At 41.6% G+C, this 144179-nt stretch overlaps 3 protein-coding genes and 1 pseudogene across 3 annotated transcripts; 2 read left to right on the top strand and 2 right to left on the bottom strand.

Moving 5' to 3' along the window:
- Nucleotides 1–47580: 47580 nt before the first annotated feature.
- Shcbp1 (SHC binding and spindle associated 1) lies at nucleotides 47581–86292 on the top strand. The gene is made up of 13 exons (XM_028872323.2): nucleotides 47581–47727; nucleotides 56635–56802; nucleotides 56941–57056; nucleotides 60700–60908; nucleotides 65143–65235; nucleotides 69352–69585; nucleotides 69692–69860; nucleotides 70125–70245; nucleotides 80128–80259; nucleotides 81603–81721; nucleotides 83893–83979; nucleotides 84305–84446; nucleotides 85752–86292. The coding sequence occupies exons 1-13, from the start codon at nucleotides 47625–47627 to the stop codon at nucleotides 86063–86065; spliced, it is 2007 nt and encodes a 668-aa protein (XP_028728156.1). The 5' UTR covers nucleotides 47581–47624; the 3' UTR covers nucleotides 86066–86292.
- Nucleotides 48975–52414, bottom strand: LOC114695130 (annotated as a pseudogene).
- A 4193-nt stretch (nucleotides 86293–90485) lies between the features above and the next one.
- Nucleotides 90486–96917, bottom strand: Arsh (arylsulfatase family member H). The gene is made up of 10 exons (XM_037199582.1): nucleotides 96757–96917; nucleotides 96049–96222; nucleotides 95629–95750; nucleotides 94982–95107; nucleotides 93464–93887; nucleotides 93217–93353; nucleotides 92529–92663; nucleotides 92168–92330; nucleotides 91888–92009; nucleotides 90486–91223 (listed from the first exon to the last, which is right to left on the bottom strand). Exons 1-10 carry the CDS (start codon nucleotides 96915–96917, stop codon nucleotides 90871–90873), a joined length of 1917 nt encoding a protein of 638 aa, XP_037055477.1. The 3' UTR covers nucleotides 90486–90870.
- A 2733-nt stretch (nucleotides 96918–99650) lies between these two features.
- Nucleotides 99651–107816, top strand: Arsl (arylsulfatase L). The gene is made up of 11 exons (XM_028872317.2): nucleotides 99651–99988; nucleotides 101494–101538; nucleotides 101765–101914; nucleotides 102501–102622; nucleotides 103165–103287; nucleotides 103523–103949; nucleotides 104855–104991; nucleotides 105191–105325; nucleotides 105724–105886; nucleotides 106375–106496; nucleotides 106680–107816. The coding sequence occupies exons 2-11, from the start codon at nucleotides 101516–101518 to the stop codon at nucleotides 107018–107020; spliced, it is 1743 nt and encodes a 580-aa protein (XP_028728150.1). The 5' UTR covers nucleotides 99651–99988; nucleotides 101494–101515; the 3' UTR covers nucleotides 107021–107816.
- The last annotated feature ends 36363 nt before the right edge of the window (nucleotides 107817–144179 follow it).

Raw genomic sequence — 144179 nt, 5'->3', positions numbered from 1 at the left:
TTGACTCCCTCCCTAGCAAGACTTCCTGCTCTCTAACTGTCTTCATTTGGAGGTCTCTAAGCCCAGAGACCTGACCTATCTGAAAACTGTCCCCAAGCCTCGATGCCTGAATTATCCCTAATGTGACCCTTGGCATAGTTCCCTGCTAGAGCTCTCCTCCCTGCTGACCATATGGTAATTGGACATTGTTCTAGTAGTTTTACAATAGGCCTGTGCTTCCACATGTGATAACTAAGACTTGTATGCGGAGCTTTATGATAGCAGCTTGCTGTTTAATGCAAATTAGGTGATTCCCAAGATACCATCCCCAATCCTATATATTCTCTATACTCTAGAATAAAGCTGAGCTGACTCACTGAGGCTGTCTTTCAGAGAGTATCAGTCAACCCAAAAACCATCTGACCCCACTCACTTGATTTTTTTGTTTGTTTGTTTTTTGTTTTTCCAGAGCTGAGGACCGAACCCATGGCCTTGTGCTTGCTAGTCAAGTGCTCTACCACTGAGCTAAATCCCCAACCCCACCTACTCACTTGTTTTGGTGGCCAAAGATCCCTAAGGAAGAAGAACCACAGTGGTTTGGAGGGTGGGGAGTGGAACCTTGCCTTTGAATATACCCAATAAAAACCATGTTTATGACAGAGGTCATGGGTGAGTTCAATAGAGCAAGCAGTCAGTTGCAAATGCTTGTCAATCTGAATCCTACATTGCCTATACACCATCCAAGTAGATCCTGAAGTATAGATCTTAACGATGGAGTTAATATGACTCATGAGTGAATCAATCCTAAGGTGACTTAATATACCCTGTCCCATCAATAGTAATATACTATTTCACAGAACACTCTTTGTGTGAGACTTAGAAATGGAGCAAATGTTGACATTGGGCTTACAGGTAATACCTTAGACTTAGTTTCATAGTACAAACTCAGATGCTAAACTTGGGTGTGGAGCTCATGTATAAACCACTTCCAAGATTTGAAAAGAAAATGGAAAAAAACTGGGGCCACACACACACAAATGCCTTTGGTTTATAAATTTCTGTTGCCTGCATCCTCTGCACACTTCTTCAGATATATTTACCTGTTCTCATTGTGACTTTATTCCCTATAATTACCTTATAATTTTGTAGCAAGCTTTCTTGTCAGACTACCTTTGGACCACCAGCCAATAAATAATGACATAAGACTTATTACTAATTATGTTATTAATTATGAAAGCTCGGCCTTAGCTTAGGCTTGTCCCACTAGCTCTTATAACTTAAATTAACCTGCTTCTATTAAGTTATGTTTTGCCATGTGGCTTTCTACCTGTCTTTCATTATGTATGTCTGATTCCCTCTGTGCCTCATTGGAGTCTCTCACACATGTAGATTCCTCCTCTTCCTTTCTCTCCCTGGAAATCCCACCTATACCTCCTGCCTAGTTAGTGGCCATTCAGCTTTTTATTACACCAGTCACAGCAATACACCTTCACACAGTGTACAAACACCCCACAACATAATTTGACTAAAAATGTACATATTGGACAATGCTCATCTCCTGTTGTATGAACTTTCTTAGTCTTACCAATATGATCATTTGTCAGATTTGCTTAAAGTAGCCTGTCTTTCATTCTTTTCTACTTAGAACCCATGGCTCCTGGTTTATTTTCAAAGTTAGTACATGCAAATCTCTTCTTGTATCAAAATCCCACTCAGTGGGTATGTTTCATTTCCAAAGAATATTTGGAAATGACCAGCTTGTATGTAAAAGTAACTGCTTAAAGCCAGTTAGACATGGTCTCTGAAACCAGGGAATCCTTGTAGAATGCCGTCTTCCTGTAATTTGAGCTTTTAAAGAAAACAAAAAATGTTCCACTCTTTGATATTTCCTCAGCATTTTTCTTCCAAAATAATTTTACCCTATTTGCTGAAAATGTTAGGAGGTTACTCAGTGTCACCCATTTGTAATCCCCCAAAAAGAGAGAAAGTATAACCTGAGTACCAAGTGAAAACCTTCCCAATATTCTGGGGGGGGGAGGTAAAAAGAATATGTATTATTAAATTCTAAGACCAGATTTTTATGTAGTATTTAAAGTTGTTAGCTGGTAGTGTCTGGGAAGCCACTTTCATGGTTATTGGTGTGTAATTTTAAGCTGTGCAAGAACATTACTGGTTGATTTGTCATCTCTGAGGCAATAATTATTCTTCACTCCCTGTATGAAAACCTTGACAGCCAGTACTCCATCCAATTGGAAATCCAGAGGTACTGCAAAAACTGGATCAAGGTTTCTTAAAACAGTCTCACTTGTCCAAAAGCCAAATGCAAAGGGGCAAAACTTCCCAATGTGAGTCATTTAGATTGAAGCCAACAAATTGATTCCTACCCATTTTTAAAAGGGGAATTGTGTGATAGAAAGGCCTCCTTAAATTGCATGTTTTGAAACTGAATTGCTTTAAAATTAAACCTAGAAAAGCATGGAGAAGCTGCAGCAAAAAAAAGAAAGAAAGAAAGAGAAAGAAAGAACAGACAAGACAGAGAGTGAAGTGGAAGGAGAGAAACATCATGTGCGGGGGTGGTGTTAGAATTCTCAAGTGAAAGCTATAAACAGAACAAGACAATGGATATGGAACAGTTGTGTTTGACAGGGTGACACAAGAGAACGGGAACTTTAAAGAACCATATGGTTGGTTTGGTCCCAACAGTCTTTGAAAGGACACTTTATCTGCTCTACTTAAAAATAACTTCACAATGATATTCAAACACTTTTCTTAAAAAAAGTTGGGGTGAGTTCTGGCTTTGGTTTTGTTTAGGGTTCTTTTTTTCCTTCCACATATTACACCAAGAGCATTACTGCCTGGACTGTGATATTCAGACCTCTAGATTCCTCTGAGATAACCTTCAGGAACTTGCAACTCCAGAGACAGATTCTAGAAGCCTGTGGCATTAAACTCACATTTTTCAGAATCCACATATATTACAACAACTAAGAAGGAAAGCACAACCTCAAAAAGAAAAATTCTGAAAATGTGTCCATGTTTGACCCCTAATGCCAGTGAACCTCTTAGAATTTGTGTCCTTTTACTTTCGCTTGCTCTATGAGGGCACTTCACAAACCATCTCAGAATTGTGGATAAGTTCATGTCCCCACAGCTCAAAGGAATATTTCAGAGTCATCCCTGACTTTCTTGTTCATATTTCACATGCTACCTGGCAGGATGCTCTGCACCTCTGGTTTCAGAGAACAGCAGAGCAGGCCAATCTCACCTTCCCCAGGTAGATTTCTGACTGTCCTCTGCTTACATGACTGCCACAGCTCCCAGCCTGTCTCTTGACTCTAACATCCCATTCTCAGAACACAAAGTCAAGCAGTCCTTGTAAGCAATAGCATTATTCCACTCCTCTATTTAGAACCATCTAGTGATTCTCCATTTCAGCAGAGGAAAAAGCCAGGAGCCTGAAATGCTGTGGTAGACAGAGTGATGAACTGCTCAGATAAGTTCAAAATGACTTTATCACCAGGTAGCTGTGAGTGCTACAGGCAGACAGTCACATCATCTTCAATCCAGTTTTCCCAGGATAGCTACAGGAATGTATGGAGACCTAAATGCCTTACTCCAATCAGAACCATCCTGAAACAGACCATACAAAGTATCTCACTGAGTGGGTCAGCTGAGGCTGGGCCTGCAGTGCAGATCCACTTTGCCTCTGGCCTTTATTCCTTCCTCCACTTCTCCATAACAACAGTATGCCCTAACCAGTGACCACACAGTCTAACCAATGGCAGCACAGACTAACCAATCACTCCATGTCACAATCTCTCAGAACCTGTCTCTGGGGACGCTAACCCATAGCATAGGACTTTTACAATCCAGTTCCTCAGTACCTCTCCTACTTCAAACCTCGCCAGTCTTGCTGCCTGCCCCTCTGGTATACCACTTTGATGTTTCTTCAAGTGGACTGGCATGCCTCTACACCTACAGGTCTTTGCATTACTATTCTTCCTGCCTAAGGCACAACCCTCACCCCTTCCAATGGTGCTCAGGTACATATCTCACCCTAGCCTTCCCTGAGGTCTCCTTCCATGGGTAGCAAATCTGGGGAGAGTGTTAAAAGGAACAGGATTTATTTTTTTCTAATATATTTGCTATCCTTTCTGAGTATCTATTTCCTTTTGAAGAACTGACTTTAGTTGTATAAAATAGTGTTTGAAAGTTACTTTTCTCAGTGCATAAAGACAGTACTAGAGTTATAAGTATAGATTCTGTGCTCAAACAGACATGGCTTTAACTGTCTCTATATTTCACCCCTAAGCTGTGCAACCTGAGTCTTTGTTCTTATCTATGAAGTGGTAATAATGATGTTACTTTCCTGTGTAGGCTGAATATTAAATAAACATGAAAAGGACATATCTGTGCAAACAGAAAACTGTTGAGGAGCGATCATAAGGAATCCTATGAATCAGGGAGTTATACTGCAGTATATCTGCATCCTAATTTACAGGTCAGGGCCCAGGAGATGATTGCAGATGTGTTTGTCCATGACAATGTTCAGCCAAGATGCCAGAGCTGACCCTGGGAAAGCCATGTTACCAAGGGTACATGAAAGCCTAGCTGAGGGCACTATAGTGCGTTGCCAACCAACATAGTCCAGGCAGTCACATGGCACAAAGGCCCAATTCTTTACTCTTACTGCACTGATTTTAATTACCTTAAACCTTATTCTAATCACTAAGGGCTACATGAATAAATACAAAAGGATTTCAAATATCTAGGTCTATGTTTATTAGAAGATACTTAAACTTTAAAATGAGCCATATGTTTGCTTATTTGAGATTAGAAACTTAAATCTTTTCATGTTCTTCCAACCCAAAGTTATTATAATCATTACCATTTCTGTGAGACAAATGAATTTTCTTGGCTTAAAAAACAATAATAACAGCCTGGACTACCAAGTGAGTTCCAGGAGAGGCGCAAAGCTACACAGAGAAACCCTGTCTTGAAAAACCAAAAAATAAATAAATAAATAAATAAATAAATAAATAAATAAATAAATAAATAAATAAAATAAAAAATAATAATAATAAAACAATAATGGGTCCAAATCTCAGTTATTCTTATGTTGTTTTCACATAATCTGTTAATCTGTTAGAGGGAAATGTTCTTGCCCATAACTTCAGATCCACATGCTTGGTTGATTCAATAGTTATGCCGAAGGTCCAAACTGCCAAGCAGAAATGATAACCCACCTCTAAGATGGTGCTGGTGGGAACCACAGACATCTAGCACTGACCATTACACCATATATCTACCTTTGCAGATTTATCGGCAAATCCTACTATAGTTTCTTTCTTTAGTTCTCAAGATATAATTATTTACACCTATATTTAAAAGAATTAACAACATGGATGGGTGTGGTGGTACACACGTGTAATGCTAGCATTCATGAGGCTGAGGTAAGAAGATTTTAAGTTCAAGGCCAATGTAAGCTACACTTTTAAAAGAAACAAAAATTAATAACATTCCATTAGAGGTATTATTATTGAAATTTATCATTTTTTGATGATGGTATACTGTAGTGTTGTTGAAAGTTTGTGTAATAAGTTTGGTAACAAGTTACCCTAATCCGACAGCTGCATTGTGTGTGTGTGTGTGTGTGTGTGTGTGTGTGTGTGTGTGTGCGTTAAAGTAATGGTATACTATAAACTACCTGATACTCCCATGTCTTCATTCACAGACATTATATATTATGCTATGCAGTCCTCTGGTTTTTCTTCATAGCTTTGTACAGCTTAATATTCAGTATAGGGAAACTAGAAATTTCCTCCAGGTCAAACAGTCATTTAAATCTATCTTCAAGTTTATTTTCTTTCTCCAGGCTAAATCTCATTTCCCAGAGGATGTTGGTAGTTTCCCTGTGGAGAAGGTCAAAGTTCATGAGGAGCTCCTCCAGAAATGAATGTGCATAGACAACATCTGCTACCAGGATGTAGTGGAAATTACTGGAAAACCTGAGGGAGTTTCCATCTAATGTTACTCTCCAGGGTAGCTCTCTAACGTGAGGTAAACAACACAAAAAAAATGAAGCAGAATCTCAAGGTACTTCTGTATCCTTCTGACCCTCTGAGTTTTTTGTTTGTTGCTTGTTTTGTCTACTTCATCAGTGTTGTCCGCCAGCCATCTATTTAAAAGCTAGGAGAACAAGGACCACAAAAAAGACAAATTCAAAATACTTGGCACCTCACTGCAATAATCCAAAGCTAAAGAAATACTTTCCGGAAAGAATCCTGAGCCTCTGCATGCTTTGAAACATGGTAAATGACATAGATCAGCAACAAACTACTAATATTGTGCTAGTTAATTTTCCATCAACTCGATGCTGATGTTTCCATCAAATTGTCCTACTGGCAAGTCTGTGGGGGCATTTTCTTAATTAACGATAGAGTGGGAGAGTTCAGCCTACTGCAGCTGGTGCCATCCCTGGGCAGGTAGTTTTTAGGTGTGTAAGAATCAGGCTGAGCAAGCTGTGAGGAGCAAGCAAGGAAGCAGCATACCTCCATGGCCTCTTTATCAGCTCCTGACTCCAGTTTCCTGCCGTGAGTCCCTGCCTTTATTTCCCTCAGTGATGAAATGTGTCCTGAGAGTGGTAGATGAAATAAACCCTTTCCTCTCCAAGTTGTTTATCATAGCAACAGAAACCCGACTAGGACAAGTGCTACATAAAAATCTCCTCCATCTCATCAGTGCAATCTGAATAAGCAAATCTAGGTGGAGAAATGACACAGGACTTATGAGCAGATCACTTACTAATAGATACCATTGGAATTATCGCTGCCTGTGGGCCCAGCCTCCAGCAGCACAGGGCTCAAAGTGAATCCACAGAGTGGACGTATTATGACATTTTTATCTGAGAGGGTTAGGGGAAAGACATTCACACTCTCTCTTGATAGTTTCCTTCAGGCCCTTCCTTTATTCTTCTTTTGTATTCTGATTCTGTATTCTATATTCTCTTTTCTTAACTCTCTCCAGAAACATCCATTCTGTCTTTCTTGATGTTTTCTTATTCCCTAATTTGATGTTTTCCTCCCAGTTCTCTCATTCTTGATGTTTTCCTTCTAATTCTATCTTTATTCCTCCTTATTCTCGCATTCTTTCTTCTTCTCCTTCTTTATTTTTCCCCTACAGCTTGTTTAGCCCAACAAAATCTTTCAGGCAATATAGAAATTACAATGTGGTTACATTCTTTTTTTCAAGTGAGTGATTACAATGAATACAAGTAAAAAACAGCATGTTTTCCATATCCCTTATGTGATTAAACATTTTATGTATTATAGATGAAAAACAAATAATCCCCAGGAACTCACATACATTCATACCCAAGCAACTTGTTATATATTAACAGAGTGTAAGTGAGTAAGATATTATTGTCAGACAGTTCTTTTATTGGCAGTCTGTGTTTTGCAGTTACAAAGGAAGGACCAATCATTTTGTTACTTATCTTGAGAGGTAATATTATAAGGAGTCTTAGAATCACAAACCTAAACTTTTATGCATAAAAAACAATTAGGTCTACTTTAAATCTTTAGGGTGCATACCCACTTGTCAATAGATTTTTACATCAGAAGACTGAGGGCAGAAATGGGTATAAGGAATTAATCATCAACTCTGATCACCAGCCAACCCTAGCAAGGAAAGAACATCAGCTAGTACAATTGGGATGTTTTGTATTTGTTACCTAACCTTAACAAGTTCCTCGTTCAACTATGTGAATTTCTAAAACTTTAGATTGTCTTCTTGGGTTTTTCACCTCAAAGCTATTTGACAAAAACATCTCAGTCTAACTTCAAGTTATTTTCAAAGCTTTGTTTCAGCTATTATACACTCCAAAACCTGTGAACACATCTCCCAACATTAAAATGAAAAGAATTTAAGCTAGTTGGGCTACTGGGACTCAATTGTTTTTCTTAATCATTAACCTAAGCCACAGTTCCTCAATAGTAACTCATGCATTCTAGCTGTGTGACACTTTCTTGTTTTATTTTTATCATCAAAACTATTTAAACTAACATCATTATTATCAATTAGACAGTACAGCTTAAGAAGAAATCATCTTCATAATAATATACAGGTAAAAATGCCCAGTAGAATGGGATGTTTTCATGAGATAAGCACACTACATTATAGACAGTGGAGCTCTCCCAACACTCATTCACACCATGCCAGATACCAGAAAAAGATAGCAGCAGCAAACATGTGAAGGCACAGTAGTAGACTTTCTGGAGTCAGTGGTCTCAAGCCTTTCTTATCCAAGATTCACCCATCAGGGATTCTCCTTCTGGTGTCCTGACACCCTGAAGTCAACTGCCATCTGCTGCTCCTCTGACATGGCCACCAGCATGGAATATGATACTAGATGATGTAGTGCAAATTCTGATTGGTCTTAACAATAAAACCCCAGAGTCAGGCTGGAGAGATGGCTCAGAGGTTAAGAGCACTGACTGCTGGGCGGTGGTGGCGCATGCCTTTAATCCCAGCACTCAGGAGGCAGAGGCAGGCAGATCTCTGTGAGTTCAAGGCCAGCCTGGGCTACCAAGTGAGTTCCAGGAAAGGCGCAAAGCTACACAAGAAACCCTGTCTCGAAACCCCCCCCCCAAAAAAAAAAGCAAATATAATGCCGGGCGGTGGTGGCGCACGCCTTTAATCCCAGCACTCGGGAGGCAGAGGCAGGTGGATCTTTGTGAGTTCGAGGCCAGCCTGGTCTCCAAAGTGAGTTCCAGGAAAGGCGCAAAGCTACACAGAGAAACCCTGTCTCGAAAAAAAAAAAAAAAGAGCACTGACTGCTCTTCCAGAGGTCCTGAGTTCAATTCCCAGCAACCACATGGTGGCTCACAACCATCTGTAATGAGATTTGGTGCCCTCTTCTGGCCTGCAGTCATACATGCTGTATACATAATAAATAAATAAATCTAAAAAAAATCATTTAAAAAAAAAACAGAGTCAGATATAAGGGTAAATGCTGAAAGACAAAGGAGCAAGCCACAGTTACTTCTTACCTCACCAACTCTTCAGCCTGAAAGGGCCCTAGGTCCTGTCTCCTCCTGCTTTATATTCTTCTCTCTGCCCAGCCATATCACTTCCCGTCTCCACCTCCCAAGTGCTGGGATTAAAGGTGTGAGGCTCCACTGCCTGGGCCTGTTTCTCTTTCAGACTGGATCAATCTTGTGTAGCCCAGGATTGCCTTGAATCCTTGATCTTCCTGCTTCCTCCTTCTAAGTGCTGGGATTAAAAGTGTATGCTACCACCGCCTGGCCTCTATGGTTAACTTCAGGCAAGCTTTATCTGTTAGAGCATAAATAAAATATCACCACAGGATGGCATATAAAGAACTGTGGCTATTATAGAAGTCAACACAAAGACACATGAAGAGATGCATAAATGAACAAAGTGGAGTATTCCAATACTCTATGTCTGGAGATGTGGTACCCTATTAGTCATCCTTCCAAGATTTGGTAGAAGCATTGGATTTATCCTGTGCACAAAATAGAAGACTTTGCATGATCATCTCTTTAAATGTGTAAGGTATCTGAAGGGAGGGGCCTACATCATGCTGATATTAAGAAATGACCTGATTTTTCCAACCTTGAAAAAGTTGATTTGCATTTTTATTTCTCTCCAACCCGATAGTAAACATAACCACCAAGGGTCAAAAAGAAAAACATTCTGAGCCCTTCATGTAGGACCTAATGAATTTATGTAACATTGGGCATTTTGTGGTTGAACAGGAAGTGCTCATGTGAGTAGAGAAAGGAAAGAATACTCTTTCAAGTCATCCCCTGGAAAGGACAAGGACATGGATATTTATGGCCCAGTTTCACCTTGCCTCTATTGTAAGTGTAAACCTTCCCACCAGTAAACATTTAAAACATAACCTACATGTATACAGTCCTAAAGCCAAAGGTCCTAGAGGCAGAACAGAATGCTTACAGAAAAAAGACAAAAGTTTTTTGAGTTATTAGTGAAGATTCATGCCCTTTTCAGAGAGGACTTAGGCAGCATCTAATTTCTAGAAATTTGATTCTTAAAGTGAGCTTTGACAGTGACAGAACCTGAAAATAACCTACAAATAAAGCTAGAATTGGCTAACGTGATAGCATTAAACAACACAAACTCATGTGAGGAACTGGAAGCTACAACTACATAAGAAGTCTCGCTGTGCTCTGAACAAACTAGAACCTTTACTGACTAGATATTTATTAATATCTATTGAAAAAACATTCTTATGAAAATTAAAACTGGAGGAAAATATGCATATCATTGCTAGAATCCCAGAAATGCTAACCTTCATATCTTGATGTAGGTAAGTCTAAATTTCAACAAATCTTTTTAAATCCCAAGGTAAGGAATACATGCTGCCTGTACTGTGTAGAAAGTACCCAGCTGTATTTAATGTCTTTCTGTCTAGAGACACAAACACTACCACTTTCAGAATATGAAGTTCATTTTTTAATGGCTGTCTCAAGTTACACAAATACACCAAAGAGATCAATTATTCTTAGTAAAATCAATGACTTCCCAAAACACAGTATCTCTTTCTGGACCAGGCCTTCAGTAGATGTGAGTAAAGTCTCCGACTCTAAGCACACTAGATGGAATACCAACCAGAGTAAATTTTTACTTTAGTATTGGGAAGAACTGTAAGAGTCCTGTCTCTCTCCAGCGTTTAGAAATCTGTAAATTACTAAATCTTATATTCCTCTCAAGATTCTAAAGCCATAGATGTGTACTTCTGAAGATGAAAGAAATTAAGATCGGTTGAGGCAGTTCACTTCAGAGAAGGCAGCCAAATGAAAACAATGAAGTAGATAAGAATGACAAAGACTGTGCTAAACCGTGGCAGCCAAACAGAGAGAAAGAGAGTTTCCTATTCTACTGGAAAAGATGCTGGTGAGAGAACTGGGGGGTCATAAAAGAAGAATGGAAAGAAATCCAAAGACAAATCCCTAAAAAACAAAGCAGAGGTGTGAGTTTCATATGATTTCTAATGCCCCTCCTGTATTCTAACAGGTGCATGTTCATAAAAGTTTAGGACTGCAAAACCCTAAAGGGATCTAGAGCTACTTGGCACATAGAAACAGCGCTAAAATTTCGGTACGTCAAAATCAGCAATAGCAGACTGTTTGTGCCTGGCATTTCACACATACTTTTAGCAGGATGATTAAGTTCACCCCTACTTAGGAGTGTAAGTTTACATTCCACACGAAGATTTAAAACTACTTACACAGAAAGTTGTTGCTGGAGGGCTTCTCTCCAGCTTCCACCAAGCCCCGCAGTCCCACAATCCACGTATAAAATAATCACTCAGACGCTTATAATACTTATAAACTGTATGGCCGTGGCAGGCTTCTTGCTAACTGTTCTTTTATCTTAAATTAACCCATTTTTATAAATCTATACCTTGCCACGTGGCTGGTGGCTTACCGGCCTCTTTACATGCTGCTTATCCTGGCGGTGACTGCAGAGTCTCTCCCCCTTCTTCCTGTTTCCCCAATTGAAAGTTCTGTAAAGAAACCAGTAAAGAGATATTAACATTGGTAGTTTCTTGATAAAGTCTGTTTTAAAATGGTAAGGAGTTATATAAGCCCAGATCATGACACACTGAAAAGTATAAGTAACATACCTAAATTTTAGTGTTATCTGAGGTCACAAAGTAGAATCTTGCAATCTGTTTCCTTCTTCCAAGTTGAATATAACAAGGAATAAAACTGGGAAGTAATTGAGTGCTGCAAATTTATAAGGAATCATGCCAATGGCCAAAGAGAAGCACCATAACCATCTTTGGTTCCAGTAATCCAAATTTCATGACCAACAAGGTGAAAGTTTTTCCAAGAGACTGTTGTTATTAAAGTCAGAATAAAGCATCTTTTCATGATCTTTTCGACCACTTCATCATCTTCTCTAGTCTCTGAAAGGAAAAAGAAGAAGAAAAGAAAAAGGCAGTGATTTTAACATGCTAAGTGAAATTAGCCAGGCCCACAAGGTAAGTGTAATATATTCCTCATACGAAGAATCTAGATTTAATCAAGATTTACCTAGATTTTATTTTTTTATATAGAAAATTAGAAAGGGGACTGTGTGGAAGGAGGAAGGGATTAGTGGGAATGGGAAAGAAGAGAAAATGGAAAGAAAGGTAAATGTTGTATGTTCTAATTTATATATGGAATCTAGATTTTAAAATATAGGCATAAGATCATGTGGATGTAAGGAAAGAAGAGGACAAAGGAGGAGACAAGAAAATATGAATATGAGCAGAGTACTCTGCATGCATTAAAACGTTCATAAAGAAAGCCATTATTTTACATGATTACAGAAAATAATAAATTTTTTTTAAGTCCTACAAAAAGAGAAATCTAGTGGAAATTAAGCCCTTCTCAATTCAAGGTATTGTTGAATACTCATTGACTTTAGATGAAGTAAACCTGTAAACTCTTTAAAACTGCTTCATGGGGACAGCAAGACGGCTCAGTGTGTGAAGGTGCCTGGTGAAGACTTGAATGCAATCTCTAGAACTACATAGTAGAAGGAGAGAACTGACTCCCCCAAGTTGTCCTCTGGCCTTCACACATTCCATACTTAATACTGTGGTATGCCAACACCACTCCTACCCTCAATTAAAAAATATAAGAATAGCCAGGCAATAGTGGCACTTGTCTTTAATCCCAGCACTTGGGAGGCAGAGGCAGGCAGATCTCTGTGAGTTCAAGGCCAACCTAGTCTGCAGAGTGAGTCAAAAACAGCCAATGCTATAGAGAGAAACACTGTCTCTAAAAAACAATATATAAATAGAAATACTTCATAATTTAACCCAACATTTCATGCATCAGGGTCTCACCATCTCTTTGAATTTTACTGAAGTTAATATCATCACAATCTATTTTTACAACATTAAATGAAGCACATAATAACTTAAATACTTTTAAAAACATGTCTTGAATGACATCACTTGGTTCAACTAGATAAAAAGAAAGATTGGTGATGTACTATAATATCTTGACTTCTATAGTAACTTCACAGTACGACTCCAAGACTTGGTAATGTATAGTAGGATATACTTTATATTCCGTTATTTAGGAGAAAATATATTAAATTTCATCCAATAATATACCCCTGTGCTGTTTATAATTGTGTATCTTTATGTTGTTATTTTGGGACCATGTATAACATCTTAATATCTACCACCCCACTCTCCTTCTCCCACAAACATTGACCCTCAAAGATGCAGAGAAAGCAGAAAGATGAACAATGAGTATTCTTCATCAAGAGCGGTGTCTTCCAATACATTTCACTGAAACTCTCCTTAAGCTACTATGGTCATTTACAGTCAAGAACCAAATAATGCTGGTAATAAGTTTTATTTGAACTTTAACCTTCATCTCACTATATGCATTTGACTTGCTAAGACTGATGGGGTAACAGTGGCAACATTTGCTGTGGGAATTCTTTAGGGGAAAAGCAGAGACATTAATTGCTTCCTTGACATTTAGCTGAATTGCTCCTCTTGGACTTCCTCGCCTACTCCTCATAAAGGTAGCACTCCTTTGACAAGGCACCTAAGGCACCAGAGATCATTAGATGGTATAGCACAACAAACCCCAGGAGAGTCTCTAAGAGCTCTGGTCTTTGATATAAAAGCTGGTGAATATAAAATATTTACTGGTGAATATTTGCCAGTAGAGTCTGATATATCTGACTTTGCACATTATTTTAAAGGATAGTTGATCATATTAGTACTGTTGTCAACAAGTGGGTGACAGCAAATGTTTCTTTGACTTGTCACTCTGTCTTTCTGAATAAATAGAGCTGGTCATTTCTTTTTTATAATGATGAGAACTACTTCCACAAGGAAATGAAATTTTAACTACATATATAAATGTTCTACTAAAATAGAAAATGAAACTACTAAGATAAAGACCTTCAAAGATAATTTAATAAACAACTATAGTCATTACTGATTGCTTACAGGCTCTAAAAGATCACAATTCACTATGTGAGCATGAGGACCAGAGTTTGGCTCCCAGAAGCTATGTAAACATGGGCATGGTGCTGCACCTGCAATCCCAGTGCTCAAGAAGCAGAGATAGAGGATTCCCAGGGCAAAGTGGCTATCCAGATTATCAGTCAGCAAACTCCAGGTTCAGCATGAGAACTTTCCTCAGTAAATAAAGTAGACAGTAATCCAGGAAGGTATCTGATACCAACTTTGAATCTTTGGCCTCTACACATGTACACACACACACACTCATGTAAACATACATACATTTTTACATATATAAAGGCATGCATACAACACATGTATACATGTAAAAGTAAATAAAAAAGTATAAGTATATATCTAGGGTGATTTATGACCTGCAGAAAACATTATAAGGATGAGTAAAATTTCATTGATAATGTTTGATATTGATATTGATAGTCAACTAATAACTGTCCACATTCCAGAACCAGGTTTCTCCTCGCAGCCTTCAATGACTCAGGGCCAACAGCCCCATCATCATTAAAGGCCAATGCGACACGATTCCACCGCCATCACTATCACCACCATTGCTGTGTTTTCCCTACACACATGCTCCATACCCACTATAAACTCTGCCAAATTGCAGCCTAGTCTGTCTCTATTTTCCATCCCAGCTCAAAAGCAGCAATTTTGTGCCCACCCCCACCCCCAATAAATCTCTTGTGTGAGGTCTGTTGCATTGTGTGGTTTTTGTGGCATTCCTTGGCCTTGATCAACAAGATATTCTTTTGCTGCAAACCACCTTGTCATCGACTCCCGCCCCCCACCTTTTGACAGGATGAGCCCTGGATTCCCTGGAACTTGTTCTGTAGAAGCTCACAGACATCCACCTACCTCAGCCTTCTGAGTGCTGGGGATTTAATACATGTGCCACAATGCCCAGCTGTTATTTTGCATTTAAATACCACTTGAGTATTCCAGAAGTAACAGCCTCATAAAATTACAATTTATATTATGTGAACAGAATACAATAAACTTGACTCTTGAAATTATTTGTCTAAAGAATATGATCGTTCTTTACATCCCCAGCCACAGTTTTCCCTCCCTCCTCTCCTTCCAGTCCCTCCCCCCACTGCACCCCTCTGTTTCCAGCCCCCAATTTACTCCTCCTCCATTTCTGTTCGGGAAAAGGCAGATCTCCCATGAGTATCAACAAAACATGGCATATTAAGTTGCTATAAGACTAAACATCTCCCCATGTATTAAGGTTGAGCAAGGTGACCCAGTATGAGAAATAGGGTCCCAAAAGAAAGTAGAAGAGTCAGAAACAGCCCCTGCTCTCACCGTTAGGAATCTCAAAGGAAGACCAAGCTACACAACTGTAACATATATACAGAGTGTCCAGATCAGTCCCATGCAGGCTCCCTGATTGTCAGTTCAGTCTCTGTGTGCCAGGTTAGTTGATTCTGTGGGGTTTCCCCACTACTCTGGCTCCAACAATCTTTTCTCCCCTTCTTCTGCAGGATTCCCCAAGCTCTGCCTAATGTTTGGCTGTGGGTCTGCATCTATCTCCATCAGTTGCTGGAGTATTATTCAGCTGTTAGAAACAACAATATCATGACATTTGAAGGCAAATGGATGGAACTAGAAAAAAATCATCCTGAGTGAGGTAACCCAGACCCAAAAAGACAAACATGGTATTTACTCACTCATAAGTGGATAATAGGCATTTTTTTAAAAAAGGATAACTATGCTACAATCCACAGGGTTCAAGGGGAGACACCCAGATCTCTCTGGAAGGGCAAATAGAGGAGATTTCATGAGTGGACTGCGGGCAGGTGGGGATGGGAACATGAAAGATCAGGTTCGGGGGTTGTGAAGGGGGAGAGTACTGAAAGAGACTACTGGAAGGCAGGTGCATCTCAGAGTCAGGTAAAAACCTGGCACATGGGAATCTCCCAGGAATCTATAAGGACAACACCAGCTAAGACTCCCAGAAAGAGAAGATATGTAGCCTGAACTGGTCATCTCCTGTGACCAGGCAAGACTTCAAGTAGAAGGAACGGGAAACCAACTCAACCACATAACCTTCAACCGACAGTCTGTCCTGCCTATGGGATGTGCTGGGGTAAGGGTGGCCTAGAGATTGAGGGAGTGGCCAACCAATGACTGGTCTAGCCTAAAGCCGTTGCAGAATATTTGTTTACACTGTGTGAAGATGTGTCATTGTGATTGGTTTAATAAAGAGCTGAATGACCAATAGCTAGGTGGGAGAGAATAGGCAGGACTTCTGGGGAAAGAAAGGACTGAGGAAGAAGAGTCTAGGTGGGTGAGAGACATTGAAGAAATTGCACATACAGTACAGAGGAGAGGTAACTGAGCCAGGCAGCAGAATATAAATTGATAGACAGGTTAATGTGTGTTATAAGAGCTAGTTGGGGAAAAGTCCAAGCTAAGGCCAAGCTTTCATAATTAACAATAAGTCTGTCATTATTTGGGGGCTGTCAGTCCCAATGAGAAAGTACAGCTACACAAAACCCATGCCAGGAGAATAAGCCCACCTCTGACACTGCCTGGAGCACTAGGACCCACAGCTCCTGATCCCACTGTTAGGAGTCCCACAAGAGGACCAAGCTACACAACTGTAACATGTATCCTAGATAACCCAGAAACCTAGGATAGAGCCAAGCACAACTGGAGAGGGAAAAAATGTCAATGTAATGATACCTAACAATATTCTGCTATACTCATAAATTGGTGCCTAGCCCAATTGTCATAAAGAACGTGATCTTTAAGGGACAAAAATAGATTAAATATTCAAGTTTCCTTTGAAGTATCTTATAAAAATCTTCATAAGGAAAAACAATAATTTGTCTGGATGTAACAGATGGGCTTTTTTGTTTTTGTTGTTGTTGTTTTTGTTTTTGTTTTGTTTTGTTAGGGGGGTTGAGACAGGGTTTCTCTGCATAGCTTTGCACCTTTCCTGGGACTCACTTTGTAGACCAGGCTGGCCTCGAACTCACAGAGATCTGCCTGCCTCTGCCTCCCAAGTGCTGGGATTAAAGGTGTACGCCACCACCGCCCGGCACAGGTGGGATTTTTAAAAGGAACAAGAATACAATTATTTTATCACAAAATGTGGCTCTCTTTTCCAGTATGAACTTCTATGCAAAATTTTGAGGTAATCATTTTAAAACAGTAGTCACTGGGGCTAGAGAGAAGACTCAGCAGTTAAGAGCACTGGCTCTTCTTCCAGAGAACCTGAGTTAAATTCTCAGAGCCCTCATAGCAGCTCACAACCATTTGAAACTCCAGATTTCTGGTATCCACTGCCTTCTGACCTCCATAGGCACCAAGCATGTAGGTGGTGCACAGACATATATGCAGACAAAATACCCATATATATAAAATAATTTTTAAAAAGTAGTGGTTACTTACTTAAACCAGAAGATAATAGCACCACAAGATGGATCACAAGAATCTTTTAACCGCACTGTGATAGAAACAGCTATAGCATCTTGTGGGAATCCCTAAGTCCTAGGGATTCCCTAGATACTCTATGGCCCAGAGTCTCACTGTATACTATAAAGGAGGACACTGTGCTCCAAACATAATTTACATAATTTACAAAGAATGCATTCTTCAGAGTATTGGTGAAATTGGCCACTCCACGTAGTTAAAAGGAAGGTTTATTTAGTGGATAACTTACAAATGAAGGGATAGGTAGGTGGCGGGTTCTGGAAAAGATACAGTGCAGTTCTGCAGTATTCTCTGGAGAACTCTCCTTGGTCTACCTCTAGCGTCCAGGTCCAGCCAAACAAGAGAGTGTGGCGCATCCCGATCTCGGGTCTTCAGGGCCCTCCCTTGGCCCCACCTTGTAGGTGTGATAGTTACCAAAGCCTCAATGGGAGTTGGAACTTCCAGACCAAAGCTGGAATGGCTACCCACTACATCTCCCCCTTTTTGTCTAAATAAGAAGGTTCTAACTTAATACAAGATTATATACAAAGGAATGGTTATCAAATATTGTCCAGAAGTAATGAGGAATAATGACCTAGATAAGATGGAACTACAATCAATGCAAACAATATCAAGCAAGAAACACATACTAAAATTCAGAGAAGTCTAGAGCGTAGGTAAATGGTATGTTACAAAGATCATTCCAAAAGGTGTCCTATCCTAAAGAACCTGAATCTAATACTTAATATGTTCTATCTAAGAGATTATATATACTAAGCTGTAACTATAACTGCTAGTCTTCAATCCCATCAAAGACCTGAGAAGGAATCTAATGGTACCTGAGAAATGGTAGATGGATGCAAGCAACTTTTGGGAATCTTGCAAGAGTAGACCAAGACAGCTGGCAGCCTGGATAGTCACCTAATGTTCCTCAGCATTATTGGTGCATTCAAATTGGCTATAGGTCTAGAGTATCTGACAGACCATTTTCAGAAGCAGGAATTCTGAAAGACCATCTTACCCTGTCTTGGCAGAGTACAGTGGTCACTTTCCTTGTGTCCCCCTTGTCCAGAAAGGACAGCATTGCACTCGTACTGTCAGCAGTCGAGGCAAGGGCAGTTCTTTGCCCAGTAGGCCATTTTGTGCCAAGAAGACAAACTTCCAAATGGAAATGTCTTAGAAGCCCAACATTCTCTTGGGATCAAGAAAATATTCTTGCCTGGACTGCTTGATCCACTGGACATTCAGGACCCATAGGAATGTGACCACTGAACTTTGCTTGACAAAATGGTCCTTCAGGTTCCTGCTTTGTGGAGGAAACTGCCAGACATTCTACAGGACACAGAAAAAAGTGACTGAGAGACTCTAGGCCTGTGGGCTAAAGACAGATGCCCCAACTTTACAAAAAAAAAAAATTGGATGACTGTCCAGGCTGCCAGCTGTCTCTGTCTACCCTGCAAGATTTCCAAAAGTTGCTTGCATCCTTTTCCCATTTCTCAGGTAGTATTATATCCTTCTGAGGTCTTTGATGTGGTTGAAGACTAGATAGTTATAATTTCCTCAGTAATGATAAAAGATGGGTTAGATATAAAACCTTAGACTCACAAATATAAGATAGATAGGATATCTTCTTTAATATTGTAACTGTAATTCTTGTTTAGTAATTGTTTTGTTGTTTGCAATTTTACTATGTTAAAGTTAAAACCTTCCTTTTTGAAAAAGAAGAAAAGGGGAGTTGCTGTGGATATCACTCTGTATAAATAAACACTGATTGGCCAGTAGCCAGACAGGAAGTATAGGAGGGACTAACAGAGAGGAGAATTGAGGGAACAGTAAAGCAGAGAGGGAGATTGCCTGAAGCTGTCTCCAGGACAAGCAAGATGTAAGGTACCAGTAAGCCATGAGCCACGTGGCAAAGTATAGATTAATAGAAATCGGCTGAATATAAGAGTAAGAGCTAGACAATGATAGGCCTGAGCTAATGGCCAAGCAGTTTAAATAATGTAAGCGTCTGTGTGTTTATTTGATAAGTGGGCTCCAGGACTGGCGGGACTTGGTGAGACCCAGAGAGAAAAGCTCTTCAGCTACATCAGAAGTCATGATTCATTGTTGAAAATGAGATTAAACATTGAAAAGATTGGTGAATTAGCAAATAATGTTCAGTTTGTAGTTAAGATTTGAAAATCAAATTCCTTCAAAATTTTTAATGTTATCATACAATTGTAGGAGGCACAGATTAAAGAAATCATTAGAGGAACCAGACTTGTTAAAAATGCAGGCCTATCTTCTTCAAAGGAAGAAATATGACTGTAGTTGGTCACTTGGAGGGCTGCCACCTCCATCAATAGAATATATCCTTCCACTTATTACAAATCCTTGCTCCTTACTCCTTGCCCTGACCACTGTTTATCAGTCCATAGAACTCACTATAAAGGACACAGATACTTTGTTACTTTGCTAGGGTGTGACTATGCCTAAAATGATGATTGTCACGTGGAAACATGCTTACATGTGTAAGAGAAATAAACCATGAGGTCAAACTCTGGACATTTTGAACCAGCCCCAGCTGAAATGGTATGGACTAGAGTTTCTTTCTTCACCTCAACAGCCCTGAGGCTTGGGGCAGGAGAAAGGTCCCAACAATACAATAGAATTGTAGTACACAGTTTCAAAAAATAACTTTATTCACTTGCTCTTTCCTTGTTTTCTAGCTTTTGAGACCCATAACAAACAACTAACACTGGACACCAGACAAAATGGTGCATCTTGGTTTCCAGGCAGGAAAAGCAGAAAATTCCCAACATCTGTACCTTTAGAAGAAAGTTATCTATTATAATCTTGGAATATTATTATCTTGTTGAACTTGATACTGAAACATAAATATTAAAACTTCATAAATAATGCATAGTTAAGACATTGTCTTACAACACTTGGGGTTTAGCTACTTTAGAACTATTTTATATAAAAATGTCAGTGCTATTTTGCAGCTATTGATCTTTACTGATAGTGATTCAAAATCTATCAGGTGTTCTTGTTCTCCTGAGAGTGAAAGAGATTTCAAGTGTGAAGTGAAAATTAGCAAGATTCTGCCACATTTTGATGGTGGTTTTCCTGAGTGAATTGTTTCTGCTGCTAGACTGCAACCTTCAGAAGCAGAGGTGCTGTCTGTATCCTCTTTTCTACCTTTAAAGTCAGTAGGAACAATGAAAAGTGAAAGAGGCCGAGCACAAAAACATGTGGAAAAGGATCACCAGTTATTTAATACCTATGACAACTGAGCTTAAGCTTACATTTGAGGGCTGTCATGAAAACCTGTCAGCAAAATTTAAAGTAAAAACACTCCACTAAGTGCAAGATACTGTCATTCAACTGAATCTTCTATTCAAAGAATAGTGCCATATGCTTTTGAGAAATACCTGCAGACTTTTTGATTAAATGCTAAAGGATTTTCTGATGAGTAAATAGTCAAAGACCAGGATAAAAGATACAATTCCAAATACTTTAGCAGTGTCAAAATCTTGGGGTCTTTTACTGAAATTGACTCCTGAGAAGATTCCACAATATTTTCTATTGGCTGCTCTGCTTACTTTTAAAAAAGTACAGGGTCTGTAACTAATCAAATAGACAAAACAATACTATATTTTATATCTTTACAGAAGAGAGAAAATTCTTATTGAGATTGTCAAGATGCAAGTGGAAAACAAAATGAATGGAAATGGTTACACTGAAAAATTGATACTTGGATCAAAAAGCAAAAGACACTAAATAAACACCAAGAAGCTTGCTAATTACTATAAAAGAGATGTCTCTGGAATGCTATAGAAGCGCCTTGGTGGGTTGGTTTAGTCAAGAGAAGCATCATAAAGGACATTTGCACTCAGGGAATCATTGTAGAAGATTGGCCTGAGGATGAACATCGAGATGAGGCCTCAGTGCAGTACTGATTTCCTCTATAAGTGAGAAAGAGCTGATAAAGATTGTTGAAGTGGGCACTAAGTGATAAGGTGTGATATTTAATAACTCGCTCTGCCAGCAATATATAAAGGGCAAGACCAGAAGCTAATTAGTAGATTGTTGGAATGATTGACACAGAAGGTGACAAATGTCTGCATGAAGACAGTGGCTGTAGCCATGAAGTCAACTATGAAGCATGTGCTTTTGAAGCAGGGCTGTACATCCCCTTGGAGACAGTAATTGGCATTGAATCAGATCCAAACCTGAGTTTTGGAGACATCTGAAGCAAATTGGTAAATTTAAGTTTTTCCTCTTTGACATGTAGAAAAGGAGTTTTATTTAGCATATATCTATCCAGGTTACTTTTTAAAACTTTAGTGTTAATCAGTCTCATTTTATCCTTGTATATTCTATAGGACTACAATCAGTATACAAATAAGTCTTCTCAGACTACAGTTTGATAGGTTTCTCAAACAAAGCTATTCAAGCATTTTTGTATATTAAGACAATGTCATTAATAAAATATATTACCTATTAATTCAACTCATTAAAGATTTATGAAACTTCCTGAGGGATTCTCATGTGATACTCCATACAGAACATTATTCTAGGTCCTGAAGGAATTCAAAGGCATTGTGTCCAGAAAATCAAATGCATCACTGAAGAGCAGCCACTGAGCCTAAGCTATATCTAGCTAATGCATTCATTGCCTCATTTATTGAGCATTTATTGTACACTGTGACTATGAAGATATATCAACTTATAAGTGCTGTTACAGAAGCTTATCTAGATGACTATAACCACACTAAGAAGTTTTTTTTATATACAGAAAATAGTAAGGCATTAAAGAATTGTAAGCATAAGACAAATGTGACATGTTTTTTTTAAGGCATGCAAGCTAATGCATAGAAAAAAGAACCAGAGAGCATAAGAAAAGAAGCCTAGAAAAGAAAGCCAATTAGCTAATAGCACTCAAGAGAAGAAATAGAAAGAACCAGACTCTAGGCAATTGGTGTTAGAAATGAGGAGAAGCTTTCCAAGGAGGTAGAACCAAAAGGATGCAATGATGAAGAGTGGTAAGGAAAAGATTGCTATGGCAATCAGCCATGGAAATAATGTCACAATACTCTGAGTGAGAAATCCAGGATGGAGAGCAGGTTTGCAAAGTACTGCCATTACACATATAACCATCTACAATGTGGAATAGTTATAAAGAAGATGTCCCACTCAGATCAAGGGACCCACTGCAAGGAAGGTAGCTGCCCAGAAGCAGAAACCAATGTAGCCTCATCTCCTAGAAAACTGAATTTGCCTACTAAACCACAATCTATGCACCTCTATAAGTCAACTTTTGCTCAGGGAATCCCATATCAACCCACCTGAGACTTCCTTAGACCTATATTGCAGCTAACAGGTCTTCCTACTCAATATGTCTATCTCCCTGTCCTCTCACATGTTAGCATTTATGGTGTAACCTAAAGACTTTCACTATTTCTGTTCCTTTCTTTGTCCTCTACCACAAACATTTATTCCAAATAAATCCCTTGTGTAACTAATGTCATTTTGACATTACCTCCAGAAGGACCCAAACTTACATTGGTAATACACACAATATGAAAAAAGCAGCTGAAGCAACAGGCTTGGGAATAGCTAGTCACTGGGATCACTGAAACTTGGGTGGAAATGAGTCTGCTCCACAGCTATAGATTCTAAGAAGCTGCCATTTTATAACACTCTGCTGCATGTACTAGCAGCTAGAGGGACCGTGGCACAGGGCAGGCAACATGATGTATTTAGAATAATTAAGGTAAATGAGGCTCTAGAAAAGTTAGATTACATTGTAGCACTAGACATACACAAATGGTAATTTTTTAGCTCTCATCTAGTCCTATTTTTAATCTGTGTATAAATAAGTGGCATCTTAGAATTCTCAAATCTTCCTACTATTATTGAATTCTGAGAGCTGAGCTATGGTTTTACTCTATTGTTTCCAATCCCAATATACTATGTACTTGAGAACCCAATGTTCCTCTACTTGGTGGAAGTCTTACCAACAAAATGTCATCTGGCTTGGCTCCAGTAGCACACACTTAATCCCCTTAGGACTCTGCATCTGAACATATTTTTAAATTTTTAATTGGCCACATAGATGATAATGGGGTGTGTTTGTTCATATAAAATATTTTAACACTCACTCTGTTTCTACCTCATCTTGAACTTCTTCCACTTCCTTTGAAATTTGCCAAATCATCCTGTGCATAGTTGAAACCAAGAATTGTTAGTAAGGATAAGGATACAATAGCATAATTCTATTCATGAACCACACATAAATTGCATCTGAATTCAAATTATCTGAAGGGCTGATTTCTCTATGACATCTTTAGGTCTGCAAGAATTGATACAGTCAAAGCACTAGTATTTAAGTCAAGTAGGCTGCCAACTCTGGACTCACCCCAACTCTGCCTGACAGTACATAGGCTTATCTGGGTAGAGGCTACCTGGTGTTGCCCAAAGAAAAAACAGATCCATGGTTCTTTGAAAACATCTATAGTATGCATAGATAAGAGAGAGAAAGAAAATGGAAGCAAATTTGATTTGTGTTAAAACTGCTCCACAAAAATATGACAATTCTTCTAGTCTACATAAGAACTAGCATTATACCACTTGGGCATATACCCAAGGAATGCTCAACCATACCACAAGGACACATGCTAAACTAAACATAGCAGCATTAATTGTAATAGCCAGAACCTGGAAACAACCTAGATGCCCCTCACCTGAAGAATGGATTAAGAAAATGTGGTACATATACACAATGGAGTACTACTCAGCAGAGAAAAACAATGACAACATGAGATTTGCAGGCAAATCGATGGAACTAGAAAATATCATTCTGAGTGAGGTAACCCAGACTCAGAAGGACAAACATGGTATGTACTCACTTATAAGTGGATACTAGATATAAAGCAAAGGATAACCAGACTACAACTTACAACTCCAGAGAAGCTAGCTAACAAGGAAGACCCAAAGTGGAATGTGTGGATCGCCCTGGGAAGAGGAAATAGATGAGATCTCCATTAGTAAACTGGGTATGAATGGTGGGCAATGGTGGGTAGGGGATAGAGGATAAAAACACAAGGGAATGGGATGGTTGAGCTGGAACAGGGATGGAGTGAGAAAGCAGTGAAATAAATACCATGAGAGAGAGAGACATCATGGAGATAGAAACTAGGTGCTAGGGAAGTTCCCAGGAATCCCCAGTGATGATCCCAACTTGGACTACTAGAAATAGTGGAGAGGGTGCCTGAACTGAACTGGCTTGCCCCAGAGATGAGATTGATGAATACCCTAACTATCATCACAGAGCTTTTCTCCAGCGACTGATGGAAGCAGATACAGAGATCCACAGCTAGGCACCAAGTAGAGCTCCAGGAGTCCAGTCAGGGAGGGAGAAGAGAGATTCTACGAGCAAGTGCATCAAGATCATAATGGGGAAACCTGCAGAGATGACCAAACCAAACTAGTGGGAACTCATGAAAGTTGGATCAATAGCTGTGGAGCCTGCATGGGACTGGGTTGGGCCCTCTGCATAGTGAGACAGTTGTGTAGCTTAATCTGCTTGGGGGGGGGGGACTGGCGGTGGGATTAGAATCCATCCCTAGTGCATGAGCAGGCTTTTTAGAGCCCACTACCTATGATGGGACACCTTGAGGTGGAGGAGGGTCTTGGACTTGCCTCTACTGGCTGTGCCTCCCATGGGAGGCCTTGCCTTCTTGTAGAGGGGGTTGGGGGTGGCTTAGGAGGAGAAGGCTGGGATGGGGGCAGGAGGAGGAAAAAGGGAAATCTTTGGTGTGTAAAATGAATGGAAAATTTTTCTTAATAAAAAAAAAAAAAGAACTAGCCGGGCGGTGGTGGCGCACGTCTTTAATCCCAGCACTTGGGAGGCAGAGGCAGGTGGATCTCTGTGAGTTCGAGGCCAGCCTGGGCTACCAAGTGAGTTCCAGGAAAGGCGCAAAGCTACACAGAGAAACCCTGTCTCGAAAAACCAAAAAAAAAAAAAAAAAAAGAAAAGAAAAGAAAAGAAAAAGAAAAAACCTAAAATCTTTTTCTCTTCTGTAGATTAATTTATTATTGTCAGTCAAATTTATCCTTAATATATCATCAGGACCATGGATGTTTAACAGTATTCATTGAACAATATTAGAGGTATTTTCAAGTTAATAAACACAAGTCAAGATATAATATGCAATTAATAACCCCTAGTTCCCTTTAAGGTATTAATGAAAACTGAAAAAGTAAGGTTTTATATCCCATTATTTTTTTTTTACACAGAATTGGTCAAATTAAAAGAAGAAACAAAATTATTTACCTTTTTGAGTTTCTGGGTCTACAAATTGCTGAATTAATGAATAGTGATATGTTGATGTTTTCTTTGACCATTTGTTGAACAATAAGCACATAATTCACTAATATATCAAATGCCAGTAATAAAGTCAAAATAGTTACCTTATATTTTAACTTCTCGTGTAGCTGAGAAAGGTAAAGTAAAATATCATATATTAACAAAGCATAATTTAAGAAAGGTCATATAAAGACTACTTAGTAACCATCAGAATCAGAGCAATGGCTTCATGGTCAAAAACTAAACACTGTTAGAGAAAGAGAACATTATTCTCAGTAGAGATGAACTCAGCCATCACAAGGAAAAGCATAATTGCCATATTAACTAGGAAGACATCAATTCTAAGTGATAAGTGTTTTAAACATTGGAAAGAAATAGGTTGGTTCAGTACAGTGTAAATCATTATATTAACTGAAAATAAATCTTTCTATCAATGGGTACATAGTTCACCTATTTACCAATGTGGCATTAGCAAATGAGCATGCTAACTAACTTAACCACTAGATGGTGCTTTAGGCAGCCTCTCTATGTGTCTACATCACCCTTGTAAATGTCTCAAACAAGATCAAGTATTGAATGCCACTCACTTAGGGCAGGTGATTGAAATCAGCTTAAATGAGCTGTTAGTCTCTGAAAACAGCAATCAGATGTTTCTACTTCTTAACTTGACTTCACAAGACAAATAATCCCAGTATTCACATAAACTGATAAATTTTTTCCTTCCAAAGATCCCATGCACTTTTCCCAGCTATCATATTTTTTTCAGAATGTCTCTATTAGCTAGAAGCTAAATTATTTCCCTATAGTTCATATACAATAGAAAACAAAGTTAAATACAGTCATCATGATCACACAGCCAAAAGAATAGCAAGACATTTTCCTCTGAGTTTTCCATTTCTCCCTTTAAATGAAGCAGTTTTCATTATTATGTCTGTCTGCTGAAGGTGAATATTTGGTCAATGTTAAGGCTGTACATATCTAAAAGTGTTAGATGAATTTACAAAAGTGAAACAGTACCACCCACAACTTGTGATTTGTGGTGAAACCTCTGGTAGTGCCTACAAGGCTGTCCTCAGAGCACATAGTGCTACTGTACATCCTAGCAACAAGTTCAAGCAGAAGAGATCCAACAGCTGCTACTTCTATGCCTCTGGTTGTACAGCAGTGATGTTGCAAAGCCCAGAAAGCAAAGGCTGAAGAACAGTAGGAATACTCCATAACTGCCTGGGAACATAGCTAGAGCTCGTGGATACACAACACTTCTGCAGTGAGAGCATAGGCTACGTGGAGGAAGCAAACTAAGCTTTTAATTCTGAGGTCAAGAGTTATTCTAAGACTCTGTGGCTAAGATAGCCTATAAAATAGAGACCATGTAGCTTTCATGTTACCTATATGGATGTAAATACTGTTCTTAGAATCCACAACTACACTGGCATGTGTATAGCATTATTTTATATCCAAGAATTGAATGACCATGATTTCTTCTCACAGGGGCTGAACAAGCAAAGTGGAATAAGTAAGATTCACCAAGTATCTCCACATAAGCATATAGCTATGTATCTCAGACTACACATCAATTCCTTTTCACTGATAATACCAGCCTTAAAGTTGCAGGAAGAATCAAAGCCAAGCAACACTGCACACTCAGGATTGTGAGTTCAACTTCTAAGAAATATTTTTATAACATCATATACCCAGAGCTGAACTGAGGTCACTTCATAAATTAGACAGGCCTAGGAGTCACAAAGCACAAGTTTTTGTTATTCATGTCAATAACTGTCTATGACTTGGATCCATCTACTTACTACATTTCTTAGCTTTCCTTGTTTAAAAAACAATAGTATAAAAGGTACATGGTATGTATGGGGGGAATGAATAGTATACATAAAACATTCTTAGAATTCCAAAATCCTGAAGAATGCACACTGCTAGGGATAGGCAGCTAATTTTTAGCAGAGGACACACTACCTTTTTGACTGTTTAAACAAAGAATAAACAACGATAAAAAAATTATCTACCTTTTTCAGGAAATTATTTGAAAGATCATGTAATCCCTAGTGCTATATTTACAAGATACAGAACCCTAAAATCAGTGATGTTAAACAACGAGACAATAGTCATTTGCTACACCAAAATGTGCCATAGAATAAATCGAGACTTCTGTCTCTGGCTTACTGCTGGCTTCTGTCTCTAGTAGGAAAACAAATGTTAAACACACATGTACACACATATATGCACATATGCACACATTTCTGCTTCATGATATTACAGAGCAATCGGTGCAGCCAAGAACTGCTTGTCAGGAATTGCTGACTATTGGTTGTTGGAGTTTGGATATGGGTTGTTCTCTCACAGGCTTGTGTTTGAACACTTGGCCCCCAGCTGGCAGCACTGCTTGAGGTAGTTGTGGAACCTTTAAGAAGTGGATTCCCATTGGAGGAAGTAGGTTACTGACAAGTCGGTCTTGAATTCCTCACTAGCCCAGATGTGAGCAAATTCCTGCAACCAGGCCCTGATAGATTATATCCCCTCTAAATCTGAATTAAAATAAAACCTTTCTGGAGCTCAAGAGATGGATCAGTGTTTAAGAGCTCTTACTCGTTTTTCAGATGACCAGGTTTCAGTTCCCAATACTGACATGGTAGCGCATAGCCAACTGCAACTCCAGTTCCATGGGCTCTAATGCCCTCTTCTATGGCCTCCTCAGGTTCCTACACTCACACTGTGCACATAAACTCACAGTCAAACACACATACACAAAATTAAATAAGCAAACCTTTTAAAATTAAAAACAATTCCTTCTTTACTCCCTTCATGCATTTTACCAAAGCAAGAGGGAACATTAACTCTTACTCTGGCGAAATTAAAAGGCTAAGAAGCTGGAGTAGGGACAATGCACAAGAACCTTGACAACTTGGTGCAACCTCACTGGACTAGGAGACAAAAGAACAGTGTTCGGGCCTGGCAAAGCAGCCAGAAACTGAACCATGTGTTTGGAGAAGCCAGAAGTCAGTTGCAACTTCCATAATTTATTTTTCACTTTGGTGTTATGGGGACTGGCTGTTGCCTTCCTGTTTTGAGCTTCATGCCACTACTGTCTGTAAGACAATGGGAGCAATTACTTACAATGCAGTGAGATGATACAGTTGCCACACTGGAGGGAAAAAGCTAAATGTAAAGTTCTAAAATGCAGTGTCAAGACCTAATTCCAACAAAAATGTATGTGGTATAGAATACAAATGTTACTACTTTGGGGCGATTAGCTATGAGGTACAGATCTCACACCATGCTAAGTATTTCATGTGTCACGTCATTACCCTCACCTCTTAGAAAAGGAAATGCACTCTCACAGAAGCACCTTGCTCAAGATTTCACAAGTGGGACTTGACTGTCAGATGACAAACCTTCAAAGTAGGGCAAAGCCACAAGTTCTCCAGGCCTTGCTATAATAATTTATTACATCAAGTTAAAGAAAGCCACATTTTCTTGTCTTTTAACTCTCCTATCAAGACATGAGGTCAGCCGGGCAGTGGTGGTGCACACCTTTAATCCCAGCACTTGGGAGGCAGAGGAAGGTGGATTTCTGTGAATTTGAGTCCAGCCTGGTCTACAGACTGAGTTCCAGGACAGCCAAGACTGTTTCATAGAGAAACCCTGTCTTGAAAAACCAAAAAAAAAAAAAGATGTGAGTTCAGTCTCTGTGACTTTGAATAATGATCTGGAAATGATAGTTGTGGAGCCTAAGAGACAAGCCTTTCCACTTCCTGTTTCTGATACTAGCTGCCATTGGAAGCAGCCAGTGTGCCTTGAGGAGCTTACACCCATGCAGAGGTCTAGATGGAAGGGATCCAAGGCCCATTCTGCAGTTATTCTGACTGTCTCCCAACTGACATTGCCTCCTGCATGTGAGACATTCAGCAGGTCTTGAGCCTTGAGTTGCTCCAAAACAGGTAATATGAACAAAAGACTCCTAAACCTGAGCAGGCTTCAGAGTCAGGAGCAAAACCAACACTTGCTGGCGGTGAAGGGTGTGGAGGTTTCAGATGGCTGCAATGAGCCCCTACAGGAAACAGGTAGAAAATACCATCTCTTTAAGAAAGCACTATGGGCATTAAAACATTCTCCTCATTCACCTAATCATTCAGTAGATTCTGTACTTCTTCACATACTTATTAGTACTAGGAACTCAGTCCAACCTGCAGTCCACCTGTGAGTGAGTTGGGAGTGCCATCTAGAGTTGAAAAGCCTGATAAGCGCTGTCTTCATCAATACCAAAATGCAAAGGAAAATTTGCTTACTTTTCTTTTCTTTTTTTCTTTTCTTTTTGTTTGTATTTTGTTTTTCAAGACAAGGTTTCTTTCTTTGTGTATCTTTGTGCCTTTCCTGGAACTCACTCTCACTCTGTAGCCCAAGCTGGCCTCCAACTCACAGATGTCTGCCTGGCTATGCCTCCCAAGTGCTGGCATTAAAGGCATGTGCCACCACTGCCTGGCTTAAATCAATGGGTTTTTTGGGGGGTGTCATTTTTTTACTTTTATTTCATTTGCATTGGTGCTTTGCCTGCATAAGGGTGTTGAATCCCCTGGAACAGGAGTTACAGACAGTTGTGAGCTGCCGTGTGGGTGTTGGGAATTAAGCCCGGGTCCTATGGAAGAGCAGTGAATACTCTTAACCACTGAGCCATCTCTCCAGCCCCCTTTTCTTTATTTTGTAAGAATATTTCTCTCTGTCTCTGTCTCTGTCTCTCTCTCTCTGTCTCTGTCTCTCTCTCTCTCTCTCTCTCTCTCTCTCTCTCTCTCTCTCTCTCTCTCTCTCTCGTGTGTGTGTGTGTGTGTGTGTGTGTGTGTGTGTGTGTGTGTGTGTGTGTGTGTGTGATGTGTACAGGGGCCTGTGGGGGCTATCTGATCCTGGACTATCTCTCCAGTCCCCATGGGAAAAAAGTTTTCTTAACCAGTTTTACAACATGAACTGGAAAACACACTGAGAATCAATCCCGAATACACCCCTTAAGGCAGGAGAGCCAGGCACTGAAAAGGAAGACGGTGGAAAGTTGGCTCAGTCCCTGAACTGGGTTGTGAAGAAACAGTAGGACATGGAGGCCACTGTGATGGCACTAAGAAGAGCCACTCTACCCTATGACAGTGGCAAAAAGAAAGGTGACATGCAGGGTTCTGCTGGATTTCTATGACTCTTCCTAGGCTTTAACTCTGCCTTCAGCCCATACCCAGAGCAAAGAAAGAATGATACTGCTCAGCCTACCTTCAGGAAGTTGTGATACCAAAGGCAGAGAAATCACTGAAGCTGACTCTACAGCATACAGCACCGTTCCATTCATTTTTAAAGGAAGGAAAAAAAAACTATAGTACACAATTATACCAGCAAGCATGAGTAAATGCATGTGTGTGAATTTATAATGAGTATAATATGCATGGATTTGTAATCTCTTCCAACTAATTGTAATTGCATAAACCAAAATGTTAAGTATAATCATTTTTTAGATTTATTTATTTTATGTATATGAGTGTTTTTCTCACATGTATGTCTGTGCACCACAGGCATGCCTGCTTGGTGCCTACAGAGGTCAGAAGACTGTGTCAGACCCCTGAAACTGGAGTACAGACAATTGTGAGCCACCATGTGGGTTCTGAGATTTTACCCCATGTCCTCTACAAGAGCAACAAGTGCTCTTAACTGCTAATCCATCTCTCCAGCCCCAAGTATAATCATTTTAATGGATACTTTGCATTGCTTCTATGACGTATTTATTTCATTTGCAGAAGAATATTTTTGTAGCATTTGGTCAGTTACCAGCCATGTTCTATGAGTTACCTAGTAGCTTGTATGTCAATTTTTCAATAAGAAATGTGCAATCAAAGAGAAAAGGCATTAGATGAAGAGCATTAGACAAAGTGTACCAGCACATGTGCTGGCTCATGCTGCATGGAGCCAGGGATGACTGCAATCCCACACTACATCTCAGTATTGACTCTACAGAAAACAAGTTCTCTGCATTTTTTTCAAACACAGGAGATATAACTACAGAAAACACTAAATTGAACCAATTGCCTGAAAATACTGTCCATGGAAAACTGATGGTTGCAAGTTGCCCTCACAACCTTGTAAATTGACTAGACATCAATGAGTTACACTCTTTAAAGAGGTGAATTTATGTTATATGAATCATATTTCAAAGTTTTTAAAGCATACCATAAAGGGAAAACCTAAGAAAAAAATTAATTCCTTAGTTAGCAAGGTGGTTTAGCAGGTAGAGGTGTGCTGCCAAGCCAGAAGACCTAAGTTCTACTCCCAAGACCCACATGGTGGAAGGAAAAATGACCCTGATAAGTTCCTAACTTCCCACACTGACACTGTGGCATGTGCATGCCCCCCACACACAAATAAATGAATTAACTAATGAATGAATGAATTGAATAAATGAATGAAAATAAATAGGAGCTGGAGAGATGGTTCAGCAATTAAAAGCACTGGCTGCTCTTCCAGAGAACCCAAGTTCAATTCCTATCACCTATATGAACTGTAATTCCAGTCCCCAGGGATCTGACATCCTCTTCCGGCCTCTGAAGACACTGCATGCACACGATGCACAGACATACATGCAGATAAAACACTCATACACGTAAAAAGAAATAAATAGAAATTCTAAAATTGCTTTTCAGAGACACAACTCCTACCATTTCAGAGTCTCTGATGATTAATATTGATTGTAAAATGTATCTAGATTCACTATGAAGACAAATATCTAGGCATGTCTGTGACAGTTTTCAGACTTTTATGTATGAGGACTGCCCCCAAATATTAACAGCAGCATCCTATGAGTGGGGCACGCAGAGAGAACGAATAGGAAGAGACACAAAGATGGAGAGAGGAAGGGAGAAAGAGAGGGAGGGGGAAAGAGAGAGGGAAGAAGGGAGGAAGAGGAAGAGGGAGAGGGGGAGAGGGAGAGAGAGGGGGGATATAAAGCAAATGGGATAAAATGCTGGCCTCTAAAGTTGGGTGTGAATCAGACAGATTCTGTGATATTCCTTCTATTTATGCCAATGTTAAAAATTAACAAAACTTAAATGAAATTCAGCTTTCCTTTCTCCCAGTAGGGCACTCTCTTCCTTTAAAGATACCAAGGGCAGAGGCTGGCAAGACTGCTCAGCAGCTAAGAATATCTGCTGCTCTTATAGAGGCCATATTGGGTTCCCAGTGCCCACAGTGCAGCTCACAACCACGTGTAACTCCTGTTCCAGATCAAATGTCCTCTTCTGGCCTCCATGGGCACTGCTTGTACATGATGCACAGACATACATGCAAGCAAAACACACATACACATTAAAAAAATCTTACCAGGCACGGTGGTACACACCTTTAACCCCAGCACTTGGAGGCAGAGCAGGCTCTGTGAGTTTGAGGCCAGCCTGGTCTACAGAGAAAGTTTCAGGACAGCCAGGGAAGTTACACAGAGAAACCATATCTCAAGAAAACAAAATAAAATAATAATAACAATAAAACAAATATGTAATAATAAAGTATTTATTTTTAAAAAGTCTTAAAGATACCAAGGACAACCAAGCAAAGCCAGGCATCCCATCCTGGCTGTGTCCCAGGGAAGTTCATTTCTCCTTTCTTCCCAGTTCCTCAGCTGTGAAATGAAACAGAGCTATACTACAGGGTCTCACAGTCCTTATAGACATGAAGTCCCTCCATTCCATCCTTTAAAGAAGTACCTACCACTTTCTTCAGACCCCATTTTCAGTGGTCCATTGGCTTTGGGACTGAAATCAATTCCCCAGCATGGTCACCTACACAGCAGTAAAGTTCTTGGAGAAGGAGGTGTGGCCCTGGGCTCTTTCTCTGGCTTCACTTTTTCATGGAGTGATCACTTCAGGTTGAAAGACATGTTGTGAATTTTGGTAGAAGAAGGAAAAGACTCTGAGTCCACTTCTTTGACTTTCTTAGCTTGACTACCTGAGAGAAATTAAAACATTTCTCATTATGAAATTTCACAGTGTGACAATGTATGTCTGGAAAGAACAAGAGAATCTTGGATCATAAATATAATGATACCTTTTTTAAAAAGTCTACTCATTAATTCTAAAGTGGTTGGCTCCACTGTAGTTAATCTTCTGGTGGCTGAGTACAACTGTTACTACATAGCAAGGCTCCATTGGCTTCATCATGGCTGGCTTTTTCCAGAACTCCAATCCTCAAAGTACCCTAGGTTTCATTTTTTAATTTAAAATTTTATTTTGCCACACTACACAGCCAAAAGTAAAATAAGTACCTTTATCTGTTTCATAAAACATAATTCCTATTTAGATTATTATTTGTTTCTATAGAAACAAAGAAACCAAATCCTGGTGTTAATGCTCACACATATGAATTTCAATTTATAAAATGGTATTTCTCCCCATTATTTTAATAGATAGCAAATTGGAAAATGCCATTTAAGCTAAGTTCTTTTTTTTCAAAGATTTATTTATTACATATACAGTGTTCTGCCTGCATGCCAGAAGAGGGGACCAGATCTCATTACAGATGGTTGTGAGCCACCATGTAATTACTGGGAACTGAACTCAGGTCCTCTGCAAGAACAGCCAGTGCTCTTAACCACTGAACCATCTCTACAGCCCCTTAAGCTAAGTTCTTTATCATAAAATCTGGAATGAAGAAAAATCCCAACACTCTCCAAGAAAAAGCAACAATAAATAGACATATATGTCACAGAGTTGCTGAAAGTACGAAGGGTATGGAGTAATAAGGTATTACTCTGTGTGTGTGTGTGTGTGTGTGTGTGTGTGTGCGCGCGCGCGCGTGTGTGTGTGTGTGTGTGTGTGTGTGTGTGTGTGTGTGTGTGTGTGTAAAATGGCCTTCTGCTTCTAGCTTTGTAGAGTTGGAATTCCAGGCACTTGTGAGTCACTTATGCGGATGATCTGGAACACAGGTCCTCTGGAAGGGCAGGTAGAGAGCTTAACTGATGAGTCATCTCTCCAGCTCCTGCTAAATTCATATTTTAAAAATTACTTTGAAGTAGTTTACTTCTTTCTTCTCATATCTTCTTAAAATAAAATAGATATTATTTTACATTTGCACCATCACAAAGAAAATATGTTTTAGTCAAAAGTCCAAGGAAATGTTTGAGATAGTCTACTGTCCATGGGAACAAGACTCTATGTAGTTGATGTATATAATAAATTGTTAAATAACAGAAGGCACCACATTCTGGGCAGTTTATAAAAAAAGATCAGACATGGCCCACAGAACAAACCCATATCAGAGATAATAGTATTTTCAAACTGCCTGGCATGAAAGTGGAGACTCAGAGAGTTTAGGTGACTTACCCAAATTAAGTGGCAGAACTGGAAATCAAGTTCATGTCTGCTTCTAAATCCTATTTTTCGATTTCTATTTTCTCTATCACACCAAGACTACAGCTAAATGTTACTTCATTTTCTCTCATTTTTGAAAAGTAGTGTTTCTCCATATGATGTGAAAAGAAGGCATAAAGGGGGCAGAAAGTTTTAACTAGGAAAGTGGTCAGAGGAATAGAAAAAAAGTAATGGTTGTGGGAGGGTCAACCAAAACCAAAGATACATGCAAAAACCACATGGAAACCCATCACTATATAAACCTAAAATATAATTCAAAAAAGAAGTTTTAATGGAGGTACTCTGTATCATTTGAAAATATTGTCCCCAGAAGCCATGGAATCCCAGTGCCAAGTGCAATATACTCCCTGAGTCTCTGACCAGACATCCCCAAGAAACTACCAAAACAATATAGGCCATTGCCATTATTCTTGGTTATCCACCAGAACTAGATGATAAAACTGTAATGTGAATGATACCACATACCCTGGATACAAGACACAGAAAAATGAAGCAGGAAGTGATCTAGAAGCTTCCTCCCTGCTACCCAGCTTCCAAAGTGCTAAAAGGTGCTAGGCAGGCTAGTGGGAGTAAGAATTTATCAATAGTATTTCCCGGCATGCTATAATTCTGATGTACTGAACAAGACCTGCCCACAAATGCAGCAGTGTCAAGCATACTCTGGGATCAATCAACATGTTGCTCAGTTGTATTTGAGGCCCATTCCATAGGAGGTAAGACATGACTGACACTGTAAACTTAAAGTCCATGGCTAGAAAGGTCACAGGCCCTAGGGAAGAATGTACTACAAATCTTTTGCTAATTGTACATGTACTCCTACTGCTTCCCAAAGACACTTTACCTAAAAACTAGAGCTCCCTCTGCCTGGGTCAGAGAAATTCCTCCCTGAAGAGGGTAACAGTCAATGTGGTGTCCCAGAACAAGTAACAGCTGAGTCATTAGCCCTAAATAACACACACACACACACACACACACACACACACACACACACACACACACCAATGCCCAGGGAACATCACAAAAAAAGGGGGTGGAAAGAATGCAGGAGCTAAAGGATAGAAAGAAACTGTAACACAAATCTTAAATGGTCTTATAAAATAATAATAAAAAAAAACTCGTGCCAGCTATTGGGGAAAATTCTGAAAGATCAGAGAGACAGAACAAGGCACAGTTAACCTCACCTCTCCAATTTCTCAGCCGATCCTGTTTCCTCAGACTGGAAGCCTCTGAGTCCTCATCCGAATGGATCTCAGCTGAACTGCTGCTAAAAGCTTAAAAGCCTCTAGTTCCTGGTCCTCACACCTTATATACCTTTCTGCTTCCTGCCATCACTTCCTGGAATTAAAGGTGTGTGTCACCACGCCTGGCTCTGTTCCCAGTGTGGCCTTGAACTCACAGAGATCCAGATGGATCTCTGCCTCCCAAGTGATAGGATTAAAGGTGTGTGTGCCACCATTTTCTGGCCTCTATGTCTATCTAGTGACTGTTCTTTTCGATGACCCCAGACAAGTTTATTAGGGTGATCAATATATTGTGTAGATGTAACCAACCGTCTTATTAAATAAGAAACACAGAAACAATGTAAAAGAGAAAGCCGAGAGGTCAGAGCTCAGAGCTAAAATCTCACCCTTCCTCCTGCTGTCCCAGTTTCCCGAAAAGAGAGCTACTTCCTGTCTGTAAATCCATTTTCCAGTCATTCTGCCTCCTCATTGGTTGTAAACCCAAACACGTGACTGCCTCGTCACTGTCTGAATGTACAGCCCCCTAGGTCTTAAAGGCATATGTCTCCAATGCTGGCTATTTCCCTGAACACATAGAGATCTATGGGATTAAAGGCGTGTGCCACCACCGCCACACTCTTACTATGGCTCTAATAGCTCTGACCCCCGGGCAACTTTATTTATTAACATACAATCAAAATCACATTTCAGTACAATTAGATTACCACCACAATATTGGGGGACACAATATCACCACAAGAAACACCACAAAATGCTGTGTTCTGAATATGGGATGGCTATCACAATCATAAGCACACAGCAGCTGTGGCTACCTGCATAAGACCAAACAAGATCTTGAAGAGCACTGTCTCTTGATAGAAATTCTCAGATATTGTTTGTGCTTTGACTGGCACAAAAGAATGCAATCAGTCCATTGTGGGGTCTCTGCAAATACCATGGCCAAAAGAGCAATGATCTACACGAGGCAAGAAGGAATCAGTGAGGTTCAGAATGACTCAGTAGCTGGTATTATTTCAAATTTAAGAGTCTAATACCAGGCAGCTTATTTTATGCATATCTGAGTACAGTATGATTGGGGGGCTGGGGGGCTTCCTGGTGTAGCATAATCCCATGTGCACAAGGAGGTATAATTACATCAAAACTCTTTTCAAAGTATATATCACTTGTTCCATAAAGATGGGTTCTAGAGATAGGCTACATGTGTTTTCTTAAGGGTCTAGGGAGAGCATCTGGTGTGATTTCAGTCATACAGATGGCATAGTGGTCATCTAGACCACTATGGGAACTTGGGAGAGCTCCTGGCCATACAGATAGTTCAAGGATCACCTAGGCTATCAGACACCTCCATTCCCAGCCTCTGAGCAGAAAACAGGTGATATGTCTCTTCTATTGACGAGACAACCCTGTATGTTTAAATGTCCTGGTTTCCCTAGTGCTTATCTGTGAACACAGGACCTTTGTACTTCCAACAGGGCCTTATGGCAGTGAAGGCATCAGGGTAAGAGCACACTGCATCCCTATACTATGCTTTTAACTGGCAAATAAATGGTTGTTCCTGGTATCTTTTATCAAGATGTAGTGTACGATGTCTTTAGAGACCACCCTCCTTGATCCCACCTCTTTCAGAATCTCCCTGATCTTTGTACTACCTCTGGATTCATCCCAAGTGTCGCTGGTTAATGAACATTTTGGACATTTTTTAAAAGACTGAATGATTCCATTTATATGGCATTCTGGAAAGGACAAACTATAAGGAAAGAAAATAGAATAATGGTGCCAGTGGTTAGGAGTAGGAAGAGGGTTGGACGCTAAAGGAACAGCATAAGGGAATTGGAGGAGTGAAGAAATTGTTTTAGAACTTGACTGTGGTCACCATTCAGTGTCTGTGTATGTTTATCAAAAGTTATAGAACTGTACACTTAAAAGAGTGTGTTTTATTTTATGCAAACTATACTTTAACAGAAACAGAGTAAGGCTCATACCAATTAAACAGCAAACTAGACAATACTCTGGTTTGTCTTCAGATCATATAAACTTTTTGCCTTTTGGACATTTTTTAAGTTACTGTTTAGGTAGTTTTTCTTAAGCAAGCTTTCAGTTGGTATGGTGAAAAGTCATTAGACTCCTAAGGACAAAAATAAACAAAATTACTGCTTTACATTAACATGCATAATACCACCACTGCTTGTTGTTCCTATCCCCATTGAAAATTAGCTGCCTTTCTAGTAATCCTGTAGAGGGTTTTTACAATAATCTGTAAATATGGTATGTGATTTCTCTAGTGTGCAAACATACCAGTTAGGAGCTGTATCTGTGTTTTGTCTCTGGGTGGTGGGATTAAAGGCATGCACTGTGACCACATTTTTCACTGTAACTCTAGAATTTAGACAACAGCTAATTTAGAGATATCTGCCTGTCTCTGCTGGGATTAAAGGTGTGGGCTACCACCATCCTGCTCAAATGTTTTATTCAAATCACTCCAACTCTTAGAGATTTAGAAAACAACTTTGGACTATAGCAACCTTTTGAATTTACTTAAAACATTTTAAATCTTTTAACTGTGTTTTTAATACCAAACAACAAAAGATACCCTTTTTATTTAAGAAAAGAACTCAAAAGATGATGTCTCAGATAGCATGGGCCACATGGCAATCTATAGTCCAGCATTCTAACATGGAATTAAGACACAGAGTCCAATCTGCGAGAGAGAGGAGGGATTATATGAGCAAGAGATATTGAGACCATGGTTGGAAAAAGCACAGGGACAAATAGCCAAACTAGTGGAAACACATGAACTATGAACCAATAGCTGAGGAGCCCCCATGGAACTGGATCAGGCCCTCTGGATAAGTGAGACAGTTGGTTAGCTTGAACTATTTAGGAGACACCTAGGCAGTGGGAGCAGGACCTTCCTTAGTGCATGAGCTGGCTTTTTGGAACCTAGAGCCTATGCTGAGACACTTTGCTCAGCTTAGGTGAAGGGAGGAGGGGACTGGACCTGCCTCAAATGAATCTACCAGGCTGAGCTGAATCCCCAGGGGAGTCCTTGCCTTGGAGGAGGTGGGAATTTGGGGTAGATTGGGGGAATCCGTGGCTGATATGTAAAATTAAATTATAAATTTATATAATTATAAAAAATTTTTTAAAAAGAAAAAGAAAACCCATTTTTCATTTCATGCCAATAAGGCAAGTGTGTCCTTGTTAATTGCTCTGTGGATGAGTTTCTTGGACCCTGACGGGGAATGAGTGAATCAAATTTTATATCTGATAGGAGGCCATTCAGAGTATTTCCAGATGGCAAAGGGTTACCTTGCCTGACTCTTGTTGATATGTATCGGTTATTCCAATGTCAGTCTTTGCCACACTTTCTGCATACTCAAGAAGACTGGGGCCTTCTTTTTGTATTATCTTTAGAAAAAACTTTGTTTCTAGGACATGAATCTTCTCTTATCAACATCACATTGCACAATGGATAAGTCACACCAATGTCCATCCTGGACCACTCGGAATCTCTCTTTTTGTGGAGCCATCCTAGCCTTGTGTTTCTAGCAAAACCATGTTTGCAAAGGGAAAGTGAGAAAACTGCTAGGGGCTACCTCTCTCCCCTCTTTCTCTCTCCATTAAAATCTTATTTCTACCAGTCATACTCAGAGGTTCTCACATCACCAAAATAACTTGCTTGAAAGATAGATGGAGCCTGATTGTTTTCACCTGAAATGAAAACAAATCTACTTCTTGAACCAAAAAACCTAAGAATATCACTACTATACAACTTCTTTTCTTTTTTTAATGGATTTTTGAGACAGGGTTTCTTTGTGTAGTTTTGGCACCTGTCCTGAATCTCGCTCTGTAGACCCAGCCTGTCCTTGAACTCACAGAGATCCACAACTTATTTTCTTACCTTCACTAACCACACAGAAAATAAAAAAGAAGTGATATATCTGGCTCTTTTGTCTTTCTGTTACCAATGTTTGGTGTATTCGGAAGTCTATAGAAAGTTTAAAAAATCATTACATCGATTTGTAAAAGGATGCTGTAAATTTATTTTTGCAAAAGTGTTTGAGGAGAACTGCTGGAAATAGCTGGTGGTGGCAACAGGAAGGTAAATGGAACTAACATTTCAGAAACTAAAGACAGCAAGTGATGGATGAGAGCAAGAATTAAGTAATAAACAGCAACATGATCAGGACATATTCAGTGACACACAACTGTACATACCACATCAGCTCCAACTTCTTATGACTTGGAAGTTACCACTGGGGGTTCCACAATCAGGCTGCCCTGTTCCCACCATTCACAAAGAAGGAGAGGAACACACACAATCCCATATCTGGAATTTCAAGTCAGAAATATTTTCCATATTACAGTTCCTTTTTGCAAACAGTGTATGTTGTAGTTTAAAGTAACCATGTCATGCTGGGCACTTACTATGTGAGACATTGAGGTACCTGCTGAGAATGTAGCCATGATCAGGACAGGCATGTTCTGTGCTGAGAACTAGAACATCATGTTACAATGTGCTGAGAACACACAGAAGAAAAGGCCTAGTACTGGACAGACAGTCCAGAAGACTTCTTTGAATATTTATGAGTTGTAATGAATAAATAAATAAAGTATGCCTCATGGGAAGTGAGATATACAAATGCTGTATCCTTGCAACTACTGTCTAAAGACTTAGACTCTAAATATCACCTCCCTGTTTTCTGTTCTTTGAGTTTTACTGAAATTCTTAATTCTGAGCCTTGGTGCACACACCTTTAATCCCAGCACTTGGGAGGCAGAGGCAGGTGGATCTCTTTGAGTTCGAGGCCAGCCTGGACTACCAACTGAGTTTCAGGAAAGGCGCAAAGCTACACAGAGAAACCCTGTCTCAAAAAAAAAAAAAAAAAAAAAAAAAAAAAAAAAAAAAAAAAAAAAAAAAAAAAAAAACCAAAAAAAAAAAAAGAAAGAAAGAAAAGCATGGTGCTAAATGGAATAAAGGGAGTGGCGGTGACATTAGGGCAAGACCCCACTTAAGAAGTAAAGGAATTGAGTAAAACCAGAACTTATTATAAGCCACAGTCAGCCTAGGGTCCCCCCTGCTATGTAGCCTCCCTGGTTCTGTAGGTTGCAGTCTGATTGTTCTTTGCTTTATATCTAGTATCCACTTATGGTGAGTACATTCCATGTTTGTCCTTCTGGGTTTGGGTTATCTCACTCAGGATGATATTTTCTAGTTCCATCCATTTGCCTGCAAATTTCATGCTGCCATTGTTTTTCTCTGCTGAATAGTACTCCATTGTGTGTATGTACCACATTTTCTTAATCCATTCTTCAGTTGATGGGCATCTAGGTTGTTTCTAGGTTCTGGCTAATAGGAATAATGCTGCTATGAAAATAGATGAGCATGTATCTTTGTGGTATGATTGAGCATTCCTTGGGTGTATGCCCAAGAGTGGTATGGCTGGGTCCATTCCCAATTTTCTGAGAAAGTGCTATACTGATTTCCACAGTGGTTGTACAAGTTTGCACTCCCACCAACAATGGAGGAGTGTTCCCTTTGCTCCGAATCCTCTCCAACATTGACTGTCATTAGTGATTTTGATCATAGCCATTCTGACAGGTGAAATGTGGTATCTCAGAGTCATTTTGATTAGCATTTCTCTGATGATTAAGGATGTTGAGCATTTCTTTAAAAGTCTTTCAGCCATTTATGATTCTTCTTTTGAAAATTCTCTGTTTAGCTCTTTAGCCCATTTTTTAATTGGATTGTTTAGCATTTTGATGTCTAGTTTCTTGAGTTCTTTATATACTTTGGAGATCAGTACTCTGTCAGATGTGAGGTTGGTGAAGGTCTTTTCCCATTCTGTAGGCTGTCGTTTTGTCTTATTGACAATGTCTTTTGCCCTACAAAAGCTTCTCAGTTTCAAGAGGTCCCATTTATTAATTGTTTTTCTCAGTGTCTGTGCTACTGGTGTTATATTTAAGAAGTGATCTGCTATGCCAATGCATTCAAGACTACTTCCTACTTTCTCTTCTATCAAGTTCAGTGTAACTGGATTTATGTTGAGGCCTTTGATCCACTTGGACTTGACTTTTGTGCATGGTGACAGATATGGATCTATTTGTAATCTTTTACATGTTGACATCCAGTTATGCCAGCACCATTTGTTGAAGATACTTTCTTTTTTCCATTGTATAGTTTTGGCCCCTTTGTCAAAAATCAGGTGTTCATATGTGTGTGGATTAATGTCAGGTCTTCAATTTGATTCCATTGGTCCATATGTCAGTTTTTATACCAGTACCAAGCTGTTTTTATTACTATAGCTCTATAGTAGAGCTTGAGGTCAGGTTGGTGATGCCTCCAAAAGTTGCTTTATTGTACAGGATTCTTTTAGCTATCCTAACTCCAGCCCTCTTGAACAATATGCCCAATCACACACTTTCTTTTATCAGTTGCCTTGGTCATGGTGTTTTATCACAGCAATAAAAAAGTAACTGACACAGATAGTCACGGGAGCTTTCTAAAGTTGTCTACAACTAAATTGGTAAATTTGCTATAAAAAAATAAACACAGAGACCCAAATGTAGGATATATAAGCAAGATATAGGAAGCAAGTGTTTGAGGTACATGAACTGAGACTTCTCCAGTCATCTGGAAACAAGGAAAGGAAAAATCTGACCATGGATAGTGTGAAGAAATCAGGGGATTGGGTTGGAGAAGAGTGATTAAAGAGCTAAAAATTTATTCTGACAATAAGTCAAGGTAGGATAGTCATGGTAATACAGCAGGAAGACTGTGAGTTCCTAGAATAGATAGCAAATTCCAAGCCAGTCTAGGATACCTAGTAAGAATTTGTCATTTCAAAAATGCAGAAAAAAAATACTCTGAAGTTTTATAATAAGTAAAATTATAATGTCAGAATTGGGACTCAAATAGATTTACTGTACAGAGAAGACTATGTTGGGAGGTAGGGCATTAAGGCAAAGGAGTGATATCAAGAATGAAAAAGAAATAAGTTTGGGTGCTATTGTGATACCTGAGACAAGATGATGATGAAGAAGGCAATGTAGAAAGAAAAATGAACTGATACAAAAGATACTTTGCATCCTGAAAGCCCCTGGGAAGGGGCTGGGAGACTAGGGTCAAAGAAAAACTATCTAGACTCTGGTACACACAACACACACACACACACACACACACACACACACACACACACACACACACACACCAGTCACTTAAAAGGCATACACCTTGAGGACTAACACCTAGCCAGTAGAGCAATATTCCGTGGAAAAGCTAGAAAGGAGCAATTAAAAACGAATCCAGAAGGCAAATCAACAGAGCTTGGTAAGCACATGGGTTTAGAAGTCAAGTACATCGAGAAGTACCAAGTATCCTTGTGTCTAGCAACAAGGATGCCATGTGTAGTAATTTAGCCTAGTAGTGAAATGCTGTGGATATCACTCTATATAAATAAAGCACTGATGGCCAGTGACCAGGCAGGAAGTATAGGCGGGACAAAGAGAGAGGAGAATTGGGGAAACAGGAAGAAGGAGGAGAGACACAGCAGTCACAGCCAGGAGAGGCAACCTGTACAGACGCCGGTAAGCCACCAGCCACGTGGCAAGGTATAGATTTATAAAAATGGGTTAATTTAAGATAAAAGAACAGTTAGCAGGAAGCCTGCCATGGCCATACAGTTTGTAAGTGATATAAGCGTCTGAGTGATTATTTTATAAGTGGATTGTGGGACTGCGGGGCTTGGGGAACCTGGAGAGAAGCCCTCCAGCTATAGTGAAAGCTGATAAGAAGCTAAAAATCAGGCATTCGGCAAGAGTACAAAAAGTGTACGCACATATGAAATGAAGTGTGAGGTATAATGACAGTTAAAGGTTTAACCATGGATGCTACGCAAAGAAAAATGTAACACCAACCTAACTATAAACCCTTTGATCTACAGTAGTGCCCTGCCTGCAAAATATGCTAGTGCAATGGCGGCACAAAGCCTGTGGGAGTAAACAACCAATATCTAATTTGAGTTAAGGCCTATTGGTGAAATTATTAAGGCCACTCCACGTAGTTAAAAGGAAGATTTATTTAGTGGGTAACTTACAAATGAAGGGATAGGTAGGTTGCGGGGTCTGGGGAAGGTGTATTGCAGTCCAGTGGTGTTCTCTGGAGCTCTGCTTGATCAACCTCCACCGTCCAGAGTCCAGGAACAGAGAGAGAGCTGGCCCATCCCGATCTCCGGTCTCCAGGGTCCTCCCTTGGCCCTGCATTGTAGGCATGACCATTGCCAAAGCCTCAATGGGGGTTGGAACTTCCAGATTAAAGCTGGAATGGCTACCCACTACAAAGGCCCACTACATGAAATTAAACCCATACTCAACACTGCTTGGGTGACCAAAAAGGTAGCACCAGATAGCCCAGGGACCTAGGATAAAACCAAATACTACTGTCTACTAAAGGAAAATAGAAATAAAATGACTCCTAATGGCATTCTGCTATACTCATAGATCAATATCTTGCTCAGTCATCATCAGAGAAGCTTCTTTCTGCCACAGATGGGAACAAATACAGAGACCCATAGCCAGACAACATTCAGAGAGTGAGAAATCTCAGGACACTGATCCCTAAACAGGATTTTCCATTAAATCCCTCCTCTCAGGGCTAAGGGAACCCTGTGTAAGAAGAGAAAGAAAACTTGTAGTAGCCAGTGGGGATAGAGAACACCAAGGAAACATGACTCTTACTGTCATTTTATTTATTTAGTTAGTTAGTTATTTAGTTAGTTAGTTAGTTTTTAAGAAATTTACCCTGGGGCCCCCTGGCAGTAGAATCAGGATCCATCCCTGCTGCATGAGCAGGCTTTTCGGAGCCCACTACCTATGGTGGGACACCTCTCACAGCCTTGAGGTAGGGGGAGGGCCTTAGACCTGCCTCTACTGAATGTATCAGGCTCTGCTGACTCCCCATGGGAGGCCTTACATTCTTGTAGGAAGGAATGTAGACGGGTTGGGGTGGGGGAGGCTGGAGGGGTGGGAGGAGGGAAGAGGAGGATCTGTGGTTGGTATGTAAAATGAATTAAAAATATTCTTAATAAAAAAAGAAATCTACCTATATATTTTGGTTTTATATTTTTATGGGATTCCTGCGTGTGCAAATGAGTGTGTCTCTGCATCTGTATCTGTTTCTTGCACCTTTTCTTTTTTTCTTTTTCATTCTGTTTGCTTGTTTTGTCCTAATCTAATTTGTCTGCTTTTGTTTGGTCTTATTTTATCACTATCCTTAAGATGTCTGGGGTTTTTTTCTAACAAGAGATAGAAAGGGAGTGGATCTAGATGAGAGGGGAAGTGGGGAATTACTGGGAGGAGTAGAGGGAGTGGTTGGATATATTATATGGGGAAAATCTATTTTCAATAAAAGAAAAAAGAAAAGAATTGCCAGGATACAGCTTTTAGTCTTCTGTAGACGCATCTAATCCAATGCCCTGGAAGGCTGTGCTATCCCAAGTAGAAATAAGCCTGGGAGTAGTGGATTGCAAGAAACACCAATGATGGTCCTATTGAATTAGCTTGGAGAAGCTATTTAATTTCTTGGTGACTTCTGCACCTCATTGTGAACTGAGTAGACTGTACTGCTATTTCTTAACTCATAGAGATTTTTTTTAATAAAACAAACTCATTGAGTACATGGCAAGGGGCAGATTAGTGTGCAGAAGCAAGACTAATTACCTAAGACTTAGAAAATACTTATGTACTAATTTTTATTTATGTATGTGTCAGTGGTACATGTAATTTCACATAGGTGTGTGGACATACAACTTGATGCCAGAGATTGAGGTCTGGAGTCTTCTTCTATTGCTTCCCACTTATTTTTTGAGATAAGGTCTCTCACTGACCCTTAACTCAAATTTGGATAGACTTACTGGCTAGTAAGATCCAGGGTTCTCCCGTCTCCAAACCATCTCCCTTCCAGCACTGGAGTTACAAATGTGCACCACCATACCTAGCTTTTTTTATGTGGGCATGGGGACCAACCACAGGTCCTCATGCTTGCCTAGGAAGTATCTTATCAGTTGAACCATCTTTCCAGCTCCATAGAATACTTTCTGAGGTTTAAATAAGATACTGCAGGTAAAAGTTGCTCACAATATTTTGCATAGTAAATATTTGCTATTATTGTTGGTTACAGTTTAAATTATTAAAAGTTAATAAACTTGCATACTAAATATAACTTACCCTGACTGGCCTGGTACTTGCTACGTTAGACCAGTCTGAACTGGAACTCCCACAGGTCTGCCTCCTGCCTCTGCTTCTGCAGAGTGCTGGGATTAAAGGTATATGCTACCACAACCCATCTAAATATAATTTAACATTACTTGAAATTACCCAGAGTCTGATAGTTCTTGCTGATGAAGTGAAAGAACCATTTAGGCCAACAGTCTCATCCTGTAGCCAGCTTCTGAGTCCTGAAGGGATTTTCCCACGGTAATAGCACTAATAGCTGAAACATGTGTAAATACCACTTTTTTTTACTTTTTGTAATGATTCACTGAAGATAGTAATTGACAACCACACTGATTAAGTCAATTAAAACTTGTATGTCCTTTTTATTAAAGGCCAGACAAAGAGCAGGCTGGAGACTCTGAAAAGTCTCTTGGTGCCCAAGTTCAGGGATACATAGATTTTTTTCAAGGCAAAGCCCACTAAGACACATGAAAGTTAGATGAGGGTTAGAGTAACCTTGACAAAGAATAGTAGTTATTTTAGACATAACTTGCCAATTATTTCGGTTAATACATTTGGACGATGGTCAAGGCCATGGAAATCTTAAATGTATTGCCAAGGCTGACTGGGCTGAGAACTCTCTAAGCAAACAAAAAATATAGTCAAAACAAGAATGCATTATCTTAATCATTTCATTTTCATTATCTCTTCTACTATGCCCAACATCCAAACTCGGCTTGTTGTTTTTTGAGAAATCATTACAAATTATTCCAACATTCAACTTCCTTTTGTTTGGATAAACTAGAGACCAGTCCAAGAACTTGGTCCAGAACAGTCCGCCAATCCCATAGGTGGCGATGAAGCACTGTCAGGGTTGTTGCTGGCAGCCGGAGAGGCTCCTCTGTCGGACGAACCAGCGCTAGCGATTTCGTCACCGCGTTCTGGTACGCGGCCGCCGCCCGCGTAAATTTGAAATGGCTGAGGAACTGCGCAGTGTTGTACTTCTGGAGTCCGGAGCTATGGTTCCAGCGGGCCCCGACTTGGCAGCCGAGGAGGATCCGGCGTCCCGGAAGGAAGGTGAGCATTTCAGAGGGCTGCTTCCACGGCCGCGGGCGGCCCGGCCACCTGCGTGAGAGGGCTGTTCCGAGCCTGCATCCGGACCTCGGAGCCGGGAGCTACTGTGGCCACCCTAGGCTCTCCGGAGTGTAGAGGGACTTGGATCTGGCCATGGAGATTCTATTTCCAATTTAATTTTTATTTGCCATTTAGGACCTTGCATATGCTAGGGAAGCACTCTACCACTGAGCACATCCCCAGTTCCTGTTTTGCTTTTTTGTTTTCAGGCAGGGTCTCTACATAGTCCTGGGTGACCTGAAACTGACTGTGTAGACCAGGCGAGCCTTGAACTCACAGTTCCACCTGCCTCTGCTTCCCAACATTCCCGGCCCTGTAATTTCTTTTTTTTCCCTTCCCCCCTGTTAATTTTTTTTTTTTTTTTTTTTTTTTTTTTTTTTTTTTTTTTTTTTTTGGTTTTTTGAGACAGGGTTTCTCTGCGTAGCTTTGCGCCTTTCCTGGAGCTCACTTGGTAGCTCAGGCTGCCCTCGAACTCACAGAGATCCTCCTGGCTGTGCCTCCCGAGTGCTGGGATTAAAGGCGTGCGCCACCACCGCCCGGCATCCCCCTGTTAATTCTTAAAGCTAGTTTATATTAACACATTCAGCTATAATGTGCAGTGTAATCAGTTCTGTTAAAGTGAGAAATCATAGGTGTGACTTAAATCTGCTACTAACCTGCTTTATGAAACAGCCAAACTGTTTATGTACAGTTTACCCCCTTAGAAAACAACCAGTAGTTCTGATAGGAAAATGCAATAATATGAAAAGTCAGCTTTAAAGCGCTGTAAGGAACTACATTTTTATACTAGCATATATGGAATATAAAAAAGTTGAATTTACAAGCCAGGGGTGATGGTGCCTGCCTGTGGTCCCAGCACTTGAGTAGTAGGAGCAGTAGTGACAGGGAAAAGGTCATCCTTGAGAGTTGTTTGCCAAAGAAGGCTTAATGAACAGTGTGAGTAGATGGTGTATTCTCACCACTCTATGAGGCTATATGAGGTAATGGAAATCAGCCTTCTTGTGGTCATTTCTTAATATATAAATATAAACATGAATGTCTCCAGCAGGTGAGTTTATTAAATTTCTTGGAAAAGTCTAAAATTATTACATTAAGGACAAATACTTGGCTGGTGGCATTTAAACTGTTCTTTCATGTCTGTCTCATAGGAGAAAAACATGTATAGTTTCTATAGCAGTTTCTTCAGTAGTTACTCAGGCACTCCTGTAGGAGCAGTTGAATCAGTTCAAATCACTGCTTTGCTTTCAAAGCAAGCAGTTTAGATGTGTGTACAGTGATGATGGACATGTAATAAGAATTCCTGGAAAGAAGCTGTGTGTGCAAAGGCATATTTGACCTGTATGTGTAAAAGTTTATTTAAGGCATGTGTACAGTGTCTGATTGATTTCAGTGATGTGGAGAAGTTGTTTGTTCTAATTATAGTTCATCTTGGGCTACTTTAAATAATCACTCCTTGCCCACCCCTGTGTCAGATCTAATATCCCATGATTAACAAAGTCAGACCTAACACACTATGACTAGCAGATGCAGCTAACCAGCATTTTGGATGCATTAAGTTAACAAACTCTAGTTTCTACCAGTCAAAGGGCTAAGAATGCTATCAGAATCTGACGTTTATAGCTGAGATTTCTCTGCTTGCCTATAACTTGCCTCTGGTTTCCATCAATGTATTTGAAAAATGTTTTGATTTATGACTTTTTTAAAATTCTGTTACTATAAAAAACTTAATGAAACTGCTTCCACATTGGAACATAGAATTTGGGGTAACCTAAAACTGTGTTCCTGGGTCATGGTCACTATGCTGGCTAATTTTATGTCAACTTTACACAAGCTATATCTGAAATGACTGAACCTCAATTGAGAAAATGCTTCCACAAGATCTATCTGTAGGGCATTTTCTTAATTGATAATTGATGGGGGAAAACCCAGCCCATTGTGGACGACGCTATCCCTGGGCTAGTGGTCCTGGGTTTTCTAAGAAAACAGGCCGAGCAAGCCAGTAAGCAGTACCCCTCTATGGCCTCTGCATCAATTCCTGCCTCCAAGTTTCTTCCCTGTTTGAGTTCCTACCCTCACTGCTTTTGATGATGAACTGTTATGAGGAACAGTGAGTAAAATAAACCCTTTCTTCTAAGTTGCTTTTGGTCATGCTGTTTCATCACAGCAATAATAACCCCTAACTAAGATGGTACTCATATTTGACTCCAGAATGAACTCTTTTATCCCTTCCCAAGTGATAATTGTGTTGATAGGACCATTTTTATTTATTTTTTCTTCAGCTGTCAGATCACTCTAACTGTTGGATAGTATATACAGGATAGTGTCATTTTCACAGGTAGGAAAATAATACCCTCTTTGATCTCATGTCTTTCTTTCAGGAAACAGTGTTTAGCTTCTTCTATGTGAGCTTTTAAATCTGCTTTTGGAGTTGAACTCATCATGACAGCCATAATACCTGCATTGGAGAACTTGTCTTTGAATGAAATTGACCAATTTCACTTGCTAATAGAAATTTAATTCAAGTTCTGACTTTATTTTGAGGAGATCTAGTTCATGTGTATACGTCATGTGCACATAAACTCTCCCAATAATTCATACTTTCCATTTGGTTTTCATAAAGTACATAGCAGAAATCAGATGTTCTTCCCATTAAGATCAGTCATGGTAGTGATGGTCTAGCAGGCCCTGATAGTCTTTCAACTTATTCCCATGACTTTCCAAATTCCAACTAGTTGATGACAGAGAATTAGTCAAATTCTCTGCTTTGGGATTGATTTACTGATGCTATGTTTTTATCTCAGGTGATTTTTAAGTGTGTTTTTTGTCTTCTGACAGTACAAACACTGTAAATTATTAAGTTTTTTTTCTGTAATATAAGTGGGAATTCACTGTTGTTTACAGTTTCTGGACAATTCTTCACTGCTTAAAATATGCAAATAATGTGGACATTGGTATCAAATTGTTCCAGAATTTCTTTCAGTATGTTTCTAAAGCTCTTCTCTAATAATTGCATCTTCTTGTGAAAACATCATATAACACAAAGTAGTTATCTTGTTCTTCAAATGGAGCTCTGACATTGATTCTTAACAAAAATTTGTGATGAGTAGTTTTTTTTTCTTCAATATGAAATGTATCTTTAAAATCTGCAACCAGCAGTGTTGACTTTGCAGTCTTCAGCTCAATAATCGCGTGCTTTAGAAATTTGTCTTGTTTAGCTCTAGGAAAATGTTCTCCATAGAACATACAAGCTGTGAATGGAGAACCATCTAAGTAGAAAATCAGGAACAAGACATGGCTGCCCACTCTCTCCATATCTATTCAATACAGTACTTGACGTTCTAGCTAGAACAATAGGACAACTGAAGGAGACCAAGAAGATACAAATTGGAAAGAAAGAAGCCTAAGTGTTGCTATACACAGATGATATGATAGTATACATAAGCAGCCCAAAAAATCTTACCAGAGAACTCCTGCAGCTGATAAACACCTTCAGCGAAGTGGCTGGATACAAGATTAACTCAAAGAAATCATGGAAACAACACTCTTCACAATAGCCACAAATATAAAATATCTTGAAATAACTCTAACCAAGTAAATGAAAGACTTGTATGATAAAAACTTCAAATCTTTGAAGAAATAAATTGAAGAAGATATCAGAAGATAGAAAGGAAAGATCTCTCTTGCTCATAGATTGGTAGGGTCACTATAGTAAAAATGGCCATCTTACCAAAAGCAATCTACAGATTCAACGCAGTCCCCATCAAAATTCCAACAGAATTCTTAACAGACTTTGGAAGGACAATATTCAACTTCAAGTAGAAAGACAAAAAAACCTTACAATAGCTAAAACAATCTTGAATAATAAAAGAAGTAGAGGGATCATCATCCTTGATTTCAAGCTGTACTACAGAGCTATAGCAATAAAAACCACGTGGTATTGGCATAAAAACAGACATGTCGATCAATGGAATCAAATTGGAAATCCATATATAAATTCACACACCTATGGTCACCTGATTTTTTTTATAAAGAAGACAGAAAGACACAATGAAAAAGAGAAAGCATCTTAAACAAATGGTGCTGGTCTAACTAGATATCTGAACACTTCAGCACAGAAGATAGCTTCTAGAACAGAACATCAATAGTGTAGGTACTAAGGTCAGCAATAAATGGGACCTCATGAAACTGAAAAGCTTCTATAAGGCAAAGAACACAAAAGTAGAACAAAATAGCAGCCTACATAATGAGAATAGATTTCACCAACTCCACATCTGATAGAGGGCTAATATCCAAAATGTATAAAGAAATAAAGAAGTAGACATCAACAAACCAAATAATCCAATTAAAAAATAAGATACAGATTGAAACAGAATTCTTAGTAGAGGAATCTCAAATGGCCAAGAGACAAATGTTCAACATCCTTAGCCATCAGAGAAATGCAAATCAAAACTACTTTGAGATTCCATTTTGCACTGGTCAGAATGACTCAGGATGAGGGTTAGGATGTGGAGCAAGGGGAATAGTCCTCCGTTGCTGGTAGGAGTGCACACTTGTACAACCACTGTGGAAATCAATCTGGCTTTTCCTCAGAAATGGGGAATCGATCTACTTTAAGATCCAGGTATACCATTTTTGAGCATATACCCAAAGGACACTCCATCCTCCTATAAAGGCACTTGCTCAACTGTGTTTGTATTGGTTTTCATAATAGCCAGAAACTGGAAACAACCTAGATGTCCCTCAACTGAAGAATGGATGAAGAAAATGTGGTACATTTACACAATGGAGTATGACTCACTTGTTTTAAAAAAAAAAAAAAAAAAAAAAGAATGACATCATGAAATTTGCAGGAAAATGGATGGAACTAGAAAAAAATCATCCTGAGTGAGGTAACTCAGACCCAGGAAGACAAACATGATATGTACTTGTCAGGGTCCAACCCTGGCCTGTCGAAGGTTCCTTGAAGCGGGGGAGTGAGGAATTGAGGAATGCTAGGTAGGAAAAAATATAGATGTAGATGAAGAAAAAGATAGAGGCACAGGATAGCTTTGGGTGGGGGCCTGGGTCAATACCCAGTCATCTCAAGTTTATTTCTAATGGACTTTTTATACACCAGCAAAGAGAGTGGCAAAAGATTTCCCCCTTTCAAGATCAAGGCATAAAGTACAAACAAGTATAGACCCTTTCTTAATTCTCTAAACACCTTATGGCAAAGCTTCTTGTAATTAGGCCTTGAAGCATAAGACACCTGGTAACCATGCCTTTGGCCAAAACATCCTATTATGCAGCTTTGGAGAATAATATAAACTTTGACTCTGACCTTGAGTCAAAATAGAAACAAACCACAAGTTGGAATCTTTGTGGGCCCCCACATGTACTCATTTATAAGTGAATAGTAGCTGTTAAATAAATCATAATCATGATACAACCCACAGACTCAGAATGGCTAAGTAACAAGGAGGGCTCTAAGGGGTTCACATGGATCCCCCTAGGAAGGGGAAATAGAAAAATTTTGCAGGTGGACTGGGGACAGGTAGGAATGGGAACAGGAGGGATCAAGTAGTTGTGAGAGGGATGGAGGGAAAGAGTACGAGAAGAGAGTACTAGAATTGGAGGGCATTTGAGGGGAGTGGGTATGGAAACCTAGTGCAGTAGAAACCAGCCCAGCCTGCAAGATGTACAGTGGCAAGGAGATGCAGAACTTGTGGGAACAGCCAACTAATGACTAGTCTAATTTGAGGTCCACAAAAGGGAGCACTGCCTGGATGACCAGGAACTGGAAGCTAGGCAACCTAGACACCTAGGGTAGGAAAAAAAATTAATAAAATGATTCTTAATGATATTCTGCTATACACATATTTTGGTGCCTACCCCAGTCATCAGCAGAGAGTCTTCCCGCAGTAGCTGATGGGAGCAGATGCAGAGACCCACAGCCAAACATTAGGCTGAGAGAGCCTAAATTGGAGATTTCCATCTGGTCCCATCCCTTGGAGCTAGGGCAAGCCCATGGAAGAGGGACAGGAAGAATTGTAGGAGCCAGAAGGGTCAAGGACACTAGGAGAACAGGCCCACAAAATCAACTAAGCAGGGCTCATAGGGGCTCACAGAGACTGAAGAAGCAATCATGGAGCCTGCATGGGTCTGTATTGCATCTTCGGCAAACATGATTGTTAGCTTTGTTTTTGGTGGGACTCCTCACAGTGGGATTGTCTCTGTCTCTTTAGCCTACCCCGGGACCCTTTTCCTCCTATTGGTTTGCCTTGCTCAGCCCTGATACAAGGGTTTGTGCCTAGTCTTATTGTAACTTGTGCTGTGTTCAGAGAAGGAGTGGATCGAGGGAAGGTGGGAAAGGTGGTACTGGTAGGAATGGAGGGAGGGGAAATTGAGGTCGAGATGTATTATATGAAAGAAGAATAGAAACAGAGGGGGAAAAAAGAAAGAAATTTGTCTTTTTCAGCCATGAGAAAATACTCTCCACAGAAAATATAATCTGCAAATGGAGAACTATCTAAAGTAGAAGTGACATCTAGACTTTCTTGCAGAAAAAGTATATCCAAAACTGGAGATGTATCTCAGTTTGGTATAGTGCTTGCATAGCATTCATAAGGCCCTGCTTTCTGTTCCCAGTACCATATACAACTGGGCAGAGTGTTGTACAGTCTCAGCACTTGGGAGGTAGAAATAAAAGGATTAGAAGTTCTAAATCATCTTCAGTAATAAAGTGAGTCTGAGCTTATCCTGAACCTCATGAGACCTTGTCTCAAAAGTGCCCCTCCCCCCAAAAAAAGGAAAGGGAAAAAAAGAAAGTAGCTCCAGAATATATTCCTTACTGTCTTTATAATAAATCCCTAATCCTACTCTAATTTGCTGTTGTGCTCCTGGTTTTGTGCTACAATTTTTGTGATTTGTACCTCAGCAAAACTGAAAATCAAAACAAAAACAAACAAAATAACTGTAAAGAATAAGTACTGAAGTAAGCTTCTTTTTTGATTGGGTTTTTTGTTTGTTTGTTTTGTTTTTGGGTTTTTTGTTGTTTTGTTTTTGGAGGGTTTGTTTGTTTGTTTTTCAGTTTTTTAAGACAGGGTTTCTCTGGGTAGCTTTGGAGCCTGTCCTAGAACTTGCTGTGTAGACTAGGCTGGCCTTGAAATCACAGAGATCCGCCTGGCTCCCAAGTACTGGGATTAAATGCTTGTGCCACTGGCAATGTAAGTAAGCTATTTTTAAGTATATATATATATATATATATATATATATATATATATATATATATATATATATATATATATATATATATATATATGAATCTGTGGGGGCGTTCTCATTCAGACCATCACAGGAAGCAATGACCTTCAGGTGTATTTTGGTCAGTAATTCTGGTGGCCTTACAGACAAGGAAATGGAAAGGAGAAAATAGAAGGAGCAATTAAAGGAAGGCAAGGGAAGAAAGTCTAGTAAAAATTTCACATACCTTCCCAAAGACCTCAGGAAAGCACTCTGCCAGTCTTAAGAGCTACCATTGGCATTATTTATTAATCACCTTGCCTACAAAAAAAATTAGTACATAGAATTAGATGTGCTAGTATCCAATCATAGCTTTTGAAACCTATTACACATAGCTCATGTCTAAGGTGGTTTGTATTGAAATCTCCCTAGTTGTCTTAATCAAATAACCCTTATGTAGCCTTAAGAATCTCATTCTAAGCTGGGAGGCAGGGTGCACGACTTTAATCCCAGCACTCGGGAGGCAGAGGCAGGTGGATCTCTGTGAGTTTGAGGCCAGCCTGGTCTACAGAGCAAGATCCAGAACAGGCACCAAAACAACATAGAGAAACCCTGTCTTGAAACCCCCCCCCCCGCCCCCCCCCCCCCCCCCCCCCCCCCCCCCCCCCCCCGCAAAAAAAAATTCTATTTTTTGAGGGGCCACTGACAGGCTCATAGTGTAGAAAGTAGAGAGGCCTCAGCACTCCTTTTGAGGAGTATAGGAGTGCAGTTTTCCTTTTTTAATTACTGGTTTTTAGAAATTAATGTAAAATTTTCATGTGAATGTATGTGTGCTTGTGGGTTCATGTGTACCACATACATGCAATGGCTTGCATAGGCTAGAAAAGGGCATTGACTTCCAGATCAAAGCTGGAATGGCTACCCACTACAGATTTCCTGAGCTGCCACATGGGTGCTGGGAATTGAACTCTGGTCTTCTGCAAGAGCAGTGCATGTTTTTTACTGCTGAGCCAATTCCCCCAGCCTCTTGCAGTTCCTTTTTAAAATATATATTGATAGAATTGTTTCAGAGAAAAAAATAACTATAAGATACTTGGTCTAATTGTAATAAAAATAAAAATCATGGAAGCTGGTGAGAAAAAGTACTGCTTTTGTAGTGATTGCCCTAGGTTTGATTCCCAGCACCCACATCGGGTGGCTTACAATTGTCTGTAATTCCAGGAGCAGGGAGTTCCAATACCTCTGGCCTTATACACTCATCATACCCGCCCCCCACAGGCTTACATTGTAGTGGGTAGCCATTCCACATACAAAGAATTAAAAGTAAAAATCTTTGAAAGTCATAACTATTAGCTTTGAAAGAGAACTTCTAAAATCATCACAGGTGGTAACAAAAATAACTGAAATTTTCTAACTGGTTGTTATTTGAAGTATAATTTAGATTTTGAGATGTTTAAGCTTTATTAACTAGTGATATTACTGATCATGAGATCTTAAGTAGGGCATTCATCCTCAAAATCCTTATTTTTATTTTGTTTGGAAAATAATAGATAAATAAATAAATAAACTTGCAATTAGAAGCACTGTCTAATAACTAGATAGTTGAGTTTCTTTGTTATATTGTTTCAGGTTTATTCCAGGATGCAGATCCATGCAGTGATCATAGCTGTCATGTTAAGCCAGGTGCTACTGTAAACACTCTTGTGCCAGAAGGAAAAATTCTTTTTCCACAAATTATCCCAACAAATGAACTTTTGTTTTATGAGAGATTCAGAGCCTATCAAGATTACATTTTAGGTGAGTAGGTTCTTGTCTTTTTATATATCTATTTTGTAAGTAGATTGTCCTTAGATTGTCAGTTGTTCTGAGAAAATGGATTCAGATGAATTTATTAACTTCTCGTTTATACATTTCCAATTCTTATTTCATTTGTAGCTGACTGTAAGGCCTCTGAGGTAAAGGAATTCACAGTCAGCTTCTTGGAAAAGGTCCTTAAACCATCTGGATGGTGGGCAGTCTGGCACACTAATGTGTTTGAGGTGCTTGTTGAGGTAAGTTGAGTTCTCTTATGAAGACATTTTGCCAACCTTTCCTGTGTGTTTCTGATTGTGTTCTCCAGGTCCAGAATTGAATTAATGTGTTTGTTTTTAATCCTCCTTGGAATCATTGATCATTTTAAGGTTATATGTGATGGTTTTCATAATACATGGCATCCTCATACATGTGTGATGTACTTTGTTTTCATTTGTTTCCTCCCCACAAGTCTCCCTCCCCCAAGTTAGTTCCAGCTTCTGCTTTCTTATCACATGTATTCCTTTACCCGTTCCATTTTATACCCTGTTAAGATCTTTTCCTCCCTTTTCATGATCTCTTTTCTTGTTTTTTTCTTAAAAATCCATGTATTTTTACATTCATTTATTCATTGTGTGTGTGTGTGCACGCATGCGTGCACACACGCATGTATATATGTGGAAGTCAGAGCACAGCTTGTGGTAATCAGTTCTGTCCTTGTAGATTCAGGGTATCAAACTCAGGTAGTCAGACTTGACAGCAAGCACCATTATCTGCTGAGCCTTGCCAGTCTCTCTAGATACTCGACCACAAATGTATAAATATACACCTATACTAGTGAACTTTTGACATCTTCATCTGACATTTTACATATTTCAGTGTCTCAGTTTAGCAGTTGAAAAGTTGTGTTATTTTGAAGGCATCCTGTTAATTTTTTCCCAATTGTTTGTATATTTTGTGATGAAATTTACATATCTGTTGGTTTAGATAAATATTCTGGTTTTACTTGAAGATCTTACATGGACAGCTTCCTCTTGAGATTTTAGTTTCCAATGCCACTCAATGAGGAGAACACAGTTATAGCTCAACACTGAACTCTAGATGATACAGAAATACACTTAAAATTGATTAAAGCCCACTAATACATCACTGATGACCATAAGCAGAAAATGGGAAAACTCATATAGAAATATGCTTTGAAGTTAAAAATTATTTAGGATAAATGTGCATATAGTAAGTAAATGAGGTAAAAGAAATGAATGAGAAAGTTCAAAATTACCTAAATACATGAAGAAGAATAAAAATTAAAATTTATTTTTTTAAAACAAAAACAATAAATACCACTAAAACTATAGTACAGAAAAAAATGGGTGGAGGGGAATAAGACCCAAAAAAGGGGGAAAAAGATAACCCACTAATAAAAAAGTTCACAAACATAATAAGCTGAATGTCAGAAAGGAAGTAATAAAACCATTTTTAAAAATACACTGATAGAGCTGGAGAGGTGGCTCAGAGGTTAAGAGCACTGGCTGTTCTTCCAGAGGTTCCGAGTTCAATCCCCAGCAACCACATGGCTCACAACCATCTGTAATGAGATCTGGTGCCCTCTTCTGGCATGTAGATAGAACACTGTATATGTAATAAATAAATAAATCTTTTAAAAAAATACACTGAAATAAAAAAGCAGCTGATATTGTACTAAAGACAAAAAGCTGAGGGTCAGCACAATACAAAGGGCAATAGCAATAGTAATGTTAAAATGTTGGAGCAACTTCTTTCTAGGTCCTTGAAAATTGGAAACTGTCACATACATCGGGTGGGAGAGGTGGAAAGTCTCTGGACTTGTGAACCTTTATCTTTCCTGTGGCTTATGCTGGTATTGAACATGTATTGGACAAGTGTCTGATGTCCACCAGAGCGGTCTTTATTTTAGGAGTTTACCTTTGTGTTCCCAGTGGGCTCTGCAGATTCTGTTGCCCCTCCTGATGTTTCCCAGTTTATACCCATGAGTGGCTCATGTTCTACTTAGACTTATCTCTCAAATGCATCAAGAGTATAAGAAACAGCTGCTGCACTGAACTCTTGTATAGGTCTAGTCTGTTGGTTGTTTTTTTATTCTTTGTCTCTTTGGGACCCCCACCACCCAGCTCCCAAATAAATCACACAGAGAGGCTTATTCTTAATTATAAATGCCCAGCCTTAGCTTGGCTTGTTTCTGCCATCTTTCCTTGACTTAAATTATCCCATCTACCTTTTGCCTCTAGGCTTTTTCCTTTTCTTACTTCCCTATATCTTACTTTTACTCTTATTCTGTGTGACTGGCTGTGTAGCTGGGTGGCTGGCCCCTGGAGGAGTCCTCCTTCTCTCGCTCTTAGTTCCCCCTCCTCTCAGATTTCTCCTTCCATATATTTTCTCTGCCTACCAGCCCTGCCTATCCTTTCTCCTGACTTGCTATTGGCCGTTCAGTTCTTTATTAGACCATCAGGTGTTTTAGACAGGCAAAGTAATACAGCTTCACAGAGTTAAATAAATGCAACATAAACAAATGTAATACACCTTAAAATAATATTCTGCTCTAGTCTGTGCATTAAAAATCTTTTAAGGCCGGGCGGTGGTGGCGCACGCCTTTAATCCCAGCACTTGGGCGGCAGAGGCAGGCGGATCTCTGTGAGTTCGAGGCCAGCCTGGGCTACCAAGTGAGTTCCAGGAAAGGCGCAAAACTACATAGAGAAACCCTGTCTCGAAAAAACCAAAAAAAAAAAAAAAAAAAAAAATCTTTTAAATATGAATCAAAGCCAAGCCATGATGACACATACCTTTAACCCGAGCACTCAGGAAACAGAGGTAGGCAGATCTCTGAGGTCGATGCCATCCTGATCTACAGAGAGAGTTCCAGGACAGCCAAGGCAGTAACACAGAGAAACCCTGTCTTGAAAACCGAAAGTAAATAAATAAAAATATGAGTCACTTTGCTGAAGGGATGGAGCTTCAGTTTTAAGTAGACTACTGGAACAGCCAAGTTCTGTAGCTTACAGCAGTAAATGGCAGACATGTGACTCTAGAGGTTGATTGCCCTGTTGAGTTCAGGCTTAAGGCAGTGGAACTCCAGGGTTATTCTCAGTTGATGACTTCTGCTCTTGGCAGCTGAGAGTGGGGCTGCTTTTCTCTGTGTACTTCACTGCTGGTCAGAGCCTCCTGCTGCCAGCACTTTGCTGTTTTTCAGCATCTGCTCTCTGCAACTGGCACCCAGAGCTGTCTATCATCTGGGGTTGTGGCAGGTTAAATTCATGCTTCCTCTATTATTCCTCATACTGAGGCCCCCAATTTTAGCTCAGTTTCAAATAAGTAACATGATGCCTGGCTTCTGCCCTCCAAGTCATACAGAGTAACAGTAAAATTCCAGAAGAAGCACGGCCTCACCAAAACTCACAGCCGGTTTTGAAGCTTGTGAAGGCTGTTGGCTTGTTCTGAGGTAGGACTCTCAGTCTCTTACTGGCACCCACCTTACTTACCTTTTGGAGGAGGCTTCTGTTTCCCCTCCTGCTGCTAAGGAACTTGAGTTCCTATCTTTTTTTCAGTACTTTTTGGCTTTCCTATCACTGCTTTTTTAATTTATAGCTCTGTTCCTCTTTCTCTTTGAGATATTTTGGTTTTTAAAATTCTGAGACTTTCTTTACTGTCTCACAGAAACAGTTTATTTTCTGCCATCTTATCCAGAAGTCCTCTGGTTTATTTTTCACCATGATTGTAGGCTGAGGACAAGAACCAGTGTTTTGTTTATTCTTAAAAGACATTCTGACCTATTTCTAACTTTTAAAAACTAGGTTATAAATAGTATTTTATATATGTGTTTCAGTTTTAATTTCTGGGTATTAAAATGAGTAACATTATTTTGAATTTCAGGTTACAAACGTGGACTTTTCAGCCTTGAAGGCAGTAGTGAGACTTGCAGAGCCATGTATTTACGAATCTAAATTGAGCACTTTTACCTTGGCAAATGTGAAGGAGCTTTTGGACCTGAAGGAGTTTCACCTGCCTCTGCAGGAGTTGTGGGTGGTGTCAGATGACTCACGCGAATTTCACGAGATGGCACTTGCCATTGAGCATGTCAGGTAGGAAGGGTTGTTGATAGAAGTAACCTTGTGGTCAAAACTAAATTAAGTGAAATAATCCTAGTCCTTTTCTTTTCTGTCATGATGCTTAAACCTACAAATCCTAGGAAATGTCTTTACCATTGAACCACACATCCCCACCCTAGGAAAATCTTTTAAAAATTAAAAACAAAAATCTTAATATCTTAAATTTTCACCTTGTTTTCACTTCCAACCTATTGAAAAGTTTAAAAAAATAGTACATGGAATTATTTTTTATCATTCGAATTCTTCAAATGTTGACAAAAATAAAGGATTCTTAATTTGGTTTTTATGGATTTAGAAACTGTCTTTTGTAGGGAGTAATTTTCTGTCCCACCAGCCAGTTCCCAAATAAATGACATGGAGACTTCTTATTAATTATTAAAGCTCAGCTGATAGCTTAAGCTTTTTTGTAATTAGCTCTTATAACTTAAATTTATCCATTTCTATTCATTTACGTGCTGTCACTTGGCTCATGGCTTGTTACCTTATCTCCTACACGTCTTACTTTCTGTATGTGTAGCTGGCGACTCTACCTATTCCTTCCCAGCATTCTCTCTGCCCCAAAATCCTGCCTAGCTATTGGCCGTTTAACTTTTTATTAAACCAGTCACAGTGGCATATCTTCACACAGTGTAAAGGAATATTCCACAATCCTCTTTCAAGTCATGAATGCTAAGGCTTGTGGTTGGTACATTTTGAATGTAATAGAACAGAAAAAAAGGTGAAAGGTAAGAAAATAGATGTGGTATATTTTGGTATGTGAATATTAATAAAGAAATTTTGCTTTTAGCTGCTTAAAGTGAATATATATCATGAATATCTTAAATTGGACACTAAAATCTATATCTGAATTGCTGAGTAAAAGACAAAAATTGTATCAGTAATACATTTGTTTTCAAATTCTATATAATCTATGCAGTGAAACTTGGTAGTAGATTTGTTCTTTGTTTTGTATTTGCCTCTTTAAGGTGGGGAATAAAAATACCACTCCTATGTCAATATAGTAGGCCCTGGTGTATATACTCATTCTTTATTAATGAGCCTTATTTGTCTAATCAGATTGCCTTTCACAAATAAAATTCCAAAGAAACATACATCTGAAAAGATACTAAGAATGATAAAATTAGATGCATATTCTTCTAGGAACTGTAAGATTAGGTAATATGATGTCAATCATATTGTTTGGTGTTTTGTAGTCTAAAAGGTACTTTGTACTTTCTATACTTTTAGTGGGTTAAACTGATTTTACTGAGACCGCCCTAATACCCAGACTCACTATTCTCAGATTGACCTTATCAAAACAAGACCCAAAAAAAAAAGTGATAAACACCCAGACTTATATATACATAACTGGAAATGGCAGTAAGTGCTAAATTAGAATTACTGTGTTGAGATGGCTGTTCCATGGTTGTTTCTTGGAGAAGTGGCATATAAACTTGAGTCTGGAAGGTTAGCTAGGCAAGGAGGACAGGTGCAGGATGTCAGTGAGATTAAGATGTTGAAAGGCCAGCACATTCAGAACACAGTCACTCCTAGGAGATGCCACACTGGGTGTTTTTATAGGTCAGAAGGTGCAGAGCTTTGTCAGTCAGTTATGAGTGCATGCACTAGAGTGGGGACTTGACAGGACAGGATAGAAACTGAAAAGTAGAGCAGTTGGGATGTGAGCATCTAGGAAGGGTGATGTGCAAGCCCTGTGGGAGGCTGAGCCCCATTCTAGGTTCTGCTTTGAAAGAGTAAGCTCTGGAAGAGATGCATAGTGAATGATATATAAGTATCTGTACTGTATTGGTATGGATAAAACTTGAGCTAGATATGGAATTTAAATATATTTACCAGGTGGAAAATGTGGAAGGCATTTGACCAACATACTACAAGAGAATTTGAAAGAGTGTGTGGTGATTTAAAGTTTGCATGCTTTAAAAGCAGAAGGGCTTTAAAGATACATGATAAAAATGAGCGAATACTATGTCTAAGATTTGTTTAGAAATAATCCAGTATGAACATGATAAGGAGATAAGAGGGATAAGTGAATTGAGTTGCTGAGAGCTGCTGGTTGCAATGGCTTTACTAGAGGCCACAAGAACATACAGCAGATGGCAATTGATAGTTCAGGTGTCAACCCACCAGATGAATAATTCTCTGATGGAGGAATCTTGTTAAACAAGGCTTATGGAACCACAGACTCTGAACTGGTTGCTTCTGTCTGTAATTTTCTCATGTGTCACTGCATTTCTTCCCTATAAACAGCTGTGGGTATTTTCCCCACTGCTTGTGTGTTTATCTCATGAATATATTTCATCTACTGGGCACACATATCTGGATGGTCAGAAAGATGATTTCTGCTTAAGCTATATAATTTTGATGAATAGAAATAATATTAGGATATTTTTCAAAGCTCAGACTGACATAGTAAAATTACAATATTCTCAGTTATAAAGACAGCTTTTCACACATTTGGCTGATTTCAGACTTCAGAGCAGATTCAAAATAGACTAGTTGCCCCTGCAAAATAATTCGTAAGGGCAAATTCCCAGGTGTCTGTTGAACCAAAGTCAGCCTGATAACATTAAGACATAACTCCCTGCAGCAGTTTATTAAGTCTTGAATTTCTTTTTTTTTTTTTTTTTTTTTGGTTTTTCGAGACAGGGTTTCTTGTGTAGCTTTGCACCTTTCCTGGAACTCACTTGGTAGCCCAGGCTGGTGTTGAACTCACAGAGATCCGCCTGCCTCTGCCTCCCCGAGTGCTGGGATTAAAGGCGTGCGCCACCACCGCCCGGCAAAGATTTATTTATTTATTATATATACAGCATGTATGACTGCAGGCCAGAAGAGGGCACCAGATGTCATTACAGGTGGTTGTGAGCCACTATGTGGTTGCTGGGAATTGAACTCAGAACCTCTGTAAGAGCAGTCAGTGCTCTTAACCTCTGAGCCATCTCTCCAGCCCCTTAAGTCTTGAATTTCAATGTTGCTCTCTGTCTGGGAATCCTGTCATCATGGCCTCCCTAGCCTGAGAGAAACTATGTGCTTAGTGTTCTTAGAATAGGTTGGACCCCCATGTATGTAGCTCATAATTGTCCAGAGTTTGGCAGTTGAAGGAGGTGTGTGTAGAAAGAGCTATGTAAAGAGCTGATTAGAGCTGTGTAAACAGCTGTGTAGCTATGTAGAGAGCTGTAAAGAGCTGTGTAGAACTATGTATAGAAGATGAGTAACTGTAGAGAGATGGAGCAGCATCTATGTAAAGATGTGTGTGCCGGGCGGTAGTGGCACATGCTTTTAATCCCAGCACTTGGGAGGCAGAGCCAGGCGGATCTTTGTGAGTTCGGGGCCAGCCTGGTCTACAGAGTGAGATCCAGGACAGGCACCAAAACTACACAGAGAAGCCCTGTCTCGAAAAACCAAAAAAAAAAAAAAAAAGTGTGTAAGAAGAGAGGTATGTGGAGATGTAGCTGTTGAGGAAAGAAGTATGGATAGAAGAGAGAGTATGTAGATGAAATGTATAGCTATGTAGAAGAGATGTATGGAAAATGGAGTTGTGTGGAGACAGATTTTCAGAAATATTTTTTAAGATGAAGTAAAAGAGAAAAGTTACCATCATAAAGCATGTGTTTCTTTATCACCCGTCAGATAGAAAAAGTCTAGCCCTCACTGCATTCATGGGTTGTTTTGTTTTGTTTTTTGCAATCCCTGGTGCTGCCTGGAGGCTGGCCCCCTAGGCAGCGTTTGTGGGTAGAGATGGGGGAAAATTACCTGTGAATTGATAATATTTGAAGCTGCTATTCATATTGTCTGTTTTCTTTTATCTATATGTTTGGAATTTTTTCATATGTTGAAGCATCTGGGGAGTTTTAAAGAAAATATGAAGCAATTTAGTGAAGAAAGGGCTTCTTTTATCTTACTGCTCCAAAGAGGGACATTGACCATCATAGTTAGGAAGGTAGCAGCAGTGTAATACCATCCCAAACCTTGTATAGGCAGGATGGAACCAGAGAAATAACTGCCCGTACAGCCATGCTAAAACCTTTAAGCCTCCTGCCTAGTATTTCTTTCAGCAAGACTCCATCCCCTAAACGTTTCCAAACATTGCGACCTGCTGGAGACCAAGTGTTCACCCTCATGAGCCTATGGTAGACTTCCCATATTCAAACCACAACACCGGCCTTTTGAACCAGCAGTTCAATCTGATTGATTTTAAGCTTCTTTTCAGGTTTTTCTATAAAAACATTTGGAGGAGTTGGGATGAAGAAGAAGAAGATGAGTATGATTATTTTATCAGATGTGTTGAACCGCGACTGAGATTGTAAGTATTTATTACTTACTGATGTGGTAGACACACAGACAGGAGCTTCTGATGTACAGATAGTGCATCATGACAAGTTATTGAATAAACCTTGTGGGGGAAAAACAGACACCTGGCAGTGTGTGTGTGTGTGTGTGTGTGTGTGTGTGTGTGTGTGTGTGTGTACTTGTATACTTGTATTCTGTTTTGTTTTGAGATATAATCTCTATAGCTCCCCCTCCCCCGCCCTGGTCTCACTAGTATTGCAATAATAGGCTTGTGTCTATTATTTAGTTCTATTTATGAACTAAATTAAAAGTAGAGTTTTAAGAATATCTAGGTTAAAAGCTTGTAAATCTGAAATATTAGGAACCAGGCCAATCCCAGGCTTCCTCAGAGGCCCCAATGAAAAGAAAAAGGGAACAGAGAACTCTAGTTCTGTGTCCTTACCCAGGGTATAAACTTGGCAAGATCCCAGTGTAGGGCTGATGCCAGGGCCTTGAAGGAGTTATGGTTTTGGCCTCTGGGAACCTGGCTTTCTCCTCTGAATAGTTGTGGTTGTCAGCCCTGGGGTAGCTGTGTCTGAGGAATCCTGTTTTCTTTGCCAACATCATCTGATTTAGCTCTCTGCTGATCTTTGGCCATTTTGTTCCTTGCAAACCATATATAAGATGCTCTACTTTTTAATAAACTTGCTTGGGATAAGTCATCAACTTATGAAAGACTTTCTGATCCCAACAATCTGTCTTCTGTAGTTCTCATTCCTCCCCCTCCTCCTAGACACCTAGCCATTAGGGACTCTTATTTCTGTGTGTTCAATTCACTGAATAATATTCAACTGAGCTTGTATGTTAAGAATCTTGGATATTGTTAAGAGACTGAATATTTTCTAAGTTTATTTTGGTTACTCTTAAACAGCAATAGTTAATTTTTATAGGTGTGAAATTTAATTATAGGTAAATGTCATATGTATCTGGTATATTTGATCTTTACCTAGAGAAAAAATATGTTCTGATTTGACAGTCTTCCATATGCTAACAATGATTAATTAATATGGTATCATACATTTCACTGGCAAATGTGAGAAGCTAAGGGAGATTATTTTTGTTGTTGTTGTTATGGAGAAGAAAGGGAAATGGTCTGATAGAATTGTTGGCAGATGGGAAAAGTTCCCTGTGCTGATAGAAGAGCTGTAAACAGGCAACATTTAAAAGTGATCAAACCATATTGTTTTGATTTTATATTATGTGTATTTTTCCTTTCTAATTCAAAACACACTATAACAAAATGTAGGAGGCAGAAATATGACTGTTGGTGTATTTTCAAACTTTGAAGTGTCAGTATAAAAAATGTGCTAATTAACATGGTTGCAGGAATGTTAAGAGACTGCTTTTAAAATTGAGTCTGGTCTTCAAAGCTTGACCTGATGTGATGGTCCCTGGTTTCTTGTTTGGAAAGTGGACTTGCAGATTATCTTTAGATGCATATGGGTTAACTAAAGCACCAAATCCACACTTTCTAGTGTCTTCTAATATTTGAAAAGCCTGAAAATTTAATTTATTTTCTTTAAAATGTTAAGTATTCGCTATAGTTTGATATGTTTGCTTAGGGTATGTTTTTCTTCTCCCATCTTATTCAGAGCATTACTAATTTAAAACAGCAAAACTTCTACAAAACAAAACAATTAAGGCATTATTTCTCAACATTCACTATGTATTAGTTTCTGTAGAGAACTTTAGAAAGTACATCTGTGTTTAAGAGAGCTATTTAATTAGTCTGATTGGGAGTCTGGACATTTACATTTTTAGATGCTACCCAGGTGAGTATAATATTAAAAAGCTCTTGTCTGAGTCATAACCAGTTAGTACACTTTTAATTGAGAAATAAAATGATTATTTAAAAATTATATATGATTATATATAATGAGAGTAATATTGTACTTAAGTTCCATATAGATCCTCTCTTTTTTTCATTAATTTTTACCCATTAGCTTAGTCATGTCATTTTACTGCATGCATTTTTTTAAGATTATTTATTATGTATACAAGTGTTCTGTCTGCATGCATACCTGCACTCCAGAAGAGAGCATCAGATCTCATTATAGATGGTTGCGAGCCGCCATGCGGTTTTTGGGAATTGAACTCAGGAAGAACCGCCTCTCTGAGTCATCTCTCTAGCCCCTGCAGCCTTTTTCATCTAACTCTTTCCTTTGGTTTGTTGAGCCAGAGGTAACTAACCAAAGAAAAGATAGAAGGTCTATCTTGTTTACCGTCTCAAAGAAACAACTCTTAATTCATTTATTCTTTGTAATGTTTTCTTTTTTTCTATATCATTAATTGTTGCTTTAATTTTTGTTATTTTTCTAATTTCTTGAATTCCATTGTTAAGTCATTTATTTGTACTCTTCCTGGTTTTTTTAATGTAGGTCCTTGGGGCTACGAACGTCACTCGTAGAACTGCTTATAATGTGTCTCAGAGGTTTTGTTATGTTTCTCTTTTGTTTTTATTTAGTTTTAGGAATATTTTGATTTATTTGACCCACTTGCCATTCAGTAATAAGTTGTTTAGCTTCTCTGAGTTTATACACTAGTTTGCTAGAGTCTTGTGTCAATTTTATATTTAAATATTCAGATAGGCTACAAGGGATTTTTTTTTTTAATTTTTTCTGTATTTGTTAAGGTTTGTTATTGCTGTATATGAATTCTTTTAGGCCATTTGGAATCATGGAATGTTTTTGTTTTGTTTTAATCATTCAACTATGTCAGATATTTTTTTCTGGGTACAGTAGTCTTGAGTTAGCAGTTGTCTTTTATAACTTAGAGTGTATTGCTCTTGGCTCTTATGGCTTTCAGAGATTCCATTGATAAATCAGGTGTTATTCTAGTGGACTTTCCTTTATATGTAACTTGTGTCTTCTTTCTTCTAGCTTTTAATATTTTTTCTTTGTCTTGTATGGTGTTTTGACTATGATATGATGTGGAGTGTTTAATTTTCTGGTTTTGAGTAGTTGGTGTTCTTTGAGTATGTCTTTCCTTAGCTTGGGAAAGTTTTCTTCTATGATGTTGTTAAAGATCTGGTCCATGACATTGCCTCCTAATTCTTGGTCTTCTATGCCTATAATTTCAAGATTTAATGGTATCCCACATTTCTGGTTTTTTCCTATCCTTTGACTAAAATAATAATTTCCTAGCTTATTTTTTTCTAGAACTTCTGCTGTATCTTGCTATTATATTTTCTGTTTGATTCATTTTACTTGTAAGGCTTTGCTCTGAGTTCTCTAATTGGAATACTGAGTTTTTCCATTCCATCCTCATTTTGACTTATATTCTTTTAAATGTTTCTATCTCTTTATTGAATTTAGTTTTCAAATCTCAAATTATCTTCATTCAGCTGTGTATTTTTTCTTGTACATTACTCAAGTATTTATTATTTTCTTCTCAGAGATCAATGTTTGTGTATTTACATTTTTGCATAGTTTGTGATTGTTCTTTTAAAGTCTGTGACCTGAGGTTCATCTAGTGCATTCTCATTAGAGAACACTTCTATAGGACTAAGTTTGATGGGAGGCATGCTATTTTATTTTGGGCTTTCATATTGTTTTGGTTTTTATGATTTGACCTGAGCATGTGGACTTCTTTCTTTGGTTGTGTGACTGGTGTGCAAACCTGCCCCTCTTTAGATTAGGCCAATGCAGGCCATGTGTCCCTAGGGCAAGGCCAGGTATAATAAGTAGGTGAATTGGACCAGGGAAAGATAGCTCCTAAACTACAGGTCTATAGCTAGTCCAAGAAAGGAGGTTTACAAATGTTGGAAGTTCATGAGCACAACTCTATAATTAAGATTACAGATTTGCAGATGGTGGGGTGGGGTGGGGTAAAGGCTAATTTAAGGCCAGGGAAAGGTGGCTTACTCACAGGCCAACAGATCAAGAACAAAGCTTGTAAGTTTGCAGATGGCTGATGGGTAGGGGGAAGAATAGAAAAGTAAGAAGTGACCCAGGAATGGTGGCTTACAGACAAAGAGAGTGCTAAAAATGATGGTAAAATAAGCTGAGTTTTTGAGGACTAAATCAAATCTTAATGATAGGAAAGTGTCCTAGAAAAGGGAATGGATTTTAATTTGCTTTTAAACTTTCAGGTATTATGATATACTTGAAGATCGAGTTCCCTCAGGACTTATTGTTGACTACCACAATCTGTTGTCTCAATGTGAAGAGAGTTACAGAAAATTTTTAAATCTGAGAAGCAGTTTGTCCAATTGTAATTCTGATTCTGAGCAGGAAAATATCTCCATGGTGGAAGGGTTAAATTTGTATTCAGAGATTGAACAGTTGAAACAGAAGTTAAAACTCATTGAGAATCCTTTGTTGAGGTATGTGTCTTGTTGTTCTTAATTATTTAGCATATCTTACTAGCTATCTTAGTGAGAAGTGATGGTTCTTGTTTTCTTGTTTTGTTTTTGTTTGTTTGTTTTAAAGATATGTTTTTGGTTATCAGAAGAACTCTAATATCCAAGCCAAGGGCACTCGTCAAAATGGCCAGAAGGTCACCCATGTGGTTTCCTCCACCATGAAGACAGGTCTGCTGCGGTCTCTATTCAGGGACAGGTTTTGTGAGGAGTCTTGCAAAGAAGAAACAGAAATTCAGGTAAAAAGAAATTTTTGCTCTAAGTGACTGCTTTTGATTACCAATTCTAGAAAGTTTCTGGAGTTGGTTTTCTGTGAGATCCAAATAGTAAGAGCACTGTTCTTTTTCAGTGATAGCAATGCAAAAGCACACACTAGGCTAAGTGCACTATTAGAAAGACAGATAAAAACAAAGTTGGATTCATTTTCAAATGGGACATGAAGGCCCTTGGAGTGATACCTAAGTGGCTTTGGGGATGTATATTTACAATATGTTGTTTTCTAGTTCCATAGTGATCTGTTGTCTGCTATAAATGCCTGCCATGAGGGTGACACGGTTATTATTTGTCCTGGCCATTATGTGGTTCATGGCACCTGCTCCATAGCTGACTCCATTGAGTTAGAAGGTGAGTATGGAAGATCATAACCAAACTTTTATTCATAGTAAGTAAACAGTAAATTAGTGATCTTGACTAACTCCAAAATTCAACCCATCTGATTTCAAGTGAGGTGCTTTGACACATTAATGATTTTTTTTTTTTTTTTTTTTGATTTTTCAAGATAGGGTTTCTCCCTATAGTTTTGGTGCCTGTCCTGAATCTCGCTCTGTAGACCAGGCTGGCCTCAAACTCACAGAGATCCACCTGGCTCTGCCTCCCGGGTGCTGGGATTAAAGGTGTGTGCCACCACCACCCAGCTCACATTAAGGATATTTAAATTGTAAAAGAAAATGACCCAGTGTTTGAACAGTTTGAATCATAAGTGTTTGTAGCAGTATATTGATAAGATTTTTATAGATGCACATTAAAAACAAAGACTTAGTAACAAGTATAGGTTCTAGAAAATTGGTAGTTTATAGAAAGGAAATCTATTTCTAGAACAGAAGTGTGTGGGGGGGTGTGTGTGGTTGGGTGTGTGTGTGTGTGTGTGTGTGTGTGTGGTTGGGTGTGTGTGTGTGTGTGGTTGGGTGTGTGTGAATTTGTTAATTATCTTACAAAGTAGCAGGTTTCCTTGTGACGTTTACATATGTACCTCTGCCTGTCTCTGCCTCCTTGCTTCCCTATCCCTGTTTTAACCCTTTGATTCCCAGTACTCCCTTTCTACTTTCATATCACGAGTTCTGTTATTTCTTGCACCCCTCCCTTCATGATATATACTATATCACCTCTCATCTAAATACAAATACATTAAAAATTAGAAGCTAAGATACACATACAAGAGAGAAAATGAGATGTTTGTCTTTCTGAATCTGGATTACCTCACAATATTTTCTGCTTCCATTTACCTGTGAACTTTATAATTTCATATCTTCTTTTTTATATACGTATATACGTACCACAATACAAATATTGTGTATATAAACCACAATATCATTATCAGTTGATGGATATCTAGTCTTTTTTTTTTTTTCATTATGAATGGAACGACAATAAATATGGATAAACAAGTATCTCTTTAGTAGGTTTGAAGAGTTCTCTGTTTGTCCAGGAGTGGTATAGCAGGGTCATATGTTAGTTCTATTTTTAGTATCTTGAGAAATTTCCACACTGATTTCCATAGTCCATATTACATTCCTACTAACAGTGAATAAGAATTTTTCTTTCTCCTCATCTTCACCAACATTTGTTGGCATTCATTTTCTTTTCTTTTCTTTCTTTCTTTCTTTTTTTTTTTTTTTTTTTTTTTTTTTTGGTTGGGGGTGATTTTTTGGTTTTTTTTGTTTTTGTTTTTCAATACAAGGTTTCTCTGTGTGACAGTCCTGGCTGTCCTGGAACTCACTCTACAGACCAGGCTGAGATCCACCTGCCTCTGCCTCCTGAGTGCTAGGATTAAAGGTGTGCACCACCACTGCCCGGCGTCATTCATTGTCTTAATGATGGTTGACTATGATGAGATGAAATCTCAGGGTTGCTTTAATTTGCATTTCCCTAATGACTAAAATGTTAAATACTTTAAAGATATTCATTGGCCATTCATACCTCTTCTTTGAACATCCTCTATTCAATTCCATGGCCTGCTTTTTCATTGGGTTGTTTGTTTTGTTTTAGTATTTTGAGGGTTTTTTTTTTAATATCATATATATTAACCATCTTTTGAATATATAGCTGGAAAATATTTTCTCCCATTCTAAAGAGTACATTTTCCCTCCTTTAACAAGACCTTTGCTGTATGGAAGCTTAATTTCATGAGGGCAGTTATTGTTTATTAGTCTTATCTCCTTGAATACATGGAATACTTACCTATGCATAGTTCTTGAAGTCTTCCCTGTGTATTTCTCTAACACTTTCAGAGTCTTAGGCCTTATGTTTTGATCTTTAATCCCTGTCCAAGATGAGGAGTAAGCATCTAGTTTCATTCTTCTACATGCATATGTCTTTTTCCAAACACACTTGTTAAAGAAACTGTCTTTTCTGCAATGAATATTTTTGGCATCTTTGCCAAAAATCAAGTGGCTGTAGCTGCATGGGTTTATATCTGGATCTTATCTACCATGCTGTTTTGGTAAACGGTAATACTTTTTTTTTTTAACTCATTATTGCTTTGGCTTTATTAGGACTCTTTAAAAAAAAAGTTGCTTATTTATTTTCCTTCTTGTTTGACAATTTCATATATGTACACACTGCGTTATGATTTTATTCACCCTCTCTCATTACCTTCTGTCATCTCCCTTCTTTTCCATCCGAACTTCTTCCTTCGTAGCACCCTAATGGTTACACCATTACAGAAAATGATAAGATATACACAGCAATCATTACCAGTCATTGGCTCTCAGGAAGGAATGAAGTCTCATGGATACCTCATCTATCCAAGATGGAAAGCTGAAGAGCTCAGTCTTGTAAAGCATGTAAAAATGCTCTTTGTTTATGGTTGCAGTGGCCATGTCATATGTGGATGACAGCAGTTCATGATACTCTTTCCAATCTTCTATTAGATTGTTTGGTGCCCTGACTTCTGTGATGGTTCCTGATCCTTGGGTGGTGGTTGTTGCAGCAGAGGATGATATAAATGTCACTTAGCAGTCACATATTCTTAACACTTTGACCAGATATTTATCTCCCTCTCTGCAAAGGGTAACATCATGTTTGGAAAGTAGTTTGACAGCATGTTCAAATATGGAGACATGGGTAGTATTCTCTTCCTTTCAGCCCATGAGCTTCTCATCCATAGGTTTATAGTACCAGCTATGTAATATATCTAAAGGGGTAGGCCCCATATCCATTCACACAGCAGTTAGCTATTACCAAGATAGTCATGCTACCATTGTATCAGTGAGCATATTCTGTCTGGCAGGTGTGTGTTATCGCATGCATGTTCCACAGTTGGGTGAGACTATTGTTAAGATTTTTCCCTTAGCAGCCTGGATAGCACCTCCTGGTCCTGTGAACTCTAGCCAGCAGAGAGGGAGTTCTGCATAGTTGTATATCATTTTCTCTGTGTCCTATAACAAAAGTATGTTACCCTCACGTTCTGGTGGGTGACCGGGAGCAATGACAATAGCCTGTGTTCTTTTTGGGACTTCTGAGACGTTTCTGGTCAACAAGTCACAGGACAGTATACCACCTCTGGTACTGGGCTCTTGTTTAAAAGCGTATGACTTTTTTTTCCCCTGGAGCTGAGGACCGAACCCAGGGCCTTGCGCTTGCTAGGCAGGCGCTCTACCACTGAGCTAAATCCCCAACCCCAAAGCTTATAACTTCTGTGAGGACCATTATCCATACATGAAAAGTACTTCCATTGCAAGCTTTTTTTTAGTTTAAATTCTTTTTTAACTTTATAAAGTACTGTTTCTATATAACTTTTCCTATCTTCCCAGCACTCCATATCCTGACCAAACCTAGCTCCCCCACTTTTATGTCCCTGTGTTTTACTACCTCTTCCCTCAGTGTTTGTCTGCCCATGGCATCTTTCTTGGCACTATAGAGAATTAAATTTTAATTTAAAAAAATTGAAATTTTGAAGCTATGTATACAAGAAAGAAAATATGGGTTTTCCTTTCTGGGCCTAGGTTACTCAGTGCAATACTTTCCAGTTCTGTAGCACGAATCCTAATTGGTCTTAATAATAAAAACCTGGAGCCAAATATCAGGGTAAACACTGAAAGACCAGTAAAGGAACCAACCACTAGACTTCTTATCTCTACCGAATCCTCAGCCTGAAAAGGCTGAGCTCCTCTCTCCAACCCACCTTATCATCACTTCCTGTTTCCTCCTCTTAAGTGCTGGGATTAAAGGCACGTGCCACCATTGCCTGGCCTCTAGTGGATAGCTGTGCACTCTGATCTCCAGGCAAGCTTTATTTGTGTATACACAAACAAAATATTACATTTCCCCTTTTTTGTCTAAAATAAAAAAGAAGGTGATAACTAATATAAGAAAAATTATATACAATAAGTATGACTGTATACAGTATATACAGTCAATAAATACAGCAACACTATCTAGTCTATAAACAGTTGACAAATGCACAGAAAAATACTCCATATCTATTCTGTCTTGTTGAGTCCAGAATTCATAATGTAGATGTAATCGTCTTATTAAATAAGAAACACAGAGCCAGTACAGAGATGAAAGCCAAGAGGTCAGAGCAATAGCTAAGAGCTAAAAACCTTACCCTTCACTGTCGCTGTTGTCCTACCTCTCCGAAAGAGACCTACTTCCTATGTTTCTGTCTTTTTTTAGAGTTTCTGTTCTGCCTTCTCATTCGTTGTAAACCTAACCAACCACATGACCTCCTAGTCACTGCCTGTCTGTATAGACCTCCAGGTCTTCTATGGTTGGTATTGAGATTAAAGGCGTATATCTCCAATGCTGGTGGTATCCTTGAACACACACAGAGATCTACCTAGCTTTGCCTACCAAATGCTGGGATTAAAGGCATGCACCACCACCGCCCAGCTTTCGCTATGGCTTGCTAATAGCTCTGACCCCCAGGCAACTTTATTTATTAACATACAAATCACATTTTAGTACAAATAAAATATCACCATATTTCCCCTTTTCTATTTTAATAAAAAGAAAAAAGGAAAAAAGTTGTAACTAATGTAAGAAAAACTATATACAAAAGTACAATAACTATATACCATATATACAAGCAATAAATACCTAAGCAATGTCTAGTCCATTTGTATTTGACAAATTCAAAGAAAATAATTCCATTATCTGTCCTATTTTGGTAAGTCCAAAATGTACCTAATTCACTTTCTATTCTAACTAATCTTCAACTATAACTAACTAATCTTCAACTATAACTAACTAATCTTCAACTCCCTCAGAGACCTAAGAAGGAAATAATATTAGCTAACAAAAAATAAAAACAGGAAGTGCATGCAAGCAACTTCCAAAAAAATTGTGAGTTGACAGAAACAGCCAGCAGCCTGGACAGTCACCTGAGGTTTCTCCGCAGTGTTGGGGCATCATCTTCAGCCTATAGGCTTAGAATATCTGACAGACTTTTCTGTGAAGCAGGATATTCCAAAGGGCTTAGCGTATCTGACAGACTCATTTGTGAAGTAGGATGTACACAAGGTCAGCAGTTCAACCTCACATTGGGTGAGAGCAGTCCTAATTCACTTTCTAACCTAACTTGCATTACCACAATTATCTTTTAATGTCTCTCAACCTTATATACTTTACACATCTTTAGTGATTTTCTTTGCTGAATCTGGTAACAAGGATAATTATAACTATAGCTATAAAGACTTCAACTCCATCAGAGACCCAAGAAGGAAATAATATTACCTGAGTAAACAGGAAGTACAAGCAAGCAACTTCCAAAAAATGTGAGAAATGACAGAAACATCTGGCTGCCTGGACAGTCAGTCACCCACAGTTCCTCTGCAATATTGGGGCATCCATCTTCAGCCTACAAGCTTAGAATATCTGACAGACTTTTCTGTGAAGCAGGATATTCCAAAGGGCTGTCCTACCTTACCTTGGCAAAGTTTAGCAGGCCTTGCTTTTGTGTCCTTGTCCCATTTGGACAGCATACTGTCAACAGTTGAGGCAAGGGCATTTTCTTGTCCAGTGGCTAACTTACCACAAAGAAAGTAAACTCCATATGTAGTTTCTTCAATGCCCATCATCTTCTCTGAAGTAGATTTGTGCTGCCAGGAGCAGACATGTCTCATTGTTATTAAAAAAAAAAAAAAAGGAACCTATGTTATTAAAATATCTTAATACCATAGTCAGTAGCTCTCTGAAGTGTTTGATGACCACCAGTCTACCTAAAGTATATCTCTTTGACCTTGAAAACATACCTGATATGACTACAAGTTCAGTTGTAATAGGTGACTAGTTACTAACCTGCATTTCCTTATTATCCTAAATAGTTGGTAATAATAACTTTCTAGGACTAAATTCGCATGACATTGATAAATGAGCTGTATAGGTATAATACCTTCAACAAGATTAGAAACGTGTACAGTATGCTCTAACAAAAATAATCTTAATTTTGTATCATATGTAAAAATCAATATCAATGTAAAATATTTAAGTCTATTAGTTGCTTTTTGGGTTTAAAAGTAGGTTCTATAATTTATCTTTATCATATCTATAGCCCCCTTTTTTCTTTTCAAAACAAGAACTCTCAATCTAATGTCCTTTGTTCTGCTTTTTTTCTGACCATTACCAATAACAACTTGTAACCAACCACTCTAAACAATGACAAATATCCGTAACCCACTGAATGACCAAAAGCCACCCACCCCATCTCTTATGAATGTGGGCATTGTGTTCTTAAGTTTACTTCCTGCTGTCTGGGGGCAAAGGCATCTTTAGGGGATCCTGAAAAGAAAAATTTGAGTTAATTTCAAGTCCTAGGAGAGGTAGCTGTATCATTTGTTGTCCAGTTTTGCATAATGGGAAAGTGCAGGGCTTATCTCAAGTTCTGGCTAGAGTAGTCTGTGAGACTGGATCATCTCAGCTAGCCACCTCGAGATTATCCTGAGCAGTTTGTAGTCCAAAGCCGATCTTTGGGTGGTATTTGTCAGCTTAGTAACATTATCATAATACAGATGGAATCTTCATTGTGGGATCCTGTCATCCTTTTGGAGACTTCAAAGGTCACTGTTAGGCGTGTTCATGGTTCACTGCTGAAAACTTAAACATTTTAAATGTCATATGCAGACATTTATTTATTTACCAAAAAGGTTAAAGGATTGATATTTGGTGTATACATCCAGAGTACAAAAAACTTAATTCCTAGTTACCTAATAGAGACTCAAACCCAAAATCATGTACAGGAAGCTAGATGAAACCTTTTTCTAGAATTACTTAGTACTCCATGTGACCATTAATGATTAAAAAAAAAAGTTTAAAATATATATAATTAGCTGGGCGTTGGTGGCGCACGCCTTTAATTCCAGCACTCGGGAGGCAGAGCCAGGCGGATCTCTGAGTTCAAAGCTTGCCTGGGCTACCAAGTGAGTTCCAGGAAAGGCGCAAAGCTACACAGAGAAACCCTGTCTCGAAAAACCAATATATATATATATTGAATATATATATATTCTTATAAATTTTGAGAAAATAATCATACCTTACCAAAAAAGTTTTAAAGAGTCAAAATGAAACCAAAAGATTGTGAGATTAGTGGCAATAAAATAGTCCCTTAATTTTTGTTTTTCTTCTATCCCTTATCAGGTGGCTCTTCTGACATGAGCCTGAAATTTTAGCTTTTACTTTAAGAAGCATTCTTGGGTTTAGAGAAGGATAGAGTCACACTCATGTCTTTAGAGAACAGCAGAAACAAACATTTAGGAAGAGTTATGAAATTTCATCCTGTTGAAAATGTGATACATCAATAGGCCAATTTACTCTTTTTCTTGGGACATTTTTTTCTGGATGATTTGTCCTTTTTCTTCAGATGTCTCATTTGGTCTTCAAATTCTTTAGCTGGATGTCTTTATTTTCCTGAAAAGACAAAATAAAACCCTTCCCCAATCCTAACTTTGGGGAGGTTCCCTTTTGGCAAGTTATATCTGATCAAATGAAAAGCGTTTGTTAGTTGTATGAGTTAGTTTAAATTGAATGGTCATGCTGGTTGATGAACTATCACCTCTTCTACTCAAGAGGTCTCTCTTGTTCAAATCTAATCTTTATCAATTTTGATTAATGGTTTCTCCTGAATTTTTTTTTTTATTTCTTAAAGCTTTTCTATCATTCAGAGCAGTATGATTTTTCGGTTTCTCCTGAATTTTTTGTTTTATTTCTTAAAGCTTTTCTATCATCCAGAGCAGTATGATTTTTCACAATTGGCTTTAGGTCCTTTAATTGCTCTGGGAAGGAGTTTCCTCTACAATGACAGGAAAGGACTTAACAGAATTTGACATGGGGGCCTGTGAGAGACCCCTCAAGGTGTTACTGATGGCAAAGGGTTACCTTGCGTGTCCCTTGTTGATCTACATTCATTAATCCAAAGTCTGCCTTTACCACACCTTCTGCATACTCCAGAATCCATGCGTTCTATTGGGATTATTCTTAGAAAACAAAAACATTGTTTCTAGGAATGTTGTGTTTAAAGTCCCTTTTTAGGTGACCTTGTTTACCACAATTGAAACACTTGACATTTCAATTTTTCTTCAAACCTCTGGAAGTCACCTCTCCTATCCACGCATCATCGTGGTCAAGAGATTCAATATTTACTGTATCTCAGATCCATTCCTCCAAAGGTGCTGATCTTGCCTTTAATAGTCTAATTACCCTTTTGCATTGTGCATTAACGTTTTCAAAAGCCAAAGATTCAATTATTATTTGTCTAGCTTTTGAATTTGGTATCATTCTATTTACTGCTGAAGTCAATCTTTGTAAGAAATAGTGAAATTTTTTTTTGAGCCCTGCATAACTTTAGTAAATGACTCAATTTTCTTTCCTACTTCTTCAATTCTGTCTCAAGCATTCAAGGCTGCTAGGAGGCATGAAGCTAGGGTGTGGTCATCATATAGAGATTGCCTTTCTACATTAATAGCATAATCTCCCTCTCCAAGAAGTTGATCCTGGGAGATTTCAATACCTCTCACCCTACTTCATTGCTCAATAGTTTTAGCCTCATCTTTCCACCAGGTCCTCCACTCTAACTGAGGACCAGGCTTCAAGACTGCTGTAACCAAGTCTCTCCAGTCTTGAGGGATAATTCTATTACAAGTTGATTACAAGTTTAATATCTACTTCACAAAAAGTGAATGCATGCCATATGAGACTATTGCTTCCTTGAATCTCTTCAAATCTAACATTTGCACAGGAGTCCATTCAGATAGTCTTATTGTCTTGAGGATATCTATCATTTGGCAGTTCCTGTAAGGTTACTGGATAAATTAAAGTTGGCTGTTTGAAATCTTAGGCTGTTCCTCCCTAACCTTATAATGCAATGCTGAGATTAGTTCTCCTTTAAATTCTTCTGTCTGGGTCTGAATATCTCTATGGTATGTTTTAATAAGTTTTTCTAAAACTTTTATCTCTGTACTTATTAACGAACTTTTTTAATGATAAGATAAAAAAGATCAAAGAGGTAATTTTTATAATTGACATTATGTAAATCCCATCTAAATTAATTATCCTCTCATTTAATTGTTCCATTTTCAAACCATCCTGTGTATTATCATATAGAGACCTAAGTCCATTGTAATAGTGTTTCCCTTTTTTTAATGTGGGAAAAAGCTCTCTTCTAACTAATTCCTCCCTTTAATAATTCCCAATTTTCTCACCAAATCTACTGGTGATAATGATTCGGTTATGAGGCTGACTGTTTCTGCATAGAACAGTAGAAGCCAGAACGGGTTTCAAGGTGGTAGCAGCCCAAGGAAGGGAGTCTGGGGAGAGCCCACAACCCACCAAGAGAGGAGAAGCCAAAGAGCCAGCCATCTGCACAGAGGCACAGGCCAAAGCAGCTAGCTCCTGTGGTTTTGGGGGCCCAAAAGCCTATGGAGTTTGCTGCAGATAGGCTGCAACAGAAGAACCCTAGGTCCACTCAGAGGCTTAGGGGAATACAGCTTGCCTGGAGATCCAAGTGTGGAGCTAGCCATTAGAGGCCAGGCAGTGGTGGCACACACCTTTAATCCCAGCATTTAGGAGGAGGAAACAGGAAGTGTGATAAGGCAGGATGGAGACAGGAGCACAGGCCCCTTTTCACTCTGAGGATTCCTAGAGGTAAAAATTCTTTCTCATGACTGCTGCTCTGCCTCTCTGAACTTTCAGCTTTCACGCTGATATCTGACTCCAGGTTTTTATTATTAAGACCAATTAGAATTCATGCTACAGACAGTTCTCTTCACTTAAGTGTTTTTCTCTCTTCCTTAGGATATGGTCTACCAGATGATATTGTCATAGAAAAGAGGGGCAAAGGAGATACTTTTGTGGATTGCACGGGTATGGATGTTAAAATTTCAAGCATAAAATTTATCCAGCATGATTCTATAGAAGGAATCTTAGGTAAGTATCTGGATATTTGATGTATTTGTTTTGAGCTTTGAGAAAAAAATTGGCTTTTCATGGAAGATAAAATTTAATACTACTTGGATATATGGAGGGCTGGTTAATACTTTATGTGCATATCATGAAAATTTAGGAATCCTCATAGTGAAAAATGACTCAGTTTATTCTTGAAAACTTATTCATTTCTTTTCTATTAATGTTTTCCTGTTGTGGTTTGGTTTGGTTATTGAGACAGCCTATCACTCTGAACCTAGCCATCATGGCAAATGGCAGCCCTGCCTCAGCCTCCTGAGCCCTGGGTTTATAGGCATGTTTCACTATACCTAATACTAGTATAATAGTTTTAAAGTTGTAGACCCTTTTTTGGACATGTTTCCTAGTAGTAGATATTTAGATTACTGAGGCTCTATCCTCAGGAATGGATTGGTACAGGTCTTGTAGGAGCAGATTCGTTCCCCTGAGAGTATGTTCTTGTAAGAATGAACATGGTGACTGTTCTTCCCTGCTGGTACATGTACCCCTTCTATATGCAGCTCCTCTCTACATTGTGACATATGTAGGGAGGGCTTACCAGATACCATGCTGTTCTGAGTTTACACACCCACAATCGTGGGTGAGGAATTTTGTTATAGACACACCAAAAAGACCAAAACATTGTTCTAGTATTTGTTTTATAGGATATATATCCACCTGTTTTCAAGATCCTTTTTCTTTTTCCAAGGTACCCAGCAAAGCTGTTTGTTGATATATAAAGACCAGTGTGGTAGTTTGAATGATAATGGATCCCATTGGCTATTTGAATGCTTGGTTCCCAGTTGGTGAACTATTGGGAAGGCTTAGGGGTGTGATATTTTTGGAGAGTGTTTTATTGGGGTGGACTTAAAGGTTTCAAAAGCCCACATCAGGCTGAGTCTCACTCTCTGCCTGCTTTCTACCTGTTGATCGGGATCTAAAATTCTCAGCACTTCTCCAGCACCATACCTCCCTGTGTGCCGCCTGATGATCATGTACTAACCCTCTAAAACTGGGAAGCAAGCCCCTGATTAAATGCTTTTTCTTATTTCTCTTGTAAGAGTTGCCTTGGTCATGATGCAGCAATAGAACAGTGACCAAGACAGCAGATTAAGTTTAAATAGGCTGAATACACAACAAGATGGGTTAAGCACATAGTCTTAAATGATCTCAGCACCTGTTATTAACTTGGCTGCAAAGTTCATCAAAACTTTAGTTTTTTGGGGGGTCAAGAGATATTTTTATAAAGAGTTATCACAGCATCTAATGTTAGCTGTAAGCTAACTGATATATCACTTAAAGTAGTTGAATGAATATTTTTGTTACAGTCATTCACTATGGCAAGACCACACTGGAAAACTGTGTACTGCAATGTGAAACTACAGGAGTCACAGTACGCACATCAGCAGAACTTTTCATGAAGAACTCAGATGTATATGGTGCCAAGGTATTGCTTTGTCTTTGGAAAGAAGTAATTAGGGTGTTTAAGTTCAAAATAAATAAAACAAATAAGATACCAATAGTTGTAAATCTATTATTTCTTCAAGGAAATTCAGACATTAATAATCTCCTAGTCACCTCAAATTTAGGAAGTCATTAAACATAAGACCTGTAGCATTTTATAAACAAGGCACTGGAAGAGAAAATGATTGTCTAACTTTCCCTATGATGACCTTAAGAAGTATAGACCCCTGGGCTGGAGAAATGGCTCAGCGGTTAAGAGCACTGGCTATTCTTCCAGAGGTCCCGAGTTCAATTCCCAGCAACCACATGGTGGCTCACAACCATCTATAATGAGATCTGATGCCCTCTTCTAGCCTGCAGGCAAAACATGCAGACAGAATACTGTATACATAATAAGTAAATAAATCTTTAAAAAAAAAAAAAAGAAAGAAAGAAAGAAAGAAATATAGACCCTTAAGATTATACCCTGGTGAGACTGGAGAGGTAGCCCAATGGCTAAGAACTAATATACTGCTCTTGGAGAGGACCCAGGTTCAGTTCCCAACACTCATGTCAGTAGACTAACAACTATTTGTAACTCCTACTCCAAAGGATCTGACACCCTTTTTGTGGACTCTGGGCATCTGTACTCACATGTGCACATTCCTACACAGAGATATATATATATATGTATATGTGTGTATATATGTATGTGTGTATGTATGTATGTATGTATGTATATGTATATATGTAAGTACTTAATATTTTTAAAAGATCATAACTTTATAAATATTCTAGCAATTGAAGCTGTTACTCTAAGTGCTTGAGAATTTCATTCATGCATATATACACCTTTTCCCTCTTCTCCATTTCCTCCCCTACCTCTTTATCACTTTCCCCTCCCAACTTCATGTGCTCTTTTTTTTTAAAACTTTGTCCATTTATTGCTCCCCAGATGTGCATGGGTTGAGGTCCATGTGATGGATTGACTGAGAATGAGCCACCGTAGGCTTTGTTGAGAGTCATTTTGAATAACTACATCTTTCAACAAAATTGTTAAATAAATTTATTGATGTAATCAGAAAATTGATTTGTCTATAATGAAAATGTGTGATAAGCATTAAGTGTGGCACTGTTTACTCCTTGTAATGTACATCTTTATAAGTGTTTGTGTGTGTGATTTTTATATGTGCTACTGTTTGTCTCTGTGGTGTGATGTGTGGGGGTGTGTGTGTAGGGATATGTGTGCTCATGTACTCATGCATATATAAGACAGGTTGATATTGAATCTCTTCCTCGATCACTTCTATATTATTTATTTTTGAGGTAATGTCTCTCAGTGAATCTGGAGCTCGGTTAGTCTGGCTTGGCAGTGATCCTCCTGTCTCTGTCCTCACAGCACTGGAGTTACAGGTTCACACGATTGTGCCTGGATTTTTATGTATGTGTTTGGGATCCAAACATTTCATGCTTATGTTGCAAGCAGTTTAGTAAATGAACCTTTTTTTTTTTTTCAGTTTCATGAATGTGATTTTTGAAAGTGCTTAGTTATCAAAAGTTGCTCATCATTGGAGTATTGCTTGGTGCCCCAATATTGCTTGGTGGCAATATGGATTAGAACTGCCTAATAAAGGCCAGCAAAATGGCTCAGTGGATTAGATGCTTGCTACTAAACCTGAAAACCTGAGTTTGGTCCCTGAGAACCAAAATGGGAGAAGGGGAGAACCAACTCCTACAAATTGTCTTATGATTTCCACAGGTATACCATGGCATGTATACACACACACACACACACACACACGTCCACAAAATAAATAAATATGAAAGACCTAATAAAAGTTATCTTTAAAAACAGTATATTTTGTATCCCATCTGAAAGGCCAAGAAGTAATAGTAATAAACCTTTATAATCGTGTCTTTTTAAATATTTTATTTGCAAGTATGTGACTGTTTTGCCTGCTTGTATGTCTGTGCACCACATGTATTCCTGGTGCTCATGGAGGGAGGCCAGAGAGAGGGTGTAAGATCCCCTGGAACTGGACTTGTGAGCCACCATATGGGTGCTAGGAATTAAACCCTGGGTCCTCTGGAAGAGCAGCTAGTGCTCTTAACTGCTAAGCCATCTCTTTAGCCCCTATTCTTAACTTTTTAAAGCTGGTACCTCATATTTTATAGGGTGCTGGTATAGAAATATATCCTGGGAGTAAGTGTACCCTGACTGACAATGGGATCCATCACTGCAAGGAAGGGATCCTTATTAAGGTGAGCATTAACTGAAACATTTTTTCTAAAAGTTAGAATGATTTCACCTAAAAAGTTATGTATATGTCTCATGTTGTGTTTTGTTATTTTGTTTTGTAAAGTATAAACAGTACATAAACTTTAAGGACATTAATAGTGATTAAAGTCTTGTATCTTTAGATCCTCAGAAATAACAGCAACACTTACTTTGAACTCAGTGCTACAACTTACTAATAAGCACAGCTTTTGTACTTTCCTTTTTAGAAATAGTATGGGGAAAGGCAGAGAATTTATGAAACTTGTTTAATATGACAATTCCTTAACATACTTGTTTTCAATGTTACAGGACTTCCTTGATGAACATTATGATATTCCCAAAATTTCTATGATCAATAATGTCATACATAACAATGAAGGTTATGGAGTTGTTTTGGTGAAGCCTACGATTTTCTGTGATCTACAGGAAAAGGCCCAAGATGAAACTAGTGGTATGCTATATTCAGTAATTTAATTAAAATATGTAAATGTACTTATTAATTGAATATAAAACTAGATCTAATTTACTGTATTTCGGCAGTAAATTCTGGTGACAACTTTAGTTTTTCTTCCTCAAAAATGTTGCTGGAGGTCTGGCGATAGAGTTCAACTTGTAGAGTTTGCCTAACATACACAAAACTGTAGGTTCAGTCCCAACACTTGGGCATGAGAATTGAAGCTACAGAGAGTCATAGATCACTTTTCAAAAAAACAAGCAATCAAACAAACATTAAATATGCTTGGTCATAGAGAAAAGCTTTTTAGAATCTAAGTATGAAAGAAACTTTCAAGTTTGACTTGTTGATCTGTTCATTCAGAGCTTTGGTGTAGTTCAGTGAAAGTCCCTTTTTGGCTTCTTGTCAGTGTGTGAAATATGGTAGCTTCTGTAGGTATTTGTGAAGGATGAAAACAGGAAAAGAATTTTCCAGGTTGAAAGTTGCTTTTGCCTGAAGTTTATTAGAGTTTACCTTTGCTTTTTCTTGGTTGAAACTGCCTCCCTGTTACCAGCTTCCTGGTAGTAAAGGTGAGTGCACACAGTGGAAATGTGTGAATTTCAAGTCATTGATGTAAACCACTTTTAAATATCAGACATAAAGAAGTATAAAGTATTGGTGTGCCGATGGAGATTTTGAAGCAGTTTAAAGAATATGCCTTGCCATCATCATTCAGGGTCCATCCTACTCAGGACTTAGCAGGGTAAAATTGAGATATATGTTGAATAGAATCGTACCTTGAAAGCTCTGGTTGAAGAATCTACTTCCTATTTCTGAGTTCCTCTTCAGCAACCAGCTAGAGGGGGAAAAACTTTTAAATAGCCTTAATTGCATTGCTCGGTGATAATGCAAAATCTTTTTGTCATTTAGTAATCATGTGAGTACCCTCTTGAGGATGGAAATTATGATGGCAGTCAATTAGCTGGTAGAGTGAGAGTTCATTTAAAAAGAGTAGCACTGTTATATTATTCTTTGTATTCTAGCTCCCAATGCAGAGCTTAGCAGATAGTAAATTTCCAGGAAAATGTCTGTCCAGTGACTAAGATTCTAGAATGAAGAAGATAAACAAAATTTAAAATTGGTGACCCTATTAGTGTCATGAAACTTTTCAAGAAGATTCATTGAGATTCTTATAGTAAAGAATTAGTAAAATCCAGTTATAAACTCTTGGCAGAAAATACTTGAGCATAACAGATTGTGTTAGAAATACCCCCTTGTTGGTTTAGACTGTACATTTAACTTCATTATAATTTGTTTCCTCAGACAATACAATTCAGAAAAATAGAGAGGCGGGTGCCACTGAAGGATTAGATCTGGAAGAAATGTTTCAGTGTGTGGCCAGCAAAATGGAGCTTTATGCCACAGCTGAATTTTCTGAACAAGCTAAGGGAAACTGTGAAATTATAAATGAACTGCTTGCTACTTCCATGCAAAAAGGCCGGATGAAGAAACGATTGAGCGAACTTGGGATCATACAAGCTGATGACAACATAATGTCACAGGAGATGTTTATTGAAATTAAGGGAAACCAGTTTAAGTGGAATGGCAAAGGGAGTTTTGGCACATTTCTTTACTAGCTACAATGATATCAGTAGCTCACAAATTATAGTATTTTGAACATATCCTAGCAATCATGCTGCTTATGCACTTTGCTTCCTTTGCTTCATGTCTGTATATTATATAATATGTACTTGATTGAACTTGTGTAAAATGTGTATTTACTTCTCTCTACATGTATTAGATACAAAGCATTCCTTTGTAACAAAGCCACAAAAACATAAAATATGGCTGTATGTGTATCTCATTAGTAGAGCATTTGTCTAACATGCCCAGTGCCCAGGCCCCAGGTTTGATACCCAGCATTCCTCCTCACCTCCCTCACAAAAAGAAAGGAAACTAACTGGAGATTTCTTATCTAGAAGAGTATGCTTTCTTAAATGTACAACTCTCCCATATTAAGCCTGAAAATACACTTTAGCATTGAAAATGAAAGAGATGCAAGATGTGAGAACAAGCATGCAGTAGATGTCATGTGTACAGTGTTCCTTTGTCTCTTTGAGATAGGGCCCCTACATAGCCATTTCTGTCCAGGAACTCAATATATAGACCATGCTGGCCTCAAACTCATATTGATCCACCTACTCTGCCTCCTGAGTGCTAGGATTAAAAACACATGTCACCATACCTAGCTTGAATGGGATATATTTTTATATTGAAATGTATTGTCATCAAAACAGAACTAAATAACAGGTTATGGTTATGAAACAGAAAAGTGTTCAGAGCCAGTATTGAATATGAATGATTAATAAGAGAGCATCTTTCTTTTGCTATATTATTCCCTCCCCTCTTTATGACACCCCCCCAACCCCCCACCGTCCAACCTTTTCTTTTTAAATCATTATCTTGTATACCTCTGCTGGTTTAAAACTGTGTAGTCAGGTTTGGGGATTCAGCTCAGTGGTAGAGCGCTTGCCTAGCAAGAGCAAGGCCCTGGGTTCAATCCTCAGCTCAAAAAAAAACAATAAAAAAACTGTGTAGCCATTAATGTCCTTGATCCTCCCACCTCAGCCCCCCAGACACTAAGACCACTGAGTTGGAGCACTATTCCTTGTTTTGTGTGATTCTGGAGATTAAACTGAGGGCTTTGTGTATACTGGGCAAGCACTCTACCCAGCAAAATCCTCAGCCTTCTGGTCACTTTTCTTAATCAAACTGTCAGTAGATACTTTTTTTTTTTTTGTACTTAATATAAAAGATTGTGTGTGTCATTAATTTTTGCTTATTTTTCATGGGGAGATGTGAACAGATCTCTACTACCCCCAGACAGGGCACTGTCAATTCATCAAAGTAATGATTCCACACAAGTCTAGGTTGGTGAGGAGTTAGCGTTGTGTAGGTGACCCAAAAGAGCTGCACCACTGCACAGTCCCACCCCATTGTGAATGGAAGCTATTTCATGGAGTTCCACCTTCAGGTAATCATCTACCTCCTGTATATTCTAGCAATACTCCTTTCCCAAAGATCTCTTAGAGCTGTGAGACAGGAAAGGTTTGTAAAATCCTAGGTAAGAGTCAGTTGACTCTACCTCTTGTATTAAAGAGTGTTAATAGCATCATTACCATTACCCTAGACTTAACATTGCCATGACTATGGCACTAAAGTCATCTCTGCGTTCTGCTCTATGTTTACTGATCATCGTGTCAGCATTGTTCCTGGTCCTCCTTCAGTGTTGTCCCCTGAGCTTTGGATGGGATGATACGCTTATGATGCTGTTTTGAGCATTGGGCCCCTTGTCATATTAACAATCACATATTGGCATTTAACTGGTTATGAGTCTTGATGTAAATAGTTTTTCTCCATAACCAAAATTGATAGCAGCAGTAATAAGTGCTTAATAACAAATACTTAGAGGGAAGTTACATAGACACATAACATGTATTAATAGTATGCTTCATACCATAGTCTTTCCCCACTACCAAATATAAGTTAGTCCCTGTCAAATGGACCTTAAATCTAGCATTTGTTATTTGATTTTTTTTTTTTTTAATTATAGCCTTTCTGACTAGGGTAAGATTATCTCAATTTGGTTTTAGTTATGAGTTAGAGTTGGGGTCAGGGGTTCAGGATTAAGGTTGCTATGATAAATCACAGCCGATACAACTTACAGAAAAGGTTTATTTGGGTTTACTGTTCCAGAGGGATAAGTCCATCATGGCTGGTAGGAAGTCAGCAATCTGCAGGCATGGTAGTAGAAACATGAAGTTGAGAGCTCATCTCAGCCACAAGCACAAAGGCTCACACTTCTGCCTGTGCATTTCAGTTTCATTGTCTCATTTAATTTTTGTTCGTAAAACACTTGCCGAGGCAGTGAGGGAGGAAAATACCTGACTTGTGAGTGTGTAACCAGAAGACCAAGCCAACAGCACAGGGATGCCAGACAAGCACGGTGCCCCGAACCCTTCCTCCTCAGAGACCTCCTCAAAGATCTCAGCCTTGAAGGGGAGAAGAGATGCCACGAAGGCAAGGCAAATGGAATGTTGGCTTTGAGAGTCATAAGCCAAATGAAAGCAAGTGGAGGAGGGAGGTTAAGACTGCGTTTTAGGCCAGGCGGTGGTGGCACACGCCTTTAATACCAGCACTCGGGAGGCAGAGCCAGACGGATCTCTGTGAGTTCGAGGCCAGCCTGGGCTACCAAGTGAGTTCCAGGAAAGGCGCAAAGCTACACAGAGAAACCCTGTCTCGAAAAACCAAAAAAAAAAAAAAAAAAAAAACAAAAGACTGCATTTTAGTAACAGGGTCGGTGTCGTGGTGGAGGTGAGAGCCATGGTTAGAGGGTCAGGGACAGGTTAGAGTTCATCATGACCTGGACCCCAGTCACCCCTGTCAATCAAACAAGGGTCATTTCCCACCATGATCCGGACCCAGTCATAGCGGTCAAACGCACATGACTTCCAGTCCACAGCCCTGCTGCGCCTAAACATCCGTGAACTCGGGATCCACGGGAACCCCGAAACCACTGCCGCGACTTCCTCCTCTGAGGGTGACATCAGGCGACCACAAGCCGATCCCACGCCAGGCTGAAGTGAGCCGGACGCCACGCGTGTTGTGGGAGTTCTGGGGTGCGTGGTCTTCCTGCACCGTATGTGGGGCAGTGCACGTCGGTCCACGGGGACTGAACGCTGGAGACCGCAGGGCGTCTAGAGTGCATCACGCGGAAACTAGGGCGGAGAGGCCCGGCCTGGGAGCTAGTGACAGTGACGGACCCGTCCACGTCCGTTCCGTGTGACCATCCCGCCACCCACGCCGCCCGCCGCTGTTCTGGGTGCGAGGCAGACGGAGCGTCCCGCACGTGGGCTCATTGCGCTGAGCTTGGAATCGGAACCATCTTCTGGGTCTTCTCTATTTTTAGGAAAACAGAGAGGACCTGCTGGGGAAACTGAGGCTCCAGTCTCCTGTGACATCACCTGTAACCCACACCTTTTGAGGGATGGATGATGGACAGAAAGTACTGTGTGAGGAGCATCCCACTTTCAGGGAAGACTGTGTGAAGAGCACCCTGCTGTCAGCACCACAGGAGGTGCACCCAGGAGGTTGGTGCTGTTGTACTGGTGTCACAAGACCCTCCCTCCCCGCCCCCCAGCAAGACCACCACAGAGCCGATATCCGATGCAAGCACACAGGGGTTTATTAATAACAAAGCAAGCCCCGGCTTGGTCCCTGTCCAACGACACAGCAGTGGAGGAGGACAGCCCTGAGCACTCACTTCTCATGATTGGATGAGGGGGCTAGGGGTGAGGTAGTTCTTTGAAGTTACTGGCTGAATATGAGCATGAGGTTACTAGTTGCTAACAGGATACAGGGTATCTACAGAGACATAATTATTTTTTAACTCCCTATATCCTGTTTTTGCTGAACCCAGGACATATAAATTCAGATTTATTGTTCCAGTCTTATTTTCCCATGAGTTCAGTCTCCGGTCAGCTCTAAAACTGCTGGTCAGCAAATACCTTTGCGGGGGAGGAATAGCGTTTCTCAAGAGAGCTACTGATTTTTCCCTTTCAGTGCAAGTCGGTGAGTACCGTAACATGAATCTTAAAAGGTCTTATTAATAAAACAACCCAGAGCCAGGTATTGGGGTGAAATATCAGAGAAATAGAACAAGCCACAGCCAACCTCACCTTACCAACTCCTCAGCCGATCCTATTTCCATGAATCCTCAGACTGAAAGCCTCTGAGTCCTCACCCCTGAGGGTCTCAGTTGAACTGCTGCTTAGTTCCTGTCTCCTCAGGCCTTATATACCATTCTCCACCCAACCATGTCACTTCCTGGGATCAAAGGCGTGTGTGCCTCCAAGCAAAGGCACAAGATCTCAAGTGCTGGAATTGAAGGTGTGTGCCTCCACACCTGACTGTTACCTGTGTGGCCTTGAACTCACAGAGATCAGTGATAGGATTAACGGTGTGTGCCACCCCTGCCTGGCCTCTGTCTAATCTAGTGACTTGTTCTTTTCTCTGATTCTCAGATAAGTTTATTAGGGTACATAATATATTAGGGTACACAATATATCGCCACAGAGCACTCTTTAAGGAGCACTTCCACTGAGGGAGCACTATATGAGAAGCCAGGTCATCATTTGGTGCAACAAATAGGGAGCACTACCTGGCAAGCACCCCTGCAGTCAGTGAGCACCGTGAGGACAATGCCTCTTGGCAAGCACTGTGTGGGGAGCACCTAGTTGTCAGTGAGCACTGTGTTGAGAGCACAGATTCTTAGGGAGCACCACGTGGGGAGCACCCTGCCATCTGTGAGCACCATGTGAGGAGCACCCTGCCATCAGGTAGCACCTCATGGGGAGCATGTAGCCCTTGGGGAGCACCACACTCAAGCGTCCTCCCTTGAGCAGCCACAGAACGGGAAGGCAGCGCCACAGCAGGGCTGCAGCCAGGGCTTCCAGAGTGCATTGAAGGCCGAGAGCTGGTGGGGCACAGGGGTGACGGTGGCGCGATGCTCCCTCACGGCCGCGGTCATCTTGCTGAGCACTGCCTCAAACAGCACCTCGTTCTCTGAGTTGAGCGGCCGAGACTCGGCGGGGTCTCGTGAGATGTCGAACAGCAGTGGCGGGTCGTGGTGGGTGACGTCACCTGAGCACGCACACACGCCGCTGCCATGGCAGGCATCCACGCCCTCGGGGGAGCCGTGGGGGGTGATGTAATGGGCCTTCCACACGGTGTTGCCTGCACAGGGGAAGAACCACGTGACAGCGTGACCCCATGGCCTTCCTTCCATATTAATCCAAGACCTCATGGAGCGGGACCCCAGGAACCGCCCCGGGGTGGGGTGGGGGGGGGTGGGGCACGAGACTAGGTGACCTCATTGTGAGATGAGCATAATTGACTGCATGAGCGATGCTTGATCGAAAGGTCGTGCAAAGGTCACGGGACCAGGACAGTTATCTCAAGATACCTTCAGAGGCTTCTTCACCCACTTCCTCTTCCTCTTCCTCTCCCTCACTTCCTCATCCTGTCCTCTTCGTTTCCCCTCCCTCTTCCCCACAATTCAGTTTCCCCATTCCTTCTTCTATTTACTCTCCCTCTTCCTCCCAACTTCTTCCCCTTTCTGTCCTCACTTCTGATACCCCTCCTTCCTCTTCCCCACCTACTTCCTCTTACATTTCCACTTCCTATTCCTCTTCCTATTTCCTTTTCATCCCCCCCACTTCCTCTACTTCTCCTGCTCCCTCTTCCTCTTCCATTTCCCTTCCTCTTTTTACTTCCTCTTCTGTTTCCTCATTCCCTCTGCCTCCCACTTCCTCTTCCCCTAACTCTTCCTCTTCCATTTCCCCTTCCTCTTCCCATTTCCATTTTCCCTTTGCTTCTGCCCACCCCTGAGCCCACTCACAGTCCCTCTGGTGCCACCGGACACTGTGCAGGAAAACGCCGCAGTAGTGGAACAGGAACTCGTGGTCCGAGCGCTGCACGCGGCCCTCCAGCAGCGGCATCAGATTCCGGCCATCAATCACTCTTCATGCAGAGAAACAACCGGAAGCACAGGGGTGGGGTGGGGGTGGGAAGGGGTGGGAAGGGGGCATAGGGAGGGGGGCGGGATTTCAGTACAAATCACCTCCACCGCGTCCATCATCCCTCAGGCCCCGCCCCCACCCGCCCCGCCCCCTCAGCACCTGTCGTGGGGAAGGATCCCGCCGCCCACGTGACTCAGCGTGGGGAGCAGGTCCATGAGGCTCGTGGGCTCCTCGACTACCCGTCCTGCCTCCAGCACCGTGGGCCACCGGAAGATGCCAGGCACACGCACTCCGCCCTCCCAGCCACCGGTGCCACTGCCTCCTGTCACGTGAGCAACACGGAGCAGGGGTGGTGAGAGGGCTGAACACGGGCGGGGCGACTGCAGCCCAGCCCCAGGTCCCGGGTTCGAATCCTGCGCCCTGCCCCCCTTCCGGGAATGGCGGGGAACACAGTGTAGGTAGCTTTTGACTTCCACACCGAGCAGGGGCGACCCCAGCGCATGCTGGGAGCCCAACTCACCCCGGTAGACCCCATTCCAGCCTCCCGCGTGGGCGCTGCCCTCTTTGGCCTCCAGGCGGCCGCCGTTGTCCGACGTGAAGTAAACCAGGGTCTGATTGGTCAGGCGCTCCCGGTCCAGGGCAGCGAGGACCTTCCCTGGAGGGGGAGGGTGTAAAGTTTTCCTGTGTCCCGCCCGCCTGCTCAGGCTTCTCGCTCCTGGATCTTACATCCTAACCCATTTCTAGGAATCGGTATTTGCCGTGTGGCTCGTGGCTTACCGGTGTCTTTACATCTTGCTTCTCACGGCGCTGGCTGGCAGCGGCCTCTCTGGTTGGGATGTCCCACCTAACCCTATTCTGCCTCGCCATTGGCCAAACAGCTTTGTTTATCAACCAATCAGAGTGACACATATTCACAGCGTACAGAATGACATCACCCATCAGGAGGGGCCAAGGTTGAGCACACGGACAGCGGGCAAGGCTTAAGGTGAGCGTGAGGGCGGTGGTGGCCCGAGGTGGGCTTGTAGGGGTGGGGCCTAGGGTGAACACTCAGGGGCGGGGCATGATAAACGCCTGATGGGGGCCTGCAGGGAGCACCCTCAGTGCCTGCTTGGGGTACGAGCGCCCTCTGCCATGGGGGGTATCATATGTGATGACTGAACTGTGCTCCTTACACATGCAGTTCCCGCACTCGGTCACATGACACTCACCCACCATCCAGTCCAGCTCCTCCACATTGTCCCCATATGCCCCAAACTTGCTGCGCCCCACGAAATTCCCGCGTGTAGGCAGGGGCGTGTGCACATGCAGAAAGGACAGGAACAGCAGGAATGGGCCTCTCTTATGCCTGTGGTGGGAATTCAGGGGGTCACATGACCCCTCAGGACACGCCCACAGCGCTCCCATGTCAATCACCCTCAGGCCCTGCCCCTAGGCCCTGCGCAGGACAGATATCACCTGTCGATGAAGGCCAGTGCCTCCCTCAGCATCAGCCCAGATGCCCGGGCCTCCTCGGCTGGCTGCTGGACAATGTCGTGGTCACGCATGATGATGCAGTTCCACCTGCGCACGAAGCCATAGCTGCTGAACCAGGACAGGAAGAAGAGCGCGGCCAGGAAGCCGGAAGCGGCCACAAGTGTCCAGGGGACAGAAAACCAGCGTGCCAGGCGGGGCACCAGCAGCAGGAAGGGGAGGGTGGCCAGTGCTGCTGATGTCACCCACAGTTGGATGCGCAGCCTACGGTGCACTTCCGGCCAGGAGCTGGCACCGCAGTCCCCCAGCAGCCCCAGCGGCATCCCATAGAAAAAGTTGAAGCCATGGTTGAGCGGGTGCGCACAGTGGTCGCCACGGGATGCACAGCTCATGCCCAGATGCCACTTCCCTGTGTCGGGGAGGGGAGAGTGAGGGTGAGGTCATTGGCACGAGTCATGTTAGCGATGTCACGCCCTTGTGTCATCCTAGGCAGGAAACGCCCCTTTTTCACATGTGTATAATATTCCTGGCATGCACCATCTTCGATGGAAACACAGCCTAAGGGCTTTGCATGAGTGTCCCAATGGGTAAGGGACAGCCGAAGCCCCGCCCACTCTGGGTGGTACCTTCCTCCATGCCAGGCCTCCAGCGTGGAACCCATCACTGCAGCTGACTGCACATGTCACGTGACCAGCTAACTTCCAATCCTGCCTTAACTTCCCCTCAGTGCTGGGCTGTGACCCCAGGATTGAGAACTAAATGAACCTTTCCCTCTAGGAGGAGGCTAGAGTTCTGTCGGGACATGTGGGTGTTGATAACTGACAGGTGTCAATCACAGGGCATCCTGGTATCATCCTGGGTAAGAAGTCCCACTCCCTAAGTCCCACCTGTGAAAGAAACACTTTAGCCCTGACCCCAGAACCAAAGAAACATACCCTGACCCTGAAACCAAAGAAACACTCTTTGGCCCTAGAATCAGAACCAGCGAAAGAAATATGCCCTGGCCCTGAAATTAGAGCCAAAAGGCCAAAAGTGAACAGTGAAAGAAACATCCTTTGGCCCTGAAACCAGGGCCAAATTTGCCCCTGACCAACTAAGCAGAAAAGTAACCAATCCCGGAGCACGAGATCTAGCCAATCTGAGCTCAAGGACTGAAGACTGACCAATCCTCACCCCGAAAATCTTCTCCCTGGAAAAACTCCGCCCTAAGGAGAAAATATAAACCCTGCACCTGCTCAGTTTGCTGCCGCCGTTTTCCCGCTGCCCCACTGGGGAGGCGTTCCCTGGAGCGGGGCTCTAAGTGCTGCACGCTTACGTGACGTGTGTTCCTCGGCTCCCCACGGCCAGAATACTTTTCCATCCCAGCCGCGACGCTTACACTTCCCTCCCTCACCTTTCTCCTTTCTGACCTATGACTTCTCATGCCTCCTCCCTGTGACCCTGACCCCTCACCTATGACCTCCTTCCCCTCCCCCTCCTCTCTCTGACCCCCCCACTCCTCACCTATGATCCCTGTGCGGTATCCGCGGTGCTGCAGCATCTTGGCGAACGTCGTCTCGTTGCTCGGGAGTCCGCCTGACCCGCCCAGCCACGTGACATCACGGTACATGTTGTTGGGTGATGCCATGCCTAGGGTAGCAGAGGTCAGGGGGTCATGGAGCTGCCATCTGAACTCGTCCGCCTGACCTCAGCACTCTCGGGAGGCTATCATGACGTCAGCACCACAGGACGATGTCAGCACTCTCAGGAGGATGCCATGACGTCATATGTCATCACTATACACAGTACTATAGTACAGTATAGTACCCTGACCTCAGCACCCTCGGGGCTCTGTCATGATGTCAGCACCCCAGGACTTCCCGCGACAAGGAAGAGTGACGTGGAAGTATACGTACACATATGCAAATTCATTTGAGTGCCAATTAGCACATATTACTAGAAATAAGCGACCAACATTGTCTCTGCAGAGACATCAGGTCAGGTAGTGGCAGACACAGTGCATGCTGGGTAGGGAGCTGCCAGTGACGATGTCTGAGCACTCTGGGGGTGCATGCTGGGTAGCAGGCTGCCCACAGTGACATCAGGGACACGTGCAGTGCATGCTGGTTCTGGAGTTGCCGCAGTGATGTCAGCTGATGCAGAACACCCACCTGAGCGCACGGGGTAGCGCCCCGTGAGGAAGGCTGCGCGACTCGGTGTGCACATGGACGCAGCTGCCAGGTGCTGCGTGAGCATCACGCCCTCGCTGGCCAGACGGTCGATGTTTGGGGTGCTGCGGGGTCACAGGGAGGTCACGTGGTGGCAGTGGGGCAACATGTTATGCCCCCAGCTGTCAATCAAGACTTGACAGCAGGGGGGGAGGGGAGGGGGAGAGGAGGAGAAGGGGGAGAGGGGGAGGGGGGAGAGGAGAGGGAGAGGGGGAGGGTAGCTGCATGTGTCACTGCCCACATCACAGCAGCACGAGCTACTGTGATTTCTGCGGCCGGCTCTCCTGTGGCTTCTGCAAGATGGCCGCCACCGCTGGGGTGACGTCACGGAAGGGGGCGGGCTGAGGGCGGGACTGCTTTTACCTGACGGAAGTGTTTCCATAGCAGCCTAGGTCCCCCACACCGAGGTCGTCCGCCATGAGCAGCACGATGTTGGGGCGCGAGTTCCGGGTCACAAACTCGCCACCCGTGAAGGTGAAGCAGACGGACAGCCACAGACGGAGGGTCCTGGGGAAAGGTGGCCGCAAAGCCACCGCCCTCCCGTGTCAATCATCCCTCAGACACGCCCACAGCCCTCCCGTGTCAATCATCATCCCTCAGATACGCCCACAGCCCTCCTGTGTCAATCATCCCTCAGACACGCCCACCGCCCTCCCGTGTCAATCATCCCTCAGACACGCCTACAGCCCTCCCTTGTCAATCATCCCTCAGACACGCCCACACACAGGAAATAATGTATCTTCTCACCATGCACCTTGCAGGGGCATCTTCTTCTGTTTTGGGAAGCAAAGCACAAAAATAAATTTAAAAAATGTAATTTTGATCACGTGTCACCTGCATGTGACCTGTCATGTCGTCATGCTGATGTCATTCTGATAGACTATTAGATCAACTGGGACAACATGGCTGCCCGGCGGGGCTTATTTCAACGCCAGGTGGGAAATATTTCTCAGGTTTACCGGAAGTGACGTGGCTTTCTATTGAGATCCTTGAGTGTCCTGTTTCCCGGCAAGTGACACTAGTAAGAGGTGGGGCCACCAGTAAGGGGCGGAGCCTAGAGGAGGGAGTTACGTCACTGCAGGCCTTTCCTTCAAACGGACACAGGAAGCCTTCTTACTTCCGGTCCACTGTGATATGAGCAGCAGGGTGTCAGCATGTGCTCCCAGGATGCTCTGCTCCACCCCTGCTCCCATGATGCCCTGCTCCACCCCCTGCTCCACCCCTGCTCCCATGATGCCCTGCTCCACCCCCTGCTCCACCCCTGCTCCACCCCTGCTCCCAGGATGCCCTGCTCCACCCCCTGCTCCCATGATGCCCTGCTCCACCCCTGCTCCACCCCTGCTCCCAGGATGCCCTGCTCCACCCCCTGCTCCCATGATGCCCTGCTCCACCCCTGCTCCACCCCCTGCTCAATCCCCTGCTCCACCCCATGCTCCACCCCCTACTCCCGGGATGCCCTGCTCCACCCCCTGCTCCCATGATGCCCTGCTCCACCCCCTGCTCCCATGATGCCCTGCTCCACCCCCTGCTCCACCCCTGCTCCCATGATGCCCTGCTCCACCCCCTGCTCCACCCCTGCTCCCATGACACCCTGCTCCACCCCTGCTCCCAGGATGCCCTGCTCCACCCCCTGCTCCACCCCTGCTCCCAGGATGCCCTGCTCCACGCCCTGCTCCCGGGATGCCCTGCTCCACCCCCTGCTCCACGCCCTGCTCCCAGGATGCCCTGCTCCACCCCTGCTCCACCCCTGCTCCCGGGATGCCCTGCTGTCTCACGGCCTCCCATGATGCTCCGGGTCACCAACTCCACCCCCTCCTTCACTCAGCACCATGGGACGTCGAGAAATGGCTCCCATGTATAACGGGGAGCGGAAGCGGACGGGAAGCAGCACAGGCCAGTGTTGCAAGGCATGCTGGGATGGCAGGGAATGACGTGGAGGAGGAAAAAGGTGCCCACATCCCTGATGCCGTCCACTCCGACCCCTCCCCAGACTCCCTGCGGCCCTGACCCCTGACCCCAGGTCAGACCCTCCCTGAAGATGAGCCCGTGGGGACATGGGGAGAAGACCCCGTGCACACATGGCAAAGGATGTGGGATATCCTGGGCTAAAACCAATGTAACCACGGATTCCTTATTAACTCCCAGAATGCCGTGCGCCCAGAGTCCCTGCGGCTTCATTACAGACACTTCCAGGGCCGGGAGAGGCAGAGCCGTGAGCAGTAATTATACTTCCGGGGTCTTTGATGTCACGGGGTCACCCCGGGGTGACCCCAATCGCCTAGAAGCAGCTATGCTGTCCTAATTGTGATGTGGGCGGGAACCTGGAGTCGCTCAGGGTCAAGGGTGAAGTTCAAAGGGGACTTGGGCAGTTGTTAAATTTTCCCACCACTCCCTGCACCCTTAATTACTTAGCCAGCCAGGCAGGGTCAGACAGGGTACCGCAGAAAACGGGGGTGTGCTGGGACGGCATGACGTCACATAGGACCACGTGACCTTCCGTGATTCCCCCGTCACCGTGGGATAATGTACAAACACACAAATTTACGTACTCCTGTCAATCAAACGCACGCCATTACCACCGTGACCCGGACCCCACAAACACATCATTTCCTGTCATGATCGGTACCCCAGTCACAGCCATCTAACACTTCCCACTTCCCACCATGACCCAGACCCACTCACCCCTGTCAATCAAACACGGATCACTTCCCACCATGACCCAGACCCACTCACCCCTGCCAATCAAACACGGATCATTTCCCACCATGGCCCGGACCCAGTCACCCCTGTCAATCAAACACGGATCATTTCCCACCATGACCCAGACCCACTCACAGCTGTCAATCAAACACGGATCATTTCCCACCATGACCCAGACCCAGTCACCCCTGTCAATCAAACACGGATCACTTCCCACCATGACCCAGACCCAGTCACCCCTGTCAATCAAACACGGATCACTTCCCACCATGACCCAGACCCAGTCACCCCTGTCAATCAAACACGGATCACTTCCCACCATGACCCAGACCCAGTCACCCCTGTCAATCAAACACGGATCACTTCCCACCATGACCCAGACCCAGTCACCCCTGTCAATCAAACACGGATCATTTCCCATCATGGCCTGGACCCCAGTCTCAGCTGTCAATCAAACACCATTTCTCATCACGACAGACAAATGGAAGGACAGACAGTTCCTGTGCCGAAGCAGACAACACTCCAGAAACTCCCTCAACACCTGTCTCCTGCTCCCACCAACCCTGGGGTTCCCCCCTGCCAAGGTCAAGGGTCACAGAGAGCAATCGACCCCCCCAGTATCGTGATAATAAACTGAATAATCTACCGCACTCACCCTGAGCTCCTGCTGCGGCTCCTACATGCGGAGAGTCATTCCTGTCAGGCTGGTACAATGGTCAGACCTCATTAGCATATCCTGGTACCCCTGCCTCATTAGCATAATTAAGTACCCATGTCCTCATTACCATAATTACATATTAATTAGGGAGTCTGGACTACCCCCCCCCCAAATCCGAGCTCTTTATACAGAGTTTTAATGATAACCTGGAAGAAATGAAGCTGCGGTCACACAGAGGTCAAGCAACAGGTCTCACGGGACTTCAGCTGCCCACATTTCCATCACCAGCGTGGGGGATTTAGGGTGGGAATTAGTGAAGAATAAACAGGGAGGGGCAGGGGCATGCTGGGATGGACTTGTGTGTTGTGGTGTAACTTGTGTGTTACTGGATAGGTCTGTGTATCATGAGCCTGTGTACTGTGGGAGGGGCTTGTGTACTACGGGAGGGGCTTGTGGATTGTGGGAGGGGCTTATGTATTATGGGAGGAGCCTGTGTATTATGGTAGTGGTCTGGTACATGCAGGAAGGGGTCTCTGTATTTGGGGAGGAGCTTGGTGCATGCTGGGAGAGCCTTGGTCATTGCTGGGCACGCCCCACACTGGCCATGCACACTCAGGCTCCTACACTTGCTGCTACGGTCCCAGCGACAGCAAGCTAGCTGTACAGACCACCTTAAGGGAGTCGGGGAGTCCTGCGGCTCCTGCTGCTCTAACCTCCTCCCCTGTAGCTATTTCTACAGAAACTTACAGCATCTGACTTGGGGTGGCTGAGGTGGCTGCCCAGGCCCATGTAGACTAAAAACGGGTTCCAGCGTGATCCCTGTCGACCCCGCCCAACCAGACAGACCAGTTCCTCCGTGTGGGGGTTGGGGGACACCACGGAGACAGTGGCGAGCTAGGACAGAACCGGCTGTAACCGACCGGATCCCGCTGCTCGGCCTCGACAGTGAGTCTGGGCAGGAGGGGGAGAGGCAGAGGGAGGGGGCTGCCTCCCAGGACTGGCATCCTTGTCTTCTGGGGAATCTAGGCGGGAATTCGGCGGGAAAAGGAGCGGGAGCGGGGAGTGGAGCGGGAGTGGAGCGGGAGCGGAGCGGGGGACAGCAGAGGACGCTCACCCCCCCCCCCCGGGAGAAACCCGAAAGTCCTCCAGAGGCTCCTTTCTGTGCACGTGGGAGGGTCCGTCACGGCGGGTTGGTGTAGCTCTGCGTGGGAAACCTTGGGGTGGAAAAAGTTGGTTAACAAAACGAAACAAAAGCTATTTTTTGCAGAAAAGGAGCTTGGAGGGAGACAGGAAAGACGAGGAGGGAAAACTAAACTGAATTAAGATGGATGAGAATCAAAAGCTAAATTAAGAAATTAAGTTGAATAAGAAAATGGAAATGGCATTTAAAAGAAATCTAAACAGAATGCAATTTGAAAGCACACTGAGGCGAAAGTTAAACTAGAAATAAAATTGAAAATTAGTCGAAATTTAATGAAAATAAAAATTAAGTTGAATTAAAGTAAAATTATAAAGAAAAATTTTAAAATTAAATTTAAAATTAAAAAAACAAACAAAACACTTGTTGGGCCGCTGTGTGGCGCCTGTCCCAGCGTGGCACGTATGAAAAATAAGTAAACAAAGTGGGAAACTGGCAAAGCCACTATTTCTGTGAGTTTTTAGCCTATGACAGAGCGAGATTCCCAAATATGAAAAGATTTTTAAAGTTTTAGAACATTAAAGATTTTCTAATGGTTTTATCACGACTCTACCAAGCTCCCGTCCCACAGGCCCTGGCAAAATCCCAGCCTCGCGCAGGATGGGAAAATCCTCAAAAATCAAAATATTTACACACGGAGTGCACAGGGGTCGGTAACTAAAGGATGAAATTTATCTCTAAATTCAATTTCAGCCGACGTTAAACATGGACGCGCTGGCGGGTCTCTCCCGAAACACACAGGGCCCTCTATTTCCGTTTCCGGTGAGGTCAGGTCTCCAGCAGTCCTCTCCAACAAGTTTCCTGACCTGCAGCTCTAGGAAGGGTCACGCTGATGATGTCACAGTTGATCCATTAGGGCCACGTGGGGGCTGGGCAAGTGGGCAGCAGTGAGGTCATTGACAGCTCTGTCAACTGTCATTACCCAGAATCCCCTGGAAGGGTCTCAGTGAGGGGTATGGCCTGTGGGTGTGTCCTTAAGGATGATTGACATGAGGACTGTACGTGTCCTGAAGGATGATTGGTAGGGAAGGAATATAGGTGTGTCCTGAGGGATGGTTGACAAGGGAGGGCTGTGGGCGTGTCCTGAGGGAAGATTGACACAGGAGGGCTGTGGGCGTGTCCTTTATGGATGATGGATGGGGTGGGGGCATTTCCACTGTGGGCAGCACCATCATGCAGGCAGATGGAGGGGCAGGAACTATGCAGGTGTCCTTTTTGTCGCATGCTCACTTGTCACGTGTTTACTTCTCAGGAATTCTCAGGCCAGAAGCATCATGCCCCATCACCCACATTTCTGGTAAGAGAATCTCCCAGAAGTCCTTGTTGTGGAAACTTAATTGACAGTTTATATTTATTTGAAAATTAATCCCGTACACACCATGGTAGCCGGAAGTCTCCACTGGATCCCTGGACCCACATGTAGCTGCCCAGCATGCACTGCAGTGATGACGTACACACTCACTGCCTCAGAGACAGGGATAGAAGAAGCAGGATCCATGAATGACATGTCACATGTGTTTCAGGAACCGCCTTGCTGCCCTACTGGGTGTCTTCCTCAGCCTGGAGCCGGTCACGTGCCTGGACACAGCACAGTCTCGACCCAACTTCCTCCTGCTCCTGGCAGACGACCTGGGCATCGGGGATGTCGGCTGCTATGGCAACAGCACCATCAGGTGAGAGAGGAGAGTGTGGCATGAATTCTAATTTGTCTTAATAATGAAAACCTGGCGTCAGATGGGGGTCAACGCTAAAAGTCCCGAGAAGCGAAAGAGCAGCCGCCACCAGACTGTCTGCCTCTGCTGATCCGCAGACCCAGAGGGTGTCTACTGTCCCTGCCCCGGCTTGTCACTTCTGTCTGGTGTCTGTGAAGACCTCCAGTCCTCGGTGGTTAGCTGATGGCTAGCTCTACCCTCTGATCCTCAGACGAGCTTTATTTGTTAGAGCACAAACAAAATATCACCACGGGGGAGGGCCCCGGGTACCCATAATGCTCCTCACCAGGAGACCCAAAATACTCCACACAATGGTACCCATAATGCATCAGGATCTGCCCTTCCCATGATGCCATTGCTGGACACTGATTGGCCCAAGGTGTCAGTTCAGGATTTCCCATGATGCCTAGGGCCAGATAGTGAAGTGAGCCTCACCAGGCCAACCTTGCCCAGTGAGGCTGACATTGGGGTCATGTGGGTGTGCCAGTGTCACGGGGGTGTGCTGGCCCCGCATGCCATGATCCACGGCCCTGCCCCTCCCCACCAGGACCCCGAACATCGACCGACTTGCAGAAGGTGGGGTGAGACTCACGCAGCACCTGGCGGCTGAAGCTGTGTGCACGCCCAGCCGGGCAGCTTTCCTCACCGGGAGGTACCCCATCCGCTCAGGTGGGTGGCCCACATGCCCCTGATGTCACTTCCTCCGCTCAGTCCCACCCGTAAGTCCCCCACAATGGCCCACCGGGCAGTGACTCCACGGACTACCGAGGATGTCACTCTTCCACTAGACCTCACTGATGACACAACTTCCTCCGGATAGGCATGTTCCTAAGTCCCTCCCACTGACCTATGACTCCAGCCTTGGATCATCCCACTGATGACGTCACTTCCTCTGCCTGGTTCCACTGTTGGTCTCCTCCCATTAGCACCACTGAGCTATGACTACATGCGTGGATGATCCCACTGATGATGTCACTTCCTCTCATTAAGCCCCATTCCTAAGTCCCTCCCACCGACCTATGATGCCATCCATGTATGACCCCACTGCTGACGTCACTCCCTCCCTCTATTCTGCACTCCTGAGTTCCTCTGTGAAAGGCAGGGCCAGGGGCATGCTGGGAGCTGTGGGAAGCCGCTCTGGGGGAATCCTGCCGTGTGCCCCACGTCCTACTGTGTGTACACTCTCCAGATTTATCGTCCTTCCGGTGCAGGCATGACTTCCGGTAATGGCCACCGTGTCCTCCAGTGGGCCGCGGGCTCCGGTGGCCTTCCTGCAGAGGAGATCACGTTCGCTAAAATCCTGAAGGAGCAAGGCTACGTCACGGGCCTCATCGGTGTGTTCTCTGATGTCCTAGGATGTGGGGGTGGTGACGTCATCTGACCTGGGTGGGTAGTGATGTCACCAGACTTGGAGCTGGTTGTGTCATCACACATGGATCTGGTGATGGTGATGTCACCCGACCCGGGGTGGGCGGTGACGTCACCTGACTCAGTAGGGGTGAGACCATGTGATGTCAAGCAGGTGGTGACGTCACTGGGCCACCGCCCATGCGGTTTCTCCCCCTCCAGGGAAGTGGCACCTGGGTCTGAACTGTCACTCGTCCTCCGACCACTGCCACCACCCGCTGAGTCACGGGTTCCAGCACTTCCTGGGCATGCCGCTGGGCATGATGGGGGACTGCGCAGGGGCAGAGCCTTCGGAGAAGCGCGTGGCTCTGCAGCGCCGCCTGCACCTTTGGGGCCAAGCATCCGCGCTCGCTGCGCTCACCCTGGCTGTCGGGAGACTCACCCGGCTCCTCCGGACCCCGCGGTGGATGCTGGTCCTCGGCCTGGCCGCGGTGGCCGCCATGTTCCTCGCTGCTTCGCGTCACGTGGGTGACCTCATCATCTACGCAGATTGCTTCCTCATGAGGAACCACACCGTGACCCAGCAGCCCCTGCGCCTCGAGCGGGTTACAGGCCTCATGCTCCGGGAGGCGGAGACCTTTCTGCAGCGGTGAGTAGTGCAGGGCACGGTGGGAAACCCTGACCCCCCATCCCTCCCTCCCTCCCGTGGTGCCCTGCGGGGAGTCATGGAAGGGCCTAGTTGTCTGAAGTAGACTTATGGGAACGGGGCGAGGAGAAAGACAGTAACCGTTGGTGGGGTGTCCCCAACCATGACTGCCAGAGAGTAAGTGGAGGCAGGGAGGGTGGCGGGATGGACGACAACCTGGACATAGAACAACGTCCATGTGATCAGTAAATGAGGAGCTGGGTGATGGGCATCGATTGGTTGATTGACTGATGGATGGAGACTAGGCAGGTGCATGATTGACGGGTGAGTCATCGATGGGTGACAGATAGTGGACATTGAGGGACTGACTGACAGCTGATAGGTAGCTGAAGGCCTGATCAGAGAGTGACTAAGAGATGATCGATGAATACACACACAAGACAGAAATACGTGATTGACAGGTCTGTAAAGGATGGTTGATAGATGACAGATACAGATTGATTGACAGATACATGATTGATTGACAGGCAATAGGTACAGATTGACTTACAGGTATATGATTGATTGACAAGTATAGATACAGATTGATAGATATAAATACAGAATGATTGACAGAAACATGATTAACATTTATAGGTACAGATTGATGGACACACATGATTGACAGATGATAGGTAGTTTGACTGAAACATGATTGACAGAAGTATAGATTGATTGACAGATGATTGACAGATGACAGTGGATAGACAGAAAGAAGAGATGGAAAAGCCAATACTCATGTCGTCAGGCTCCAGGCGGGAATGACAGGCCAAGAGGCACCACGACGGGAAATCAGGGAGGGAGTGGGTGAGAGGCAAGGATTTCACGGAGTTTCTCCTGCTTCTGCCGCTGACGTCACCACCACCCAGCCACAAGCACCGCCCCTTCCTGCTGTTCATGTCTTTCCTGCACGTGCACGTGCCCCTGGTGACCACTGCGGACTTCCGGGGGCGGAGCCTGCACGGGCCCTACGGGGACAACGTGGAGGAGCTGGACTGGATGGTGGGTGAGTGACGGGGCCGGCGCGGGTGGGGGCGGTGCGGTCCCGGTCACACGTCCATCAGTGCCGCCCCCGTCACACGCCCATCAGTGCCGTCCCCGGTCACACGTCCATCAGTGCCGCCCCCGTCACACGTCCCCTGCCCGGGTCACACGCCCATCAGTGCCGTCCCCGGTCACACGTCCCCTGCCCCGGTCACACGCAGGCCGCGTCCTGCACGCGCTGGAGCGGGAGGGACTGACGGACAACACGCTCGTGTACTTCGCGTCCGACCATGGCGGCTCGCTCGAGTCTCGCGCGGGTCCCGTGCAGCTCGGGGGCTGGAACGGGCCGTACAGAGGTGAGCGGTGCCCCGCCCAGTACTTAACACGAGCACTCTCCATGCCCCGACCATGCATTCCTCCCGTGATCCTTCACTCTCATCTCTTCCGGGTCCCTGAGTGACAGGTGTTCTTGTGGGCTGACCCTGCCTCTCCCTCTCCCCTCCACTCTCCTCCCTACTTCAAGACCCCGGGTGACAGGAGCGGCCCTGCCCCTCCACCCCATGGCCCTTCATTCTCTTCCCACACTTCCTGTTCCTGGGGTGACAGCTGTCCCAGCTGCTGGCCCCTCCTACTTCCCGTGATCCCTCACTGTTCCCCGCCCCTCCTCTATTTATTGCTACTTCCGGTTCCCAGCACCTTCCAGCTCTGGCCTGACTTTCCGGTCCCAGCCTGAATTCTGGTTCCTCCCTGGCAGGCGGCAAAGGCATGGGCGGCTGGGAGGGCGGCATCCGTGTTCCCGGCATCTTCCGCTGGCCCGGGGTGCTGCCCGCAGGCCGGGTGGTTGATGCGCCCACGAGCATGATGGACGTGTTCCCCACCGTGGTCCTCCTGGGGGGCGGGGCGGAGCCAACGGACAGGTGAGCAATGACGTCACACAGGACGTGAGCCTGAGTGACAGCTGCTGCCACAAAGGTGCGGGCTGGGGTGGGTCAAGCACGGTGGACAGGTGAGCAATGACGTCACACAGGAAGTGATCCTGAGTGGCAGCGGCTGTTACATGGGCTGAGGGAGAGGGAAACCATGGAACCAGTGAGCAGTGACGTCACACCAGACGTCAGTGACGGCTGCGGTTATGTGGGCGCATGGTGGGTGCAGGGCAGAAGGGTGGATGAGCAATGACGTCACACCGGAAATAACCTTGAATGTCAGGTGGGGCTGTCACTTAGTACAATAGGGGGGACAGGGCTGCAGAGGACTTGAGTGACAGATGTGATGTCACGTGGTACAATAAGGGGGCGGGGGAGGGGGATAGCATAGGACTTGAATGACAGGTGGTACTATAGGCCTCCATACTAGCACTGTGGAGCACGTTTGATTGACAGCCAATGTGTCACCAACCCCCCAGGGTGATTGATGGGAAGAATCTGATGCCCCTGCTGCAAGGGGAGACCCCACACTCAGACCATGAGTTCCTGCTGCACTACTGTGAGGTGTTCCTGCATGCCGCGCGCTGGGTGCAGCGTGACCGTGAGTACATGCATAGCCCCTCCCCATAGGAAGGCAGTACTTCTGGTTAAGAGTGGCCATGGGCTAGGCTCCTCCCCTTTTGGCATCCATCAGTCAATGAAGTCACTCTTTGGGGCTATGTACTATTCCCCTCCCCCTGAGTAGACATACTGTCATTCAGTCAATCACCCATTTAACCGACAGGAGGAAGAGTCTGGAAGGTTCACTTCATGACCCCGAACTTCCACCCGGAAGGGGCAGGTGCCTGCTACGGCAGCAAGGTGTGCCCGTGCATCGGGGACGTGACAGAGCATGACCCGCCTCTGCTCTTCGACCTCTCTGCAGACCCTGGAGAGACCCACCCCCTGACGCCTGACTCGGAGCCCGAGTTCCACGCGGTAGTGGGTAGACTGCGGCGGGAGGCAGCACGGTACTCACTGAGCCAGGTCTACCAGCAGCTGGGCTCCATCTACAACATCTGGCGCCCATGGCTGCAGCCGTGCTGCGGAGAGTTCCCACGCTGCGGGTGTGACCTTGAGGAGTGACACCCATGTGGCGCCCACGTGGAGCCAAGGGGTGGGGCTTGCACTTCCAGCAACTTCCGAACTGGAAGTTGTCGCCATTGCAATGCATTGTAGGTCCGGGTTTGGGGAGTTCCTGTGGTGAGGTGCATTGTGGGTGCTGGTGCAGGGTGTTCCACTGGTGCAGGTGTGAGCTTGAGGAGTGACGCCCACATGACACCCTCACAAGGCCCCACCCTCGTGAGGCCAAGAGGTGGCTCTGCATGTCCATCACCTTCAGGATTGGGTATTAAGGCCATCACAATGCACTGTGGGTGCTGTTGCGGGATGTTGCGTGGGTGCGACCTTGAAGAGTGATACTCACATGAAGCCCACTGGGTACTCAGGGTCAGGGTGGGGTGTGGCCGATAGGAGTGATGCTCGTGACACCACGCAGGGCTGAGGTGTGGGGCTTTGCCTGTCCATCACTGTCAGAATCATGTCCATAGCAACCATTGTTGTTGGGCTTCCTCCAGGTTCGAGTCTAGAGTGTTAACAGCCAGCTGTGATCTGCCTTCTGTGAGAGCTCCCTGGGAGTTTACTAGGGTGTAAAGCCTACGCAAAGCTTGGTTGGGAAAAACCTGGCAAACCAGGGTATTCCTGATGGAGAACTTGCATTGGGCATTATCCCTTTGAGATGCTTAGATAAGATACTTTGGAATGTGGAAATCAACTTGCTAAAGGTGTAAACTGGATAACAATAAAAAAGCCCTTGGCTAAGGGAGAGGTCTCAGTCTGCTAGAGGCTAAGTCCCCCTGCAGCTGGAAAGGTTAAAATCATCCTTAAGGTGCCTCTGGTCTTCCTTTCCAAGGACCCACATGAGCCCACACCAGATCTACAACTCATTGTGGGTGCTCGTGCTGGGCATTCCCAGGGTGCAGGTGTGACTGCGAGTGACATTCATGCCTGACTTCCCTCACAGGACACAGACACTGGGGGGTGGGGTGGGGTGGAAAATTGGAATTTTCACCCCAAAATATACATCGAAATTTCCCAAAATAATACAGAAATAAAATTTAAAATTCCCAGACAGACTCCAAGTCCAAAGAGAGTTGGAATGTTTCGGATCAAGACCAAACATGTTGAACTATATTTGGAACTTGTGTGTGTGATGTCATACCCACTTGACCTTTATTGAAACCACCTGACTAGTGATGCCACCTCAGTGAGTGCTGAGGTGAACATAGAGGGAGTCTTTTATTTTGGTAAGGGGGACTTAGCTCTATGTACCAAACCTGAAATTTAGCAGTGCAGGGGCTAAGCTCCGGCCCACAGTGTATTGCGTATGGGCCAACTGTTATTAAACTGACTTATAGAATAACAAAAACTATTGGAGAACCAGATGTCTGTTACCCCCACCCCCACCCCCTGTCTTTCTCCCCTCTCTTCCTCTCTCTCATCATCATCCCCCTGCCATAGACATGATCCAAGCCTGGGTGCCATGGATCTATGTCTGTTAATTGATAGACCCCAGACCTAGGGTACTACCTTCTCGAGGGGGCACCCCAAGAACCCAGACTCCAGTCCAGTTGATGCAGCAGCAAGAGGTGTTTATTGAACGTCTGTACAGACGGGCAAACTCTGCTCCTAAGAGCAAGAGTCGCATTGCACTACAGTCATATAGGTGCTTTTAAAGGAAAAACCCATAAACCCCACAAGATTACAATCTCCATATAATGTCATTCCGATTGGTTTGTTTCTAGAGGCTAATTTCCTAAGATCATGGTCTGGTATTCTTCCTGAAACCTCAAGGGGGGTATCAGGGCGGGAGTGGAGTTTACATACAGGTCATGGTGGTCCTTCCTGGAACACTTGCAACTATCCGAGTCACAGCTGAGCACATCTCTTAACAGAAATATTTTTACATTGTTACATTGTCACAGGTTGAATAATGACTGAGTCAGGTGGCCCTTGGAACTAGTTTTTTTAGTTTCTCATTTCCTGGGGCTTGGGGGGTGTAAGCCTGAAGGGTTAGGGTCTTTCATTAATATCTGATCCCACCCCTTCCTCTCTCTCTTCTGCTTTTCTCCCACGAGGTGTGCACCCTTCTCCTTTCTCTGTCTCCCTCTTTCTCTCCCCCCAACCCCCAAAGAATAAAGCTTCACTGAGCCCTGTCTGCATGGCATCTCTATCTCTCACCAGCCACAGGACACCTTGGCTCTACCCTCTGCATGCAACATCATAACACTGTCCACCCCCACAGTCTGTTACAAGAGCAGATATTGGGATTCTCCTGGCGGGCCTTAATCCAGATTCTCACAGATTTTTCTGCCAACCAAGCCAAACCAGCTTGCAACTGAGTAGAACTCTAGAGGTGAGGTTGTGGGGGTGGTGGCAGAGTAACCAGCATAAACCGTACTAAACCAGATAGATAGCTTCCCACAGGGGATCGCTGTGAGGAGGTGGGTCCCGGGTGGGGGAGGAGAGGGGAGGCTGGGATGGGGGATGGGCACCTGCACACTTGGTCCCTGCACCCAAGCCCACCAAATCTGTAGCTAAAAAATGTCTGGGGCCACTGCAACCCCACCAGGTCACCACTTAACCTCCACCTGGCCCGTGACCCTTTTATTGATGGTTTGACCGCATCCCATATTATGCTCCCCGGTTCTGCCAGGCCTCCGGGCCTCCTTCAATCATGTCTCCAGGTCCAGCTCCTTCACGTCTTGTCGCCTTCGGTCTCCTCCCTAGTCCTGTCAATTACGTCTCCTGTCCGTCCCCCCCCCCCCGCGCCCCCGTCCCCCTGCCTCCCTTACTTCTTTTCCGTTCCCCTCCTTGTCCTGTCAATCACGTCTTCAGATCTTGGCCCTCCCCTCTCTCAGCCCCTTCCATTCCTTTCCTGGTCCCGTCAATCACATCTCCCGCCCCTCCTCTGTCTTGTAGCTTTCCGTTCCCCTCCATGCCCCTCCCTCTCTTCCCTTCTGATCCCCTCCCGGTCTGTCAATCGTGTCTCCGAGTCCCGCCCCTTCCTTACTCCTTCTAAATTCCCCTTAGTCCTGTCAATCACGTCTGCCGGTCCTGCCCATCACCCTGCAGACCCTGTCCCAGTGACCTCGATATCTTCCCCTGCGCCCGGGCCACCGCGGTCGGATTTTGTTCCCACCCAAATCAACTCGGACTGGCCATTCAGGTTCCCGTAGGTGACACAGGAATCCCTGGTCCTGCTTGGCCCTGAAGCGGTTCATCGGAAGTGGATAATTCGCCGGGGCGGCCCATGACGCCACGCTCTCTGTCGGCTGCCGTGGGTACTGTGATACCTCAGTAAAACCCCCCAACTCTATCCCCTACAGACAAAGAGAAGCTTAAACCAGGATTCCCAAGTATAGATAAGAACTTAGACCCCTTTTCCCCAGGTGGCTGTATCTGCTACAGGGACTTTGGAAAACACAGTCAGAATATTCGACCAAAAGACTAAAAAGGGAGGCGGGTTAAAATAAATTATATGGTCTGTGCCTTTAAGAACTAGCCTCACAAAGAAAGGGGAGCACTCCTTCCAACCTCCCTGCTGTGAGTGAGAGATTTGGAAGAGCCTCCCTGGAGGCTTGTAAACTTAGAAAACACCTTACTTTTGCATTCTGTACCTAAAGTCTCCAGTGGTGGCTTTGGGGACGTGATCTAGGCACAACAAGACCCTCACTCTATTGTCTCAAAAAGGGGGCCTTAGACAAAGATATCTCAATATAGATAGACCCAGGCCAGTTTCAAGTCCCCAGAAAAGATGGCGCCAGCCCCAGGAACAAAAGAACAGAGTCAGGATGTCTGATGGTAACCAATTAACCACGAGATGCCCCTCTCCAGAGATAACATGACCTGACCCTGGAGAGGAGTTGTAAAACTCCTGACAAGGCAAACAGACAAGCTAGAATAAGATAAAGTCCAGGCCCGGGAAAAACTGGACCAATCAAGGATAGACCCGTACTAACCCCCTCCCCTCTAAGAAATTTTATGGGTTTTGCCTATAAAAACTAACTTCTCCAAGAAAGAGTAACTCTTCCCTGCCTCACTTGAGTTGAGTTCCCTGTCATGACTTGTAACAGATAAACCTTGCTTTTGCATTCTGGCATGCTCATCCTTGGTGGTCTCTCTGGGGGTTACGATCTGGGCACAACAGGTACTAACAGCCCTGCTTAAAAAAATACAAATACATTAAAATAAATTAATTATTCTTCTGGAATTGGGGACAAGGCAGAGAGCAGGGCCCTGTCTGTGTCACTGTGCATAGGAAGCACTGCTGACCGGTCTGGAGTGAGGCACATGGAGGGAGCAAATGAAACGAAAGCTCCTACCTTAGCTGGAAAATCTTTTCACATTAAGTAACCCTGAAAGTACAATTAAGTCTGGTAAGACTGTCCCCCTATCCTGACAATAGGGAAATGAGGAGAGGTGAGACCCCAAAACTCCCTCAGGACTGATTAAGTGGCTCAGTATCCAACATGAATGAAATGGATCGCCTCCATGCTGCATCCTGGGTTCCCTGTGAGCTCCTGGCTAAGCCTAGGGAGTCTGCTGGAGGTTGTTGTTGTTTATCCCCATGCCACTTGGTGCCCGGGTGCAGTCAGCTGACCAGTTGTCTCTCTGGGTGGCACTTTGAACAAGGCTAAATTGATGGCCTGGCAGGGCACACACTAGCCTGAGTAGCCTTCTAAAACAGGGACCTGGGAGCCCTTATGCAGCTACTTGGATGGCATGTGCCAGCATCATGGCTGCTTCTTAATGTGTTTATAATTTTTCCTAGGCTCCAGAAACTAGCTTAAGCCATTCTGACAGATTGTACCTACTTCAGATAAGTGCCAAACCCAAACTTTCCTGGTCATGGGATCCCCTCTATCACCCTGGGAATTCTCCAAAGGAAATAATAATAATAATAATAATAATAATAATAATAATTCGTTCTTCTAAGCTTTTCTCTGTCTCACCAGCATCCTGTCAGATACAACAGCAGCCAGAATGCCAAGCCAAGAAAGAGGAACAGCTCTGAGGCCGCAGACGATAGCGGACCATTCCAGGACACCTGTCTACCTTGGAAGCCCCCTTCCCTACTGCCCAAGAGTCAACTGACACACCCAGTTCAGCTTGAAGCAGATTTTCTGGGAGAAATAATGCCCCTATTCCTGTTCACTCACTTTTTTATACTAAACAAAAAGCTTGGAATGTTAAAAAAATAAAATTAATTAATTAATTAGAATTTTAAATAAACTCGTTTAAATTAAATTTCATAACAGCCAGGACTACACACAGAAAAATCTGTCTCTAAAAGCCAAAATGGCAAATTAAAATAAAAAGATTGGTAAACAAGTTGATATAAAATGAATGAGTTTTTTTAAATTCACTTTAAAGAAATAAATTTGAAATGAATTAGCTGAAAGTCAATTTCAAAAATTAATTTAAAATAAATGTATTTAATGTAAACTAGTTTACAAGATATTAATTAGAAATAAAATATATTTATTAACAACAAATTAATGACAAACTAATTTGCAATAAATTAGAGATAAATTAATTAGATGTAAATTATTTTATAATTAATTAATTTGAGAAATATTAATTTACTGTAAATTACTTGGAAGGAGGATACTAGTTGGAAGTAAATCAATTTAAAAGAAACCAATTTTAAATAAATTAGTTTGAAATACATCAATTGTAAATAAATTAATTGAATTAAAATTAAGGAATTGAACATAAACCAGTGTCAGTCTCCATCTGCACAGGCGCCATGTTGGCTCCAGTCCTGCTGCTGCCTCTTGAAGCTTCTTGGTCTACCTTGGTGATCCCCAGGAAGCCAAGCATTCTCCTCAACATAGCAGGCGAGCTGGGCTTAGGACACCTCGGTTGCTTTGGCAACAATAGACTGAGGTATGGGTTGTCCCGATGATCCTTCACTCCCCTCCCACCACTTCCGGTTCCAGTTGGGGGGGTTGGGGGGGCTGGGGGGATGACTGGTGTTGTTGGCTTGTTGCCTCCTCCATTTGCATTCTTAGACTGAGGATCATTGGGATGAGGTCACCAGTTAACTCCCATGATTCCCTGAGGGCTGGAGCCTTTTTCCTCCAGTCACGTGGCGTGACTGACAGTGGAGTGACTGATCCACTAGGATCCGGAACGTGGATTGTTGGGCTGCGGAGGGCGGCAGGTCACCTAGCAAATCACTGTGGCCCCACTGTGCACCCCGAGCCCTTCGGTCTGGTCGGTTGGTTGGGAGGGAGTGTGACCCGTTATGTCATCACAGTGGATAATAATAGCTTTAGGATCACCAAAGACCTGCTGAACCTTGATCAATCCACCCACCTGCCAATCAACCTGCAATCCTGCCAATCACCCAAACACATGTCAATCATCTACCCGACACCAACCTGTCCACCAGTCAGTCAACTCACATAAACATCAATCATCCCTCAGGACACATCTACATCCCCTCCCTTGTCAATCATTCCTCAGGACATGCCCATAGCCCTCCCGTGTCAATCATCCCTTAGACAGGGCCACAACCCTCCTGTGTCAGTCATCCCTCCCTCAGGAGACACCCACAGCCGTTCTGTCTGATCCAGCCCACCCATGATTGACAGGTCAGACACCCCCTGTGTCATGAATCAATTTTGTTTAACTTCATGTTTTGTTTATGATACAAGACATTGGCCCCTCCCCTCCCCTACACTGGGGGCGTGTCCATTCGCAGCCTAGAATACACTGCACTCTGCCGCTCCCCCCAACAAAACGTAAGAGTAAATACTTCAGTGCAGATGCAGGGAGTGGTAAACAGGCCAGGAGAGGTTATAAGGTCACGTGGGGTCATGCTGGGGTCACAGGGGGTCAGGGGCAGGGCCTTACCAGCTGAGACACCAGGCACTTGGCACATTTCAGCTTAATCCTCACACCCTAGTTTAAACTAGCACGTTTGCCCCTCCCCTCACTGACCCGCCATCAAGCTGCAGCTGTAAAGTCAGGGGACTACCTGGAGAGACACCCCCCTTCCCTAAAAAATATCAAAAAAATTGAAATACAAAAATTCAGTTTACTGGCAAATCAACATTTGAAGGTTTTTGGATTTTTGACAACTGTGATGATTGACAGTTGTGGATGATGGACATCTGAGAATGATTGACACCTGCACATGACTGACACTCAGAGGCAGAGGAAATGGGGAGTGGAAAAGTATAAGGTAATTGGACACAAAATGTCATTCTGATGTCTGTCATCCCAGCACGGATGAGGAGAGCTGCAGCAGGGAAGCGGGATTGCTGTGTGAGGCTAGTGGGATGTGAGGCAGGGGGATTGCTTTTAGTGTGACGCTAGCCTGAGCTGAGGCAGGGAGACGGCTGTGAGTGTAACTGTGAGTGTACAGGGGATTGCTGTAACTACTAGGGTAGCCCAAGCTAGCATAGAGAAATTGGTATATGAGGCTACCCTGAGCTGAGGCCGGGGATTATGGCAAGTTTGAGGCTAGTCTGGTTACTAGACAAAAACGTAATAGAAAAGGGTTCTGCTGACTGAATAGGAGTTCAGGGCAGTGAGAACTGAGGCTGCCATGGGGACTCTCTAAACATCATGGGACCAGCCCCAGGACGTCACAGTGCCAGAGTCCCTACACTGTGGCAAGACCTAGGGGGCAGGAGCGAGACAGGACCGATATAATGACGTCAGCGAAAGTCAGGGGCAGGGCCAGAGGAAACGGACAGGAGAAAGTCAGGAAATGGGAGAGAGAGGAAGTCCCACCCTCCACAATGGCATAATTGACAGCCCCTCCTGCTGGGAGCTGAAATGTACTGCCCCCTGTGGCTCCATCCCATAATTCCATCAGTGATGTTTCCAAAGTGACATTTCCAAAGCTCCTCCCCCTCCAAGGAATGATGTCATGGTGCTGGGGTCAGGAGTCCTTAAGTTAACAGAAGTCTCACTTTATGGTCATCTTCATCATCCCCCTGCCTCACACCCAGTCACATGCATTGGCTTTACAGGCAGGGGCCCTATTTGGCAGGGCAGGCCTGAGTTGTTTATAGCACCAGTTTTAAGCAAGTAGCTCCAGCTGTGGGTCACTCAGACCTGGGCCTGAGCTAGAGAGCCTGGCCGCCCAGGCCAGAAACTGGACCTGCTGCCAAGCCAAGCAGTTTTTAGTGGATTCTTGTCACGTTGGGCGCCAAATGTACACGTAACCAACCGTCTTATTAAATACGAAACACAGAACCAATGCAAAGAAGAAAGCCAAGAGGTCAGAACTAAGAACTAAAACCTTACTCTTCCTCCAGCGGTGGTCTTACCTCCCCCGAAAGAGAGCTACTTCCTGTGTTAAAGTCTTTATAAAGACTTTTGGTATTGCCTTCTCATTGGTTGTAAACCCAATCACATGACCACCTCATCACTGCCTGTCTGTACAGACCTCCAGATCTTCTGTGGTTGGTATTGAGATTAAAGGCGTATGTCTCCAATGCTGCCTGTATCCCTGAACACACAGAGATCTACCTAGCTCTGCCTACCAAGTGCTGGGATTAAAGGTGTGCACCACCACCGCCTGGCTTTCCTATGGCTTGCTAGTAGCTCTGACCCCTGGGTAACTTTATTTATTAACATACAAATCACATTTTAGTACAAAATAAAATACCACCATATTTTCTCATTTCTATTTTAATAAAAAGGAAAAAGGAAAAAGCTTATAACTAATATAAGAAAAATTATATACAAAAGTACAATAACTATATACAGTATATACAAGTAATAAATACCTAAACAATGTCTAGTACATTTGTATTTGACAAATTCAGAGAAAATAATTTCATTATCTATCCTATTTTGGTAAGTCCAAAATGTATCCAATTCACTTTCTATCCTAATTAATCTTCAACTATAACTAACTAATCTTCTACTCCCTCAGAGACCCAAGAAGGAAATAATATTAGCTAACAAAAATAAAAACAGGAAGTGCATGCAAGCAACTTCCAAAAAATTGTGAGTTGACAGAAACATCCAGCTGCCTGGACAGTCATCTGAGGTTTCCCCGCAGTGTTAGGGCATCATCTTCAGCCTATAGGCTTAGCGTATCTGACAGACTCATTTGTGAAGTAGGATGTGAGAGCAGTCCATGTACCAGAAACACCTGAATTCCACTAGTGTCATGTCATGATTCAGGATTTTAAATTCTGGAAATTGTTGATGTTTTTTGAATTCAGCAGTTCATTCTTCTTGGCTATGTGTGTATGTAGCTTCATCTAGCATCCTGTTCTTCTCCACATCCCTCTATTAAATGCCATTCTACTATTGAGAGGTGTGAGCTTAGTTCCTCTTCAAGAATAACTGTTTCAGCTGCTGTTCCATTGCACAGCAGAAGCCATCAGCCCACTGCCTGTTCGGCTGCCTCAGAAGAAAAGGGCACTGTAACTTTTCCAGATTGCGAAGGCCACTTCAGGGATGGTGCCATATTGTCCTGGCCTCAGAATATGCCTTTTGATAAAGCCATAACCACACTTGTTTTGGCAAAAATCAATAGTCCTTTGTTTCGTGTCTTGTCTATCCTGTTTGTCAGCAGTTGATTCGAGAATATTTGTTGTCCAGTGGCTAACTTTTGCCACAATGAATGTTAACTCCAATTGCAGTTTTTTCAATGCCCATATTTTCTCTGAAGTAGATTGGTACTGCCAGGAGCCAACCTATCTCATAGTCAGAACAAAAAAGAAAAATTTTCTAAGTTATTAAAACATTTTAAATGCCATATTCTGTAGATCTATGAAGGGTTTGAAGATGACCTGTCTAAAATATATCTGCTCAATCTTGAAAACATACCTAATATGACTACAAGTTCTATTATAATACCTAACTACTAACTTTCATTTCTTTATACCCTAATAATTGGTAATAATAACATTCAAGGATCAGAAAATTGCATTACATTGTTAAATGAACGGTATAAGTACAATTAGAAATATACATATAGCATTTTCTAACATCAATTTTAATATATATAATTTGTATACAATATAAAACAATCCAATCCAATGTAAAGTATTTAAAACTAGTAATTGTCTTTTACTTTTCTTTCTTTTTTTAAAAAGAAAAACAAGAACCTTAAATCTAATCTCCTTTGCTTAGTCCTTTTCCTAACCCTTGACAACAACTTGTAACCAACGCCCCAATCAATGAAAATTACCCCAGACCCAAAACCCATTAAAAGACCAAAAAAACCACCCACTCCACACCACCTCTTTGGGAATGCGGGCGTCGTATTCTTAAAATTGCTTCCTGCTGGGTATGGGAGACAGTATCTTTATCCTGAAAAGAAAAATGTTAGGTTAATTGTCAAATTCTAGGAAAGGTAACTATATCCTTCGTTATCCAGTCTGTGTATAATGCCAAAGTTCAGGGTTTATCTCAAATCCTTATTCAAGTAGTCTTTGAGACTGGATCATTTCAGCTAGCCCTCTCAACATTGCTCTGATCACTTTGTAGTTCAAAGTTGATCTGTAGATGATGTTTGTCAGCTTAGTGATATTATTATTGTCCACGAGGAATTGTTGTTGTTGTGGGGCCCCATCTTCTTCCTGGAGATTTCAGTTGATGTTAGGCCTGGCCTCAATTTCCTGCAGAAAACTGATAAGAGACTCAAACACAAAGACATATATATGCAGCTAATTGAAGCCTTTTTTCTAGAATTAGTTAGTACTTTATATGACCATTCATATCTTAACAAAGTTTAAAATGTATATATATATATATCTTATAAATTTTGATATAAAATTTATACTTTAAGAAAAGTTTAAAGAATCAGAATAGGGGCTGGAGAGATGGCTCAGCCGTTAAAGGCTAGGCTCACAACCAAAAATATAAGAATCAGAATAGAATCAAAGAGTTGAGATTAGTAATAGAATAGTCCCTTAATTAATTTAGCTTTTCTCCTGTTCCATAGCAGAAGATGGCTCTTTTATTCTGGCATGATACAGGGAGTTTGCATTTTCCTTTTAACAACATGCTTGAGTTTAAAGAAGGAGAGAGCCATTCTCCAACTCCAAAGTCAGCTTTAAATTTTAATTGAACTGGGACTATTAGAAGACCAATAGTGTTAAATCCTTAGAGAAAAGCAGAAACAAACATTTAGGAAGACATAAAATTTTTTAGATGATATACCCATATGCCATTTTACTCTGTTTCCTGGGATAGATGATTTGTCCCTTTTCTTCAGTTGTCTCATTTGTCCAGTGTTCTTCATATTCCTTAGCCTTCATTCTCTTAAAAGACAAAAACAAAAACCTTTCCCCAAGCCTAATTTTGGGGATGTTCCTTTTTGGCAAGTTATTATCTGATTAAATGAAAAAGCATGTGTTACTGGTATAAGTTAGTTTAAATTGGATGTTCATGCTAGTTGATGAACTATCACCTCCTCTAATTAAGAGATCTCTCTTGTTCAAATCAAACCTTTATCAATTTTGATGGTACCCACAGCTTATCTTCTCCTGTAAAAACAAAAGCAAAACCCAGTGTAACATATATCCTGGTTTCCATTCTGAGATCAGCACATCCTTAAAGTATATAGGCTGATTTAATTCTGTAGGTTTTTTTTTTCTATTATTGTGGGGTGTTTACTCACCAACCCCACAGCTCCCCAGAGTTTTCTTGAGTGCGAGCAGTAGGAAATATTAGATAGAAGGATTTATTGTGGAGAATCTTGCGGTGATAGATAGAAAAAAAAAAAGGATAGCTTCTAGAGGGCCTGGAACCTATTCCAACCGGCCCTGACTGTCTCTGGCCCAGGGTTTTTATAGAGATGCCAAGGGGTGGAGCAAAAGACCTCCTCCCCCAGTACAGACAAGTGCAAACCATCTCAGACACCTGCACTCAGGCCCATGGTCTTAATCATCCTCTATGCGGACTTGCTGGGTAAAGCCACGAGGAACCCAAGAACGGGCTCCCATATATTATCCAATGTCTCTCTGCACCTGTTGTTCCTTTCTCATTGGCATTGAGAAAATTCAAAGTTAATAGAGCATTATGTAGTCTATTTCTGGGGTTTTTTGTTACCCCTTTCTGTTTATTTAGCATATACTTTAGAGTTCTGTTTGATCTTTCTATAACTGCTTGACCTGTAGGATTATGTGGTATACCTGTAATATGCTTTATATTGTAATAAGCAAAAAACTGTTTCATTTTAACAGAGACATATGATGGAGCATTATCAGTTTTGATTTGTGCAGGTATATCCATGATGGCAATAACTTCTAGCAAATGAGTGATTACAGAATCAGCTTTTTCAGAATTCAAAGCAGTTGCCCATTGAAATCCTGAATAAGTATCAATGGTGTGGTGTACATATTTCAATTTTCCAAATTCTCCAAAGTGAAATACATCAATCTGCCAGATTTCATTCCTCTGAGTACCCTTTGGGTTACATCCTGCTGGTAATGGTGTTTGATTGTAGAAGGAACAAGTAGGACATTTCTTTACTATTTCTTTGGCTTGTTGCCAGGTTATGGAAAAATCATTTTTTAACCTTTACTATTGACAGGATTCTTTTTATGAAATTCTGAGGCCTCCAGTACATTTTCTATCAATAATTTATCAGTTTCATCATTTCCTTGTGCTAGAGGGCCTGGCAGAGCAGTGTGGGATCGGATGTGAGTTATGTATAAAGGATGACTCCTTTTCCTGATTGTATCTTGTAACTGAATGAATAGTGAAGTTAATTCTGAAGCATCAGAGATAAATTCTGCAGTCTCAATATGTAATACCACTCTTTCAGCATACTGAGAGTCAGTTACTATGTTAAGAGGTTCTGAAAAATCCATTAATACCAACAGAATAGCATACAATTCTGATTTTTGAACTGAATTATAAGGACTTTGAACCACTTTACTTAAATTTTCTGATTTGTAACCTGCCTTTCCTTGTTTGTTGGCATCTGTATAAAATGTACGAACTCCAGATATGGGTTTTTCCCATACAATTTGAGGCAAGATCCAATCAGATCTCTTTTTAGGATCAATTCTATCACTTTTGGGATATTTGCTGTTAATTTCTCCCAAAAAAATTACTGCAAGCTTTTTGCCAAGGTTCACTTTCTATCCATAATTTTTCAATGTCCTCCTTAGTTAAAAGTACGAGAATTTCTGCTGGGTCAATTCCTGCTAATTGACGAAGTCTCAATTTTCCTTTCCAAATCAAGTCAGAGATTTTTTTTTTCCACATAAGTTTTTAATTTTTTATTGGGTTTATTTGGTAAAAATATTCATTCTAATATAATATCTTCCCTCTGCATTAATATTCCAGTAGGAGAAGCCTAGAAGGTAAAATAACCAAAATGCAATCCAGCATTGGATCAATACGATCTATGTGCCCTTCATGTGCTTTCTATTCTACCAAGGCCAATTCTTTCTCAGCTTCAGATGACAATTCTCTTGGAATATTTAAATTCTTGTTACCTTCTAAGGTTTTGAACAAATTATTCAGTTCATCATTTTTTACCCCAACAATAGTTCTTAAATGAGAAATATCTCCAAATAAACTTTGAAAATCATTAAGAGTCTGTAGTTGATCTCTCCTAATTTGCACCTTTTGGGATCTAACTTTTTGTTGCTCTATTTTATATCCTAAATAATTAATAGAATCTCCTCTTTGTATCTTTTCAGGAACAATTTGTAATCCCCAGCAAGGCAAAATTGTCTTTACTTCTTCAAGCATTCTTTCTAAAGTATCTGAATTTGAGTCAGCTAGTAAAATATCATCCATATAATGATAGATTATAGATTTAGGAAATTTTTTATGTACCACTTCCAATGGCTGCTGTACAAAATATTGGCACAGAGTTGGGCTATTCAACATTCCCTGTGGAAGGACCCTCCATTGAAATCTTTTAACCGGTTGAGAATTATTATAAGTAGACACTGTGAAAGCAAATCTTTCTCTGTCTTTTTCTTGTAAGGGTATTGAAAAGAAACAGTCTTTTAAATCAATAACTATGAGAGGCCATCCTTTTGGTAACAGAGTAGGCAAAGGAATTCCAGATTGTAGAGAGCCCATTGGCTGAATTACTTTGTTAATTGCTCTAAGGTCTGTTACCATTCTCCATTTACCAGATTTCTTTTTGATAACAAATACAGGAGAATTCCAAGGGCTGGTTGATTCTTCAATATGCTGAGCATTTAACTGTTCTTCTACCAGCTCTTCTAAAGCCCGGAGTTTCTCTGTTGTTAAAGGCCATTGCTGAACCCATACAGGCTTGTCTGTTGACCATTTTAAAGGTAGAGCTGTTGGTGCTTTTGGAAGATTATCAGTTGTTGTGCCCTGTTCTTGTATAACATGGATGGCTGGTGACCACTTATTAGAATAATATCTTCTAATATTTCTCTCAGAAACATGTACTAGTCTATGATTTGTTTCTGAGATTGGAGGGATGTTAATCTGAGTATTCCATTGTTGCAACAAGTCTCGACCCCACAGGTTCATAGCTATGTTAGCCACATATGGTTTTAATTTTCCTCTCTGACCTTCTGGACTTATACATTGAGCCATCTTGCACTCTGTTTCACCTGAGATAATGTCCCAGTTCCTAACAGTTGAACATTTACCTCCTGAAGAGGCCAAGTTGGATGCCAAAATTCTGGTGCAATATTGGTAACGTCCACACCTGTGTCTACCAGACCAGACAACAAAACATCATTTATTTTTATTGTTAATTTCAGTCTTTGTTCATTAATAGAAGTTTGCCAAAAATTTTTCTTTATGTTTTTTTCTTGAATTTCCTATTCTCTCTGTTTCATCATCCTGACCAGCATGATTTATTCCAATAGGCATTTGGTTATTTTGTTGCTTTGAGTAGGGGTTTCCTCTATAAATGCAGGAAAGGTTTGAACTGGATTTACTGTGGGGGCCTGTGAGGCTCCTCTGGGAGTTTCCCAAAGCCCAAGGCAAAGGATTACCCTGTCTGTCCCTTGTTAATCTACATTCGTTGGTCCAGTGTTTTCCCTTACCACACCTTCTGCATACTCCAGAAGGAAGGGGCATTCTGTTGCCAGTGTTGCTTGAAGAAACATTGTTTCTAGGAATTACCTCTTTACAGTCCCTTTTCAAATGTCCTTGCTTTCCACATCCAAAACATCTAACATTTCTCAAACCTTTTGAAATTGCTTCTCCTACCCATATATCATTATGGTCATGTACCTCAACATTAACCATGTCTTTCATCCAGTCTTCCAAGGATGCAGATCTTGCCTTTAATGGCCTGATTATTCTTTTGCATTCTGCATTTGTGTTCTCAAAGGCCAAAGATTCAATTATTATCTGACTACCCTCTGAATTCAGCACCATTCTCTTTACTGCTGAAGTCAATCTTTGTAAGAAATCTGTGAAAGATTCTTTTGGCCCTGTATAACCTTTGTAAATGACTCATTTTTTTTCCTGGTTCCTCAACTTTGTCCCATGCATTTAAGGCTGCCATTCGACATAGAATTAGGGTTTGAACATCATATAAACATTGTGTTTGTACTGAAGCATATTGACCTTCTCCAATAAGCTGATCCTGGCAGACTTGTATTCCTTTATCCCTCCATTGTTTTTCTATATTTTTAGCCTCCTCCTTGAACCACTTTTGCCACTGGAGTTTTTGTCTGGGTTCTAGAACAGCCTGTGTCAGATCCCACCAGTCCTGTGGTAGAATCCTATTACAAGTTGACCAGGTGTTTAACATTTGCTTTACATATGGGGAATGCATGCCATAAGATGCTATTGCCTCCTTAAATCTTCATAAGTCTAACATTTCAATTGGAATCCAAGTATTTTGTCAATTCTCTTCACCAGGTAGCTGCTGTATGGCTACCGGATAAATTAAGGGTGATTGTGTGAAAATGGGCTTTCTTTCTGTAACCTTATAATCCAATTTTGAAACAACTTCACTGTTAATTTCTTCTTTCTGAATTTGAATTTCTCTATAATTCATTTTTACAGGTTTAACAGGTTTTTCTAAGACTGTTATCCTGGCACTTAAATTGACTATCTTTTAAAATAGTAAAATGAGGATAAGAAAAGTAATAAACTGCACAATTTGATCAATATTAATCTTCTCATATAGTTGTTCCATTGTCAGAGTGCCTAAAATTTCAAACAAAGTCCAATTTTCTTCTAATGTACACATAAAGCCCATTTTTTAATGTAGAAAAAAATCTCTTTTAAATAAATAACTTAATTGACTTACCAAGTCTGCATAGAACAGTAGAAATCTGAGGGAATTTCAAAACAGCCACCTGGTGTCCGAGGTGTGAATCCAGAGAGAGAGAGAGAGAGAGAGAGAGAGAGAGAGAGAGAGAGAGAGAGAGAGAAAGGGTAGCCACAAGTTCTGACTAAAAGCTTAAATCCAACCATGTTTTTCCCACTTGAACCGAGTCAAGCCTGGGCTCCAGCTTCCTTAAGCCCCAACCCTGTGCATTGGCTTTACAGGCAGGAGCCCTGTTCAGCAGGGCAGGCCTGAGTTGTTTGTAGCACCGGTTTTAAGCAAGTAGCTCCAGCTGCGGGTCACTCAGACCTGGGCCTGAGCTAGAGAGCCTGGCCGCTCAGGCCGGAAACCGGACCTGCTGCCAAGCCAAGCCAAGCAGTTTTTAATGGATTCTTGTCACGTTGGGCACCAAATGTACACATAACCAACTGTCTTATTAAATACGAAACACAGAACCAATGCAAAGAAGAAAGCCAAGAGGTCAGAACTAAGAGCTAAAACCTTACTCTTCCTCTTGCAGTGATCCTACCTCCCCAAAAGAGAGCTACTTCCTGTGTTAAAGTCTTTATAAAGACTTTTGGTTTTGCCTTCTCATTGGTTGTAAACCCAATCACATGACCACCTCATCACTGCCTGTCTGTACAGACCTCCAGATCTTCTATGGTTGGTATTGAGATTAAAGGTGTGTGTCTCCAATGCTGCCTGTATCCCTGAACACACAGAGATCTACCTAGCTCTGCCTACCAAGTGCTGGGATTAAAGATGTGCACCACCACCACCCAGCTTTCCTATGGCTTGCTAACAGCTATGACCCTCCGGGGCAACTATATTAACATACAAATCACATTTTAGTACAAAATAAAATATCACCATAGCCATAAGAATATATTATAGAGATTTTCCTGTGTATTAAAGCTATACTTTGACTGGCCAAGGATCTGTTAAAAGGCAAGGCATTTATTATGAATATTTGGTATTATCCAGCTTTTAATATTTCAGCTGTCTTCTGCTATGAAATTCTTGCATGCCAAAATATTCCCAGACCATTTGGCAAACAGTTCAGCTCCTCAGACCTGCTGAACATCTAGGTAACTAACTCCCCCAGTGAGCCTAGGAGCCAAGCTGGCTGGAGATGCATGGCTTTGTTTCTTGTCTTAATGAAGCTGAGACTATCCTCTTGCCTTGAGGCCTAGTGATGCTCTAGAGCAATTGACTGAGAACAAAAGAGGTTTTTACATAATAAGATGGAAGGTAGGTGGAGCAACATTCTTGAGGAGGGAGAGAACCATGTGGCCAGGGGAAGGAGAGACATTTTCTGTAGAGCAGAGAGAATGGCATGACCAGGGAGAAGGGAAGAACACAGAGGTTTCATAGATGGTAAGACAGAACTCTTGTAGAATTCATCAGTGCCAGGAGTAGATAGCAAGTAGAGATGGGTGGAGAAGAAACAGAGGATGAAGATAAGGCTGGAAGCATAAGAGCTTAGTGTTGGTTAAACAGCATGCTGCTTGTGGTTGGCTGCTGCCTGTGGTGGCCATGCCAACAGAGGAGAGTGCTGGAGGAGAGTCACAAGCCATGGGTACCTTTTTAGAGCTTTATTGGGGAGGGAAAGGGAGAGAGGGAGAGAGGGAGAGACAAGACAGATGGAAGGAAGGAGTGGAAAGGAAAGAGAGGGGCACACAGAGGGCCCACCCACTTTTTAGGCTGGGATGCCATCCCACGCTGATGATGTAATTAAGGACAGAATCCTTACACTTAGTTGTTAGCAGGACTATGAAAGGACAGTAAAAGAGGGGACAAAGAGGAACTGAGTGTCAGGATGAAACTGAAGCTATGGAGACAGGATTTCACCCCAGAGACATAAAGTAGATGGATAAGGAGCTTGATGTATCTAGATTTATTCCTGCCCTGAATGCCTGATGGAGCTGTAGCTGTATAGATAAAGTTTTTGTCTTAAAGGAATAAAGTCAATAGACATAAGAACATATTGTATGTAGATTTTTCCCTTAGATATCCCATGCCAGATGTAGTGATCTCCCCCAGACCCTGGGTAATCCATAGAATGAACGTAACTCCAGGAAGGTAATCTAATGGTTTAGCAAGGGAGAGGAAAGTGAAAAGGGCAAAACCTACTGCTGCCATGTTTGCAATGTTTGGGCCTGTTAGAGAGCTCTTCCACACATAAACGCACATACAATTAAGATGTCGAAGAAATGCAGGTATGTGACATTGTCTTATAGCATAAGGAAAAAAACCAGAGAGGAGCAGGGATGAGCTCCAGGCCTTCCAGTCACACATTAAGATGGACTGAGTAGGTCTAGGCTCTTCAAGCTGCTCCCAGAGCAACCAGAAAAAAATCACATAGTCAAATACAAAGACTCCCCATAAAATCACAGCACCCAGCATCTCCCACAAGCCAAAAACCTGTCAAGGCCTCTTGAAATGCATGTTGAGAGCTCATACACTACTTCCCCTATCTCTAGACTGTGATTCAGGCCACTGGCTCTGCTTTTCATTTGGAGAAAGCAGAACAGGCTGTGTCCTCATGTCACCCCTACCTAGGCTCTGTTCTGCCTCTCAGATGCACTCAGGAAAATTAGTTTGGGCAATAGGACACCCTGGAGGTACAGTCTCCAGTGACCTGAGGAATGGGGGGTTGACACAGTAGAGTCAAGACCGTCACCAGAAAATGAGGCATGATGAGTACCTATTTTTCAAATAATTGTTGGTATAATTGGCCAGGATTACACACAGTAATCCCTCTTATATATCATCATCTTTAGCTGAAGGGTCAGTTTTTCCACCTTGCTCAACTGCTGTTCTTGCTCAGTGAGGAAGAATGGTGTGGATGAAGCCTTCCCAGTAGTCCCTATAGGTAGATAAACACAAGTGCATTTGTACAGTTGAAAGGCATAGGCCCAAGAGAGATCATGTGGAGTCCCAAGAAGAGGCACAGGGAAGAGGAAATGCATGAAACCCATTGAAGCCCCCAATGGTCAGAGCAGCTATCTTTATACTGGGGCCCATAAGCCATATCTTTGTATTCAATCACTGTGGCTAGATATGTGGCTCAGCCCCTACTGCAGTCCCACTGGCCCTGGGAGGCATAAACTATCCAAATGTAACATGAATTGCTAAGTGGTCTTATTAATAAAACAACCTAGAGCCAGATTTTGGGGTAAAAGCTGAAAAATCAGAGAAATAGAACAAGCCATAGCCAACTTCACCTTACCAACTCCTCAGCCATCCTGTTTCCATGAATCCTCACCCCTGAGCATCTCAGTTGAACTGCTGCCTAGTTCCTGTCTCTTCACACCTTATATTCTGTTCTCCACGCAGCCACATCACTTCCTGGGATTAAAGGCATGTGTGCTTTCAAAGCAAGGGCATGAGATCTCAAGGGCTGGGATTAAAGGTGTGTGCCACCACTGCCTGACTCTGTTCCTAGTGTGGCCTTGAACTCACAGAGATCCAGATGAATCTCTGCCTCCCAAGTGATAGGATTAAGGGTATGTGCCACCATTGACTGGCTTTGTCCTTTGGTCCTCAGATAAGTTTATTAGAGCACACAATATATCACCACATTTCCCCTTTTTTGTCTAAAATAATAAAAGGTTATACCTAATATAAGAAAAACTATATACATTAAGTACAATAAGTATATACAATATACATAATCAAGAGTCACATTAACAATGTCTAGTCCATTAACATTTGACAGATTCAGACCAAAAACTCCATTATTTATCCTATTTTGGTGAGTCCCAAATGTTGTACCTAATTCACTTTCTATCCTAACTTGTATTACCAACTGAAAACTATCTTTTGATGTCTTTCAAACTTTACACTTTGCACCTCTTAGTGAGTTTCTGTTCTGGATTTGTTAACAAGGAATACTATATATATAACAACCTAATCTTAAATTTCCTCAGAAACTCAAGAAGGAAATAATATTAACTGAGTAAGGAGAAAGTACAAACAAGCAACTTCCAAAAAATGTGAGAAATGATAGAAATAACTGGCTTTCAGGACAGTCACCTGAGGTTATTCTGCAATGTTGAGGCATCCATCGGAGGCTTACAGACCTAGCATATCTGACAGACTCATCTGTGAAGCAGGATTTTCTTTTTTTTTTTTTCATTTTCATTTATTTTTCTATTATCAGCTTGATACAGTATAAATTCTTATCCCAGTAGTGAAATGTTTCATTGAGGCTTGCCCAGTAATTGAGTAAAATTAAAACTTATTATAAGCCACAGTCATTCTAGTGTCGTGTCGTGTCCTCCCCCCCCCACACTATATAGCCTCCCTGGTTCTGTGGGTTGCAGACGGATTGCAGTTTACTCAGATTAAGTTGCAGACTTAATCATCAAAGAAATGCAAATCAAAACAACTCTGAGATACCACCTTACACCTGTCAGAATGGCTATGATCAAAAACACTAATGACAGTCAATGTTGGAGAGGATTCGGAGCAAAGGGAACACCCCTCCATTGTTGGTGGGAATCCAAACTTGTGCAACCACTGTGGAAATCAGTATGGTGGTTTCTCAGAAAATTGGGAATCGATCTACCTCAAGACCCAGCCATACCACTCTTGGGCATATACTCAAGGAATGCTCAATCATACCACAAGGATATATGCTCAACTATGTTCATAGCAGCTCTATTCGTAATAGCCAGAACCTGGAAAGAGCCTAGATGCCACTCAACTGAAGAATGGATTAAGAAAATGTGGTACATATACACAACCGAGTACTATTCAGCAGAGAAAAACAATGACAGCATGAAATTTGCAGGCAAATGGATGGAACTAGAAAATATCATTCTGAGTGAAGTAACCCAAACCCAGAAGGATTTTCTAAAGGACCTTTCTACCTTGTCTTGGCAAGGATCAGCAGTCCTTTCTTTTGTGTCCTGCATATCCATTTTGGACAGTATACTGCCAGCAGTCAAGGCAAGGGCACTTTCTTGCCCAGTGGCTAACTTTTGCCACAATGAAAGTAAACTCCATAAAGAGTTTCTTTGATGCACATCATCTTCTCTAAAGTATATTGGTGCTGCCAGGAGCAAACATGTCTCATTGTCATAAGAAAAAAAATCTATGTTATTAAAACATCTTAAATTCCATATTCTGTAGATCTCTGAAGTGTTTGAAGATGACCTATCTATCTAAAATATACTTCTGTTTGACCTTGAAAACATACCTAATATGAGTACAAGTTCTATTGTAATAAGTGACAAAATGCTAACTTGAATTTCTTTATATCCTAATTAGTTGGTAATAATAACTTTCAAGGACTAGCAATTTCTGTTATATTGTTAAATGAGTTGTATAGGTACAATACCTTGAACAAGATTAGAAATATATGTACAGTATTTTCTAACAAAATCAATCTCAAATTTGTATCAATAAACAAAATTTGTATACAATATACAAAAATTAAATCCAATGTAAAATATTTAAAATTAATAGTTGCTTTTTAAAAGTAGATTCAATAATCTACCTTTTAATCTTATCATATCCATATTTCTCTTTTTTATCTTCAGAGTAGATTCAATAATCTACCCTTTATTCTATCATTTCTATATCTTTTTAGAGTACATTCAATAATGTACTTTTTAATCTTATCATATCTATATCCTCTTTTTTTCTCTTCAGAGTAGATTCAATAATCTACCCATTTATCCTATCATTTCTATATTTTTTAGAGTACATTCAATAATCTACCTCTTATCTATATCCTCTTTTTTTCTTTCTTTTTCTATTTTTCTCAAACAAGAACCCTGAATCTAATCTCCTTTGTTTAGGTTTTTTTTCCTGACCATTACTAATTAACAACTTGAAACCAACCATCTTAAACAATGACAATTATCCATAACCCATTGAATGACCAAAAACCACCCACCCCACCTCTTGAGAATGTGGGTGTCATGTTCTTAAAATTACTTCCTCCTGTATAGGGGAAAAGGTATCTTTAGGGGCTCCTGAAAAGAAAATTTTTGGGTTAATCGTCAAGTCCTAGGAGAGGTAGCTGTATCATTTGTTGTTCAGTCTGTTCATAATGGGAAAATGAAGGGCTTGTTTCAAGTCCTTGCTCAAGTAGTTTGTGAGGCTGGATCATCTCAGCTGGCCATCTCCAAATTGTCCTGAGCATTTTATAGTCCAAAGCTGATCTTTGAGTAGTGTTTGTCAGCTTAGTAATATTATCATTGTCCTGGTGGAATAGTCCTTGTGGGGCCCTATCATCTTTTTGGAGACTTCAAAGTCACTGTTAGGCATGGTCATGGTTCCCCGCAAGAAAATGATATAGACTCAAACCTGAAATCATACAGGAAGCAAGATGAAGTATTTTTTCTAGGATTAGTTAGTACTCTATATGACAATTAATATCATGACAAATGTTTAATATATGTATCTTATTAATTTTAATATAAAATTCATATCTTAAGAAAAAATTTAGAGTCAAAATAAAACCAAATAATTATGAGATTAGTGGCAATAGAATAATCCTTAATTTTGGGTTCCATACATAAATCAGGTGGCTCTTCTGACATGAAACAGAGATTTTGCATTTTCTTTTAACAAGCATGCTTGGGTTTAGGGAAGGAGAGAGCCACACTCCAACTCCAAAGCTGGCTTTAATTTTTAATTGAACTGTGATTACATAAAGACAATTTGCATTATGTGTCTGTAGAGAACAGCAGAAACAAATATTTAGGAAGACTTATGAAATGTTATATGTGATATACCAATAGGCCAATTTACTCTTTTTCTTGGGACATGTTTCTGGATGATTTGTCCTTTTTCTTCAGATGTCCCATTTGTCCGGTGTTCTTCAGATTCTTTAGCCTTCATTCTCCTGAAAGATAAAAACAAAAACCTTTTCCAAACCCTAACTTTGAGGAGGTCCACTTTGGCAAATTTTATCTAAATAAATGAAAGCATTTGTTAGTGGTATAAGTTAATTTAAATTGAATGGTCATGCTGGTTGATGAGCCATCACCTCTTCTAATTAAGTGGTCTCTATGGTTCAAATAGAACTTTTATCATTTTTGATGGTATCCATAGCTTTTCTTCTCCTGTAGAATCAAAAGAAAAAACCTCATTTCCATTCTGAAGTCAGAGCATCTTTAAAATATACAGGTTGATTTAATTCTGTAGTTTTTTTCTATTATCCAATGTCTCTCCACAGGTGTTGTTCCTTTCTCATTAACACTGAGAAAATTCAAAGTTAATAGAGCATTATGTAATCTATTTCTGGGAGATTTTGTTATCCCTTTCTGTTTATTTAGCATATCCTTTAGAGTTTTTTGATCTTTCTATGACTGATTGGCCTGTAGAATTTTGTGGTTACCTGTAATATGTTTTATTTTGTAATAAGCAAAAAAAACTGTTTCATTTTACCAGAGACATATGCTGGAGCATTGTCAGTTTTAATTAGTTCAGGTGTTTCCATGATGGCCATAACTTCTAGATAATGTGTGATTATAGAATCAGCCTTTTCAGGACTCAGAGCAGTTACCCATTGAAATTTTGAATAGGTATAAATGGTGTGGTGTGCATATTTCAATTTTTCAAACTCTACAAAATGAAACCTGCCAGATTTTATTCCTCTGAGTACCCTTTGGGTTACATCCTGCTCGTAGTGGAATTCAATTGTAAAAAGAACAAGTAGGACATTTTCTTATCATTTCTTTGGCTTGTTGCCAAGTTATAGAAAAATCCTTTTTTAAACTCTTACTATTGACATGTTTGTTTGTTTGTTTTATAACATTCTGAGACCGCTAGCACATTTCCTATCAATAGTTTATAGTCTTGTCATTACCTTGTGCTAGAGGTTTTGGCAGGCCTCTGTGGGATCAGATGTGAATTATATATATATATATATATATATATATATATATATATATATATATATATATCATATATCATATATCATATAATATATATGATGATTCCTATTCTTGATTATTTCTTGCAACTGAGTAAATAACAAAGTTAATTCTGACTCATCAGGGATAAACTCTGCAGTTTCACTATATAAGACCACTCTTTCATCATATTGAGAGTCAGTAACTATGTTGAGAGATTCTGAAAAATCCATTAATAACATCAGAATATTAGATAATTCCGATTTTTGAACCAAATTATAAGGACTTTGAACCACTTTACTTAAATTTTCTGATTTGTAACCTGTCTTTCCTTGTTTTTTATTTTTATCTGTATAAAATGTAGGGGCTCTAGATATTGTTTCCTATACAGTGTGAGGCAGGATCCATTTAGCTCTCTTTATAAGTTTAATTCTATTGCTTTTGGGATATTTGTTGTTAATCTCTCCCAAAAAATTACTGGAAGCTCTCTGCCAAGGTTCGCTTTCTTCCCATAATTTGTCAATTTTGTCATTAGTTAAAGGTACTACAATTCCTACTGTGTCTATTCCTGCTAATTGATGAAGTCTCAATTTTCCTTTTAAAATCAACTCAAAGATCTTTTCACATAAGTTTTTAATTTTTTACTGTTTATTTGGTAGAAATATCCATCCCAATATAATATCTTCCCTGTGCATTAAAATTTCAGTAGGAGAATGTTTCGAGGATAAAATAATCAAAATGCAATCAAGCTTTGGATCCACATGATCCACATGTGAATTCTGTATTTTCTTTTCCATCAAAGTCAATTCTTTCTCAGCTTCAGCTAATAATTCTCTTGGACTATTTAAGTCCTTGCCACCCTCTAAGGTTTTGAAGAAATTACTCAGTACATCAATTTTTAACCCAGCAGTGGTCCATAGATAGGAAATGTTTATGAATAATCTTTGAAAGTCATTAAGAGTTCATAATCAGCCAGGCCATGGTGGTACATGCCTTTAATTCTAGCACTCAGGAGGCAGAGGCAGGTAAATCTCAGCCTGGTCTATAGAGCAAGTTCCAGGACAGGCACCAAAGGCATACAATGAAACACTGTCTTGAAAAAAACAAGAACAAACAAAAAGAGAGAGTTCATAATCAGTCTCTCCTAATTTGCACCTTTTGGGGTCTAATTTTTTGTAGATATATCTTATATCCTAAATAATTAATAGAATCTCCTCTTTGTATCTTTTCAGGAGTAATTTGTAATCCCCAACAAGGCAAAACTTTCTTTACTTCTTCAAGCATTCTTTCTAAGGTAGCTGCATTTGAATCATCTAGTAAAATACTGTGCATGTAATGGTTAAATTATTGATTTAGGAAATTGTTTATGTATTACTTCCGACAGCTGTTGTACAAAATATTGGCATAGGGTTGGGCTAGTTAACATTTCCTGTGGGAGAACTTTCTATTGATATTTCTTGACTGGCTGGGAATTATTATAAGTAGGTACTATGAAGGGGATATTTTTCTTGTATTGAGAAAAAACAGTCTTTTTAAATTAATAACTATAAGAAACCATCCTTTAGTTACCAGAGTAGTGAAAGGAATTCTAGATTGTAGAAAGCCCATTGGCTGAATTACCTTGTTAATTGCTGTTCGATCTATTACCATTCTTCACTTACCAGACTTCTTTTTAATAACAAATACAGGATAATTCTAAGGGCTAGTTGATTTTTTAATATGCTGAACATTCAACTGCTCTTATACCAGCTTGTTGTGGTGTGCCTGTGCTACCACCACCCGTTCACCATGTCCAAGTGACGGGCTGTGGATTAAAAAACAGAGACAAAAGACAGCAGGTCATTTGCCCTAGCAGAATGCCAAATGCCATTTATTGAAGGAGGGGGGAAACCTTAAACACAGGCTTACAGCACAATGGAGGATCCCCAGAGGGCAGAAGTTCACTACCCAATGTTCTACATTCTTGCATCTAAGCTGTTTACACCCAAATGCAGGATACACAAACAAAGAACCTCCAGTGAGCGTTCAGAAAGAAGGAAACTGGCAGGGAATCAGTATATAGAGGACATCTGGTCAAGGTCAGCAAGCAAGGTGGCAGCTACCCAAAATGGGGGCTCAGGGCCCAACAGGTCCCCCCTTTTTACTAAAAAGTACTCTTCTGATTTAGGTTACGTGGGATGTCAGTAGGTTACCTTACCCATTATGGAGACACCTGCCCAGGCCACACAGGCGCTCTGCCTTAGGTTGGTGACTGTCCCCCAGGCATTATCCATCTCTGAATACTCATTATCATACAGGCTAAACCATGTGAGCTGTAGAGTTAACTGTTGCCAAAGCTCTCAAAGTGGCACTGGGCTTACAATCTGTGCAACACAGAAAAGACCAACAGAAGTCCTAACCCACTCATAGCCAGTAGGCTAAAGGCAATTGAGTCATTCCCTTCCTTAATGAGCCTTACTGCAAATTGGAGTCCTCATAAGGTGGTATCCCAAAAGCAAGTGGAACTTGAATTTATAAATTTCATACCTTTCAAAGCCAATCAAAACGTATAACTACTGAATTAAATTTATCATGCCCAATAGAATAAAAGAGTAATTAACCGTGGTAGCTACTTTTGCTGCCAGGGTCTCCATTGTGCTAGCTGTAGTAATTAATTATGAAATGGCAATCCCAGAAACAGTAGCAACAGTGGCCACCACTGCTATAACAACAACAATGGCAGCAACGATGTAAAAACTCTTTTTGAGTGTGTGAGCATCACCTGTGTCTTACTGCCACGGTCCACTGGCATGGACACAGCTCCGGGAACACAAACCACCAAGGCCCATGTTTTTTCTTGATCCCAGCATGACTTAAGCTGGCAGCTCTGCAAAAGAACAACTAAGGACCACAAAGAAAAAAGAAAAAAAAAAAAAAACCCAGCAAACAAGGAGCAGAACTAATGGTCTCATAATGGCTACATTCAGGCTCATAAATTTTAAGGTATCTTCAAAAGAGGATAGATGAATTTTAGGAGGCCAATAAATGTTGTAAAGAGCCACTCCTGAAAAGTAGATACTACACCAGCTTGAAGAGGATTACAAAAATGAAAAGGTTTAGCTGGCATGCTATTGTTAACAAATGGAGGTCAGTGACCTTCAGGGTTATCCTTAATCTTCAAGGTATCTGGGTGACACGTTCTCAAACATACTTGAAAAAGCAGTTACCATACATTACCTTCTGTAGAATCCAATCTCATGGCTGCAGTTCCTAGGCTTACGTTAATGCTTGCCAAGGCTGGCCGTATTGGGCTCTCAATCCCCATTGGCATCAGAAGGGGAGAGTTTTTCACGAAGTCTCAATAGGTCTCTGCCATGGTGGGATTCAGCAGCAGCCACAGGGTGCACACAGTGCTCAGAAACCCAAAGAGGAACCTCATTGTCCTATGAAAAGACACAAACAGATCACCAGGCCCACACCAACACCAGATTGGGTCCCCTCCAAGTGCCAGTAGAAAGATCCTTCCATTACACCAGAAGATGATTTGCAACAGGAGCCCTCCAATGCTTATCTGCAGTGGATACTCCAGCAGAATCCACTGATACTAAATTTAAAATATATAAAACAAGGGAAAGAATAGAATGTGGAGAGGAGAGGTGAGCCCCTAGCTCCCCCTTTTAACTTTAGCCAAATATGTTTTTAAGGTATGATGGCAGAGTTCTACTATAGCTTGTCCTTGAGGATTATAAGGAATACCAATCTTATTAACAATAGAAAAATCTTGGCAGAATTTTGAAAATCCCATACTGCTGTAGGCAGGACCATTATCAGTCTTTATGCATTTTGGCACTCCCATATAAGCAAAAGCATGAAGAAAATGATTCTTTACATCCTTAACTTTTTCCCCTGAATGGGCAGAGGCAAAAATTAGAGAGGAATATGTATCAATAGACACATGGGCATATTGTAATTTTCCAAAGGAAGGCATGTGTGTGATGTCCATCTGCCAGACATGATTAGGTAAAAGTCCTCAGGGATTAACTCCCAAATGAGGAACAGGTAAAAATTCAGCACAAAGAAGACATGGTTTAACTATCTGGATGGCTTGTTCCTGGGTTATGCCTGTGTGATGACAAAAAGATCCAGCATTAAGATGATAACGTTGATGCAACTGAGTAGCCTTTTCAAAGGCAGAACAAATTAATGTGCCAGTCATATGAATAATGGCATCAGCCCTCTGATTACCTTCACTTAGCGGTCCAGGCAATTGAGTATGCACTCTAATATGGCCCACATAAAGGTTATGCAAGTGGGACCATATGAGTCCTTGCACTTGCAATAAATATTCATGAATGGGAGAAATAGATGGTACGTAGGCTGTTGTCTCCAAAGGCATAATGGCATGTGTCACATATTGGCTATCAATATAAATAGTTACACTCTCATCAGAAAACATCTGTAAAGCAAGCAACAGTGCCTGTACCTCTGCCATCTGGGCAGAAATGCCCTGGACTTTCATTCTCTTTACTATGTTACCAGAAACCACCACAGCAAAATCACATGAAGTGCCATCAGTAAATACCACACAGGCCTGAGGAATAGGAGTCATCTATACTATCTTGGGAAATATAACAGGATACAATTTAAAAAATTGACACACATCATTGGAGGGGTAGTGAGTATCAAATTGACTCTGCATGGAGCATGTCAATATGGTCCAATCATTATCATTAGCTTGCAACCATGCTATTTGAGACTGGGTGTATGGGGTCACCACAATATCTGGCTCCTTCCCAAAGGTTTGAACACTGATCTTGATTCCCTTAAATATAATCTGAGCAAAAGCCTGAGGATAAGGAGTAATGGTTTTTGCTGGAGAAGCTGGGGAATGTACCAATAGAATAGGACCTGTTTGCCAAAACACTCCAGTAGGTGAATGAGAAAACCGAAAATATTCATGACCTAAATAATGATAGGGAAAGGATACCTGTACCTTTTCTGGGGCTATCTGTAAATTAGACAGGCTAAGAACCTCTTGTAACTTAGAAAAGGCATCAAAAACAAGTTTTTTATCTTTAGCAACCAATAAAATATCATCCATATAAGTCAATCACAATTAAATGCCAATGTTTAGGAATTGCCACGGGGGCAGGCTAGCCAGGCTGTGTTGCTCTGATGAGAAGCATGGTTTTATTTACAGCTCTAAGATCCTGTAATAGCCTCCATTCTCTTGACGTCTAGTAGAGGCCAGTTGGGATCTCAGGATTCTTGTGAAATTATAGATAGGTCTAGCACAAGAATCCAGTAATCTCAATCCCATATAATTTTATTTTTAATTTAGGCTGCTTGTCATTGATAACTGTTTGTCGAAACACCTTTTCTCCTGTATTTCCAAAGCCTCCAGTTCTACATATAGGTGCCATTTTGCAATTAAAATATGAAATCAATAATAATTGAGCAATTCTATCACCAGCTTCTGTTTCTATTGTCCTTTTTACATATGCCGAATTATAAAATCATTAAATGCAATCTCTATAGGATTTGAAGGTAACTTTAGGTAATACTCTTCTAGAGTATTTTTTTTAAAGATTTATTTATTTATTTATTTATTAAGTATACAGTGTTCTGCCTGCATATATGCCTGCAGGCCAGAAGAGGGTACCAGATCTCATTACGGATGGTTGTGAGCCACCATGTGGTTGCTGGGAATTGAACTCAGGACCTCTGGAAGAGCAGCCAGCACTCTTAACCACTGAGCCATCTCTCCAGCCCCCTAGAGTATTTTTTTTATAAAATCTTAATAATAGGATACTTTTTTTTATAGATCCCAAGTAACACATTAATGCAAATAGCCAATTATTAACAATGTGGACCAAACAATTTACGTGCATTTTATTTACTGGAAAAATAATTTTGTAACCTCTTTATCAGTAAGAGATTATTTTTTATCGGTTTATCTTAGCAACAACATTATTTAATAAGCTAACAATCCAATCCATTTCAGGTGTGTTATATTTCTATAGAATTTCCAAGATTTTATAGAAAGCAACTTAAAGAGCAGAGCCAAATTTTCAGTAATGATCAAGAGACAAGAGCATACCTAATATATAGTTCAAAATTATGAATTCTGTTCCTTTAGTTTACCATGAGAATCAACCATTCATCCAAACATTTATTAAGACAATAAAAATAACAGAACATCCTTTATACAATGAATGATTAATATCTCTGGAAATTTATTGGTGAAATTATTAAGGCCACTCCACATAGTTAGAGATTTATTTTGTGGGGTAACTTACAAGTGAATGGATAGTTTACAGAGTCTGGGAAAGGTGTGGTGCAGTCCGTTGTTGTTCTCTGGAGAACTCTGCTCAGTCTACCTCTAGTGTCCAGGGTCCAGGAACTAAGAGAGCCCATGCATCCAGATCTCGGGTCTTCAGGGCCCTCTCTTGGCCCCACCTTGTAGGCGTGACAGTTACTGAAGCCTCAATGGGGGTTAGAACCTCCAGATCAAAGTTGGAATGGCTACCCACTACAGAAATTCAACAGCATTGACTTAGCATTCCATGTCCTGACTGAAACCATTTTTCACCAGAAGTTGGTAAACTTTTAGCGCTAGTCCCTCCCTGGGCCTGTGCTCTCTTGGTGTGGGCTGAGGCTGCAGCTTCGGCTTTGGTTCTGCCTGGTGCTGGGCCTCTAGTGCCGGCACCTGCCTGGGCCATGCTCCATTGCAGCTCCGCCTCCCATTGGTGCATACCTGTCCACCCACTGCTCCAGGCCATCTTGTACATGCTAGGCATGCACACTCCTGTTTAAGCTTTCTCTTACTCCCATGAAGGGATTACCTGATAATGAGTTATTCCCACCATAAGGGAAAAAACAGAAAAACATTTCCCACTAAGGGATCCTAAATATTGAATTATTCCCACTCTGAGGGAAAAAGGATCATTTAAACCAAAATAAGCAAACAGACAGCAAAACTTTAAGCTCTGGGCTTGCTTGCTGTTCAGCCAGCAGTGGTCCCACCAATCCCACCTTCTGACTCTTTTTAATTCAGATGCTGCCGCTCTGCACTGACAGGCAGAAAGAGCTCAGAGTTTTAGCTTATCCTGAAATTTTTTAAATTGGAAAGAGCCCTTTCTTTCTCCATTACCACTGAAAAGAGGCTTTTTTTCTTTCCTTCATCCTTCCTCTACAGGGCCCCAAAATCTTTAGACCTAGTTTCAAAAATTTCCCCTTTTTACCAGGAAAATCCTTTTTTCTTGATTAAAAATTTCCTCCCTTTTCTAATGGGAAATTTCCTTTCCTTCACTCTTCTCTACTGGGAAGATTTTTTTTTTTATTTAAAATCGTTAGCTGTTTTGCCCTTCTTAATTTTGGTACCCCCCTGCTTCAACAGTCCAATTAACTGACTGTGAGCTAGCTGCACCCATTTCAATTCAATTCTCCCTTACCTTCTTTTTTCTTTAAAATGCTGGCCAGCCTTACTCAGTTGTCCATCAGTGACGACCCTTCTTTCTCGGATCTTGGTAGAACCTCCACCAGTTGTTCTGAGGCCTGTAGTTTCTTTGTTGTTAAAGGACATTACTGAACTCATACAGGCTTGTGTGTTAACCATTTTAAAGGTAGGGCTGTTGGTGTTTTTGAAAGATCAGCAGCTGTTGTGACCTGTGCCAGTACAATATGGATGTCAGTGACTCTTCTTTATAATACCTTTTAATATTTTTTTCAGAAACATATATTAGTTTATGGTTTGTTTCTGAGATTGGAGGAATGTTAATCTGGGTATTCCATTATTATAATAAATCAAGGTCCCATAGATTTATACCTACATTAGCCACATATGGTTTTAATTTTTCTCCCTGTCTTTCTGATCCTATATATTCAACCCATTGTGCTCTGTTTCACTTGAGATAATGTTCCAATCTCTAGCAGCTGAACATTTGCCTCCTGAAGAGGCTAATTTGGATGCCAAGATTGTGGTGCAGTTACTGTTATGTCTGCACCTGTGTCTTCAAGACCTTCAATGAGAATGCCATTTATTCATATTTTAATTTTGGTCTTTGTTCATTTATAGAAGTTTGCCAAAAATTGTTTTATGGTTTCTCCTGAATTTTTTGTTCTCTCTGCTATAGCTTTTCTATTACCCCAAGCAGTATGATTTTTTACAATAGGCATTTGGTTATTTAATGGCTCTGAGAAGGGGTTTCTTCTATGATGGCAGAAAAGGACTGAACTGAATTTGCCAAGGGTGCCTGAGGGAGGCCCCTCAGGAAGTTTCCTTAATGAGTGCTTACATTTTATTAAAAGACACAATATTAGTTATCTTACCAAATACTGAACTTATTAGCAAGAGCACACCTGATTCTTTAACTTATTCTAATTAAATAACTACAAAAATAACCCCAAGCTTCTCACAGGTTGAATTCACACACTCTGTGAGCCAGCACCATTTCACCTGCTGATCCTGGGCACTCAAAATAGGACTTCTGCAGTACTCACTATCCATTGCTGTAAGCCATTAAAATTACACTTAGAACATATCAACAGTTTACAAGACACATTTGACTTAACAGCAAAAGGCAGAATGCCATTACAATTATTTTTTTAAGTTCCATTATGGTTTATCAACCATAGGATTGTTATAACAAGCTCTTCCTGAGACTATGATTTACAACTCACACAAGAACATATGTATCTTAACAAAGGCATAGCTCAGTCACTGTAAATTTCACATAAACCCCAGGTCTTGTTTATAGTACATTATGGACTAATTTATGTTGTAAAATATTAGTTTAAGATGAATTTATGCTGTTAAATATTTGTTTAAATGATGCAAAAACATGTTGCATTTGTTTAACCTCATAAAGCTGTGTTATTTTACCTGCCTAAAACACCTGATTGGTCTCATAAAGAGCTGAACAGCCAATAGCTAGGCAGGAGAGAGAAATAGGTGGGGCTTGTGAGCAGAAATAATAAAGAGGAGAAAACAACTAAAAAAATAGGAGTGAGAAAAGAAGGAGAGGAGGACAACAGGGGCCAGCCACTCAGCCACCCAGCCAGCTACAGAATAAGAAGGAAAGAAAGTAAGAAGGAAAGATATAGAATAAGGAAAGGTAAAAAGCCCAGAGGCAAAATGTAGTATGAGGCATAAAGTAATATGGGATAGCTGGGCAGTAGTGGCACACACCTTTAGTACTAACACTCAGGAGGCAGAGGCAGGCAGATTTCTATGAGTTTGAGGCTAGCCTGGTATACAGAGCGAGTTCCAGGGCAGGCTCCAAAGCTACACAGAGAATCCCTGTCTCAAAAGAACAAAAAACAAAAAGAGAGAGAGAGAGAAATGGGATAATTTAAGTTAGAAAAGCTGGCTAGTAACAAACCAAGCTAAGGTTGGGCATTCATAATTAAGACTAAGTCTCTGTGTATTTATTTTAATTTGGTGATATATTTTGTATGCTAATGAAGCTTGCCTGAGGATCAGAGGACAGAGCCAGCCATTAGATTAGACATAGAGGCCAGACAGTGGTGGCACACACCCTTAATCCTATCACTTGGGAGGCAGATATCCATCTGGTTCTCTGAGTTCAAGGCTACACTGGAAAAAGAACCAGGCAATGGTGGCGCACACCCCAGTACTGGGAAGCAGACATGCCTTTAATCCCAGGAAGTGATGGCATGTTGGAGAAAGGTATGTAAAGAAATAGCAACTAAGGTAGTTCAGATGACATCATTTTGGGTGAGGACTCAGAGGCTTTCAGTCTGAAGATTCATGGAAACAGAATCAGCTGAGGAGTTGGCAAGGTTAGGTTGGCTGTGGCTTTCTTTGCTTCTCTGATCTTTTAGCTTTTACCTCAATATATGGCTGAGGGTTTTCTATTAATAAAACCATTTAAGATTCAAACAACATCTGGCACCCAATGTGGGGCATGAATCCATGAAAAAGCCACTTGCCTGTGGCCTTGCAGGCCTTGGCTCAGGCCTGAGCTGCACACTGTCAGAGTCTTCTGCTGTGGGACGGTCTGTATGTCAAATTGCTCTGATTGGTCAATAAATAAAACACTGGTTGGCCAGTGGCCAGGCAGGAAGTAGGTGGGACAAGGAGAGAGGAGAATTCTGGGAAGTGGAAGGCTGATGCAGAGAGACACTGCAGCCGCCGCCATGACCAGCAGCATGTGAAGATGCCGGTAAGCCACCAGCCACGTGGCAAGGTATAGATTTATGGAAATGGACTAATTTAAGCTATAAGAACAGTTAGCAAGAAGCCTGCCACGGCCATACAGTTTGTATGCAATATAAGTCTCTGTGTTTACTTGGTTGGGTCTGAGCGGCTGTGGGACTGGCGGGTGACAAAGATTTGTCCTGACTGTGGGCAAGGCAGAAAAACTCAAGTTACAGTCTTCACCCCATGTGGGCCAGAGTCCCTAACCCACTGGCTAAGTTTTTGTTGCAGCTTCTCTGCAGCAAACTCCATAGTGTTTTGGGGGTTCCAAATACCATAGGAGTTAGCCATTTTCTCATTTTCCTTCATGCAGATGGCTGGCTCCTTGGCTTCTTCTCTTCTGGTTGGTTGTGGGCTCTCCCTTGATCCCCATCTTGGGTTGTTATCACATTATTTAGCTGCCTTAAAACCAACTTGGGCTTCTACTGTTCTACACAGAAACAGTCGCTTCACATCTGAATCATCATTGTCAGCAGATTTGGTGAGTCAATTGGGATTACTTAAAGGGAGAAATTAGCTAAAAGATAGTTTTTTTCCACATTAAAAATGGGAAGCTTGGGAGTCAACTAGGCAGTGTGACCAAGTCCTGTGCTCATTGCATGAGTTGGCTGTTTGAAACCAGGAGCTTATGCAGGGACACTTGGCTCAGGCTGGGAGGAAGGGACTGGACCTGCCTGGACTGAGTCTACCAGGTTGATCGCAGTCCTCGGGGGAGGATTTTCCCTGGAGGAGGTGGGAATGGGGGTGGGCTGGGGGTAAGGGAAGGAGGTGGGAGGGGGGAGAATAGGGGAACCCGTGGCTGATATGTAGAACTGAATGGTATTGTAAAATAAAATAAATAAAATTTTGAAAAAGGGAAGCTGAGTGGCAATGGCACATGCCTTTAATCCCAGTACTCAGGAGGCAGAGCCAGGCAGATCTCTGTGAGTTCAAGGACAGCCTGGTCTACAGAGTGAGATCTGGGACAGGAACCAAAACTTCACAGAGAAACCTTGTTCCTGGGGGGGGGGGGCGAGGAGAAACATTTTTAAAATGGAAGGCATTTATTCTCTGTTTGACTATACATTAAATGGTCTAAAAATGGAACAATTAAATGAGAGGATAATTAATGTCGATGTAATAGATGTAATGTCAATTATAAATATTTGTTTGATCATTAAAAACATTAGTTTAATATGAATGCCAAGATAAAAGTTTTAGAAAAACATGTTAAAACAGATCTTAGAGATATTCAGACCCAGACAGAAGAATTTAAAGGTGAACCAATCTCAGCATTACATTATAACATTACAGAGAAACAGACTAAGGCTTTCAAACAGCCAACCTTAATCTATGCAGTAACCTTACAGGAACTGCCAAATGTTCAAGGCTGTGTAAGAGCTAACTGGACTTCTGTACAAATGTTAGTTTTGAGGAGATTTAAAGAAGGAAGTCTCATATAGTATGCATTCCCTGTTTGTGAAGCAGATGTTAAACTCATGGTCAACTTGTAATAGAATTGTCCCTCAAGACTGGAGAGATTTGGTTATAGCTGTTTTAGAAGTTGGTCCCCAATTACAATGGAGGACCTGGTGGAAGAATGGGGCTAAAACTATTGAGCAATGAAGTAGGGCTAGAGGTATTGAAATCTCCCAGGATCAACTTCTTGGAGAGGGAGATAATGCTATTAATGTAGAAAGGCAATCTCTATATGATGACCACCCTAGCTTCATGCCTCCCAGAAACCTTAAATGCTTGGGACATAATTGAAAAAGTAGGAAAGAAAATTGAGTCATTTACAAAAGTTATACAGGGCCCAAAAAAAAACTTTCACTGATTTCTTACAAAGATTGACTTTAGCTTTAAATAGAATGATACCAAATTCAAAAGCTAGACAGTAATCAAATATCTGGCTTTTGAAAATGCTAATTCATAATACAAAAAGGTAGTTGAGCCATTAAAGGCAAGATCAGCACCCTTGGGGTAGTGGATTTGGGGTATAATGAACATTGAATTTCATGACCATGATGATACTTGGATAGGAGACATGATTTCCAGAAGTTTGAAGGAAAATAGTAAGGTCAGGTGTTTCAAATACAATAAATAAAGTCACCTACAAAGGTGATCATAAGCAGGGCATTCCTAGAAACAATGCTTTTCAAGGAACAAAGGCAACAGAATGCCCCTCCCTTCTGGATTATGCAGGAGGTATGGCAAAGGCAAACATTTCACTAATGAATGTAGATCAACAAGGGACAGACAAGTTAATCCTTTGCCTTTGCCATTGGGAAATTCCCTGAGGGGCCTCTCACAGGCCTCTATGACAAAATTCTGTTCACTCCTTTCCTGCCATCATAGAAGAAACCCATTCCCAGAGCAATTAAAAAACTTAATGCCTATTGTAAAAAAGTATACAACTCAGGGTGATATAACAACTATATAAGAGAGAACAAAAGATTCAGGAGAAACCATAAATCAAAATTGATAAAGATTAGATCTAGAACCTCCCCAATGTTAGGATTTGGGAAGATTTTTGTTTTTGTCTGCTGTGGATATCACTCTATATAAATAAAACACTGATGGCCAGTGACCAGGCAGGAAGTATAGGTGGGACAAAGAGAGAGGAGAATTGAGGAAATAGGAAGAAGGAGGGAGAGACACTGCAGCCACCGCCAGGACAAGCAGCATGTAAAGACTCCGGTAAGCCACCAGCCATGTGGCAAGGTATAGATTTATAAAAATGGGTTAATTTAAGATATAAGAACAGTTAGCAAGAAGCCTGCCATGGCCATACAATTTATAAGTAATATAAGTGTCTGAGTGATTATTTTATACTTGGATTGTGGAAATGCGGGGCTTGGTGGAACCTGGAGAGAAGCCCTCCAGCAATATTTGTCTTTCAGGAAAATTAAA

This window comes from Peromyscus leucopus, chromosome 16_21, assembly GCF_004664715.2.
Source record: "Peromyscus leucopus breed LL Stock chromosome 16_21, UCI_PerLeu_2.1, whole genome shotgun sequence".
Taxonomy (NCBI): Eukaryota; Metazoa; Chordata; class Mammalia; order Rodentia; family Cricetidae; genus Peromyscus; species Peromyscus leucopus.
The sequence above is the reverse complement of the archived record's forward strand: the minus strand, read 5'-3'. Positions and strand labels throughout refer to the sequence as shown.

Bases quoted from the DNA above. Each gene is read 5' to 3' on its own strand.
- Arsl (XM_028872317.2), top strand. From the start codon at position 101,516: ATGCCCCATCACCCACATTTCTG. The intron at 103,950-104,854 runs GTGAGTAGTGCA...ACCACCACCCAG, and splicing joins GCGGAGACCTTTCTGCAGCG to CCACAAGCACCGCCCCTTCC. The intron at 104,992-105,190 runs GTGAGTGACGGG...GGTCACACGCAG, and splicing joins GGAGCTGGACTGGATGGTGG to GCCGCGTCCTGCACGCGCTG.
- Shcbp1 (XM_028872323.2), top strand. From the start codon at position 47,625: ATGGCTGAGGAACTGCGCAGTGTTGTACTTCTGGAGTCCGGAGCTATG. The intron at 47,728-56,634 runs GTGAGCATTTCA...ATATTGTTTCAG, and splicing joins TCCGGCGTCCCGGAAGGAAG to GTTTATTCCAGGATGCAGAT. The intron at 84,447-85,751 runs GTATGCTATATT...TTGTTTCCTCAG, and splicing joins GGCCCAAGATGAAACTAGTG to ACAATACAATTCAGAAAAAT.
- Arsh (XM_037199582.1), bottom strand. From the start codon at position 96,917: ATGGGAGCAGGGGTGGAGCAGGGGGTGGAGCAGGGCATCATGGGAGCA. The intron at 95,108-95,628 runs GTGGGTGTTCTG...CTGCTACCCTAG, and splicing joins GCGCTACCCCGTGCGCTCAG to GCATGGCATCACCCAACAAC. The intron at 92,331-92,528 runs GTGAGTTGGGCT...CTCACGTGACAG, and splicing joins CTGGAATGGGGTCTACCGGG to GAGGCAGTGGCACCGGTGGC.